The sequence below is a fragment of the Cervus elaphus genome, chromosome 22 (genome assembly GCF_910594005.1).
Source record: "Cervus elaphus chromosome 22, mCerEla1.1, whole genome shotgun sequence".
Classification (NCBI taxonomy): Eukaryota; Metazoa; Chordata; class Mammalia; order Artiodactyla; family Cervidae; genus Cervus; species Cervus elaphus.
The window spans coordinates 14,463,306-14,580,861 of record NC_057836.1 but is presented as its reverse complement, the minus strand read 5'-3'; the positions used below and the strand labels follow the sequence as shown (position 1 = coordinate 14,580,861).

The 117,556-nt window shown below is 46.8% G+C and overlaps 2 protein-coding genes across 8 annotated transcripts; both read right to left on the bottom strand.

Moving 5' to 3' along the window:
* Positions 1-4,358: 4,358 nt before the first annotated feature.
* On the bottom strand, positions 4,359-40,416 carry KCNA6 (potassium voltage-gated channel subfamily A member 6). 7 transcript variants are annotated; one of them, XM_043882053.1, is made up of 3 exons: positions 35,669-40,416; positions 23,741-23,983; positions 4,359-4,763 (listed from the first exon to the last, which is right to left on the bottom strand). In XM_043882053.1, the coding sequence occupies exon 1, from the start codon at positions 40,398-40,400 to the stop codon at positions 38,814-38,816; it is 1,587 nt and encodes a 528-aa protein (XP_043737988.1). In that variant the 5' UTR covers positions 40,401-40,416; the 3' UTR covers positions 4,359-4,763; positions 23,741-23,983; positions 35,669-38,813. The 7 variants fall into 7 exon arrangements, with proteins under 7 accessions (XP_043737988.1, XP_043737986.1, XP_043737987.1 ...); XM_043882051.1 differs by lacking the exon at positions 23,741-23,983 and having other exon boundaries at positions 4,359-4,766; XM_043882052.1 differs by lacking the exon at positions 23,741-23,983.
* A 27,584-nt stretch (positions 40,417-68,000) lies between these two features.
* Positions 68,001-110,722, bottom strand: GALNT8 (polypeptide N-acetylgalactosaminyltransferase 8; the record flags this gene model as incomplete). The annotated part of the gene is made up of 11 exons (XM_043880792.1): positions 68,001-72,166; positions 76,491-76,658; positions 77,618-77,713; positions 78,845-78,982; positions 80,589-80,774; positions 84,042-84,156; positions 84,846-85,043; positions 86,378-86,561; positions 89,836-90,002; positions 102,464-102,761; positions 110,254-110,722. Coding segments are annotated over 11 exons (2,163 nt in total), but the record flags the coding sequence as incomplete, so codon positions are not given.
* Positions 110,723-117,556: the final 6,834 nt, after the last annotated feature.

Sequence of the window (117,556 nt, the reverse complement as noted above, 5' to 3'; positions counted from 1 at the left end):
ATCCCACCGATGGGAGAAACAGAAGCAGTGGTGGCGCCCTCTAGTGGCGCTGTCTGCAATGGCAGGTGACTGGGGACCAGAAAGGGAGCCGCAAGGACCCGCGGGCAAGGAATGGAGCTGATAAGCGCAGTCCAGATTCTCACAAGTCATCTCAAGTAGTAGATTTTGGAGGAAGTTGTTTTCACCTCCAGAACAGGAGGCTGTGACAAAGGCCTCAGAATCAGCAACAAGCCCAAGGACCCTGAGCCCTAACCTCCCACCCAGGACATCTCTTCCAGCCACTCACTTCCCACCGTGTACAAACCCCTGTCACTTTTCTGGGGGTTGTCTTCCTCCACATGTTTGTGGGGGGCAGCGGGTGCAAGTCAACCAGCTGATCGCCCGTCCCTGAGATGCTCTGAGACGCCCTGACTGTCTGATGAGCCCACGGTCTGCCACTCACCTACGAGGAAGCACAGCATTGCTCATAACCTCCTACGCTTGGAGGGAGCCTGACAGTCAGCCAGCACTTCCAGGAAGAGCATGATGACTGTCTGATGCACCTCGGCCTCACCTCTCCCACCACCAGGCTAGCATCATAGCCTGAGGTTGAGCTGAGAGCTGAAGGAGGCCCTTCTGCCACCCACAGGGACAAGGATTCTGGGCCAAGGGGTCCATCAGGGTTTGCACTTGGAAGCCTGAGGAAACAAGACCCAGGAATTCTCCTCCTTAAGAGATATCAAACCAGTCAATCCAAAAGGAAATCAGACCTGGATATTCATTGGAAGGACTGATGCTGAAGCTGAAGCTCCAATACTTTGGCCACCTGATGCGAAGAACTGACTCATTGGAAAAGACCCGAATGCTGGGAAAGATTGATGGCAGGAGGAGAAGGGGATGACAGAGGATGAGATGGTTGGATGGCATCACCAACTCAATGGACATGAGTTTGAGCAATTTCTGGAAGTTGGTGATGGACAGGGAAGCCTGGCGTGCTGCAGTCCAGGGGGTCACAGAGTCAGACACGACTGAGCGACTGAACTGAACTGAGCAGGAAAAGATGTCTACGCGGCCAGCCCATAACAGTCATGACAGTGACTACTGTCGCTAACATGCACACGTGCTGATGGCAGCCGGGCTCTGCTTCTGCATTAACTCACGTAATCAGAACAACCCTGTGTTGCAGGCGATCCATCAAGTCATTTCTGCCTGGATCCCAGAATAGACACAGCCCATCAGCTGGTCGTTATAATGCCTGTGGGTATTTGTTGTCATTCTGTCACTAAGTAGTGTTCTAGTCTTTGTGACGCCATGGACTGCAGCACGCCAGGCCTCCCTGTCCATCACCAACTCCCGGAGTCCACCCAAACCCATGTCCATTGAGTCAGTGATGCCATCCAGCCATCTCATCCTCTGCCGTCCCCTTCTCCTCCCGCCCTCAATCTTTCCCAGCATCAGGGTCTTTTCCAATGAGTCGGCTCTTCACATCAGATGGCCATAGTATTAGAGCTTCAGCATCAGTCCTTACAATGAATATTCAGAGATGATTTCCTTGCAGTCCAAAGGACTCTCAAGAGTCTTCTCCAGCACCACAGTTTGAAAGCATCGATTCTTTGGTGCTCAGCCTTCTTTACGGTCCAGCTCTCACATCCATACATGACTATTGGAAAATCCATAGCTTTGACTGTATGGACTTTGCAGGTATAGATGCTTAATAAGAATTGAATCCACATGATCTCCCTAAGCAAGACGAGAGGGTTTTCATTTGCCGTCAGGGATCTGGAAATCAACTCGCTCTCAGTTATCCAGGGGTATATCCTGGGGTCCCAGGTCTCTGGACTCTCGGCCCATAGCGCCTGCTACTCTGCTGTTGGAGAGGCTGATCTGAGCTAGAGGGTGGCCCTGAGACCACCCCCCAACCTCAGATGGCCCACTGGGCTCCCCGGACCCCAGCCAGCACAGCTGAGCCCAGGAAGCAGCGGTCCTCCTGACACCAGCCCTCAGCACCTGCGAGTGGCCTCGTAAATCAGTTTCCTGCTATCTATACCTCGGACCAAAGACGAGAGTTTGATGTATGATGCTGGGCACCCAAAGCTGGTGCTCTGTGACAACCTGAAGGGATGGGGTGGGGAGGGAAGTGGGAGGGATTCAGGATGGAGGGGACACATGTATGCCTGTGGCCAGTTCACGTTGATGGATGGCAAAAAAGCATCACAATGTGGTAATTATCCTCCAATTAAAATAAATTAATTAAAAAAAACATGAAGACAAGAGCCACCACCGGAAATGGTGCATCCCAAATGCAGACCAATGGCAGAGAGTAGGGCAGTCTGAGGGTGGCCTGCAACAACAGGCTTCCTGCTGTCCATTTGTCCACTCTGGACGAGGCTTCCATGGTCCTTCCAGGAGCCAGGAGGGAAGTGTTCTCAGCCTCCCGCTGCTGTTTCTTCGTTTCTCAGATCGATTTCAGGTTCTCCTACTGGAGCGCCCCAACCATCCCACCATTCCTTCCCCAAGGTCTCAGCCTCAGGCAATTCTGGTCTCCTGTGTACCCGCTCCAGCTTGGCTGCCCTGGGAGGCAACAATACCTTGACTGCCAAGGCCAACGGGTCCCCAACCTCCCCAGGAGGGAGAGACTAGAATGAATCACAGAAACGCAGATGCAGTCTGTCCTGGACATGGGGTCAGGGAGACAGACGGCGGGGCCAGAGGCAGCTGACCCTCATCTGTCCACCAGAGAGGGCAGTGGGACTGGGGGCAAAGTCAGGCTATGATGGGGGCGGAGTCTGGAGGGTAAGGTCACCCCTCATCCTGGCTTCTGGGAGGGGGTTGCGGGGTCTCCAGCACAGCCACAGAATCCTCTAGCACTGTCCAGCCTCTGGTGTTCCGTCTCTCCCCCACAGGCTGGAAGCCATCCTTGCCTTCACTCTTTCTCTTAACCCCACACCAAAAGTTACACAGAATCTGTGCTTCTTATCACTCCCCCAACTGCGGACAGCAGGGTTCAACCACCAGCCGCTCTCACCTAGGTTATCCCACCAGCTTCCCAACTGGACAGTCTGTTCAATTTTAAGTCCGATCACATCCCTTCTCCACTCAGAACCCTGGAGGAATGGCTTCCCCTCCAAGTCCAAGTCCAGGCAGAGTCCTTTCAGTGCCTCCAAGGCCCTGCCTGGCTGGACCACCCTCGGCGCTCAGCTCACCTTGACCTTGTGCCCTGCAGGCTCACTGGCTTCCAACCACGCTGGCCCCTTTGTGCTCCTAGAACACGCCAGCAAGGCTCCCACCCCGGGCCTTTTCATCCAGAACACCTCCCTCATTCCTTGACCCCTTCTGCTCTCCACTCAAACATCCCCTTCCAGGTCAGCCTTCTCCTCTCCCCCTACGATAATCTGGTCTCCACTCCCCCACTCTCTGGCTTCCCAGGTGGCTCAGTGGTAAAGAATCTGCCTGCCGATGCAGGAGACACAGATTCGATCCCTGGGTCAGGAAGATCCTCGGAGAAGGGAATGGCAACCCACTCCAGTATTCTTGCCTGGGAAATCCCATGGACAGAGGAGCCTGGTGGGCTATAGTCCGTGGAGTTGCAAAGAGTCGGATACGACTTAGCAACTAAACAAGTGTTAACTGTGTATATTAACCAGAGCCTACATTCATTCATTCACGACCTTACTCGTTCACCGGATACTTTGTGAGTGACAAGTCCACATCTGGGGCTTTACTAGACATCAGGTGGGCGTGTGGCTGAGAAGATGGTCCCTGCTGCCAAGGCACCGCAGTTTGGTGACCCAGCACTCAGATCTGGGAGGGTCTAGCATTAAAGCAGACAGTAACCCTGGCAACACCTAATTAGAAAAGTAAGCCCAAGGCAAGAAAATCAACCTCATGCATTTTGTCACCAAGAAGACAGACACTTGGATGAGTGGGCACTTGTGGGAATGCCCCCCACTAGAGCACCCTGGACAGATGCTGCAGGGAGGGAGGGAGGTAAGGAGGAGGGACTTCCCAGAAATGGAGCTGCTGTCCTTCCCCAGGGGACAGGCCAGGAGTGGAGTGGGTCACACACTAGAAAGAAGCCCCCACTGTCCTGGGAGACCCCGTGCACGGCTTCATCATCTGGCCTCGACATCTGCCCGCAGGCAGACCACTCCTTGACCACGGGTGACACACCTGACCTCTGTGGAGAATGTCCCCTGTCTGGGGGGGGGTCATCGTGGAGGGGACTCAACCACTTTTTCTGATGCCATCTGTGGGTGGGCCCTGGGATGCTGGCCAAGTGTCCTGGCACCTCGGGTACCTGCCTGCCTTTGTCACGACTACTTGACACATCTGCTCACCTTAGCTGTTGGTATTTGCACGCAGTGAAATGTACAGCCTCCGAGACTCTGAGTGTATTTATTGTGAGTCCTCCATGGCCACCCTTGTCCTGGGCGGTCCTGCAGCACAGCCATGCGCTTGCCGGCATCACTCGACCCCTGACCCCTCCACACCTGCTTTCTTCTGTCTGCACCCTCAGTTCTTCTGTCTCTCCTCCCTGCCCCAGCCTCAACCCAGTATCCCAAGTCCTATCTTTAAATGCCCATGGGTCCCATCCCAGTTTTCTCCAGCTTGATCATGGCTCATGGGAGGCCACTGGAGGAGTGTCAGGCCCGTCCACCCAAGGAGGGGGGTGTCTTGTCTTCTGGAGAAGTTGAGGGTCCCGGTCCTCTTTGTCCGGCCGCTATCAGAAATACAGGTGTAGGTCTCCTGGTTTGGAACTCTGGGCCAGCCTCTTCCTTTCTTCCCTGCTGGGGACAAATCAGAAGAAAAGGAGGTAAGTTAGTGATGGGAGGTTTGGAGTGGCCCCAGGAGACCTGGGACGGAGCTCCAGCCTCTTCCTTGGTTCCTCTGCATGCTGGTCCCCCACCTGCCCTGTCCCTGGGCTCTCTGGTTTACCCAAACCACACCTCCCACCCCACAGGCTCCACAGGAGTCCCCCAAAGCCCATCAGTAGCTGCTGAGCCCTGAAGGGCTCCTGCAGAAGCTGCCTTTATACATGGCCACAAATACTCCACTTGTAATGGCCCCTCAGTCTCCAAAAGCAAGTCCAAGCAATTCATTCAACTCCCAGGCCCAGGAAGAGAAAGCTTCGTACAATTTATCAGCTGAGCTCCCTTCTTTTGGATGCTGACACCATTCTCCTGGGTCCTAGGGCTCGTCTTAACCCTCAGCATCCATCAGACACACCATCCTTCCATGAAAGTGTTTTTGCCACAGCCTGGCTACCCACCCTTGGTCCCGCAGAACCTCCTGCCTCTCGGCCCAAACTCCCTCCATGCCTTCCCCATCCCTCCTGGCCCAGACGAGCCCCAGAGCTTCCCAGAGCCTCCCTGGCCACATCAACATGATGGATCTCTCTCTCCTCTGATTCCTGAAGCCTTTGCAGTCTGTCCCATGTGCTATCAGACATCACTGTCTTCTACTGGAAAGCATGTGAGACTGGGAGCCCAGTGTTCCATGTTCAAGGTTTGTATCTACGGTTCCCTGGGCTGAAAAAGCCACCTGGATGTGCCGGCATGTCCCTGTAACTCCCACAAAGCCCTTCAAGAACAGGCCAGGGTGCCTTAGACAAATTCCTCCAGGTATCCTGCCCACTCCCACAAAACCAAGCCCCTACCCCTCTGCCACTCGGTCAGAAGAGGGAAAGTTTATCTGATTTGAAGACGCACTTGCACCCCTATGTTTATAGCAGCAGTATTCACATAGCCAAGACATGGAAGCAACGTGTGTCCATCAACAGATGAATGGATAAAGATGTGGTACCCGTATACGATGGAATACCACTCAACCATACAGAAGAATGCAACAATGCCTCTTGCATCAAGACAGATGGACCTAGAGATGATCGTACTCAGGGAAGAAAGTCAGACAGAGAAAGACAAATATCATACGATATTACCTATATATGGAATCTAAAAAAAAAATGATGCTGGCAATGCAGGGAATAATATTTGATAGTGATCATGGTATGAACCCTGAAGACTGATTTAACCAAAAAGTACGCTGGAAGCAGGGAAAGTGGGAATATGGTTTCCAATCAAGACATGAGGTGCTGTCCCATCACCCAGGGTAGAAGCTGAGGTCATTCCAGCAGCCCACGAAGCCCTCCCCAGTGGGCTTCCCCACCCCACCAAGCCGATCTCACCCCCAGAGCCCTCCCTACTCGCCTCGCTCCAGCAGCAAGGGTCTCTGCTATTCGGACCTTCAGCGACCCCCAACCTCCTCCAACCTCGGGGCCTCTGCACTCGCTGCTGCCCTGGCCTGGAATGCCCTCTCGTCACACACCCACAGGGCTCTCTCCCAATCCTTCCAGTCTTTGCTCAGATGCTGTTTCTCTGGGTCATCCCTTTCCCCGCTTCCCTTACTGACCTCTACCTTCCTCCCCAGCAGTGCCCACAGGACACCCATGGATGCCTATTCTTCACCATATTACCTAGAACCATAAGAGCCTGGCGGGCTACAGTCCACGGGGTCACGACTGAGCAACTAACACTTGCATCCCTACAGAGCACTGCCTCTACACAGTGAGAGGCTGACAGCGATGTTTTATTTAAACCTTTACGCATCCTCCACACCTAAGTGATGGCTTCGTGAGGGCGGGGGGTTTTGTCCACCACGTGTTTATTTATAGGATGTGTGTTTTTGTTTACGATGGGTACTGTGCTCAGGCACTTTATAAATATTTACTAGCTGAAAAAACAAATTAGGAGATAACGTATTTACAGAGAAAAACAAAGGGAAATGCCAAAAAGTAACTGTTAAAATAATTGAAAGCGGTGGCCTCTGAGGACTTGGATTCATGGGGAGAAGAGAGGCGGAGCCGGCCAGGTTTCCTTAAAAGCCTTACAGCATTATGTGGCTTTTCAAATTGTGTGTGTGTGTTGAATAAAAATGAAAATGTTTTAAATATGCTGTTTGCACCTCCCCCAGCCCCAATCATACTTCATCGCTATACTAAAGAAGTGAGTACTGGATTTCCTATTCTTTTGTATTATTAATCCTAAAAAAATCACCTCCTTCCTCCCATCCACCTCTTTCTCTCTAACCCAGCACCTCTGATCCACCCCAAGGCTGGAAGCGCTCGCCTCCTCCATTGCTGCCAAATCCAGTCACCTCCTTCTGTCTCCATCACTAGGGCTCTAATGCCATCGTCCACCTGGATGCCGGTAAAAGCTTTGTGACTGGTCCACCTGTATCCACACAGTGCATCCAATCCACTGCACTGTGGAGAGACCACCTTGCTCTGTGGGTACCCTTTCCCTTGTTCCCTTGGCAACTCCATCTCTTGTAGTCACTATGTTAATCCCATCCCAGGGCCTTTGGACATAGTTTGCTTGGCCTGGAATGCTGTTTCTGGAACCTTTGCCTATTTAATCCCCTTTTCATCATTCAAATAACATTAAGTCAAATCCCCCCATTTCAGGCCCTTATAGTTCAGGTATGTGGATATCTGTGATTTATAACACTTTTCACAGTTGCAGTTTTATGTTGGGGTTTACTAGATTAACATCTGCTTCCATATGCCCCATCAACGCACACACACCTCGTGATTGTCATCAATTCTGTTAGAGGAAGAAATCATTTTTCATGATTTCGTTTATCATTTTATTTACCATTCTCATTTCATGTATCATTCTATCACCACTGCCAAGCACACACAGGAGCCAAATGAATAAATACTGAACCTGTTGAACCACTACCATTTGCTATGGCAACAACCAGTATGTATTGCTTGGGTGCACATAACATTCATCTCTGCCTTGAAACTCTAGGATATGGAGACTGCATGCTTTTTTTAAAGCCCTTCCGCTCACACCTCTCTAAACTTGCAGTTCCCATCTTCATGCATAATTTCTGGAAGTGTGTATTTATGTAAAATGTGCAAAAGATTATATGTTGTGTGGGGTTTCTATCCTGGAGTGCTAAGATCTGATGAAATCCTTCCTCATGCTTTGCCGGGCAGATACAATCATCCAGGTCTATTTCCAGCACTTCACACATGATCTTTCAATATGTTAACTGGCTGCATCCCAGTGAACCACTGATCGAAGCTAAAGATACAGCACTTCCGGCAAATCTAATGATTCTCATCTTGTCTCAGCTCTACTAACATCATTGCTTGGTGCTGTTAATTTTTCCGTGTTCCCCTCAATTTTCTAAAATAAAGGCAAACCATGTAATGGAGTAGGTGAATTATTGCATGCACGTGACTATACGGAAAAGACGGTGACACTGGGCAACAGACAGGGCCACCGTGAGAATGACCGTTTGTTGCAGCGAACGCACAAAATTCCAAATCCAACTTAAGATAGGGCATCGAGGGTTCTAAATTTGAACACCTAATGTGGCGCACCATTTGTGTACACTTCCTGTGCAATTAGGGACTACCTGGTAATTCAGTATTAATTTAACCCTTTGCTGAGTAAAGCAAGTTTTAATTCATCCATTTCTTCCTACTTATTCAGAGTCATATGAAAAATCAAACATTCTTCAAAGTTCCTTTTAAAGAGTAAGACTGTCAGGTTGTCCCCTTTAACTCCCCTTCAGACACAGGCTAAAATAATCAGGGGGAGTCTTAAATTTTCATGTTTCCAATGCAGTACAGTTGAACAACTAAATTTGAGAACTCTCATGCACGTATTTTTAAAACACACCCCTTCCTTTGCCCCTAAAATCAACTCTTGGCAATTTCTCTCGGCAGGGAGGGGTTACATCTTCAAATAGGCTGCACTCTCGAGAGCATGGACCATGCCACATGGGCAGGGGAAGGCAAGGACCAGAATCTGGACGATTCGGCTTCTTGCTGGGCCCAGTGTGAACCACTGACCACTTGAATCTCGTGTCTACACTCGCTGGTCTTATCACTGTTTTCAGAGGTAGGCTCACCAACTGTTTTCCAAGCACTCAGCCTATCTGTGAGTGATGTGGAATTTGGCATCCCTTGAAACTTTGAGCTTAATCAAAGTTTCTGCTCCTCGGGGGTATGTCTCCACACCCTGTGCATCCCCAGAGAGATGGATGTGGCTTGCAGCAAAGTGAGGACTCTGTCAGGCTTCAGACACCAACAGGGAGACTGCCAGACTCCCCCAAGGCTTAAGGTTCGCCATTATCTTTAAGAGTGTGTGGCCAGGACATGGAAGCAACCTAAATGCCCGTCAACAGAGGAATGGATAAAGGAGATGTGATATATACATCAGCCATGAAAAAGAATGAAATAATGCCATCTGCAACAACACAGACAGACCTAGAGATTGCCATACTGAGTGAAGCCAGTCAGACAGAGAAAGAGAAATACCGTATGACAATGCTTGTATGTGGGATCTAAAAGGAAATGATACAAAGGAATTCATTGACAAAACAGAAACAGTCTCACAGACTTAGAGAACTTGTGGTTATCAGAAGGGAAGGGTAGGGGGAAGGGGTAGTTAGGGAGTTTGGAACTGACCTGTACACACTGGTATATTTAGAATGGACAACCAACAAGGACCTACTGTATATATAGCACAAGGAACTCTGTTCAATATTATGTAACAACCTAAGCAGGAAAATCTAAAACTGAATCACTTTGCTCTACACCTGAAACTATCACCACCTTTTAAATCAACAATGCGAACATGCTAAGTCACTTCAGTTGTAGCTGACTCTTTGCAGCCCCATGGACTATAGCTCACCAGGTCCTCAGTCCACAGGATTCTTCAGGCAAGAATACTGGAGTGGGTGGCCATGCCCTCCTCCTGGGGATCTTCCCAGGAATCGAACCCACATCTGAGGCTTCTGCATTGCAGACAGATTCTTTACGGCTGAACCACTGGGGAAGCCCTAAATCAAGTATACTCCAATATAAAAAGTTAAAAGTTTAAAAAAAAAAAAGCATGCTGCTGCTAAGTCGCTTCAGTTGTTTCCGACTCTGTGCGACCCCATAGATGGCAGCCCACCAGGCTCCTCTGTCCCTGGGATTCTCCAAGCAAGAATATTGGAGTGGGTTGCTATTTCCTTCTCCAATGCATGAAAGTGAAAAGTGAAAGTGAAGTCGCTCAGTCGTGCCCAGAGTCCCACAGACTGCAGCCTACCAGGCTCCTCCGTCCATGGGATTTTCCAGGCAAGAGTACTAGAGTGGGGTGCCATTGCTTTCTCCAGAAAGAGCATGCGAACATTATAATTAGCAACAAAATACAAACTACACAAGATACCATTTAATGCCCATCTGGTTAACAGCCACCCCCCCCAACTCAAAGCTGGTTGGTGACATAAACAGTCTCATATAGAGCTGACAATTCCTTCTGTTTGTCTCAGTTTCTATCCATTGACCATGCACTATAATTTTTCAAGGTGGAAATAACCTTTCTGATCCTAAAACGTACATACTCATTTTAAACAATGGAGGAACTATAAAGGAAAATTATAAAAGGAAACTGAACTTCACGCACATCCCTTCCACTCAGACAGAATCATTTGGAGTCACACAGATCCAGTTTGAGCCCAGTTACTTACGTGGCGGCCTCATCTGATAGGTGGCACTAATAATAATTGAGGCTGCCTTACGGTGTAAGGATTTACGATAATAGTTTTGTACAGCACAGTGTTCAGTAACTGGTAGCTATGACTATTATTGTTGTTAACACACCTTCAGTCTGTTTTCTATGCATATGTACATGTGTATAAATGTCAACGTGCACACTTTATGTCCCTACAAGGTGCTTTTGTGTGCCAAAAAGATGATTTAGGAAACCTATTGCTTTGATAGATAAGTATTCAATTTATAAAGGGTATATATCTTTAAATTGATTTTTTTCTGAAGCTTTTGAGCTCAGTAGACAAACTGTACTATCCTACTCATAAGCAGAGGCTGCCTGTGTTGTTTTTCAAAAGCCTGAACTCCTTCAGATTTTTGAAAGCAGTAAGAGGAAAGCATCTTTAAAGATATATGTTATAGAGGACTTTCCTCGTGGTCCAGCGGTTAAGACTTCACCCTTCCCTGTCAGGGGGCACTGGTTCTATCCCTGGTTGGGGAACTAAGATCCCACATGCTGCGCAGCATGGCCGAAAATTCTGTTTTAATTTTTTAAAAAGATACATGAATGTTTTGTTGTTGTTTAGTCGCTAAGTCATGTCCAACTCTTTGCGACCCCATGAACTGTAGCCCACTAGGCTCCTCTATCCATGGGATTTCCCAGCCAAGAATACTGGAGTGGGTTGCCATTTCTTTCTCCAGGGAGTCTTTGCAATCCAGGGATTGAACCCAGGTCTCCCGCATTGACTGGCAGAGTCTTTACCATCTGAGCCACCAGGGAAGCCCAGAATATATAACTGAATTTAAAAGGTAACAGAGTATTAATAAGTTTATGTTTGATTTCATTTTTAGCTAAGTGTTTTATATGTACAAGACACATATAAACACACACACACGAATCATCTGGAATAATTATACCACGATGACAGGAATTACCTCTGGACTGTGGGATTATTGGTGACCTTTATTTTGCGATAATACACCTTTATGCATATACAGTTGAACTTTGAACAACGAAGGAATCTGGGATGTCCACTCTCCATGCAATCAAAAATCTGACTATAACATTACAGTCAGCTCTCTGTATTCTCAAATTCAACCAGCTTCGGACTGTGTACTGTAGTACACATATTTATTGAAAAAAATCTGCATAAAAGGGGACCCATTTCATTCAAGTCCATTGCTCAAGAGTCAACTATATTATCTTAATAATCAGAATAAAATAATAAAGCTATTACAAGTTGGGAGGAAATGTACCAGTAACTTTAAAAAAAGGATTATACAAAAGCATTCTTTGATAATCGTAAAAGCTAAAGCAGCAAGCCCATGTGTGGTTTTACAAACACCTTACTTAAAGTCAGAGCCACGTTCCTTGTCCTATTTTGGTGTTGATTTACCTAAGCTATGATATTTTTCTCTTGCTAAAAGAGGCACAGAAGAACCTGGATGTAGTAGATAGTCACTATTTTTGTTTGTTTGGGGAGAGTGGTTGCTATATTTTTGGTTACCCCACATCTATGTTATTCCTTCTCTTCCTCACAGAGCACCAACTCTCCTCTGGAAAAACAGTCTCCACACTCCACACTCAGTCCATGTGCTTTGGATGAAACTGACTCCAACCTTGCCTTCAAGAGTGTGCATATGACCCAGATATGTCCAATTAGATAAGAAAATGAGGTGAAATTCTGCCAGTGAAAATCAGATCATGCATTTTGTCAGGTCAATGAAAGACTCTGTTTATGGGACTAGAACCTGGGAGGATATATATGCCTAGAGCTACTGGCCATCATATCACCATCTGCAGTCCACATGGACAGCAGAATTGCATTAAGAGGAATGAAAAAAAAAAATCTATCTCCTGGATCACACTGTACCTGAAGCCCAATTTTTCAAAAGAATTGTATTATTTTCAAGCAACATACTATGGACCTTAGACTTATTTTGAATGTGCCAGCACAGGCTCTGGTTAATTTAATGGATATGAGAATGAAATTAATTGAGTCTAATAGCACTAACTGAAAAACACTATTTATAGGTACAGATAGAATTTCATGGGTAGATATACCCTAAGCCTAAAGAGGAGGTTGACGTGCATCCAGCACGCATAGGATGTGTCCTGTATTTAATAATTTTGTCCTGCTTCTTGCATTGACCTCCTCAGGACAGCCTAAATATCTAATCATCAGCTTTTTTCAATGCATTACAAAAATTCAGCAGTTAGAGCTATTCATTACATTATCTAGGCATGCTGGTACTTTCATTTTGTTAAAATTTGGGCCTTACTAAGGAAGGCCTCTCTAAACCTCACATTCAGACTTTCCTGGAGGCTCAGTGGTAAAGAATCTGCCTGCAAAGAAGGAGATGCAAGAGTTGCAGGTTTGATCCCTGAGTTGGAAATGGGAACCCACTCCTTGCCTAGGAAGTCCCATGAACACAAGTGGAAATCCCACGAACGTAAGTATTCTTGCTTGGCAAATGCCATAAACTGCAGAGCCTGGGAGACTACAATACATGGGGTCGCAAGAGTCGGACAGGACTTAGTGACTAAACCACCAACAGAGTCATTCAACCTCTACAGCTGTCCATGCTTTGGCCTGTTCTATGGTATCTCTGCTAACCAAAGCCCAGTTTCAAAGGAATTATGAGTAGTAGATTTCCTTTTGGAATAAATTAGTTTGAGCCAGACATTTGAGTCTCTTGTAAGCCAAAGAAAGCTAACTGGACCCATTTAATTATAGAATCACTAACACCTACGTTCTGTAGCCCAATTAAAATAATAGCTATACTTTACTCATCACTTGGTGTGTTCAAGATATTTTAAATACATTATCTCATGAATAAGCCCACTCGTCCTTTGAGATAGACATTACTTTCTCTGTTTCACAGATGAAGAATCTGAGGCACCACAAGGCTAAATAATTACCCTCAAATCACCCCACTAGATGGACAGAATAGGAAACCAAGACATGAGCCCTACATTCCACCACTATGCCACGCTACCATCCTGTCTAGACTTAGAATTCTAAATTCCAGTCTCGCACTAGAGATAGAGTTCTTTTATTGGGCTTGGGTGTACTACCAGTTGAGTTAGAAAAAAAAAACCAGAAAGCTTACCTTCCCACAAATAGCCCTGATAGAAGCCAAGCATAGGAAAAGCACACAAACAGAGCCCTGTTTAAAGTGGGAGGGGAGGCTTCACTAGTGGTCCAGCGGTTAAGAATCTGCCTTGCAATGTACGTGGGTTGCATCCCTGGCCTGGGAAGATTCTGCATTACCTCGAAGCAACTAAGCTCATTGGCCACAACTACTGAGCCTGCACTCAGCAGGTTCTGCAACTTCTGAAGCCTGCATATGTAGGGCCCATGCTCTTCAACAAGAGAAGCCACCGCAACGAGAAGCCTGCGAACTCAACGGAGAGCAGACCCCACTCTCTGCAACTAGAGAACGCAGCGCACAGCAGTGACGGCCCAGCACAGCCAAAAATAAAATAAATGTTTAAAAAATTAAAAACTACTGTGGATGGGGAAGTCCCCTCAGTGCTACCATGTTCCTCTGATTTAAAAGCAATGATCAAGATCTGAGAGCAGGTTCGGGGCTCACTTGAGTCATGCCAAATGCCCATGAGCCCTGTGTAACCTCTGAAGCATTCGTCAAAGCCGACTCCATTGGTGGAATTGGCTAGAAAACTGCAGATTTTCCACTTTATAAGGACACTGTCTAAGCTGGATGTGAGCTATCACCAGATTTCCAATAAGTCACTTCTGTTTCTTATAATTATATGAAAATATAGCAAAATGGTTCGTGCGCATTTACCCGAGACACGGCATCCAATGTGCAATGCATCTAGTTTGTTATTTCTCACAGTAATCCAACTTCACTCCCAAGAAACCGAGGTACAACAGATCCATACAGATAGACTGTTCAAAGTCAGGCAGGCCAGGAGCAAACAGATAAAAGTGTCCTGCTTTTCATAGTGTTAGCTGCTAAGTTGTGTCCAACTCTTTGTGACCCCATGGATTGTAGACTGCCAGGCTCCTCTGTCCATGGAATTCTCCAGGCAAGAACACTGGAGTGGGTTGCCATGCCTTTCTCCAGGGGATCTTCCCAACCCAGGGATCGAACCTAGGTCTCCTGCATTGCAGGGAGATTTCTTCACTTTTCAGAGGCAACTAAGTCACCTGGTCTATTGAGTCACATTTTATTTAGGCTACAGAGCCATCGAGGTCGAGGGAAGCAGTCTTGCTTTCTTCAGGTTCAGTTCCCCACTGAGAGCACCCACATTAATCCCTGCCGCCCACCCCCTACCCCGGGCGTGGGTGGCATGATGCTACAGCTCCCCAGGCAGCAAAAGTGGGAGATGGAGGCGCCTATGGAAGCCTGGGCGGATGGAGGCTGGCAGGCAAAGCTTTTCCTTCTGAATAACCCTGCTTGTCAAACACCTCCCCTTGATGATTTCCTGGCAGCCCTGGCTCTTTTACGGAGAAAGTTCCAGGGACAAAAGAGTGGCTGTTCCTTCCCACCGGCTCTCAGCAGTGGAGGAAGGGCTTCTCCGGCTCCCAGAGAGGGTCCAGGGGAGCCAGGGTGGCCAGAGGAGATGGGGTTTGTGAGACCTGTGCCCCTGAGGTCAGCAGGATGGTGACAACTCCCCCCACCCCACTCCCACTCCACACCCTCCAAGCGCACACACGTGGGCAGCTTCCACTTTCAAGAAACTCTTGGAGGCAGACAGCTTCTGCAGCCTGGCGCCGCAGCACCTAAGTACAAAGGCTCTTTTCAAATCCACCTCCGAGCCGCAGAGCCAGTGCTCAGCCTGTCCATCCAAGAGCTCCTGGTACACATGACCAGAACCTCCTCTATCTACCTGGATTCCTGTAGGAGCCTTCCTTCGGGGGCACCAGGAGTAGTGCATTAAGACAAGTCTGCCCTTGCACGGGCAATAAAGGACTGCCCTGTCCACAATAATAAACCTGGCCAGAGGTCAGCTGTGCCAGCAATGATGAACAATGTCAGTGCTGAAACCTCGGTGGATCACTCCTACCACCCTTTCCCCCAACGTGCCATGCCAGCCACTTCGTAGCATTGGGTCTTGAGCCTCATTTCCCCTCCGGTCCTCACTTCAGCCAGAGGGTTCATTCCCAAAAGGCATCTCAGCAGGTCCTGTCTCTGACTGACAGCTCCTGCTGCTCCCATGGGTGTCAGAATGAATCCAGCCCCTAACAGCTTCATGGCTCTTCACCACCTGAGTCCAGCCTATCTCTCCAGCCTCTACTGCATACTCTGTCCCACCCTATGTGTCCCCAGCTCCCAGTTCCTTGAACACATCCTCCTCTTCTTGGGTCCCTGAACCTTTTTTTTTTTTTTTGCAACATGTGGGATCTTAGTTTCCAGCTCAGGGATCAAACCCGTGCAGAGTCTTAACAACTGCACCTCCAGGGAAGTCCCAAGTCCCCGTGCCTTTGCTCAAGTTATTCCTTCTACTGAGAATTTTTAATCCTGAAAACTTCTATTCATCTTGCAAGGCCCAGCTGATATACTGACTTCTTTGGGAAACCTCCCCTGACTCCCTCCAGCCTCCAGAATTCTCTGCCTTTCTTACCAAAAGCATCTTCCATATGATTTCCAAGGAAGGATTAAACCAGCTGGGAATGTAGACTTACTGCAATTTTCAGAGTCTTGCTCTCTCTCCTCCTTCTGCAAGTCACCTCTAAGAAAGCTGATCATATTCTGGTTTCCTCATTCTTCTCTTCCTGCCTTTGGACATGGTGGTATGAGGACTTGATTTCTGGAACCACTGCAGCCTTCTGTGGACATGAGGTAAGGTCGGGGGGCCAAGTAAGCCCCAGAGATCAGGACCCCCTGAGCTTTGCATCATGAAATGAAAGTGAAAGTTACTCAGTTGTGTCCAACTCTTTGCAATCCCATGGACTATACAGTCTATGGAATTCTCCAGGCCAGAATCCTGGAGTGGGTATTCCTTTCTCCAGAGGTCTTCCCAACCAGGGATCGAACCCAGGTCTCCCACACTGCAGGCAGATTCTTTACCAGCTGAGCCACCAGGGAAGGACAAGAATACTGGAGTGGGTAGCTTATCCCTTCTCCAGCAGATCTTCCCAATTCAGGAATCAAATCAGGATCTCCTGCATTGCAGGTAGATTCTTTACCAGCTGAATTACAAGGGAAGTCCTCTATCATGGTCATGGGCAGAAATGGTTCCAACTTACTGCTCTGTCCTTTGCAATGTGATCTTGAAGCTCCTTCCAAGGTAGAAAGGAGTAAGGGTCCCTCCCCACTTTGCCTGCAGTCCCAGCTGCATGTTTCAACTCAGCCTTTTACCTCAGAACCCCGAGCTGGAGGATCTGAGTGCTGCTTTGATGCTAATAAAGTTGTCTCTTGATTCCTGCATCCATGTTTGCCTGTGCATCACTGACTCAATGGATGTCTACTGAGTCTGAGCAAGCTCCAGGAGATGGTGAAGGACAGGGAAGCCTGGTGTGCTGCAGTCCATGGGGCCACAGAGAGTCAGACACGACCGAGTGACTGGACAGCAACAACCCACAATCAGAGCTCAGAGGTGATGAGGGGGAATGACAGGGCAGGATGTGGGCTGCATGGAAAGCCGGTCCCCCCAGGCTCCACCACTGGGCACACTGTGCACGGTCAGCTATCTACTCATGCCTGCCATGTACCTCCTTCCTCAAGAGAGCAAAGCCCTGCTCACCTCTGATTCTCCAGGGTTTGGCTCATGTGGGCCCATGATACATGTCTGTTAAAAAAGAATGAGTGGGTACCAGACACTGAATAAGGCGCTTCCTCCGTCCTACTGATTCCCAGAACTGCTGCCATCCCCTGCCCTGCTTCTCCGTGCCCGGAAAGTCAGTTTTGTTCAAGTTTTTAAGCACGATGCTCTCCACGTTACAGCCGAGGAACACAGAGCATCAAAGAAGAAAGAAGGTCTCGAGGCTAGCGAGTCAGAGAGGCAGGGTTGGAACCTGCTCTGATGCTGCAGCCACTGCTGGTATCTGCCAGGGGGTGCCGTCACCTGTCACAAGGATGCTGAGCAAGTAAAGGGAAGCAGGGCCTCCGCACCTGCACCTCCTCCGGGACAGCTCCGCAGCCTGCAGCGCAAAACCCCGCCTCCTCCCCACCCCTGCCCCCCTCTCAGCATCCCAGGGACCAAGGCTGCAGGCTTCTGACACGGAGCCTGCAGTCCCTGGGAGCTGGTCCAGGATCCCGCCTGCGCAAGGGGAAAGGTTTGAACAAGGGAAGAAAGAGGAAAGAGAAGCGGAAGTCATCGCTTTGTGTCCGGGGAGAGTGTGAGCCACTAGCTGGTTCCTGGGCGGAGGATGGATAGAGAACGTATACAGGTACCTGCTTCTGTCCTCCTCAATCTGGTCCACGTTGTTAAGCACCAGTCCGTCCCAGATGTCCAGAGAGGAGACCCGCCACTGCAAGGGCTCACAGGAAGGACTCAGGTGGGCCTGAAGGCTATCCTGGGGGTGGAGTGGGAGGGGAGTGGGTGCAAGAGAGAAGCTTTGGTGGTGGAGGGAGAATTCGGATGGGAGATGACAGCAGGGGAAAAGCAGAGGGAGTCCTGGGCAGCTGCTGCCGGACGCAGCTCTGCTGGCTCCTGCCAGGCGCTAATGCGGAGGATCAGCCATGAAGGGCTAGGTCTGGGGCTGGGGGTCAGACCCCTCTGTCCTTGGGGCCATCATCTGTTACGTGGGGGTGGAGCTTGGAGAAAAGAGGTGACTGGCACATTTCACGAGGAGCTCTCTGAGGAGACGGGGCTGCGGTAGGAGGGATGTGGGTGAGAAGGCAAAGAGGCAAGCTCCACGGAAAGGGGGCTGAGATGATTCCATCCTGCAAGATCTTCAGGGAGGGGAGGCTGCCCCTTCCCAAAGGGTCAGGCGGGACCAGTCGGGGCCGGGCAGGGGACCTCTGCTCTGACTGGTGGGGAAGCTGTGCCACCTCGGGGAACTCAGTCAACCTCTCTGGGCCAAGGAAAGTCATACACATGCCTGCTCTACTGGTCTCAGTGAACTGTTGTGATGTCCCGTTGTGAGTGAGCTTTGTAAAACATGAAGGGCACTTAAAGGTGAAGGTATAAAAGCATGAGCGCTAGAACCTCCTAAACCAGTGGTCCCCAAATACGGCTGTACCCCACAACCTCTGGAGAAGCTTTTATTTTTTAAGTGTTGCTCCTGGACTCCATCCTAGATCAGTGGTTCAAACTGGAGAAGTGAGGAGTTAAGACAGCAAAGGGGGCAGAAAGCAGTACTTTTTAAAATAAAGCTCCTGGGGTGATTCTGGCTTCCCTGGTGGCTCAGAAGGTAAAGAATCTGCCTGCAATGTGGGAGACCTGGGTTCGATCCCTGGGTTGGGAAGATTCCCTGGAGGAGGGCATGGCAACCCACTCCAGTATTCTTGCCTGGAGAATCCCCATTGACAGAGGAGCCTGGCGGGCTATAGTCCATGGGGTCTCAAAGGGTCGGCCATGACTGAAGTGACTAACACTTCAGGGTGATTCTGAAGTGCTGAAAAGGTGGAGATCCACCACCTCAGATCTCCTCAGGTTTCCTGAAGACAGTCACATGGCACACACGTCTTAGAGAAGCAGACCCTTGGCTTCTCGCAGACCTCCTGCGGTAGGGTTTCTGGGAGGGCCGAGCGGTCTCTGCATTGAACACCATGATGAGGCAGCCTGGACCGTCATTCTGTGACGAGTCTGTGATCCCCTCTCCTTTGCAGGATGAACAGTCACACCTGCGGGCATCACCTTGCTCTGGGCAGAGCCACTCAGGGAGGGGACATGCCCTCTTCAGGGAATACATACAGACATGTGCTTTGGGGACAGGGTCACATTAGACAGCACTTCCCACCCCATTCCTGCTCCATTGGACTGACAGTCCAATTCTCACGTGACCAATTTCCCAGCCATAGAAGCTGAGATGAGTTATCCTCAATGAATAACACCAAATAACCACGTTTCATTGTTTCGTCAACAGATATCCAGGCTTTTCTGCCCCATACTCTCTCTCTGTTGGCTCTGCTCCATTCCTAAGATTACATAAGTGTGTGTACCTGCACACACACACACACACACACACACACACACACACACACACACACCAATCCCACTAAATACACAAATGCCAGGGTGAAGAGGATTCAAGGATTTAAGGAGCCAGAACTCACATCACGCAACCAAGTCACTTGGGAACATGGCTAGTGTAGAAACAAATGATGTAGATGACCTTGGACCAGATAGAGACCTGGGGACTGTTCCCCATCTCACGGGGAAGTTAAGAGCAAGGATGCTACAGCTAGAATGCCTGGACCGTGAAACTTGGACCAGCAGCTCCTCTGGGGTGGAGATTCTCACAGTGCTGCTGGGAAAGCAAACAAATCCCTGCAGGCGAAGCTCTTAGAAATGTGGCCACACCCGCCATGCTGGCGAAGGGTCTCCTGCTCTGAATCACTGTTGTTTCTGTTGTTGCTTTATGATCGGTGAGGAAGCTGAGGTATAGAAAATAATTTGCTCAATTTATCTATGCTACTTGACTCTTGGAGGGACACAACCTAAGGAGAGAGTCATAAATGTGAACACTTCTGTGGAGGAAAATGTCCACTGTAGCATCATTTAGAACAAAAAGCTAGAAAACAACCAGAATGACCCTCAGTAAGCGGTAGGTTACCAAAACGATGGTGCATCTATGTGATAATTGCATGAGAAAATTAGAGACAAAATATGGAGCTTTTTTTTTTTCAATGAAATACAAAATGGGTCTCAACAGAGAGAGATGCAGAGACACAGCTAGTCTGGAAGAAAAACCAGCAAAATACCAACACTGAAAGTCTCCGGTTATGGGACTGTGGGAACTTTTATTTTCTTCCTTGTGCTTTTCTGAATTGCACTAGTTTCCCATAATGAGCAGATATGACTTTTAAAGTCAGTAAATAAAACTGTTTACTTCAAGCCGTTTGCTCAAACCGTGCACTCGGAGTCCACATGGGCTTTCTCTGTCTCTGGCCAGACCTCTGCTGCTTGTCAGGCTGCACCAGCAGTAGGAAGCGAGGCAAAATGGGAGAAGGATGATGCACAAACACCAAAAAGCACCAGGACCTGGGAGCCAGCTCAACAGGGACCCTGGTCCCAAAGTGCAGCCCCAGCTCCCGGGACTGAGCTGAAAGGGCAGAGCTGGACAGACCTTCCGATCAGAGAAACTACACAGCTCGGTGGGAACATCCCGCAAACAGTCCGACACCCACTCTCGGGGTCACCCAGAAAGAGTCAGCTCCTACTTTGAAGACACCAAAGAGCTATACCTACTAGGCTTTGTCTTTTCTGCAGGTTCCCTCTGCAAGTGGGGAGCCAGAGACCCTAGAGGATACTAGATCAGCATCTCTGCTGGTCTGCATTCCCTGCTTCTCCCTAACATAGAAGCGTCCGTCCACACCCCATGTCTTTCCAGGCAGAAAGCCAAGGTTCTGACAGAGACAACACCGAGGAACGCTTATTTTGCTACTCTGAGATTTAAAAGATCTGGAAATCACTCAGTGACTAAGAAAGACTTAATCTGAGAAAACAGGAAGGAAGGAAAGGAGGGAGGGAGGAAAAGAAGAAAGGAGGGGAGGAGGGATGGAGAGTAACTGAGAAGCAGGGGGAAGAGATTTATCATACTTGGTATCACATAAAAAACTATGTCCTCTTTCAAAACTTCCCTATAACCTGCTCAGTATATTTTTTAAGTGTTAAGTTCTGATCTTTGTAAGAGACTGGAGTAGATAAACTCTGAAACAGAATGATTCTATGTAAAGTTGAAATTGTAAGTTAACGCCCACTCTCTCTTTAAACGATCACTCTAGTGGCAAAAGTCAAGCAATAAAGTTGGCCAAGAGATCAAGGGAACCAGCTGTACATTTAATGAATAGGCTTGAGTACCCACAGAATTTTCCAGCAAAAGCTCAAAAATTGTCTAATGCAACCACCTCACTGTACAGATGAAGACACTGGGACAGAATCATACTGCTAGTTAATATCCACCCAGTGCCAAGCAGGAGATTTGCTCAGGATCACAGCAAGCCAGTGACAGACCCAGAATTAAATGTGATTCCCACTTTCCCCACAGTCCACTTGTTCTGACTCTTGGTGGATTTAAAGATGAAAGCATCAGTTATCAGAAGCTCCTCCTCACGGTCCAGGATGTCCAGAAGAGGAGCCGAGACAAAGGCAAGAGCAGGTCAAGAGCAACCACATCCTCTCCTTTTGTCTCTAAGCATAGAAGGGACTTCCCCAGTGGCTCAGCGGTAAAGAATCTGCCTGCAATTCAGGAGATCCAGGAGGCCTGGGTTCGATCCCTGGTTCGGGAAGATTCCCTGGAGAAGGAAATGACAACCCACTCCAGTATTCTTGCCTGGAGAATCCCATGGACAGAGAAGCCTTGCGGGCTACAGTTCATGGGGTCGAACAGAGTCAGGCACGACTGAAGTGACTTAGCACACATGCGTGCAATCTCTGATTTGGTTAACAATGTGCATGGAAATCAAACTGCTAGCATCGTAAGGCAACCCTGAAATCAGCCATCCATTGGCGAAGTGTATCTGAAGTGTGGCCACTTGTAAGCAAAGCAGAACATAAACTTCACCTCTAATGAAGAACAACGCTTGCAGTTCTTTTCTCAAGGACTTCTACTTAAGAGAAAGGTCACCAGGGGAGGGAATGTCTCCTTTCACATTATTCAGAGCCTTTATCAACTCACTGATTCTGTAAGCCTCTGCACAGACTTAAGAGGAATGTGGAAAACTTGAAGAGGGTTGCTAAGGAGGTCCACAATGATCCATTTGAGAAGACCTTTATATAAGGGCTGAGGTTTCAAGGACTCAAATCCATCACCAGGAGTTTCAGATCTCTTTGAGCTTCTCAAAATGTATTAATATTCCTTAGATTACAGGGTGTTTTTTTTTTTTTTTTTTGTGGGACATGAATAGAAGTTCCCTCCAAAAAGAGGTGGAGCTTCTGCGGTTAAAAAAAGATACTTTGAACAGCACTGACTTGAGAAGTGAAATAGCTTGACTTGTTGCAGGACTTCTCAGAGGCTTTAAGTCTTCTGCGCATATGCCTTCTGTATCTCTCAGAGGCAATGCTTGTTTTCTTTTTTATTTTTTTTTAATTTATTTGGCTGGGTGGGGTCTTAGTTGCAGCATTGGGATCTCCCTTGTTTTGTGCAGGATCTTTCGTTGCGGCCCACAAACTCTCCAGTTGCTGCTCGGGGGTGCTGGAGCATGTGGGCTCAGTAGTCATGGTAGCAGGCTTAGCTGTCCCTCGGTATGCGGAATCTTAGTTCTCTGACCAGGGATCGAACTTGCATTCCCTGCATCACAAGGCAGATTCTTAACCACTAGGACCATCATTTCTGAAACGGGCATCATGCCCAGAGATTCCGTTCCCGTGGGAATGTTGGACGGGTGCTCTGCAGATCACCTTGAGGAACTGACAGAAGGAGCTATTCTAGGTAATACGGTCAGCTGAATATACACTGCAGCAGAAGCAAAAATACGAGGAAGTTAAAGTACCGCAGGCGATGTGTAACTGACACAGGAGGAAAAAGTCCTGGCCCAAACACATGTCCTTGAAGGGGTGTAGGATACGGATTCTCATTGGGGAAGTCCCAGAAGAGGCCTGGGGGACTTTCCTGGTGGTCCAGTGGCTAAGACTGTGGGCTCCCCATACAGGGGGCCCGGGTTCGATCCCTGGTCAAGGAACCAGATCCCACCTGCCGCAGCTAAGACCAAGTGCAACCAAATAAATAAATAAATATTAAAAATAAGAAGAGTAGGCCTGGGATAATTAGGAACTTACTCAAGTGCAAGGCAGAGTACTGGACTCCCTGACTTCTGGAAGTCTCTTCTTGTTCAATTATTCCATTTCATTTTGTCTTATTGTCTACATATTTACCTTTAAGTGAGTTCAACCAACTTCCATGCAAATGAAACATGTTCCTGAAATGCTGTGTATAAAGAAATACGTTCTCTATAAATTGAACCATATTTTCCACCAGTTTGTGTTGTAATTTCAAAGGAACGTTGACCCTAAACACATAATGAAAGGGATGTCAATGAGCTGCTGGGCACCCCAGGTAGCACCCTACCTGGGCCCAGAAGCCAGGCAGGTAACCAGCTGAGCCCCAGATCTGTCTCCACGCACTTACTCACATGCTCAGTTAATTCCTAAGTGAGCTGGAAGCTCTCACTTCTCCCAGGGATATGTTGCTTCATTGCTTACGTCCTTTTTAAAGGGATTTACTAGACTCCTTGGATACTGTCTTCTGCTGGCATTTTTAGCCTGGAAGTAGTTTTCAAGTCAAAAAGGGCATTAAACCCCTTTCCATGAGTCTCCTCTGTGACAGCCAAGAATCTGATGATTGAATAGCTGGATCGTGGTCAGCAAATCTAAATCTGCAAATCGAGAGAAACTATTATGTATACTTATATCTCCCAAAAGACTAATTTATGAGAGCTCCGAGTGGTTTCCACCATTCTGAAAGGTTGGACAGTTTTCAGACACTTACCAATTGAAGCCTCAACAGCCCACTGAACCAGGGAAAGAAAAGAGAAACCATGGCAATAATACTGCTGTATTGGATGTACTAGATGCTTGCCAGGCCGTGTGACATACCTGGGTCAGCTCTGCCTCATTACATCCCACTGGCCGCCATGAGGGATGTTTTTACAGGGAAGAAAAGGCTCAGAGAGGTTCCCAACACCCCCAAGGCCACACAGCGGCAGAGCCAGAGGGTGGCAGCACTGCGCGCCAACTCCTAGGTTGGCTGGGATCGCCTCTCCCGACTCGGCTTACAGAGAAACTAGGGGCTCAGAACTGTGTCCTCAAATCTCCCACCCTGCCTTCTCTGACACGGCCACAGGGATGGAAAACGCAATACTGCCAGGTGGCACAGTGGTAAAGAATCCGCCTGCCAATGCAGGATACCCAAGAGATGTGGGTTCGCTGCCTGAATCAGGAAGGTTCCCTGGAGGAGGAAATGGCAACCCACCAGGGGCCTGGCGGGCTACAGTCCATGGGGTCACAAAGAGTCGGACAAGACTGAGTGACCGAACTCGCACACGTCGGAATGCTGGCAGATTCGGCACCTAGAGTCAAAATGCAGTAAGAAAGACATGAAAATGGTAAGAGTCACTTCAAGTTCCCATTTTTGAAGATGCATTTTGAAAAATATCCCCTCCTTCTGCCAACAGATAGAGAGGCTCTTTCTTTCTCAAATCTAATATGAGAGTATTCCTTTATCCACCATTGGAGAAAGGAAATTAGGATGGTATTCATAGGAAGTGTGCCACGAACAAGGCAAGGTTCCTTTTTCTATAGACCAGGTATCCTCATGTAAGTTTAGCTATATTGTGATTTTTTAAATGTGAAAAGGTTCCCTACTATTGAAAACACCTCTGACAGAAAGTGAATCTATTATTTTTATACACACGCACGCACACACACCCACACTACAAAAACAGCAACTTTTTAGAAGTGCACCTATTGGAAAAAGTGAGGCAGAGAAGCATTAGGATGGAAGGCCCATGATGGATTTCCTTTAAGTCCAACCTGATTTCATTCTTTCCACACTCCTGGAAACAGCAGATATTTTAGGGGGAATGGAAGGAAGGGTTATAGAAATCTGTTCAACTTAGGTTTTCTGCAGTGAAAGCTGTCCCTGGTAAGGGATGACCTCACCTCTCTTGGAATCCGGGAGGATTTTGAGCTGATTGCAGCTCAAATTGCTTTTGAGACTTTCCATTTGAATTCTAGCCCTGAAATATCGCAATGAAATTACCCGTAAAGCACTGGAAAAAGGGAGACTTTCTTATCTGCCTCCCAAGGCGATATGTTGGACATGGATCCAATTCTACAATGATTTAACTTTCGGCCAGTAAATCTCACAAGCACAAGAGTTCCCCTGGGAGCCGAAAGTCACTGAGAATAATCTCAGAAGGACAAGAAGGGGTCTGGGGCTGACAGCGGGGTCATGATGTCCCAGACAGCCTACAAATACAGAGCCCAGGCTGAGAGTCAGTGATGACCCAGGAAAGCCATACGGTCCCACTTTAGGAATGCCCTCTCTCAATTCTCTCCCACTCCCAGCCAGCAGGCATGGGGGACACCTAGTTATCTGACATCAGAGATGCAAGAGGTCATCCTCAAATGGGAAATATCCCAACACCACAGTTTGCCTTTTTCTCCTTCTAGTCATTTTAGATGGAAATCCTTTATTGCCTCACACCCGCCTGTCTCCCTGCCCACGTAACTGAACAGAGCATGTAACTTAGGGTGTTCATTTTTCCCCAAATTGAATGGTCTAACATTCAATTTGGGACCAATTTCCCCAAATTGAAATAATTCTAGGCTTCCCTGATGGCTCAGATGGTAAAGAATCTGCCTGCAACACAGGAGACCTGGGTTCGATCCCTAAGTAGGGAAGATTCCCTGGGGAAGGAAATAGCTACCCACTCCAGTATTCTGGCCTAGAGAATTCCATGGACAGAGGAGCCTGGTGGGCTACAGTCCATGGAGTCACAAAGAATCAGACATGACTGAGCGACTAACATTGCAACAATTCTAACACTGGGTGCCGAGAACCTCCACAAGGGTGATGGCAGAGAGCCCCAGGGTGTTATATTTGTACAGTGCGTGCCGGGAGGTCCCGGCTCCTCTGCAACCACACCACTCGTCTGGAGTTGTGACTGTCTGCTCCCCAGCTGCCAGCCCTCACCTCCGCTCCCTCGCACTGCCTGTGTCTGATAACCACCCTCCTCCCACCCCCATCCAACAGTCCGCTGTGACTCAGTCCAACACGATCCCACAGGAAGGCTTCCAAGAGCGCCCACACAAGCTAGCGTCCACAGGTCACCAGATGGAGGAGGCCGGGGCACCCTGGTTCAGTCTCTGATGTCCGAGCGCGGGGTGCAATGAACATGTAGGGAGGGGCCTCCTCCCATGAGAAGCCCACACTACAGGCACAGGGCCTCCATGGACAGCAGGGGCCTCCCTTGTGGTCCAGGGACTGAGACTCCACACTCCCAACGCAGGGGGCCTGGGTTCAACCCCTGGTCAGGGAACCAGATCCCACGTGCCTCAACTCAAGACCCTGCATGCTGCAACTGAGGATCCCATGCACCATAACTAAGACTCAGTGCCGCCAAGTAAATAATAAATAATTTTTTTTAAAGGATCACTCTGCCCTTCTGAAGCACCGGCTGTGTTCAGTGCTTCTGACCAATGTTAGAAAGCTGAAACACAAGTCCAAGAGACCAGACCTATTGTTTTTCAGAAGAAAACAAAAATTCAAGTCTGCATGCGAACGCTTCCAACATTTCTTCTGTTTTATTTTTTCTATCCTTTCCACCTTTACTGAGACGTAACTGTCGTGTCCAGTATTTCTTGGTGTCCCATCATCTCTGATTTAGGACATGTGGTCAGGAGTAGCTGTGAAATCTCAGGTGAGGCACTTTGTGATAGATGTTTGGAACTCTGCACATATGTAAAACCATGTACCAGGGCAGTGCAGACGCAGAAAGAAAAAATAAAGAGTAAAGTAAAATACAAAAAAGATCTTCATGACCCAGATAACCATGATGGTGTGATCACTCACCTAGAGCCAGACATCCTGGAATACAAAGTCAAGTGGGCCTTAGGAAGCATCACTAAGAACAAAGCTAGTGGAGATGATGAAATCCCAGTTGAGCTATTTCAAATCCTGAAAGATGATGCTGTGACAGTGCTGCACTCAATATGCCAGAAATTTTGGAAAACTCAGCAGTGACCACAGGACAGGAAAAGGTCAGTTTTCATTCCAATCCCTAAGAAAGGCAGTGCCAAAGAATGCTCAAACTACTGCACAATTGCACTCATCTCACATGCTAATAAAGTAATGCTTAAAATTCTCCAAGTCAGGCTTCAACAGTACGTAAACCGTGAACTTCCAGATGTTCAAGCTGGATTTAGAAAAGGCAGAACCAGAGATCAAATTGCCAACATTCACTGGATCATCAAAAAGCAAGAGAGTTCCAGAAAAACATGTACTTCTGCTTTATTGACTACGCCAAAGCCTTTGACTGTGTGGATCACAACTATGGAAAATTCTTAGAGATGGGAACATCAGACCATCTTACCTGCCTCCTGAGAAATCTGTATGCAGGTTAAGAAGCAACAGAACTGAACATGGAACAACAGACTGGTTCCAAATTGGGAAAGGAGTACATCAAGGCTGTATACTGTCACCCTGCTTATTTAACTTCTATGCAGAGTACATCATGTGAAATCCCAGGCTGGAAGAGGCACAAGCTGGAATCAAGATTGCTGGGAGAAATATCAGTAACCTCAGATATGCAGATGACACCATCCTTATGGCAGAAGACAAAGAACTAAAGAGCTTCATGATGAAAGTGAAAGAGGAGAGTAAAATAGCTGGCTTAAAACTCAACATTCAAAAAACAAAGATCGTGGCATCTGGTCCCATCACTTCATGGCACAACAGATGGGGAAACAATGGAAACAGTGAGAGACTTTATTTTGGGGGGCTCCAAAATCACTGCAGATGGTGACTGAAGCCATGAAATTAAAAGACACTTGCTCTTTGGACGAAAAGCTATGACCAACCTAGACAGCATAGCAGAGACATTACTTTGCCGACAAAGGTCCGTCTGGTTAAAGCTATGGTTTTTCCAGTAGTCACGTATGGATGTGAGTGTTGGACTATAAAGAAAGCTGAGTGCCAAAGAATTGATGCTTTTGAACTGTGGTGTTGGAGAAGACTCTTGAGAGTCCCTTGGACTGAAAGGAGATCCAACCAGTCCATCCTAAAGGAAATCAGTCCTGAATATTCATTGCAAGGATTGATGCTGAAGCTGAAACTCCAATCCTTTGGCCACCTGATGCAAAGAATTGACTCATTGGAAAAGACCTTGATGCTGGGAAAACTGAGGGCAGGAGGAGAAGGGAGTGACAGAGGATGAGATAGTTGGATGGCACCACCAACTCGATGGACATGAATTAGAGCAAGCTCCAGGAATTCGTGATGGACAGGGAAGCCTGGCGTACTGCAGTCCATGGGGTTGCAAAGAGTCAGACACAGAGTGACTGAACTGAACTGAAAGTAAAATAAAAAGTGTGTACGTGGGGAGCCCAGGTTCTCATTCACTCCCAGACTTCAGACCGGGACTTCCTAGTAGTTCAGTGGTTGAGATTTCACCTTCCAGTGCAGCAGGGCGTGTGTTCAATCCATGGTCAGGGAACTAAGATCTCATATGCCATGAAGGCAAAATACCAAAACATGAAGCAGAAGCAATATTATAACAAATTCAGCAAAGACTTTAAAAATGGTCTACATCCAAAAAAAAAAAATATTTTAAAAAGCAAAATAAAACAGAAAATGAAAACCCTTCCAGATGAGTAGAGGGCAACTGCCTGAGGTCTAGGGGTGAATGAGCACCTGGGCTCACCACACACAAACGTATGTAGCTCCTGAAAAGCCTGACACATCCCCTACAGCAGAGAGCAAACCTCACAGGCAACACGATTTTTCCCAAGCACACCAGACTTTTCTCTCTTCCCAGGGATGCCAAATTGCCTTAAAGCAGCCGATGAGTGTCTGTCTGATTTATGACTCAGCTACCACGGCCTCCGGAAACTTCACTCTGTCTGACTCTGGTCCTGTGATTCTTGTTGTTTGCTCAGTCACTAAGCCATGTCTGACCCTTTGTGACCCGGTGGACTGCAGCACACCAGGCTTCTCTGTCCTTCACTATCTCCGAGTTTGCTCAAACTCATGTCCGTTGAATGGGTGACGCCATTCAGCCATCTCATCCTCTGTCACTCCCTTCTCCTCCTGCCCTCAGTCTTTCCCATCATCAGGGTCTTTTCCACTGAGTTTGCTCTTCCCATCAGGTGGCCAAAGGATTGGAGCTTCAGCTTCAGCATCAGTCCTTCCATTGAATATTCAGGGTTGATCTCCGTTAGGATTGGCTGCTTTGATCACCTTCCTGTCCAAAGGACTCTCAAGAGTCTTCTCCAGCACTACAGTTCAAAAGCAACCATTCTTTGGTGCTCAGCCTTCTTTATGGTCCGATTCTCACATCCATACATGACTACCGGAAAAACCATGGCTTTGACTATGAGGACCTTTGTTGGCAAGGTGATATCTCTGCTCTTTAATACACTGTCTAGGTTTGTCACAGGTTTTCTTCCAAAGAGCAAGCATCTTTTAATTTCTATACATTAAATCATGTCTTACACACAATTTATTTAAAGAGATTCTGCAATGAATCCTTTAGGAAAAGAGCCTTCTAGCTTAAAAGTTGCTATCCTGAGTCTATTTTTTATGCCGTATTTCGTTTCAATGTTGGTTTCAGAGAACGAAACTGCAGTCAACTGGGACGCCCTTTCTTTGAGGTGCAGGCGGCTGGTCACTGCGGGTGGCTGATAAGTGTCACTGAAGCCCCCTCGGCTGCCTGGCAGAGCGGGGAGCCAACTCTCCTGAGAGTGTGTGGCCTGGGAAATGCTTTCGCTTGCAACCTTGCAACCACCAGGTGGGGTGAGTGGAATTCGCTTCCTTATTTTGCAGATGGTAAATGGAAGCATGGAGAGATTTAAACAAGGTGCAGCCGACAGATGCTTCAGATGCTTCAGACCTACGTTCTCTGACTCTGAAAGCAAGCAAGCCGGGAAGGTCTGAATGCAGGATGGGGAGGGCAGTCCCATTTCCTGCCTGCGGCCAAGTCCCCCACGGGACACTGCGGGGGCCTCAGGAATGAGCTACGGATGTGTACAGCTGTTGGCCCCGAACGGAGACCCCCGAGCCAGCAGCTGTCCTCAGTCACAGTGGAAGCAGCCCAGAAAACCAAAGCAGTTGGGGGAGCAGCTTCTTTTGACGCCAGGGTCTCCTGTACCCGCTGAAAGGAGGAAGTTGCTTAGACACTCCATAGTGTCCGACTCTTTGTGACCCCCATGGACTGTGACCCGCCAGGCTCCTCTGTCCATGGGATTCTCCGGACAAGAATACTGGCGTGGGAAGCCCTGCCCTTCTCCAGGGGATCTCCCCGACCCAGGGATCGAACCCATGTCTCCTGCATCTCCAGCACTGGCAGGCAGATTCTTTACCACTAGCACCGCCGGGGAAGCCTCTGAAAGGAGGAAAAAAGAGTGGGGAAACAACCAGGGAATGTCAGCAGGTACCCCGCTGCAAAGGGGAAAGGACACGGTGGGACAAAAAAGGACGCTGAGGGTGAGGACCAGGGAAGTGGGATTTTGAAAGCCGGTAGAACCGTAGATGAAAACTCTGAGCCAGGGTCCAGCTTATGGGTTCTGTCCCGAGGGTCACCTGTGAGACCCTGCATTTGTCCCAAAGAAGAGGATTCAAAGGAAGTGTGCGAGGAAGGCTCTAGAAGAGAGCCACCCCCACCCTCCCAGGCTGCTAACGCACGAGGGGAGGAGAACAGTGATGGGGTGAGGAAAGACCCTCTAGAAGGATGCATGAGCAGTTCTGTTCCTTCGGAGCCCCAGAAGGAAAAGAGCATAGGAAGCCTGTGGATTTTCAGGCAAAAAGACAAACTGGCAAGTAACTAAAAGCCTATCGGGGACTTCCCTGGTGGTCCAGTGGTTAAGAATCTGCCTGGCAATGCAGGGGGCTCAGTTTCAATCCCTGGTCAGAGAACTGGGATCCTGCAAACTGCACAGTGAGGCCAAAAATTTAAAAAAAAAAAAACCAAAACTTAGGACTTCCCTGGTGATCCAGTGGTTAAGACTTCGTGCTTGCAATGCAGGAGGAGCAGGTTTGATCCCTGGTTGGGGAACTAGGGATGCTTGGAGACATGGCAAAAGAAAAAGCTATGTGCACATTCAGGAACCACAGTTCATTCTCTCTTCTTGCTGAATATCCATTGGACTTTTCCTGGGTTCTGCTCATCACGTCTCCCCTGAGGGCAGTGGACCACTCGGTAGCCAGGTGCCCTTGAACTTGCCCACTGAACCTCAACTGTCTTCTCTGCCAAAGAGGAAAACAATGCCTAGCATTCCCATTGCATTTGGTTGTTGAGGGATAACAGCATTGATATCAACCTCTGTGTTGTGCTTGCTTACACCACACCGTGTACATGGTATTACTTGGTGTTATATAAACAAGGTGCTCACATTAACTCATCTAATCTTTGAAACAGCCCTGTGAGATTGGCCCCATTATGCCCCCATTTCATAGAGAAGGAAACTGAGGCACAGAAGGTTCCAGAACTTGGTTTACATCACCAAGCCGGTGAGCAGCAGAGGTGGGATCTGAACCCAGACAACTGGCTCCAGAGTCCGGGCTCCTAACCTCTGTTATAAGACATGATGTCTGAAAGCACTGAACTGAGATGCTTTCTTAAATGAAAGATTCCATTCTCACTCCTGTTAGGACTACTCCCATGGGGCAGGATGGATTCCCAGATGGGGGTGCCACCCCAGCTTCAGACCCACCACCCCACTGGCCAGGTGCCAGCCTCCTGGAGGAGCAGTAAGACACGGCCCTGGTCCCTCCCAGCTGCAGGACTGTCTTCCTATATTTTTTTTCCAAAGCAAAATGTCTGCTGCCAAGAGCGGGGTTTGTCTGTCTCCTGGAGACAGCGGTTGTCAAGTCCTGGGAGCAAGCAAGCATGTCAAAAATAGCAGTGCCGTAGACAGCTCGGCTGCAGGCTCCTTGGAGATGTTGGTTTCGCTCTCGCCAAAGAGACAGAGTCTGTCTGCATTCCCTGCACCTGTGATGAAGGCCACTTAAGGCTCCAAGACATTTTCTAGGGCCGGGCAAAGAGTGTTTGCCGGGCGCGTGACAGACGAAAGGAAAACCCTCTCCATAGCAACAAGGATGAGGTCAGAGCTGTGCTCAAAAAAAAAAAAAAAAAAAAAGGTCATAGATAAACCATGATGAAAAAGAATATGAAAAAGGATGTCTATATATGTATAACTGAATCACTTTGCTGTACAGTAGAAATTAACACATTGTAAATCAACTATACTTCAATAAAATAATTTTTTTTAATTGTCATAAATTCCACCAGGGCTAGGCCCCCGACGGCTAATGCTGATGGCCAAGGTGAGATCAGTATGGATAGCCAAGGTGAGGTACCAGTGTTGAGGTGTCTGCCTCTTTTTCTTTCTTGTTCTGAAAGAAGCAGTCACTCATTCTGGAAAACCTTTCCAAGGTGCTCACTGATAGGTTTTCATCTCCTTCTTAGGGACGAGCACCAGAATAACTCACAAGGACCTACTTATAGCACAGGGAACTCTGCTCAATACTCCATAATGACCTATATGGGAAAAGAATCTTAAAAAATGAATAGATATGCATAGAGGCATAGCTGAATCACTTTGCTATACACCTGAAATTAACGCAACATTGTAAATCAAGTAGTCTCCAATAAAAAGGTTTTTTTTAATATATGGAAGAAAGGGGTGGCGAGAACTCTCTAGGAGTTCAGAGCAAAGGGAGGGTAAAGAAATGACCATCTCCAGCCCCACAGGGACCTCAGGCCCAGATCAGGAAAGTGGTTCATCACTAGACATGATAACACAGGAACTAGGAGCCCATCTGTCTTCATTCCCAATAGCTTGCATCTAGAGGCTCTCTCTCGGGAGAAGCCCCAAGCTCCAGCCCGATTCTGCCCCAAGAAAGCCTCGCACCCCAGGGCAGCCCGGCGTCAAGTGGGGGTGAGAGAGGAAATCCTTCAGTTTAAAGAATGGGTTTCTTTTCCTTCCCTAAGTGACCCTGACAAGCTAGAATTAGACCAAACTTTGCTTCCCCGGGCAATAACTCACAGTCAGAACCAATCAGAGCTGGCCCGGCAGGTTCCAGCCAGATTGTCCCGGGAGGACTGCGTTCCTTAGAAATCTATCTTGGCATTTATGGAAAGACGCCGGGGGACAAAACATTGCCAAAAGCATGGGCTCAGCCAGCCGAGAGAAGGCATGACAAATAGCAGGACTGGAAGGTCTCACGTAAGGAAAAGCACCGAGGGCGGGGAGGGGAAGGAAGGGATCAGTGAGGGGAAGGCAAGTGAGAGCAGAGAGCAAGGACATCTGGTGAGCACTCCCAGAGGAGGACCAGCTAAGGGGAGACCCTCACCCCTGCTTCTCCTGTTTTCTGAATGCGCCATAACCTGCGACACCCGATCAGCGGCTGGAGGGTGGGGAGCAGACCAGGAGAATAACACCTTGGCTCCATTGTAATTTCTCAAGGAACTCTGAGTTTCCAGGGAAACAGAGATGAGGTGGGATTTTCTGCATTTGTTTGTGAGGTTTCGCCAGCAAAGTATAAACCCCTTAGCTTTGGGCGGGTGGGGGGCAGGGGTGATGAGCAAGCTCATTGTCTTTGTGGTGTCACGAGCCATCTCCAACGTGCTTATCCTAGTTCAGGACAAGCTGACCAGGCTCCGCCTAGACCAGAAATGGCCTAGCCTGTCTTCAGAGCCAAAAGAAAGGGGCATGTCAATCCCACAATGGTCTCATTGTCAAAATTCAAAACTAAACAAATGGTTCCTAGCACTGGACGGGAGCAGCATGAAAGCTCTAAAGTGTCCCCATGTGGCAGAGAAAAAAACTGTCATTCCTTCTTGAATATGCAATCTGGTCCATCTTTAGAGAGGCTTAACTTCTAGATTTATAAAACCAAACCATCTCCCAGACAAGACATGAAACTCTGAGGTTATTAGCCTCATGTCACTTTAAAAAAAAAAAAAAAAACAATTCAGTGACTTTTGTGAGTTAACTTATCAAGTACAACTGTCACTGCAATCCTCTTTTAGAAAATGTCCACTACCCTCATTGGAAAAGACCCTGATGCTGGGAAAGACTGAAGGCAGAAGGAGAAGGGGGCAGCAGAGGATGAGATGGCTGGATGGCATCACTGACTCAATGGGCATGAGTCTGAGCAAATTCCGGGAGACAGTGAAGGACAGGGAGGCCTGGCGTGCTGCAGTCCATGGGGCTGCAAAGGGTCACACACAACTGAGCAACTGAACAACAACCCTCCAAAAACCTAATATCCTGATACATGTGGGACTCAGTCTACATGACCTCCAGCAAAGAGATGCACAAAGAAAAAGCCTCCCTATAGAACGGTTGGTGAATCTTAAGCCATCTTTCTAAAGAGAGTCGTCCCCTGCACTTCACACTACTGGGATTTATGAACTCTGCTTTTGTTCTGCTTTCAGGATATGAGAGAGACAGCTCTGAGAACCTTCAAGTGAATTCAGGGCATTCAGAAGGCCAGCCTCTTGAATTAAGGCTTTTTCTAGGTTAATTCCACTCTATGGCTTCCTTCTACATCCTCTTTTCTGTGTCTATTTCACTGTATCTATAGTGCATTGCCTGGAACTCTTCTGCAAGCTTCTCAAGGTTGGGGACCCGTAGTGAGCAGAGTCCAGTGCTACACAAGCAAAATATTTATCTGAAATATATGAGGTTCTCTTTCTTCTCTCCACCCCGCCTTCTCTATTTTCTCCTTGCAGATTCAGGAAATAACATCAGAGATGTTTTCTAAACCCACAGCAATCTCATCTTGCTCCAGAAACTCAGGACTCCGCCCCCAGAGGTGAGCACACTAGGACAGGATGCTGTACTGGCAGGAAAAAGGAGAGTCCTCCAGCTGGAGAACAACCTTCTGAGCAAACACCCTAGGTCACAGCCATCTTCAAATCCAAAGAGTGAGCCCAACTGAAATGCCCCAAGGTGCTCCCAGCCCCCGAGAAAGAGAGAGAAAGATGCACAAAGAAGGAAGAAGAGGTTCAAATGGCAGATGAGGGAAAACCAGGAAGGTGAGAAGAAAGAAAGGCAGAGCAAGTGAGACTGCAGGGAAGAAAGAAGGAGGCAATGCAGAGGGAAAAGGGGGAGTGAAGGGGGATAGTGTGCAAGCAGAAACAGAGGAGAGTAATATAGATGGAGACAGAAACACACAGAAAGAGAGCGAGCGAGGAAGCTCCTGAGCAGACAGTCAAAGGCTTCATTCTCCCCAAATGCATGCTCTCCCGCCCCCTCTCTGCCCCTCCCCACTCCTGTTCTCATTTGACCTGAAAGACTGAGCCAGAACGAAATTCCCCAGCAGCAGAACCTACCTCGGGTGCAAAGACGGCCAGCTGTCCCCTTCTCTCCTGGGGCTTCTCAGGCAGGAGGAATCCCCCCACATCTCAGTCGAGCCTGACAGATCCAGGAAGACCTCTGGGAGCTCCTGCCGACCCAAGTCAGGTGTAACAACAACCTAACTCCTCTGCTGACAGCTGTGAGATCGCCACCCCAGCTGTCATGGCGACACGGGGCACAGATTCCCTCGGTGCTCAGGGAACGAACTTCACATCAGGAGGCTCAGGGTCAAAGGGGGTCACTTGGCGAAATCCATCAGAGGAAGTAGGTCAGGTCACAGCCTCCCAGTTTGTCTTGGATGTCTTTAAGAAGAACCATGTATGAGGTCCCTCCCAGGAGCTAGACATTTCCTTGGGAAGAAGTAGCATCATCTCTCTGTCTTAGAGCTGGGAGGGGCCGACGTGAATGCTCCGTGGTGCTATTATGGACTAAAACTAGTAGCAGCTGCCTCTTGAGAAGCTAGTCCCCTCCAAGGCCATTTCGAAAGAGAGAATATGGTCTAACTGGCAGTTGCCTAGCATTCAAGTTTCTGAAGACTCGGGAGTGAGATGAGATGGCTCCAGTGATGGGGTGGGGAAACCAGGAAGAAAGGCCCAGATAGGAAGCTTTGGGAACCTGCTTCCCCCTCGTTTTCCAAAGGCCACACATCCCTGTCCCAGCCCTGCCAACCCCTAAACAACATTATGTGAGAGGCATCCGCATTTCAGAAGCTGGGAATATGTCGTCTCTCATTCTCCCTGGCTGCCCAAATCAGAAGATAGAACAGTCTGGAAGGTTGCTAAGGCAACCAGAATCCCCAGAGAGCCCAGCTCTTCATAAACCCTTTCCACTCGGGCATGCTCTGACTTGAAATGGTGAGGATGATGAAAACACACACACACACATTCTGAGAAGGATACATCCGTGTTTCAACATTCACTCTCGACGTGAGCATCCCTTTTGCCTCTGGGTGGGCCTTCTCTTCCCCCGCCTTCTCCCCCTGGACTGTCAGGAGTAATATTCCAGAACAGATGTAGAAAACTGGCACTTCATAGCCTCAGAGCAGGTATCTGAATCATGAGCACTTTATATTGCATTTCAGATTTGGAGAAGTCAAGCTCCCAATCAAGATGGTGGTGCCTGGCCCTAAAAGGACGCCACTGAATCGCTCCAAAGAGCATCTTCCCTGCTAAAGGGGAAGAAGTAAAGAATGAGGCCCAGTTCAAGAGTCGAGGGAGGGATTTAAAAAGCTAAGGACCCAGAATGGCCTGGATGTGGGCTTTGGACCTAAAGCGGGAACCCTGGGAGGAGGCTTTGCCTATGGGAGAGGGGTAAGCAGGGTAATGAACTAGAAATCATTACGGAAGTTCACGCATTTGCATAGCATCACCCACAGGATCCCAGCTGAGTTCCTGGGCCTTTCCCCACGAAGTGTGGGGTGGGGGGACAGACGTCAATGTTCCCATCAAACGGGTGGGGACACTGAGGCACAAAGAGGAACTGCGGCCCCCAAGTTACCCTGTAAAGTGCGGCAACATCCAGACACAGTGTCTCTCAAGAAAACCCTCAAGAGGCTGTACCTCGTAAGTTGGCTCTTAAAGAAAAGCTTTAAAAAAAAAAAACTCATCAAGGAGTCTTAAAGCCTAGATTATAAAACTAAAAACATGTTAACAGTCCTTTCAGTTTCTGAACTGCACCCAGGAGAGCTCAGAACAGGTCATCACAGTTTATCAAGGCAGCAAATGAATGGCAGTGCAAAGAGGAGGAAGAGGGGACGTGGGCAGGTGGCACAGGAAGAGCAGCTCAGTTCACGATGGAAGAAGATGGCTCAGACCAGGTAGGGGCACCTCCGGGCATCTCCCTGGTGACAGCCAGCGGCTGTGGCTCCAGGGCTAGAGCAGGAGGATGTTTACCTGACTCAGCAAAAAAAAAAAAAAAAAAACCACCCTCTACCAGTGAGGCTGTCGGCAAAAGAACAATGCTTCTTCCTTACTCTAAACCGCCTATCTCGTTGCTTGCAAAATGCAAACAGAAACCCACACTAGCATCCAATGTGTGCTTTTACCTGGCGGCAGATTTAAGCTGGAGTCTGCGTTAGCAAGCCTTCAGCTGCAAACCTAAGTCAGATTCCCAGGAAGAAGGATGGAGGGCTAGAGAGGACTGGGGGAAGTGAGGGAGAGGAATTTGCTGTCAGCAACAAGACTCCTCCACCGCTCCGAGATGGCACTGTCTAAGGGACACCGCTTCCCTAAGAAGCAGTCAGGCCAGGTGCTTGGTTCCGTTCGGCCATTTCTCGCAGCTCCATGGTTCCCCTTTGTCAGTTCCTCCGCACAGGAAGGCACCTGAACAGACAGAGTATTTGGCTCTGAGAAGGAGGAGCCTTCCTGGAAACCAGAGAGAGGGGAATCAGAGTCGAGAGAGCTAAGTGGAGACCAGAGACTAACATCTACCATGCCAGGTCACGCTAGAAGAATCCATTGGCCCTTTAGGTCCAGGACTGACCTCTCACGTCCTCCAAATGGCCAAGTGGCATCGTAGTTTCTCTAATTGCATCCAAGGTTAGAGACAGATAACATATGTCCAGGCTGTGCAACTGAAGACTCTCCTAAGGCTTCTCTGCAGAATGACCAGCCGACCTTACAGGGCACTGGAGGAAAACAACAGGATGAGTACTGTTTCTGCCCACCAGCTTCGGCTAGTTAGCACGTGGCCAGAAGCTACGACGGGAGGGTGCATGCCCCAAAGCCAAGGATGCTAAGGAGAAACAAGACCCTGGTATGCCTGGTTTCCAGCCTGTTGATGTCACTCTTCCTAGAGACATCACAAGTCCCAAACGTGAAAAATCAGAGTCTCGAGGGAAGGTCAGATGGAAATCTCGTCCACGTGACATAAGATGGGCACGAATGGGTGGCACCATTAGAATTTCAAAAATATCACTTAGATGGAGAAACCTGGGATGCTGCAGGGGTCAAGTAACAAGGCTGACAGTCCAGGTGTGTGGTCCTGGCGCCAACCACTGGGTGTGAGGAAGAGAGTCAGGAGGTCACCTGGAGCTGGGATGCGAGTAGTGGAGGATGAGAAGGGTCCCTAAGGAAGGGTGAGTTCGGTGTCTTCCTTCCATGCAGGTGCTGCCTGCATCTGTCAAACCTCAGTGAGCATCCTTTTCTCTGCATACCCTCGATGTGGAGTGGGAAGGTAGCTGGGTCTCCGCTCCCGAGTGGCCTCCGAGAATTCAGGCTTGCCAAGTCCACTGTCGGCTGCCTTCAGGTCCGGGGCAGGCTGCCCACAAGTGACGTGGGTATACTGGCCTTGCTCCTCCTGCTCCGTCTCTCGGTGGTAGAAGTAGTTGAAGTTGGAGACGATGACGGGCACGGGCAGGGCGATGGTGAGAACCCCGGCGATGGCACACAGTGAGCCCACGATCTTGCCCCCCACCGTCATGGGGTACATGTCCCCATATCCTACGGTGGTCATGGTGACCACCGCCCACCAGAAGGCATCCGGGATACTGGGAAAGAGCGAATCATCGTCATCGGCCTCCGCGAAGTAGACGGCGCTGGAGAAGAGGATGACCCCGATGAAGAGGAAGAAGATGAGCAGGCCCAGCTCCCGCATGGAGGCCTGCAGCGTCTTGCCCAGGATCTGCAGCCCCTTGGAGTGGCGGGACAGCTTGAAGATGCGGAACACGCGGACCAGGCGGATCACTCTGAGGATGGCCAGGGACATGGCCTGCTGCCCGTTCTGGCCGCCCCCGCCACTGGCCGGCTGCTGCTCCTGCTGCTGCACCAACTCGGTGCCCAGGGTGATGAAGTAGGGGAAGATGGCCACCAGGTCGATGATGTTCATGATGTTCCGGAAGAAGGCTGCCTTGCTGGGGCAGGCAGAGAAACGTACCAGTAGCTCGAAGGTGAACCAGACGATGCACAGCGTCTCCACCAGAAAGAAGGGGTCCGTGAAGAAGGAGCCCCCGAGAGTACTTAATGAGGATGAGCCCCCTGCCACCATTCCCCCGGGGGCGATGCCAGGATGGAAGGTATAGGAGTCACCTTCATCCTCCTCTTCCTCCTGACTGCCCCTGGACACTGGGGAGACACCGCCACCGTTGCTTCCACCTCGACCGTCTGCACGGAACTGGGGCAGCGTTTCCAAGCAGAAGATGACGATGGAGATGAGGATGACCAGGACTGAGACGATGGCGATGCCCCGGGCGGGCCCCGAGCTCTCCGGGTACTCGAAGAGCAGCCACACCTGGCGCTGGAAGGGCTGGGAGGGCAGCGGCTTCTCGTCCACGCCACCCTCGGGCAGGCAGCCCTCGTCCTCGCGGAAGGCAGCCAGGGCCTCGTCCCCCAGCTGGTAGAAGCGGATCTCCTCCAGGAAGATGTCCAGCGGCACGTTGACCGGCCGGCGCAGCCGGCCCCCCGACTGGTAGTAGTAGAGGATGGCGTCGAAGCTGGGCCGGTTGCGGTCGAAGAAGTACTCGTTCCTCAGCGGGTCGAAGAAGCGGACGCGGCGGCCGGGGTCCCCCAGGAGCGTGTCCGGGAACAGCGACAGGGTGCGCAGCTGCGTCTCGAAGCGCAGCCCCGAGATGTTGATGACCAGCCGCTCGCTACTACAGCAGCCGCCGCCACCGCCGCCGGCCTCCGGGAAGTCTCCCGCATCCTGTTGCTCGCCCTCCGGCCCGCGGACCTCCCCCGGCGCCGCCAGCGTCAGGGATTTCTCCGATCGCATGTCCCCTCCGCGCTGCGCTCCCCGCCGCTAGGACGGCGCCCACGACACGACCACCACCCGGGCGCCGCGGCGCCTCCCAGCTCTCAGCGGCGCCCTCTTTGCAGGGTGGGGCTCGCGGTCCGAGCCGGCGGCGGGTCCCTGAGTCCCGAAGCCCTGGTCTCTGCCGGGCTAGGTCTGAGGAGGTGACCGGGGCGCGGAGGGTTCGGCCCCGCGCCTCCAGCTATCCGCGCCGGATGCCAGATGGAGCTTGGAGTACCTGGAACCGCAGCCTGGCGCGTGTGCAGCTGGACGCCCGAAAAAGACGCGTGGCTTGGCCCCTCTCGCCCCGCCCCAGACTGGGCTCCGAGACGCGGGGGTCCGCCCTGGGTGTGAGCACTTCCCAGCTCCCGCGGCTCCAGACCCCCGGCCGCCGTCGGGACCCGTGCCCCAGATGCGCCTCCCTCCGACTCGGCCAAGACGCCCGGCGGGGCTCGGCCTCCGCCCAACGGCCACCGCGCGTTCCGCTGGCCAAGGTCGCCGTTCCCGCCGCCACGGCCGCCACCGCCTCCCTCCGAGCCGCGCCGCCGGCCTGCGAGAGGGGCCCTGGGGCCGCCCCGGGGGCCGGGGCGCGCGGACCCACCTCCCCAGCGCTCAAGCCTTCGCTGCAGCCGCCGCAGCTGCAGCGGCTCGGCTCTCCGCTCTGCCCTTCCTTCCCAACACACTCTCTCCAAGTGACGTGGCAGGCCCCGCCTGCTGCCCCCTCCCACCCCACTCCCGCATGACACCCCTCGCCCGGCCAGGGGCTGCGCGAGCCCGGGCGCGGCGCGCAGAAGCACCCTAGCCTCTCCGGCAGTCTTTCCCGCGCTCTCCTGGCACGCCTCTCCCTTAAGCGCGTCCGCATCCGCCGCCCTCAGAACAGGCGCTTACCCCCCTGCCACACCCCCCCGCCCCCGCAACCGCTTCTCCCTTTTCGGTTTGCGGAGTTGACCTGCGCAGTGCATTTCATCAATAAGAAAACACCCCGCCCCGCCACCAGGCACAGAGTCCGTGCCTCCACTCACCCCGAAACTGAATGACAAAAAAAAAAAAAAAATCAAATCATCTTTTCTCCTTCTGAATTTACAAAGATCCATTTGCCAGTTTCTCCAATCTCCACTTACAAAATAAAGGAAGCACGTTTTGATGTCCAGGGAGCTCCTGATTTAAACTGTACTTGAGTGTCACTCCCCAGAGTGGGTCTTTTTGCAAACCTAGGAGGGCGGGTGAGGCTGCCCTTCTTCTAGGATTGCAAAGTGAGAGCCCAGAAAAGGGTGGGAGGTCGCCTGTGGCCTTTCCCAGCAGAGGTTTTCCAAGGGAGCTTGGGCAGCAGTCCCAGGGAAAAAAGAACCAGAAGATGGTGGCATCTCACAGGTAACATAATCTAAGGAAGTATTATACACCTTGGAATTCATAAGCTCCCAGCCTCCCTGGGAACGAATCTGGAGTGTCTGAGAAGGGCGTGTCGATTAAACTAATGGCTGTGCTTCCTCGCCACCTAATATGTGCCAACCACCTTCTGGGTGCCGCACATGCAGCATCTCATTCACTCCCCCACAATCTTCTGAGAAAGATGGCCTCTGCTCCTAGGCAATATTACAAGGAAGACCCACCTGGCAGTATTTGGGGAGGGACCAGATTTGGTTGTAGGGAGTCTCCAGGAGGGAGGAGGTAAGAATGGTTTTCCACCCATTTCGGCCAGAGACCATCACTAGATCAGATAGGTTAGGGTCTGATCGTTTCACACTGCCTACCTACCCAGTAGGGTTGATGCTGGCTTCTCATTGCCTCAGTTTCCCCTTTTGGGGGTGGCTATGGACAAACATAAGTTGGCTGACAACCAGAACAAGAAGGTGTTCTTAGAGCACTGGTACAAGTTCATGGACGATCATGATGGGAAGGATACATAGAGCTACTCTCAAACCACAAGACTCGTGTGAGAGTTCTTTGCATAAAGCGCGGTGTTGTAAAACCACAGTGGTCCATTCCCAGCAGGGTTCTGGGGAGGAAGGTGAGTTGGGAACCAAGTAGGCTGGATGTGTAGGGCAGAGGTCAAGTGCTGAGATAGTAGGAGACAGATGGCCGCACCACCGCGTTTTCATTCTCTAGTCTGGTGCCTCACCATGCCTTCTAGGTAGTCATTTCCATTTCATTCCTGGTCATTGCTGCTCCCTTCTCCCAACTTGCCTGTTTCAGTGAATGTCAAAAGCACAAGTGTATCATCCAGTCAGTATCTTTCTTTTTCACAAGCTATTGTCATCAATCAATTTAAACTTTGCACTAGTAGGTTGCTCCATTCAATTTTTTTTTTTACTTTCAAGAAAGAAAAGGAAACCTACAAGTATAACCCAGAAAGTACTGGAGTTTCTTGGTTTGTCTTTACCCCTGTCCAATTATCTGTAATTCTTTTCTGAGTGGTAAACTGACTTACTCATGATTCCTTTTATTTTTGGTGAGCAGTTTTTACCATGAAATAGTCATTGGCATGCTTGTTTTCATCACTGCCGTTTTTATGTACGAGGTTGTCCACTAGGTCAGTCACTCTTCCAAGCAAACCTTGGAGAAACGTGGGGAGGAGCCTGAATTCTGTCTAAGACGGTGATGGGAACAGCCCTTTGAGTGTCGCCTGGGTTAAGGCTGCCAAGCTACAGTCAGAGAGAAGCTCCATAGTTGCCTTGACGTGGGGCATAAGGCTCTACCCCAAGAGAGGTCTCACTGGCACAGAAAGGTTCCCCCCAAGGGAAAACCCATTAGCAAGTTCGTGAATCAGAGTTCTGTTTTTAGTTCTTGTGTGAAAGAGACTCATTTCTTAGCCACAGAAAAGCCCTTTTCTCTAGATCATTCCTCTCAAGCAGATATTAAGGGGTGAGTAAAATCACACCTTTAGACGTGCCAGTTCCCACATGAAGGAAGACAAGAAGAATAACCCCATCCTCAGACTGCAATGCCACCTCCAGTGACAAGTGAACATTTCTCCAGAATTTACGGAGCCCCAGTTTCATGACAGCATAGGCTTTCCTAATTCTATCTAAAGCCAGACGTTTTCACTGATGGTCACTATCATTCATTTATTTAATAAGTTTGCACTGAGAAGTTATGGGATGCCCATCATGTGCCAGGTGCTGGGGTTTTAGGAGTAACCTGGACAGACCATCTGCTTTTATTTCTTGCAATAAATATATAGCATTCTAGATAGAAAATTTTCACAGTAAACAATAAAGAAGATATTTACATGTTGTGCTAAAGGCTCTGAAGAAAATAAACTGGATGCTGAGTTAGGCACGAACCTGGGAATTCTGCTTTGAAGCATCAGGTGGTTGGGAAAGTTCCTTCTGAAGAGGTACTAATTTAACTGAGAATTCAAAGAGAATGAGCCAGACTTGCTACAAGCAGGGAAGATCATTCTGGGCAGACAAGTTCCAAAGCCGTGAGCTAGACAGGTCATAGGTATGTGTGTGTGTGTGTGCATGTGTGTACGAGCATGTGCGCTTGTCATTACCCCAGCAGTGGGATCTTCATGGTTTTCCTCTGGGGAGACTTAGCCTTGCTTCTCTGAGTAATCTCTGTGAATGGTCCTTTCCACTGCCCTTTCAGCCATAGACCTCCATGGAAGGAAAGAGTTGTAAGGGGTCAGCTTCCTCAGTTCCTATCTGTCTACAGGTGTGCATACACATACCCTTCCTAAGAAGAATCACCTCTCTCTCTAGCTTTTCACCGTAGATTGTTGAGGGCAGGAATAATAAGTTCTACACTGTGTCCCATGACCATTTCCCTCCCTCTGGGCTTTCCCTGGGACCAGAGTGACAAGTGGAGGACAAACGCAAATACGTCTTATAGATAAGGATCATTTATAATTAGCTGCTTAGCTGGAGTTTTTGACGATGATGGTGATGATATCAGCTACAGACTGGTGAAGGAGATAATGATGCTCCAGAATCCACCAGAGAAAAATCTAACAGTTTTCAGTTGAGTGAAGCTATATATTGGAAAAGGAATGCATTAGACATCTGAGTCGTGCAAATCAACAGCCCTAGGAGATGACTAACCCTGCCAAGAAATAAATCTATAAAGAGCATTTTATCATTCAGGGAGGATCCCAAGAGCACTTGTTAGTTCTGCAAGTTTGCAGCCTGCTTCTTCATCCCATTTCCCTACTGTGGCATCATCAGTGATATTTTCCAAATGTCTCCAACTCTCTCCATTTCAGGAAGGTGGGGAACTGTACACTCTACTCACTTACGGTTGGACCAGGCCAGTAGTTCTAACCAATGAGCTGTAAGCAGAAGTGATGTGTGTCATTTCTGAACCAAAATATTTCATTAAAGCCTCCAGAACTTTCTTTATCATAGCCACAATGGTCAGCATCATCCATGATGGTGACTGCTCTGGCAGAATGAGATGAGTCCCAGAGTGAAGTGACCTGAGACAGGGCCCCCAGACAAAGCAACAGGGATGAAGCATAAGTAAGAAAAAATCTTTTGTTCTAATTTTCTGATATCTGGGGATGGACTTATTTCCATGGCCTAATTTAGTCTACCCACACTGACTCACTATAATACCCAGAATTGAGAAGCTACTATAACCAAAACCTAAAATTTATGACCTGGTACGTTGCCTGGAAAATCCCATGGACAGAGGAGCCTGGTAGGTTGCAGTCCATGGGGTCTCGAAGGGTCAGACACAACTGAGCAACTTCACTTTCACTTTTCACTTTCATGCACTGGAGAAGGAAATGGCAACCCACTCCAGTGTTCTTGCCTGGAGAATCCCAGGGACAGGGGAGCCTGGTGGGCTGCCGTCTATGGGGTCGCACAGAGTTGGACATGACTGAAGTGACTTAGCAGCAGCAGCATGTGGTTCAGACAGTAAAGAAATTGTCTGCAATCCAGGAGACCCAGGTTTGACCCCTGGGTCAGGAAGATCCCCTGGAGAACAGAATGACTATCCACTCCAGTATTCTTGCGTGGAGGATCCCATGGACAGAGGAGCCCAGTGGGCTATAATCCATGGTATCACAAAGAACTGGACACAACTGAATGACAACAACAGCAACAATCAGGGGCCAAGTTATGGGTAATAAAGACATTTTATTGGGGGCTGTTATGGGCCATTCATGTTATGAGTGGCAAAATATTTGAAAAATTGTTTCTGGTGATAACTTAGAAGGCAGATAATGTACCTAAAAACTCGTACATCTGTGAAGAAGTTGGAAACCAGATGGTTAGTATCACATGGTAGCTACTATTGGCAGCAGAGAGGAGATGGACAAGAGAGAGTCCAGAAACATGGGGATTTTCAGGGTTGGCAGAGGCAACTGCTTGTCAATCAGAAATAAATAAAATTTAAAAGACTTCTGTGCCAGAAGGGCTGACTAGGATTCAGGCTTGCTTCATGGAGCAAGTCAAGCATAGGACAATTATGCCCCTTGCTAATACCTCTGAAGAAAATAAGGTGTTTTACAGTAGCCTAATTAAAGTTGTAGCTTTCAAAAAACAAGTATTTGCATTAGACAAATTGACTTCTGGGGGTAGAAGGGAGAAGTTAGAGGGTATAAGCTCCCACTGAAAATGAATAGTCTTGGGACTTCCCTGCTGGTCCAGTGGTTAACACTTTGCCTTCCAATGCAGAGGATGTAGGTTCGATCCCTGATCGGGGAGCAAAGATCCCATATGCCCCATGGCCAAGAAACCAGGACATAAACCACATAAGCAATATTGTAACAAATTCAATAAAGACTTAAGTTTTTTTTAATTGTTAAAAAAAAGAAAACTAATAGGCTCAAATTATCCACTGTTAGGTTGATCTCAAGAAGAACTGTGGATATGGTTATTGGCTCCAGGAGGTATGGCTATATTTCCAGAGAGCTGCCTGGACAGATAGGAGAAAATCTAAGATGATTTACACCAGTCGCGCCACCAAGGGAAGTGACATCTGGACTAACCCATGCAGGACTGTTCAAGACTCGCAACAACCTTTTTTTTAATTATATGCATTTATTTTTAATTGCTTGATGTGCAACAATCTTTAGGGTCCTAAATCTTTATGGTCAAGAAGCAGGCAGAGAAAGCTGCTCTGTCTCCAAGAAGCATATCACTTGCAACACCCATCTCAGGTAGGACCAAGGAAGATGACAGAGAAAAGGGGGGGAGAAGTCGGGGGACAAAGAACAGTGACCTGGGAATCCCTCCCAAGCAGCCACACGAGGACCTCTTTCTGTAAAGAGGTGTTCAGAACCGTCACGACCACAGTCTAGGGAAGGCTGCACTGATTCCATCTCTCCCCTTTCTGAATGGGAATATTTATTAAGGTTGTGTGTGTGTGTGTGTGTGTTAGTCACTCAGTTGTGTCCGGCTCCTTGTAACCCCCTTGACTATAGCTCGCCAGGCTCCTCTGACCATAGAATTTCCCTGATAAAATACTGGAATAGGTTGCCATTTCCTTCTCCAGGGGATCTTCCCGACTCAGGGAATCGAACCCAAGTCTCCTGCACTGCAGGCAGATTCTTTACCATCTGAGCCACCAGGGAAGCCCCAAATCAACCTTTGTCTGTTGTGCTGTAGACTAGGGAAAGATAATCTATCTTTTTGTTTCCCTGAGGTTTTTAACTAGGAGGAGCCACATCTATAACTGATTTAGAGACCAGAACATGTCCCTTTTCTAAATGCATTTATTTTTAATTGGAGGATAATTGCTTTACAATATTGTGGTGTTCTCTGCCATACATCAACATGAATCAGACATAGGTAAACATATGTCCCATCCCTATTGAACCTCCTTCCCACCTCCCACCCCATCTACCACCCCTCTAGGTTGTCACAGGGCACCTACTTCCAGCGCCCTGCATCAGGCAGCAAATTCCCACTGGCTATCTATTTTACATATGGTAATGTATATAGTTTATGCTTCTCTCTCAATTTGTCCCTCTTTCTCCTTCCCCCGCTGTGTTCACACATCTGTTCTGTATGTCTGCATCTCCATTGCTGCCCTGAAAATAGGTTCAGCAGTATCATCTTTCTAGATTTCATATGTATGTGCTAATATCAAACATGTCCCTTTGAACACAAAGACTACTGCCCATCATTGGAGGTCCTATACTTTGAGCTTGATATCTGGACTGGATAGGACTTTTGGGTTGTCTCTCTTAGAGAGTACGTGTATTTTGCCTGTGATGGTCAAACTTTTTTTTTTTTTTTTTTTTTTGGTCAAACATTTTTGATCAGAAGTGCAGACAATGGTAGCCATTGCTGCTGTTTACCAAATATTTCCATCTTCCTACCTTCTGGGTACGTGGTAGGATTGTGTCCTTCCTGGTCCACGTTCGGTAGAGTGGGGTCACGTGACTAGTCCCAACCGATTCGCTGTGACTTGTGTCCCATCTATGGCATCACTGACTCAATGATCTCCAGGAGTAAACTCCGGGAGTTGGTGATGGACAGGGAAGCCTGGCATGCTGCAGCCCATGGGGTCGCAGAGTCGGACACGACTGAGCGACTGAACTGACTGTGTCCTATCTGGCCTGCAGCACTGTAATACCCTGAGTCTTCTCCTCTGCCATAACAATCCTGAGTGCTTGAGAAGGTGGCCGCTCCATCAACCTGGGCCCCAAGAATGCCAGTGAAGTATGCATAGTCTGAGAAATAAATAATCCTTCAATGGAACCCACTGAGGTATGGGATGTTTATTACTACAGCTTAACCTAGCCTCTCCTGACTAATTCAGCTACTTGTTTTCCTGCTTGGAAATACATACAACAGACATCATTTTTATTTTTTGACTGTGCTAGGTCTTCATTGCTATGCAGGCTTTTCTCTAGCCATGGTTCACCGGCTTCTCACCATGGTGGTGTCTCTTGTTGCAAAGCAGGGGATCTAGGGCAAGCAGACTTCAGTAGTCGTGGCTCATGGGCTCAGTAGTTCTGTTTCCCGAGCTCCAGAGCACAGGCTTAATAGTTGGAGCATCTGGGCTCAGTTGTTCCATGGAATGTGAAATTTTCTTGGACCAGGGACCAAACCTATGTCCCCTGCATTGGCAGGTGGATTCTTCACCACTGAGCCACCAGGGAAGCCCAACAATCATTAATGTTCTATTTTCTATGGCCACAAGAAAAAAAATGAACATAAATCATGAAATTCATTTCAAAAGTTTAATCTTGGCCAACTCTTTTGTTCTTGGTGTTCTTGTTGTTAGTTATTTCTTCCTCCACCATATCATCCTGCAGAGGGGATGCTCGGAAAAGATGGAGAAAACATTTCCCTGATTCTTCCTCTACTGGAGTGAAGTGCAAGTTCATGAAGAGATGGATCTGGAAGCTCTGACACAGTTAAAGGAGTTGTTTCTCTAGTTGATTTTGCTAACTGGTGTTAAAAGTTCTTTTCGTTCTGATGACAAATGAAAGGATTTTTATAATTAAGGGTGGTGAAACAGCAGGTTTGTGATGGGAGCTTAAGGCAAAGGAAGTTCTATTGCTTTGCCTCAGAACAGAAGTAAAATGCTTTTTGATTGTCTTCCCAGGGTCAGGAACTTGCAGGAAACTAAAAAGGAACAAATTGGGACTTCCTTGTCAGTCTAGTGGTTAGAATTTGGCACTTTCATTGCCCAGGGCGTGGGTTTGATCCTTGGTTGGGGAACTAAGATCCCACAAGCTATGCAACACCACCACCAAAGAAAAAAAGTTTAAAGGAAGAAGCAAAGAAAGAGAATAAAATAAAAAAATAAAAAGAAAGAAATTAAAAAAAAAAAAAGAAAGAAATTAGAGAAGGCTGTCTATCAAGGAGGACAGGTCCCCAGAACAGAGTGGGGAGGCAAGATCACAAAGACCTTGAGAGGTAGCCTGTCAGATGCAGAAACTTAAACAGAGATGTCTGGTGTGCACTTTTAGCTTCTGGGCTTGGTTTCCCCTTGGATAATGACAGAGCTGCTTTGGAGAAAGAGACGGAGGAAGTTAGGGAGGACTCCACAGAAAGAGGAGACCCCACCTGAATCCACCACTCCCCTCTCTCTCTTTCAGATACAAATGGACACAGGGGAGCTGTAAGGGGAGGCCAGACAGCTGGTGCCTGGTTCCTTCCAAAGCATATATGCTTCCTACCCCCAAGTGTAAGGAGGTATGGGTGTGAGAGCTGGACCATAAAGAAGACTGAGCACCAAAGAGCGCCAAAGCATTGATGCTTTCAGATCGTGCAGGAAAAGACTCTTGAGTGTCCCTTGGACTGCAAGGAGATCAAACCAGTCAATCCTAACGGAAATCAACTCTAAATATTCACTGGAAGGACTGATGCTGAAGCTGCAGCTCCAATACTTTGGCCACCTGATGCGAAGAGCTGACTCATTGGAAAAGACCTTGATGCCGGGAAAGATTGAGGGCAGGAGGAGAAGAGGGTGGCAGAGGATGAGATGGTTGGATGGCACCTCCAATGCAATGGACATGAATTTGAGCAAACTCTGGGAGGTGGTAAAGGACAGGGAAGCCTGGCATGCTGCAGTCCATGGGGTCGCAAAGAGTTGGATGAGGCTTACTGACTGAACAACAACAAAGCCCCCAAGCACCCTGCAGGCAAAGAGCCACTGTCCCTTGCCCAGTGAGTCTAAGTTGGATGTGGTTGGGCCTCCAAGGTGTTGCTCCCTTTCCTGAGGAGCTAAGAGTTTGATTTTCATGTTCTGGCTTGTCCGCTTTCCCAAGAGAATGAAATAGCTGGGGCTGAATAATGCAACACTCCCGGTCCACCGATGGTAGCCTCTCTCTTTTTTTAACTACAGCCTCTAATTCACTCCCAGGAACAAATTATATTTGATGGCCTTTTACTAAATTATTCATCCCTCCTCCCACTGCTCTCGGTGGTTCAGGAAGCCTGGAGATGGCCTGGGGTAGGGAGGACCTCATTTCCACCCAGATACAGTTCCCAGAGGCAGCCAGGCCCTGACCACAGTGGGGGCAGGATGCTGGCTGCCAGGCTGGGAGCAGGGAATCCAGAATCCCGCTCCACAGAGCTGGTCTTCCAGGACATCTGGAGGTTGGGGGCCTTGGGGGCCTCGGAGGCCGTACGGGAGGAGAGTGAAGGGGAGTCATGCTGCTCTCCTGGTTTCCCCACATTTCGTGAATTTCTTCTGAAGACCTGGAAGCCTCACCAGGCAGCCTTCACACACGTCCCTCTTCCTCCACACCCTCTTTTCTAAAATGTACAAGTTGTTCCCACCCAGGCCCGAGGCCAGGACACCAGCAAGGGGGTCAGAGTCCAGAGAAGGGGCGGGGGTGGAGGGGTGTCGGAGGGAATTTAGGGGAGAAAAGGGAGGGGTGATGGCTGCTTTCTCTCCATGTACGTTTCCCATCCAATGACCAGGGGACACATGTTCATAATATCATGAATAAGGCCCTCACTTGCTCACAGTGCTTTACAGTTGGCAAAGAACAGTCATGTTCAGAGGCTTGAGCCCTGAAGTCGAAGTTGGGGAGCTTGACTTCCAGATCTGGGGTGTCCATGTTCAGCCCACATCATTGCACTTTCCTGGGCCTGTTTCCTCCCTTGCACAGTGAGGGGTTTATATGAGAGGTCTTTGGGGTCTAAGGTAAATTCTAATCCTGGTTCTACAACCCTCACTCTCTGTCTTGTGAGCTCCTAATCCTAGGCTGTTACCATCTCAGAGGGTCTCTGGGCATGTGTTCACTGTAGGTAGAAAGAATTCCATTTTCTTCTAAAACAACAGCATCGGTAGAGAGCAGTTTCCCAATACAGGTCTCACATCGTGATCCCTGGCAACACCCAACAGGTCCTTCCCTTTGTTGGGGGAGAGGAGGACTTTAGGCACCCCTCCCAGCTGGTCCAGGACCTGATTCTTGGAGGTGGTGCCCAGGAGGATGTGTATCACCAGCTGCAGTGCACAGAGGCAGCAAGAGAGAAGGCAGACACCCCCAACACCCGGAGGCCACTTCCCCCCATCTTCCCAAGCAAGCCTGGACCACTCCGCATGGGGACATGCTCATGGGGACAAGATGAAGGATCTGACACTAGCGGCAAATTACAGTAGAGGACGTTTCCCAACTGACTTGTCATCTCGAGATCTCAAAGTACTCTGTGTCTCTCAGTTATTTCCAGAACCTGTTCATGTGAAAAGACTAGATTAGTTAGTGTGCACATTTTCAATTATATGAGACAGAGTATGGTAAGAATGTGTGAGTCCTGGACTCCTCAAGCTGGATTAGCTGTCAAACAGAACTCTCCACCTAGTCCAGGGTGACCTGAGCAGTGTTTCTGTGTGTGGAGGGGACAAGTGGCTCCTTGAGAAGGCTGTCACCATGCTCACTTGTCTTGTCATCGCCTGCTGTCTTGGTCACACACACTGGTAACCCAAGAGGCAGTCATCCATCTATTCAACAAATAATCATTGAGCGTCTCCTATATACCAGTACTGTGTTAGATGCTGGGTTGAAAGTGTTGTATGAAATAGCCATAAGCATGACCCTAACCCTCAGGACAATCTACCCACCTGGCGAGGGGGGAGTATATACATACAGGTGTACAGAGGGGCTTCCCAGGTGGCTCAGTGGGTAAATGAGGAGCAATGCAGCAGGTGTAGGAGTCACCAGTTCGATTCCTGGATCAGGAAGATGCCCTGGAGGAGGGCATGGCAACGCACTCCAGTGTTCTTGCCTGAATAATCCCATGGACAGAGGAGCCTGGCATGCAGAGTTGGGCATGACTTAGCAACTGAGCACACATGCATGTACCGACATAGGCGTACAGACACAGGTGCACACACACACGTTTACAGGGACCGAGAGGCTCCTCAAGCAGCCCTAGCTGTTTCGGGACTCGGGAATTCACATCATCCCAGCTGAGACCCCAGACACCACAGGAGATACAGAACATCCCCACTCTGACTTGTCTGGATTCCTGAGCCCCAGAATCATGAGCTATAATGACAGCAAATCAATATTTGAAGACACGAGGTGTCAGCTGCCTGGTCATGCAGACAGAGATAACTGAACCCCTCAGAGAAGCCACGTAACCTGCAGAGAGTTGTTCAGCTATTAGGTTTTACAGCAGAGGTTCCAACCCAGCTGAGTTGTGACAATTGACTGCCTCCTGGGGAGTGAGGGTGGGGGTAGAGTCCAGGGGAGCCCAGAACTTTCCTCAAAGTGGGACTAGCCCTCTGCACTTTCTCTTCACACACACACTCACACACACGCATGCACACAAACACATACACATGCACACAAAAACATGTGCGCGCGCACACTTGCGCACACATGCGTGCATATGCACGCACACACACACGGACTCACTCACCCCTAGGCATCACATTTCACCATCTCATCATCAGAAGGGAGTCCATGCAGGAAAAGCACCGGCAGAAAGTCCCTCCTTTAGAGAGAAAGCTGCAGCTCAGCTAAGCCGAGTCAGCAGACCTGTGAAATCCGAGTCTGGCTGGTGCAGGCCACACTCTAGCCCTGTTCTGCAACACATAAGGTTCCAATTTGAATTCCATTTCCATGAAAAACACGTCCAGCCGAATCCTTTGGTCCTTCCCGAAGCCAGGAAGGGGCCCCGCGCTAGGAAAGAGCCCTGCATCCTTACAAAACAGGTTCCTACTCTCTTGTCAAAAACAAGGAGGTTGAGAATGGGGGATGCAGGGGGGCAGGGGAGGTGGAGGGTGGGCCCCCGCTGTCTGGAGATTCTGCTCTCGGGGTATTCTGTGCCATCAGCTCAGGAATTGGCCGAGGACAGGGCAAAGCAACCTTAGGGAAACAGGAAAGGGAAGTTGCAACTTTTGATACCTATCACATGTTTTGTTGTTAGTTGCTAAGTCCTTTCTGACTCTACGACCCCATGGACTGAAGCCTGCCCGGCTCCTCTGCCCTTGGGGTTTCCCAGGTAAGAATACTGGAGTGGATTGCCGTTTCCCTCTCCAGGGGATCTTCCCAAACCAGGGATCAAACCTGCATCTCCTGCTTGGTAGGTGGATTCTTTACCACTGAGCCGCCAGGGAAGCCCACCTTTCATATGTCCAGATTCTATTTCCGCTTGGGGAAATATCAAACCACACAGGCATCCCTGAGTTCCCTTAGAGCCCTGGGTGGGTGGGGACTGAGCATATGGCGCCCGCACCCTGAATTGTAAATGGGAACCAGGCAGGGTGTGGACTAATTTACAAGGCCAGAGAGAAGCCCTCTGATCTGACTGCAGCCCCCATACATCACTGTCTAAATAATAGACATTCATACCTTATTGAGTGAGTGGAAAAAAGAAATGATCTCCACACAACTGCCCTGATGTCAAGTCCCTAAAATATTAGGAAGTGTGTGGCCCACTCCCCATTCAGATGCCCTCTGATCTTCTGAGAAACGGGGGAAGCTCCTTTGCCCACTGGTAGGGCCCAAGCTCAAGGGAGATGACGAGGAAGGAGCACAGACCAGATGCCACTCTCCAACTGTGTGAGCCTGGATGCATTTCCCAACCTCTCTGAGCCTCCGTGTTCCCATCTATATGTGGTACTTATACACAGTGGAATATTACTCGGCCATAAAAAGGAACAAGTTTGAGTCAGTTGAACTGAGATGGACGAACCTAGAGCCTGTTTTACAGAGTGAAGTCAGTCAGAAAGAGAAAAATATCATGCTAACGCATATATATGGAAGGGAGATTAGCAGTGACATATATACTCTACCATGTTGAAAGTAGATAACTAGTGGAAAGCTGCTGCATAGCACGGGGAGCTCAGCTTAGTACTGAGCTAGAGGGAAGAGATGGGTGGGGTGGGAGGGAGGGAATGTATGTGTACATCCAGCTGATTCACTTTGCTGTACACCAGAAAGTAGCAAGACATTGTAAAGCAATTGTCCTCCAACTAAAGATAAAAAATATTTTTTAAAGAAACATTGACCAAAGGGGAAAAAAAAATGAAGCTAAAATCTCTTTTCCCCCCAAATTAATGTGAAGACATATGGGATAGTTTTCATCAAGTAGAAACTTAATAACCGTAGTTCCTTTCACCTTAGCTTCTGTTGGCACAAGGAATGAACTTTTGCCATGGAAGTCTGTAGCCCTAGTTTCTTCCTCTTCCTTCCACCTCCTTGCCCTTGCAGTCTGGGTTCCTTACAGTCCAGGTATGAAGATTCTGTCTGGGGTGTGAGGTTGTATATTGGGTTTAAATCTCGTCTCCCCCACTCCAGGGAAGTTACTCAACTAATACGGACTGAATATTTCTCATCTATGAACTGGGAGTCCTGACAGTACCTCTGTCAGTGGAGTTAAAAGGACAGCGTCATGAACTGGCAGGCTGCACCCTATGGGGCACCCCGCACCCCAATCTACTTCATGCACCCTGGCCTGGCTGCTCACTTCCAGAGAAAGGGGCATCTTTCTCTAATTTGCATGATGTTCTCTATGGGCTAAAGCTGACCCTGAGCTGGTGTGAGGATGAAATGAGATAGAGCAAGAATGTCACTCACCCTAGTTCATCACAGGAAGAAGCTTTAAAAATATGCCCCAAATCTGATGACTTTTTCTCACCCTTTTAGAGCTCTAGGAGTTTCTCCATTGGCCTCCTGCCAGCAATGCGCTGGTACCCATACTGATTCACAAATGTCAACTGCTAGCAACTCAAGAGTCCATCCACAGACGAATGGAGAAAGATGAGGGACATATATACAATGGAATACTATTCAGCCATAAAAAATATGAAACAATGCCATTTCCAGCAACATGGATGGACCTAGAGATTATCACACTAAGTGAAATAAGTCAAACAGAGAAAGACAAATATATGATATCGCTTATATGTGGAGTCTCAAAAATAGGAAAAAATAAACTTATTTAGAAAATAGAAACACAGACATAAAAAACAACCTTTTTTTTTTTATTTGCCTTTCTAAAAAAAATTTGCAATGTTGTGTTGGTTTCTGCCATACAAAAAAAGGGTGTTTTTTTTTGTGTCCAACTCAATGGTGTCCGACTCTTTGCAACTCTATGGACTGTACCCCACCAGGTTCCTCTGTCCATGGAATTCTCCAGGCAAGAATCTTGGAGTGGGTTGCCATTTCCTTCTCCAATAAAATAAGGGAATCAGCCATAATTATACATACATGCCTTCCCTCTGGAATCCCTCTCCCCTCCCTGCATCCTATCCCTCCAGGTCATCGCAGAATGCCAGACTGGGCTCCCTGTGCTCACAGCAACTTCTCACCAGCTATCCATCTTAAACCTGATAGTGTATTTTTGTTGATGCTGTTTTCTCCATTCATCCCACTCTCTCCCTCCCCTACTGTGTCCACAAGTCTCTTCTCCACATCTGTGCCTCCATTCCTTCCCTGTAAATAAGTTTGTCAATACCATTTTTCTAGATTCTATATATGTGTGTGTGTTAATATACCATATTTGATTTTCTCTTTCTGACTTACTTCACTCTGTATAACAGGCTCTAGGTTCCTCCCCCTCACTAGGACTGACTCAAAACAATCTTATGGTTACCAGAGCTTCTAGGACATTCTCTCTCTCCTCCTCCGTCTCTCACTCCCTAGTCATCTTGTCTCTGCTCCCAGCTCACCCACCTGGGACCCCTCATGTTTGCCTAGACTCTTGCCTTTCATGAGCTGTCTCCAGTTTTTCTGATGACCCCCAGGGAACCCCACGCAGCCAAGCAAGCGCTCAGTGTCTTCCTGATTTCTAACAAGAGGGCCTGCTCTTGAAAGGTTCCAGGTCGCAGAGCTTGTCCATGGTGGTACCATAACTAGAACCCAGGTCTCTGAACTCCAAATGGGGGCAAACCTCACGAAAAAGACCTTCAGATTTCTATTTGCATGAGGACAGCTCTATCACACTGTCTGGGATGTCTTCCCCATATTCCTATTAATCTCCTTGATCAAACTAAGAATTTTTCACAGCATTGGTGAACTTTGACAGGTGATTGCTATGAACCATACACTGTCGGGGTTTTACATATATTATTCTTTTAATCCTCACTGTTCTTTGAAGCTCAGAGAGTTTAACACACTTCTGCAAGTTCACCAAGTTGACAAATGGTTGAGCTGGAATTCAAACCTAGGTTTTTTTTTTAAGAAAAAAAGTTTTAATATTTATTTTACTTATTTGGCTGCACTGGGCCTTTGTTGCACGATTTTTTTTTAGGTCAGAGCATGAGGGATCCTTTAGCTGCAGCATGTAGGATCTAGTTCCCTGACTAGGCATCGAACCCTGACCCCCTGCATTGGGTGTGTGGAGTCTTGGCCACTGGACCACCAGTGTGTAATACATGTGTGTGTGCTCAGTCATGCCTGACTCTTTGCTACCGCATGAACTGTAGCCCATCAGGCCCCTCTTGTCCATGGGATTCTCCAACCAAGAATTCTGAAATGGGTTGCCATTTCCTCCTCCAGGGGATCTTCCCGACCCAGGGAGCGAACCCGTGTCTCCTGTGTCTCCTGCCTTGCAGGTGGATTCTTTATCACTGAGCCGCCATCAAAACCCTAGTGGACCACCAAAGAAGTCCCCGAATCCAGGTTTTTAACAACACACATGGGGACCCCCTTTTCAGAGGAGATCCACCACCAGGAAAAGAGTCAAAGGGAAAGGCAGACAGAGATCTTTCACCCAGTGTCTTCACCCACCAACTCTCTTTGGTCTTCACCCCTAGAACAGGGAAGCTGGGGGCTCTAGGACAGGGATCCTGAGTCCTGGGTTCTCTACTCACCACCAGGCTCCTTCTTCAGCTCCTCCTCCTCCTCCGCTCTCCTCTGGCTCCCGGGCGGAGCGAGCCTTAACCTCCAGTCTGCCCCCTGAGCCCCAGCCCAGCACCCTCTCTTCTCTTTCACATCCTCCCTCTAAAGCAGAAGCAGCCTCCAGCCCTCCCCCCACCCTCAGCAGAGCAAGAATAGCTCGTGGCTGGATAAAAGCTCTGAGTCCTGGGCCACAAGCATCATTTCACTGCAACTCATTTTGTCCTTCTTTCAAACGACCTGCGTTCATCACCCTCTACAGCCTGCCCCGCAGCCCTCACACATACAGCTCAGCAGTGCTCTTTGGATGGCATCTTCTTGGGCATCTTCAGAGATGGACTTGCTTCCCAAGCCATCCTTAGAAGGCCCCTCCCAGCCAGCCCCCAGGCTTCGGATCACAGAGTTCATTACCCAGCTCGCTGCAGCTCTCAACAGCCAGACACTTGGTGGAGACACATCTGTCCCCTGGGATGGCTGCAAAAGCAGCACGCTCATTTGGTAGTTGCTTCCTGCTGCTTTTTCCAAGGTAGGGCTTGAACTGGAAGAAATAATCTCCGCATTATGTCTTAAGAAAATAAATCCTTGCCCTAATAAAATCAGCAGTTCTGAAATATGCAGGAAGGGAGATGGAAGGTCCTCCATTCCTAATTAAGTTTCCATCCTAACGTGGGAGCTGAGCGGGATGGGGGATTGGAAAGGCATTAGGGCCCTAACACTTGGAAGAAACAGTCTTACTTCGTTATAAGACGTTAGCATGAGCGGTCCCTCTGCTTTCTGTTCAAGTGATGTGCATATTCCCTTGCACAAGCGTCTGAATTAGTCTGGATCTTTCTCTTAGGCCAAATGCCACTTCATTCTCCTTTTGATGACTGTGTGCTTAGTCGCTCAGTCACATCCAGCTCTTTGTGACCCCATGGACTGTAGCCCGCCAGGCTCCTCTGTCCATGAGGTTTTTCAGGCAAGAATACTGGAGTGTGTTGCCCTTTCCTTCTCCAGGATATCTTCCCGACCCAGGGACTGAACCCATGTCTCCTGCATTTCCTGCATTGCAGGCAGATTCCTTACCTTCTGAGCCATTGATGACTGAGGTTGCCTTATTTATTCCTCTAAATTATTTGGTCCAGTGTAACCCACCCATCTCCTGTGTATCACTCCTGAGTCAGCCCCTATTAATCCTCCATGAGGGGAAGTAGTGTGGGTGTGGGGGGAGGGGCAGTCTGAGGATGGGGAAGGGGGCAAGTCATTGAAGAAGAAGCAGCAAAGGAAGCTGAAGAAGCCTAGGGACCTTGACCCCATCAGAGCAGACAGGAAGAAGCATCTCCTGGCAGACAGCATCTCTGTCCTAAGGGTGCCAAGGCTAATGCAGTTTTCCTTTGAAGGATGTTTTACTGCTGCTAATGGACTGTTTCTTACTGAATCTTGTTTCCTGGTACATTTAAAGAAACCATGAAGGAGGAGAGCTCTCACAACCCACAATTTACATTTCCTTCCTGGGGTGTTTGTTTTCTTCAGAGACACACTTTCCCGGGCACAAAAACCACATTCAGAGAAACAAATAGCATACATTAATGCATATGTGTGGAATCTAGAAAAATGGTACAGATGATCTTATTTGCAAAGCAGAAATAGAGACACAGACGTAGAGAGCAAATGTAGGGACAGCCAGGAGGTAACAGTGTGGAGGAGTAGGATGACTTGGGAGGTTGGGATTGACGTATATACGCTACTTATGCATGCATGCATGCTAAGTCGCTTCAGTTGTGTCCGACTCTGTGCAACCCTGTGGATTGTAGCCCACCAGGCTCCTCTGTCCATGGGTTTCCCAGGCAAGAATACTGGAGTGGGTTGCCGTTTCCTTCTCCAGGGGAACTTCCCGACCCAGGAATTGAACCTGTGTCTTCTGCATTGGCAGGTGGATTCTTTACTACTGAGCCACCAAGGAAGCCCCAATGTCTGTGTATATAGAGCTAATTCACTACACAGTAGTGTATACTATAGCACAAACTAACACAACATTGTAAAGCAACTATACTCCAATAAAAATTCATTGAAAAAAAAAAACCCACATTCAACCCTTACCTGTCCAAGGCACTGCTAGAGGCACTGACCTATCAGCAATTTAAGTCTGGAAAACATTTGCCCCTATAGTCAAATAGTGGGAAAGACCGACCCAGTGTGCAGTGAACCATTTCCTTCTCATCCTGGACACACAACTGGACTACGTTTCCCAGCTTCCCTTGCAATTATGTGGATACAGTCATGTGACTGGGTTCTGCGCAGTGGAATGTAGACAAAAAGGATGTGGGTCACTTCCCAGACTGGCCCTGAAACCACACAAACATGAACACTCTCTCTCCTTCCCCCATCTGTTGACCAGATGAGGAGGCGCCGAGGACTGCGGGGTGGAGGGGCTGAGGGAGCCGTAAGGTGGAGGCTGGCTGAGTCCCTGAGTCGCAGGGTGGAGGAGAGCTAAGCAGAACACCTGTGTGGCTGTTGCATGAGAAATTCATAAACTTTTATCAAGTTAAACTACTAGGTAAACGTTGGTTACAGCAGTTAGCCTACCCTGGCTAATACAGGGCTTCCCTGGTGGCTCAGACAATAAAGAGTCTGCCTGCAACGCAGGAGATGTGGGTTCGATCCCTGGGTCGGGAAGATCCCCTGGAGAAGGAAATGGCTACCCACTCCAGTATTCTTGCCTGGAGAATTCCATTGACAGAGGGGCCTGATGGGTTAATACCTTCCCCCATTCTAAGGATTATGGAACTGAGTTGCAGCTGAATTTCTGTGACTTGCTCACTGTCAGATGCTGTTCAGTGGCAGGGCTGGGATTCACAGGCAGATTTTCTGCCTAACACCGGTGCTTTCACCCCCATCCCACAGCTGCTCCATCATCGCTTCTGCTCCTGCTCTCAGAGAAACAACAAATCTGCTGAGACAAGCGATCATCTCCTACAGCTGCATTTACAGCCCATTGCTGCTGTCCTAATTAGGACCTTAATGAAGATGGCCCCTGGGGGGGTGGTGGGAGGTGGGGGAAGACACTGGAAGCAGGGAGGTAATCAGAGCCTCGTCCTGGACATAACATGGGAAGAGATTCTGCAGAGTCGCCTTTGAGGACCTTGCGGCAGCCTTAGCAACAGCAGGCACCAGGGTTAACCCAGAGGGTAGGCTGTGCTCAGTCCCCATTCGTGTCCAACTCTTTGTGACCCCATGGACCGTAGCTTGCCAGGCTCCTCTGTCCATGTGATTTTCCAGGCAACGGTACTGGAGTGGGTTGCCATTTCCTTCTCCAGGCAATCTTCCCACTTTAGGGATCGAACCCACATCTCTTATGTCTCCTGCACTGGCAGGCAAGCTCTTTACCACTAGCGCCACCTGGGATGCCCCAGAAGGTGGGTTAAGATGGTCTGAAAGGGCTGCACTGTGCTCATTTTAGAAACAGGTAGAGTGTGTGTGGCCCCCAGGAGGAACCCAAGGAAGCCCCAAGCACGCACGGAAGAATCCCCGGAATGTAATGATACCTGGCCAGCACATCAGCACATCTGCTCCTCTGTTCAGAAATCTTTCAGTGGCTTACTCGTGGCTACAGCATGAAGTCCAGCACCTTAACTGCACCCAAGTTCCCCCGAGACCTGCCCGTTCTTACCTGTCCATCTCAGGCCCCCTCCTCAAGGACAACACAGGCAGAGCGTGGAGAAGTACCTTATGCTCCAGCAACGTAGACGATCTTAACTGCCATCCCACCCAGGTCTTTGCAAACTGTTTGCTCTGCATGGACCCCCAGCCCCGTCCCACCACCTTAAATCTCAGGCCAGCTGCCTTCTCTTTCTCCAGTCTGGGGGGATCCTCCTGTTTGGTGCTTCACAACAGCCTTTGCACACCCACACGTCAGATTGCAGTAGATGGCAGAATAAGCAGAATCCTGACAAAAATCCACTTGTCACAGTAGTAGGTAGAATAATGGCCCCTCCAATGGTCTCCACATCCTGATGCCTGTAACAGTCACTAAGACATGTTACTCAGCACAGTAGAATTAAGGTGATCAACTGACCTTAAGACAGATAATCCTGGGGACTTTCCTGGTGTTTCAGTGGTTAAAAATCCACCCTCCAATGCAGGGGACACAAGTTTGATCCCTGGCCAGGGCACTAAGATCCAACATACTTCATGGCCAGAAAAACAAAATCTTAATCAGAAGCAATATTGTAACAAATTCAATAGAGACTTTAAAAATGGTACACATTAAAAAAAAAAATCTTCAAAAAAAAAAAAATCCCGGAAAGGAAAATCAGATAAGCAGAGACTTTCCAAACCGAGGGACCAAAGAAAAGTAAGAGATTGGTAGCAATATTTCTTCAATAAATACGTATCATTTATAGAGTCTGGAGGAAAGGTGTGTTTTAACAAAAGTGATTCGAAGTCATGTTTTTTGTTTATTTCAAAGGCTATATTTTTTGATCCTGCTACACACTGGAAATCCAGTTATAGTCCTCATCTGACCATTCACCAGTTGTGTGACCATGAACTGGTATATAATCTCTGAGAGACTTACTTTCTGCCTTTGTAGAATGTGGACATAATGCTTACGTGGTCAGGTTGTTTGGAGGATGACGAGTGGCATTTGCACAGCCCCCAGAGCCCCGAACCTAGTAGATGCTCAATAAACATCATCTCGGTTGAGGAACATTTTCCAAGGCAGGAGGCTCCTTTTGCTCTCGGCTGGGAGGTGCTGACTCCATCATTACAGACCAGACCGAGTCCTATGGGTCTATAGTCACTGGAGAACAGAACTAGGGGAAGACACACCTAGGAGAACAGAATTCTTTCTTTCTAACACACCTGCCTCTGCCTTCTTCCTCTTGGAGCAGCAGCCCTGGTGCTGGCCTGGTTGACGGAGGAAGTGCTCTGTTGCACCTAAAATTTGTGCCTGAAAGATTCACCCACACCATCATTCCACAGAGTTATCTTCTAAAGCCTGTACTAGAAATTTCTGTCTTTCAGCAGATGACTCCTCTATATTCAGAAATAATGAGCTAGTGAAAAAGGCTGGATTTCTTTAAAGTATTAAATTTAAAAATTCAAGCTACACCTGTGTATAAAGTATGGTCCTAATTTTATAAAATGTTTATATTCAGACACATAGATTCAAAGAAAAAAAGACAAGAAGGAAATAAGGAGAAATTTATCATTATTACCTGAAAGTGGTTGGATGATGTAGGCTTTTTTATTTGTTTGTTTTTGCCTTTATATGTTTTGGAAATATTTACAATGAAAAATAAGATCTGAGTATTATTTATCCTTTTGTTTCTCTGTGCGTTCCTGAAGAAGGCAGGGTGGAGGATGTTTCTTTTCTTTTTCTTTTTTATATACATTTTTTTTTTAATATTCTTTTCCACTATGGCTTACCCCAGGAGGTTGGAATATAGCTCCCTGTGCTATACAGGAGGACCCTGTTGTTCATTCATCCTAAATGTGATAGTTTGCATCTGCTAATTACAAACTCCCAGTCCATCCCTCTTCCTGCTCCCCTCCCCCATGGCAACACAAGTCTGTTCTCTATGTCTGTGAGTCTGTTTCTGTTTCATAGATAGGTTTATTTTTGTCATAATTTAGATTTCACATATAAGTGTTATCATATGGTATTTGACCCTCCCTTTCTGACTTACTGGAGTGGGTTGCCATTTCCTCCTCCAGGGGATCTTCCTGATCCAGGGATCGAACCTGCATCTCCTGCATTGGCAGGCAGGTTGTTTACTACTGAGCCACTGGGGAAGCCTCGTACAAGGACTTTTAGTACGCTGTTTTCTTTTATTCCAGCTGTGGCTTAAGACCTGATTCGCATTCCTAATCTAGAAGTCATTCCTGATCACAAATACCAGGATTGATGACAGAGTTGAAAGTCTTACTTATCAGAATAAGAGTCCAAGAGAACCTCTGCTTGACTCCGAAGTTTCCCCTTTTTAAACTTGGGATGTTTGTCTCTCTTCATGCTGCTATGTCAGGGGAAAGCACTGCCAAATGGAGTTTTTCCATATTTGACTCAAAGCGGGTGGAGGGTTGAAGTTGATCCTTGTTATAACGTTGGTGCCAACAGTTGGCCAGGAATAAGCATTCACAGCCAGATTTTTGAATTCCAGTAACCAGGAGCCCATAATAAAAAGACTCCTACAAACCCCCACCTCTCTCTCTCTCTCTCTTTCTCTCTCTAAGGCCTTTGGCCAAGAAAAGCAGGAACCTCTGGAGCCAAAAGGATCCAAGGATGGAGTGGAGAGAGACAAGAGTCCTGGCAAAGAACTCGACTGGGTGCACTCATTCCAAGCATGTCTGAGACGAAGTCTCTCCACTGCTGGACCGGCCAGGCCACTCCCGCCTCAGGCCAGGGCAAGCTGGACTTCAGAACAGTTGCTGTTTCGACCACATCGCACTCAGTTGGTGACCAGCCAGCTGGTCTATTTGCCCAAAGAGGCCCAACCCAACCACAGCCACCACCCCACGGAGAACTTGGCTGCTTCTTTAAGAACCTCCCTTCCTTGCCTTCTGGATAGAACAGATCCTGGACTGTTTTTATTTTTTCAGCACCCCTGCCCTCCCTCCAGACATAAGCAGGATGTTTAGAAAAGCTCAAGATGGCCAGGGGTCTGCTGTGTTGGCCATTGGTCCCCACTTGGAAAGTAGTTCTGATCAATATCAGTGGATCTACTTCTGTGAAGGCTTTGGATAGAGCCCAGGACTCCTGAACCTCTCTCTCTCTTTCTTTCTCTCTCTCTCTCTGTCTCTCTATGTCTCTCTCTCTGTCTCTCTATCCCTGAGAGAACTTGGCTACAGGGAGTCCTACATGGTAAGGTAGAAAACATGCCTTCCCTTTTTAAGGATTTTTCTTATTAGACTTTTAAGAAATCTTCCCCAATCCCAAAAAGTTCAAGAGAGAAAGTAAGTCTCATTTTGTTGTTGTTTACCCACTAAGTCCTGTGCAACTCATTGCAACTTCATGGACTGCAGCACACAGGTCCTCGTCCTCCATTATCTCCCAGAGTTTGCTCAGATTCGTGTCCTTTGAGTTGATGATGCCATCCAACCATCCCATCCTCTGTTGCCACTTTCTCAATCTTTCCCAGCATCAGGGTCTTTTATAATGAGTCAGTTTCTCACATCAGATGGCCAAAGTATTAGAGCTTCAACTTCAGCATCAGTCCTTCCACTGAATATTCCGGCTTGATTTCCTTTAGGATTTCCTTTAGGACTTTGCTCTCCTTGCAGTTCAGGGGACTTTCAAAAGTCTTCTCTAGCACCATAATTTGAAAGCATCAATTTTTTGGTGCTCAGGCTTCTCTATGGACCAGCTCTCACATCCATGTGTGACTACTGGAAAAACCATAGTTTTGACTCTAGGGACTTTTGTCAGCAAAGTGATACCTCTGCTTTTTACCATGCTATCTAGGTATGTCATAGCTTTCCCTCCAAGAAACAGGCATCTTTTAATTTCATGGCTACAGTCACCATCTGCAGTGATTTTGGAGCCCAAGAAAATAAAATCTGTCACTGCTTCCATTTTTTCCCCATCTATTTGCCATAAAGTCATGAGTCTCATAGCTGGGGGTCTCGCCCCTTTGTAGCAAGCTCTTCTCAGTCTCCTAAGGACTGGGGTAGAACCTGAAAAACAAACAAACAAACAAAAACTCCTCTATGGAAAACATCCTGTCTGATTCAAGTTCTGTTGGGCAAAGTGTCTATGAGTAAAGACCCCCTCTTGCTCCCTCCAGACTGAACAGAAAGCTGCACAAGAGCAAGTTCACCACTGATGAATTGAGCCAGTGCCTGCTCCTCCAGAACTGAGTTTATCCCAGAAGCAAAAGTCCTAAGGTTTGAGGATGGAGGTTGGGAAGCCTCAGGCACAGTGAGAAAGCCAGAGCTGTCCTGCAGGGAGTGGATCAGGAATCGCGGCAGCCACACAGAGGCCCCCTTCTCCTGGCTGTTTCACACTTGCCTGCCTGGTCAATCCCCAGGCTCAGCTATCAGCGTTTCACTACCTGCCACTGCCAGAGCTCCCTGGGGGCTGTTCAGTACCATGGGGGCTCCTGTAGCAGCTACTAGAGGCAAAACCAGCCTTTGCCCACCCTGCACCTTCCATCACCCTGCAGGATCCGCTGCCCTAGGATGTGCAGGTACTGTTGGTACCCACACAGCCACACCCATCCCGCAGGTTCTCCATCACCCAAACTGACTTTGCAGTGGCCACACCTTTTGCCCCCAAGTCAATTCTTTTCTGCTGCCTCAGTCCATCCCCCCTGTTCCCTAAGCCAAGCTGGACAATTCCCAGTGATGCAGCGTTCCAGTCCAGCAGAGCAAGGCAGGCTCAGCAGGTAGCCAGTCGCCAGAGCAGCAGCCCTCCCAGGACCCAGCAGCTGGTTACAGTTGTGGAAGATAAGCCATCATCAGGATGGCAGGACCTATGCTTAGAGTGGGCTTCCTTGGTGGCTAAGATGGTAAAGAATCCGCCTGCAATACAGGAAACTTGGGTTCGATCTCTGGGTTGGGAAGATCCCCTGGAGAAGGGCATGGCTACCCACTCCAGTATTCTTGACTGGAGAATGCCATGGACAGAGGAGCCTGGCGGGCTACAGTCCATGGGATCTCAAAGAGTTGGACGTGACTGAGTGACTAACACTTATGGCTTAGAGTGCAGAGCATCCATCCTGAGGCATCTTCACAGAATCCATAACACCTTCCCTGCACCTTCTACCAGTCAGTAACAAAAGACTCCAGCAGGCATTGAAAGCATCCCTCCATAAGGCTGGGGCTGGCACTTTTGGAGGAAAGGGGTTCCCCAAATTATGATACTAGAGCTTTAGGCAGAGTCCCCTTTTTTGCCACTGTCCTTGTAACCCATATTTCTAGATTTTCCCCTTCCCCGCATGGATCAGAGGCAACTGGGGAAGTATAAATACATTTGACTTTATTCAGTTTCCAGCAAAACTCTCCTGCCCTGGAGAGAAGTCTTGGAAGATTAAACAGTCACAGGGAACCAATTGCTGAAGATGGTTACAATCGTGAGAACCACTGTGAACCCGTGGGAAGCCACCAAACACCATATCCAGGCTGCTCCCCATGGGGCCACAGCCCCCCTGGCCACCCACAGCAAGGGACACATGGACATGAGAAGAAAAGGCTTCTGGGAAAGTAGCTTTGTCAAAGGCATTTTGAAAAGTTTGGCAAATGTGTGGCAACATGGCTAGACCTAGAGGACATGATGCTAACTGAGATAAGCCAGACACAGAAAGACAAATACTGTATCATCTCATTTATATGTAGAATCTGCTGCTGCTGTTAGGTCATCAGTTGTGTCCAACTCTCTGTGACCCCATGGATGGCAGCATGCCAGGCTTCCCTATCCATCACCAACTCCCGGAGCTTGTTCAAACTCATGTCCATCAAGTCGGTGATGCCAGCCAACCACTTCATCCTCTGTCATAGAAGGTTAGTTAGTTTTAGATGTCATAGGTTAGTTTTATAAAACTAACTAAATTTATAGAGGTAGAGAGTAGCATGGTGGATGCCATGGGTCAGGGAAGGGGGACATAGGGAGAGGATGGTCAATGGGTATAAAGATGCGAGATGAGTGAGCTATGGGATCTCCTCTATAGTCTAGTGTCTATGGCTAATCATTCTGCATTTTTAAAAATTTTGGGGGAGCATGTAGGATCTTAGATCCTCCACGAGGGATTAAACCCAGTCCTAACTGCTGGACCACCAGTGAAGTGCCAATAATTCTATATTTTACACTTAAAATTTTCCTAAGAGGATAACACTTACGGTGCATGTGCTAATAATATAATAATGGCCAAAGGAAACTTTAGGAGGTGATGGTTATCTGTGCTCTTGATAGGAGGGATGGGTTCCCGGGTGACACTTGTCCCCAGACTTATTAAACTGTGTGCATTAAATGTGTACATATCAGCCACTCCTCAGTGAAGTGGATTTTAAAAAATATGGCCAAAAAACTTTGGTGAAAAAGAACAGTTTTTTAAGAGGAAATCCTGAGAAACCCAGTTTGACTGACTGACTAATGGAAACCCTGGGCAGTAAATTAGGGGAAACCACCTGGCAGGTTCCAGCACTGTTAAGGTATTATCCCCAACAGTTTATCAACAGGTACTATCTTTAGGGTTCAGGAACAAAAATTAGAATTTGGGGGAATTTTCAGTAACACCCCAAATCATAAGTTATTGTGTGTTAGTGCCTCAGTCACATTAGTTGCTCTTTGCGACCCCATGGACTGCAGCCCACCAGGCTCCTCTGTCCATGGAATTCTCCAGGCAAGAATACTGGAGTGGGTCGCCATGCCTTTCTCTGGGGGGTCTTCCTGACCCAGGGATAGAACCTGGGTCTCCTGTACTGCAGGCAGATTCTTTACCATCTGAGCTACCAGGGAAGCCCAAGTTATTCTTCAATTATTTCTAAAATTAATTATTTTCTTTACTTATGGATATCTAAAAATTATATACAAAGAAATATTAATTGTAGTTGCATTTATGAACACTAGAGTCTATAGCAAATATTCAAACACTAGAAAACACCAGCAGGATGCCCTGGTGGGTGGAACTTCTCCTTCCAATGCAGGGGATTCAGGTTTGATCCCTGATTGGGGAGCTAAGAGCCCACATGCCTCTGGCCAAAATGCATAAAACAGAAGCAATATTGTAACAAATTCAATGAAGACTTTAAAAATGGTCCAATAAAAAAAAATCTTTAAAATAAATACCAGCAAACATCATGGTGCATTATAATGTAACATTCAGATCTCCCAGTGAGACATTAATAGTTAACAGCACTAGTCAGACTCATACATTGAAATCGCTCTTTTTAAAACGTGATCACTCTTTTTAAAACGTGTTTTGCTTCCAAAATTTATTATTTCTTGGAACACCATTCATAAGATTCGTGGAAAGCATACAATGCACAAAATGTATTAATAAATTAATAAAATGTATTAGTTATTATTTTATTTGCAACAGTCACTCACCATTAGAGACAGGCAGGTCATAGACACACACTTATAACATGGCTGTAGCTACAGCTTGGAAGATCAACTGGTTAATCATCACTGCTTTTCTTCCGGGTGTTCCTGTCCTGGTTTCCAAAACTATCACCCTTAACCTTGGACTCTGTGTCAGCATCTCCTGCACTCATGTTCCATCACACTTCAGTGGATTCCTTCAGAGCAGTAACATCTCTGTGTTACTCGCAAAGTTTTCATTCTCAAAAGAGAATAATAATTTTTTCTTGTTTTCCTAACTTCTCCACTGGTTTTCCTCGAAATTTGAAATTTGGAAAAACACAGAAATTTCCCAAGCAATTCTTCCAAGTTTGAGCTGCAGGTCTGGTGGGGATGGGCCATCAGCAGGGCCCCTGGAAGGGAAGTAGGTAGCTTGATGGGGTAGGGGAGGAACTGGGACTTGGGGCTGCAGTCCAGCCTCAGGACAAATCACCTGTGAAAACAGGAACCCATAAGCCTGTCTTCTTCAATTTAGCCTTGGCTAGAAAACATATTGGCTTTCCTGGTGGCTCAGTGGTAAAGACTCTGCCTGCCAGGGCAGGAAACCCAGGTTCAATCCCTGGGTCAGGAAGATCCCCTGAGAAGCAAATGGCAACCCACTCCAGTATTTTTGCCTGGAGAATCCCATGGACAGAGGGGCCTGGTGGGCTATAGTCCATGGGGTCACATAGAGTCGGACATGACTTAGCAACTAAACAACAATGGAAAACATAGAAACAGCAGCCCCCAGCTTCATTTAGTAGCTAGTGAAGAAAATTCAAAGAATGAAGAAGACTGACAAGGTACTTGGAAAAGACAAGTCCTGACTTAACTGTGATGACTTGTCAAAGAAAGAAGGAAAATATTAGGGAAATGCTGACACAACGGTTTATAGTAAATAAAATGAAAACCACACCTATTTCTTCTTTGTCATAAAGTTGAGTTTTTGCCTAAAGCTCTTTGTTAGGAAGACCAAACAATTTTCTCGTAGTATTGAGAGATTTGATTTTTATAGTTTCAAGGACAGTAGACTTGAAATCCTGACACAGGTTTGCTCTTTGAACTATACTTGTCAAAATGTTTGTGGCAGGGGAACAAGCCATGTTTTTTAAAATATAACAACTTAAAGTCATGAGAAGCTGATTTATTCACCAGTTCTAGTGATAATTTTTCACGAGGACATTACTCAGTTCAATTCAGTCACTCAGTCATGTCCAACTCTTTGCAACCCCATGGACAATGCAGCCGGCCAGGCCTCCCTGTCCATCACCAACTCCTGGAGCTTACTTGAACTCATGTCCATTGAGTTGGTGATGCCATCCAACCATCTCATCCTCTGTCGTCCCCTTCTCCTCCTGCCTTCAATCTTTGCCAGGACGTTACTGGCCTAACTCTATTCCACCTAATCTTTATAAAAGGACTTTATGGGGCTTCCCTGGTGGTCCAGTGGTTAAGAATCTGCCTTGCAATGCAGGGAACACTGGTTCAATCCCTGAGTCTGGGAAGATCCCACATGTCACAGGGCAACGAAGCCTGTATGCCACAACTACTGAGCCTGCCCTCTGGAGACCATGAACCGCAATGAGAGAAGCCACTGCAATGAGAAGCCTACACACAGCAATTAGAGAGTATCCCCTGCTTCCGCAACGAGAGAAAGCCCACAGGCCACAGGAGGACCCAGCACACCGAAGATAAATTTATTTTTTTTAAGAAAAGGACCTTACAAATTTCCTTAAAATTAGGAAATTAGCTAAAAGCACATTTCCTATTGTAAAAATGGATTGCAAGGAAAATAAAGTGACTGTTGAGGAGATTAACTTTGGAACTGGTAGAATCTCAGTTTGTTATGACCCAGACCTTGGCCCTTTATCTCAGGTTTTGCACAGATGAGGAAGATGCTTGTCCTAAAGAGCACTGGGATGCTCAAGGCTGCTGTGGATGACAGCTGGGGCCTGGAGAAAAGGCCCGGACACCTGATCAGAGTCTCAGGCCCATCTTTCTTTGGAAAAGTGCCAGAATCCAGGAGCAGCAGGAGGTGCAAACAAGAGAGGCCTGTCCTGTCGCTTTAATCTCCTTTACTCTGGGGCAGTTCCTCAGTTGGTCTTTGTTCTTTATGACTGACGTCACGAAATATAAAGACCATTTATTTTGAAGAATGTCCCTCGGCTTGGGTTTAAGTGATATTCCCTGAAGATTATAGAATCAGGCTCTGTATTTTGGGAAAAAGACCAAGCCCCTGATGCTGCGAAAGACTAGGGCAGAAGGAGAAGGGGGCAGCAGAGAATGAGATGTTTGGATGGCACCATTGACTCGATGGGCATGAGTTGTGCAAACTCCAGGAGTTAGTGAAGGAAAGGGAAGCCTGGCCTAAAAGGCACATAACTTTAGAGGCTGCTTTTCCTCTTTCACACTGGAAATCACTCCATATCCATTCAAAAAATGGCCCTCATTCTTTCTTATAGTTGCACCCCACTAGGTGGACCACTCTCTGATGTTTGAGTATATGGTTTGTTTCCAACATTTTACGACTGCAATCAACACTGCAAGGAATTATTTTGTACATAATTATTTTCTTGTTTTTGGAGTTATGAATTTCTAGAGGTGCAATTAGTGGCACAAATAGAAAGTACACATATAATATTTTTAGATAATGCCAAACATCCCCCCAAAAGCATTGTACCAGTTTTCATCCCTACCATCGAAACATGAGATTGCCTACTTCCCCAGTCCTGCTGACCAGAATGTGCCATTATACTTTAAAATTTTCACCATTAAGTGAAAAATGATTTCAGTACAGTTTTAACTTGTGAGGTTAAACATTTTTTCTTTTAAGAATATTGTGACTTTTGCCCATTTTTCTATTAGGCACATGCTTTAAAAAAAAAAAAACTTGGCTATGAATTGAATTTTCCTTTCAAAGTGCTGGGCAGAAGCTAGAAGTTATACATTTGCTTCACATTTATCCTCTTCATTTTTTTCATCATAAAATCTCTGATTGCGGTAACAGTTTAGTCCTTGATATTGATATGGTCACTGCAAACATTTTATCAAGCTGTACATGTATGACTTGTACGTTTATAAAAAAGTTACTTGAAAAAATCTGAGCTGATTTAATTCTGTGCTAAATTATCAGTGTCTTGTCTGCCTAATGCTTAAAGGAAGCCCGATGATTCCCAGAATCACACCCAGGTAACCCTGACATGAAAAGATAAAAGGATGCCCTTGAAAGGCAAACCCAGCAACATAGCACTCACAGCGCGTTCTACTTCTCCCACCCCGACGCCCACCCCCACCAGCCTCTAAGACCTCATGGAAGCTGATACCCCTGACAGATCCGCCTAACTCACCACCTATAGGAAAGGATTTATCCAATGGGCTGCAGCAAGGATCCTCTGGTCTTAGTTATTTGCCTACAATCCCTTCTTTGTGTCCCAATAAGTGATGCCCCTCTGTTTCAAGCCTCCTTTTCTCCATAATTTTCAAATATAGTAGCAGGAAACAAGTAGTCAAGCCTATTAAATGTGATAAGCTCCTTAGAGAAAGACCCTTAAGGGCTTGGATTTTTTTCCACCATTTTCATGCACTGGGCAGAGTGGGACTGGCTAGTTAGGTGTGTCCCCCCCTACCCTGTGGGAGAGATGGGTATTTCCAAAGAAACCTGCTGTGGTGTGCGGGGCTGGCTGGATGGAGGGCTTTTTTTTTTTAAAGATTACTGGTTGATTTGCCCCTTTCAGGAGTACTAGCTGAAGTTACAGTAAACACACACACACACACATGCACACACACTTTCTCTCCTCCTTTCTCTGTTTTGAGCAGCATTGGGAGCTGTGGCAAGAACCCAGGCTCTCCGAGCATCCCTGGACCTTAGTCTGACCCCCAGTTTCGGACAGTGTACTGGATTGTCCACACTTGCGCAGTGCAGGCCTGGAGAACAAGCATGTAGCCACCCCAAATGTTCTTCTTCATCTCCAGACATCGTTTGGTGGCTCTGTTGATAACGGCTCTGCCCTGGATGAAAGGAGAAAGAGCGAAATTACTAACACGCCCGGGGAGAACATCCCTTCACCTGCTCCCAGTCTGCCTGCCATGCTCTGATACAAGTCCGAGGGCTCCCTCAGTCCTCAGCAAGTCATCCAGAGGAGACAGGAAGCCAAGCGCAGAGTTAGATCACAGAGAACCTTCTCTCCTCCCCCAACGGCAAGCTAACCCCAGACCCGGGAGTGAGCAGTGCTGGGCCGGCTCCTCTGTTCTCCTCCGCCCCTCCTGAGCTGGAAGCATCAGGTCAGCCCGGCTGGCAAGTCAGCCTGCATCCTGGAGAACCGTGGTCTTCTACTTGGTCTCCTTTCTACATCTCCACCACTGAGCTCGTGAAACCCATCCGGACCCTGCCTCCTACTAGTAAGGCTCCCTGGTGAGACAGGAGCAAAAGCTCCATTCAAGAATCTCAGCCTGTTTTCTCCACCTGCTTTCTCTGAGGGGCAGTTCCTGCCCCCCTGTTGTGGGGGCGTCACCAAGGTTTACTGCTGGAAACACTGAGGGCTTTAAAGCCAAAGAGTCTGAGCTGAATGCTTGCGCGGTTAATGGAGAGTGTGGGCAGATGACCATATCAGGGTTAATACTGACCAAGCTCTGTGCCTAACATGCAAGACGTGCCACAGATCTTAGCTCATCTCTGCCTTTCCGCATCCTCACGGGGCTGAGGGAGGGAGGGCGTCCTACTCTGTGCCCCCTTGTGCCACCTCCATCACCCCCGACATCACCTCTTTGCTCCTTACCTGCTCACCTTGACACCGAGGGCCATGCCATCTGTCCTGGCCCTGTCCCCTTCTCCTAATTTTTCCACTCCCCATCCCGCTCTCCACCACTTTGCAAGAATCTGCCTCAGTGCTCGGGTGAAGCGGTTCCCTATATCCTCAGAGTTCACAGCATCCAGGCAGATGTCTGGTGAGAAGCCCAGAGCTCACTGCTCCCCCTCCATGACCTACCCCTCCCCACGTGTTTCCTTGACACCAAGCAGAGCTGCTTCTGTTTAGTGGCTCAGTCATGTCTGACTCTTTGCAACCCTATGGACGATAGCCCGCTAGGCTTCTCTGTCCATAGGATCCTCCAGGCAAGAATACTAGAGTGGGTTGCTGCTCTCTATGATGCGAAGACCTGACTCATTGGAAAAGACCCTGATGCTGGGAAAGATTGATGGCAGGAGCAGAAGGGGACGACAGAGGATAAGATGGTTGGACGGCATCACTGACTCAATGGACACGGGTTTGGGTGGACTCCAGGAGCTGGTGATGGACAGGGAGGCCTGGCGTGCTGTGGTTCATGGGGTCGCAAAGAGTCGGACATGACTAAGTGACTGAACTGAACTGAAATGAACATCCAAATCTCTGCTCCCTCTCTGACCCCCGCATCCCTGCCTCTCATCTCTTCCAACCACAGACTGCCCGCAATGACCCTGCTCCTCAGTCTCACCTGATTCCTCCCTTGCCACCTGGGTCTCACTCTGCCAGCCACCTCCACACCTCCCTGGGTGCATCCCTCCAGCATCAGTCATTCAGGGCTGCCCTCCCGTTCTTCAACTGCCGCCATCAGTCCCACTGCCCCATTCTCTGGGCCCCATTCCTGGACTGCAGAGTGTTCCTGGAGAGGGTCCATTAACCGAGTAGCCTGGCCCCAGAAGTGCCTGGAGCAGTCTGACCTCAGAACTTGGCTGACTCCTGCGGGCTCCTCGTCCAGGCCCCCTCAGCACGCTTTTACCCCTCGACCACCTTCACTAAATGCCTTCATCTGTTCCTTTGTCAAAAGACCTTGCTTCCAGCCAATCTAGCCCCCTCCCAAGTGTCATGAGCAATCTCAGGGATGGTCTCAGGGGAGCTGCCCTGTCTCTGCCTCTGCAGTCAGCGACCCCATGCTCCGAGCCCAGCCATCCCTGACGCTGAAGAAACACCCTTCCTGTCTAACATCCTTCTCTTATTTCTCCCTCTTGGCAGATTCCTTTCCTACTGACTTTAAATATATCCAAATGTTCTATTATTCGAGAAGGGGAAAAAAAGCTCCTAACTCAACCATCTTTTTCAACCAACATTCAGTATTCTGTTCCCTTTAATAATCAAACTTACAAAAAAAAAAGAATCAAACTTACCAAGCAGTGAGGCAAAAACAATGGATATGATTCTGTGTTTGAATCCTGGATATGCTGTGTGACCTGGGGGATGTTGTTTGACTTCTTTGTGCTTTAGTAACTTCACAGAAAAGTTGAGCTAATGGTAGTACATCTCTTATAAGATTTGGGTAAGGATTAAATTAGGTAGTGTTTATTCCAATGCTTAGTACTTAAACATATACACATTAAATCTTGGTTATTACAATTTACAGGCTTCCCTGGAGGCTCAGTGTGTAAGAAACTATCTGCCAATGCAAGAGGTGTGGATCTGAACCCTGGATTGGGAAAATCCCTTAGAGAAGGAAATGGCAACCCACTCCGGTGTTATTACCTGGGAAATCCCAAGGACAGAGGAGCCTGGCGGGCTACAGTCCATGGGGTCTCAAAAGAGTTGGACATGACTTGGTGACCAAACAACAACAAAAATCACCCTGATACAGACCATTATCCCTAATGAGCTCAGACAAAAAAAGTCTTCAACAAAATACTCAAAAAACTGTGCACCTTCAGTTCAGTTCAGTTGCTCAGCCGTGTTCGACTCTTTGTGACCCCATGGACTGCAGCATGCAGGCTTCCCTGTCCATCACCAACTTCCAGAGCTTGCTCAAACTCGTGTCCATCAAATCGATGATGCCATCCATCCATCTCATCCTCTGTCATCCCCTTCTCCTCCTGCCTTCAATCTTGCCCAGCATTAGGATCTTTTCCAATGAGTCAGCTCTTCACATCAGTTGGCCAAAGTATTGGAGCTTCAGCTTCAGCATCAGTCCTTCCAATAAATATTCAGAATTGATTTCCTTTAGGATTGACTGGTTTGATCTCCTTGCAGTCCAAGGGACTCTCAAGAGTCTTCCCCAACACCACAATCCAAAAGCATCAATTCTTTGGTGCACATCCATACATGACTACTGGAAAAACTGTAGCTTTGACTAGATGGACCTTTGTCAGGAAAGTAATGTCTGCTTTAGGTACCTATGTATGTTTTCCTGGAGACAGTCCATAGCATTCCTCAAGGGGTTATTAGCTTTAAGATTTATTGTTAGATAAGTCCATGTCTCTTAAAATATGAACCCAACCTAACACAGCACCAAGATGCTCAAAGATATTCTCACAGACAAAGCATCACCTACCCTTCTCCCTCAGGACATCTCATTCCTGCCAATGTGGCTTAAGAACATAGCCTTATCACATAGTAAATTCACATGTGGACTGTGGTCAGCCACATCCCTCATGCCAGTGTCACGTGACTTCTGCTAGATTCCCTCTACCCTGTTCTTAGTCAACTGACGATGTTAAATCAACGCTTTTACATCAGCTCCTGTGATTTGCAGCCCAATGTGCCAGACTCTCTGATAATCACAAAAGTTAATATTGTTGAACATTTTCTATGAGCCATGCACCATGATAATTGCTTTACACACGTTAACTCATTAAGTCATCTCCACAGGTTTCATCAAGATGAAAAAACTGAGTCTCAAAAAAAGGATAAGAGAATAGCTAAAGAAGACTGAACTGGGATTAGAAGGCAAACTCTGAATTAAGTTACAGCAGATTCCAATATTTTTTACCTTGGCCACCCAACTTGGGTCAACACACTCACTATTTTATGTCCTGGGTTTCATGCTCAGACTAGAAAAATTTCTAGGCTTTTCCCTACACACTGCCACAAAATTAATCTTTCAAAAACACTATCAAATCAAATCTGAACTCCTCAGACTATTTTGTTGTTCGTCCTTGTTGTTGTTGCGACTCTATGGACTGAAACACATCAGGCTCCTCTGTCCTCCACTATCTCCCAGAGTTTGCCCAAATTTATGTCCATTGAGTCAGTGATGCCACCTAAGCATCTCATCCTCTGCTGCCCTCTTCTCCTCTTAACCTCAATCTTTCCCAGCATCAGGGTCTTTTCAAATGAGTCAGCTCTTTGCATCAGATGGCCAAAGTATTGGAGTTTCAGCTTCAGCATCAGTCCTTCCAATGAGTATTCAGGGTTGATTTCCTTTAGGGTTGACTGGTTTGATCTCCTTGCAGTCCAAGGGACTCTCAGGAGTCTTCTCCAGCACCACAATTCGAAAGTATATATTCTTCAGCACTCAATCTTCTTTATGGTCCAACTCTCAGGCTATACGTTAATATATCTATCTTAAAAAGAAACAGAAGCATGTGACTCACCGGTTTAAAATCCCAGTGTATGTTCAGTCTATCTTTAACCGCCTTGGAACATGGCTCTAGAGTGGGCTTCTCCCCTTTGCCGGGGTCTGTCAGGCAGCGATCATCAGCGTCTCTCTGTGCAATCAGTGGTCCCACATAGAGTTCCCCGGTTAGGTGATAGTAGACGTTCTGCAAGAGAACAAAGGGATCGGCCATGGACCCTGAGTCAGGGATGCCCTTGACCTCACAGAGGACATAAAGACTGCTCTTGGGTCCCTTAGACACCCAGTCACCATGGAGAAATCCTTGAGCATTCCTGGGTAACAAAGAGTCTCCTCTGTTCCCTTCCCCATCCCCAGCTGATTTGAGAAAGAAGAACAGGCATGACAAAAAGACACTAGCCTGCTTCCTTCCACACGAGGGCTCCAATAGAATCATTTCCTACTGGGCAAGGGAGCTTATCTTGGAAAACAGAAACAATACAACTCAACTTCAGAAGGTGTCATTATAAACCCCAGTTAAGGACTTGTCAGAAAACCTTTCAAACGCTCACTCACTCCCTGGCTTGCTCTGTGAACTTGGACAAATTGGTTGTTTTCGTGTCTTCGTGCTTTTTTTTTTCCCCAATGCTGTCTACCCTGCAGACCTCAAAAGGTTCCCCATGAGGGCAACATGCAAAGTCACATGACAGCTGGAAAAAGTCCCCTGGGGGCACCCTTCATGTGGTCCCCGATCGCTCCTACCCCATGGAAGGGCTTCCATTCAGCTTCTCTCTTCCCTAGCCCCCTATTTCCTTCTCTGTGGAAGAAGCCACAGGGAGTATCATCTGTCCACCTTCCAAGGCATACAAGGTGGCAGTGCAAGGATGGAAGGGGCGGGGGAGGAGGAAAGGAAGGGATTGGGGGTCGTTTTCAATGAAGGTATTACCATAGAGAGTGCAGCCTTTCTACCTACCCTTCCTGTACCTGAGATGGAATGACCTCTCAGGTGAGCTCAGAAGGGCTGAGTTACAAGCACAAGTTTGGGCTTCTCCTTGACCCATTACCCAGGCTGCTCAGCTCCTGTCTCCCCATCACCTAACACCAAGTCCAAACCCGCCAGGGGCTGAGCCACAACAGACTGACCGGGGGGCCGGAGCAGGACGATACCTGGGAACTGTATTGATGGCAGTGATGCATGATGGGGGTGTTGCCTGGAACAGCTCCCTGGTCCAGGCAGATGCGTTCATCCAACGTGTTTTTCATCTGAGGGAGCAAAACACATGGCAACACAGTTGGAAAGAGGCAGCGAAGGAGGTTCCCCGACCCTCCCAGGCCCTTGCACCTTTGCCAGTACTCCAAGGGTACCCAAAGGGGCAAGGGTGTGAGATCCTGGCAGCCACTTTCTAAGCACTAGACAAATGCCGAAGCGAAACTCTGCTGTGATGCGCTTCCTGGGAATGAAGGAGCAAAGAGACAGAACAGGCTCCATCTTGAAAGCAGGACTCCATCTCGGGCCGGACTGTGGACCTTGAGCTATATGCCCAGTATATACATGAGCTATGTGCCCAGTATATACATGAGCTATGTGCCCAGTATTTCCAGTATCTATGGAAACAACATACCAACTGGAAAACCAGACCCCCCGCAGATGGAGGAGCCCCAGGGCTTGTACCTAGACTCCCCATTGCCTAAAAGAATACCCTAATTATCTGTTAACCGAATAGAATCATAAATTATATTATGCTTATTGGGGTATGACCACAGCCTATTGATAATTGTCCACTGTTAACTACCTAGGCTTAAGGCATACGAATCATGGGTTAACTTTGATTGTATCTTTCTTTTCCTTTGTTCAGACTAGTTTCAGGGAATTTGGCGAGGGGGGTTTGAGCACGTACTTAGGGTATATAAGGTTTTCACAAAAACTGGTCGGGGTCCTTGGCTAAGATGAGACTCTGCCTTGGGCCTGCCAGTGTAATAAACTGCACTCCACTATCTGCACTGTCCTTCTGGGTGAGTTTGTTTCCCAGAACGCATGGCTACAATGGGAACCGCTCCTCAGACCATCATAGCACAGGTAAAGGAAGGACTCCTACACCCGCATTCAGGGGGGTGAGGCCACACACCCCGGTGGGCCGAGGAACCGTGAGGGTCTGAGCAAGGGCTGATGTTTGCAAAGTAAGGAACCAGAGGCAGAGAGAAGGAAAAGATGGAGACTGGGGACAGAGAGGAAAGAAAACCAAGAGGTTGGAGGAGAGCGTTAGGGGAAGGAAGAGAATGGGGGCGGGAGGAGTGGGTTTTGAAAACCCTTGTCTGGAAAGTCATGAGACTGAGATCTCTTCATCTTTTACAGGCAAATGTTTAAAACCTGCAATGAAGTTTCTTAAAACATACTCTTCCATAGGCCACAACGCTGCGGACTGGTTTCAGAAGAGGATAAACATTTTTCAGATACCAGTCGAAAGTTTTGCATTTCAGTTTCTTCCGGAGTGCCATTCTGGAAGAAATGTCTCCAAAATCGATTCCAGAGTTCTGCAAAGAAAACACGGAACATGGCTGTACCCTGTAACACCCTGGTCTCCACCACAGGAGTGTGCTCAGATGTGTCTGACTCTGTGTAACCCCATGGACTGTGGCCCACCAGGCTCCTCTGTCCATGGGATTCTCCAGGCAAGAATACTGGAGTGGGTTGCCATTTCCTCCTCCAGGGAATCTTCCTGACCCAGGAATCGAATCTGTGTCTCCTGCATTGGCCGGCAAGTTCTTTACAACTGAGGCATCAGGGAAACAGACAGTGCAGGATGGAAGCAAGTATTTTCCTGATTCCCTGTAAGATAACCTTTATCACGTATAGTTTTCCAGGGAAATTGGAAGAAGCTTGACCCCTAGGAATTTCTGCTGGTCTCAGAGGCACTTTTGAGGCCTGCATATCCAGGTTTATGTCTCATCAGTAGCAAGCTGATGCAGACTGCTCCTGTTTGAGACGATATTCACATCAACCAGGCACAAAATGGTTCTCATGATGGCCACAAAAGGCTTCCAAAAGGAGCATTCTGGCAGCAAGCCTGGGAGGTTAAAGGAGACGTCCTAGAAGTGGTATCTGTGGGGAATCAAAGTGGAAGGATGCTTGAACCCAGAGCCGCAGCTCAGGGACAGAGACAGCATGTCCATCAGCCTCAGGAACTAAGGCCATCGATGTGACCTTAACCAAGGAGGTTATCCTTGCTCACATGCGTCCAGTAGAAATACGGTGCCTGCTACCACCATCCCTCACCCCACTGCCATATTCAAGTCCTCTTAAGACAGTGAATCCTTGCCCACTCCTGCCCCACAAGGAATCCCCCGGTATAGATGACGGATGAAGGGCACAGAATCTAGAAGTTTCCTTGGTTTGAGTCCTATCTCTGCTCTTAGGACATTATTACCTTAAACAGCTTTTCCCCTTCCATTCTGTGTTTCCGTTTCTTCTAAATTGGTAAACTTAGAATAATAAAAATAAACCTTACACCAGAGCTACATGGTGATGAGCCGTGGGTGCCGGAAACTTAGTCCTGGGACGCAAATGTTAATGCCATTGTCCTCACGCTGTGAGGAAGTGAATTCAGGTCTTTAGGGCTGGAGTGGCCCTGTTGCAGAGAGAAGCCAATTCTGACTCCAGGCCGAAACTACTTCTTTGACTTGCTTTCTGTTGCTTTCGTTATAATCATACCTACTGCCTCAGAGAATCCTGCCCCTCTGCCTGACTCTTAAAGTGCCTTTGTTCAGAACCCTGTCCACCTGTGGATGGCAGGAAGGAAGAAATTAACACACCCCCTTGCCTAAGGCTTGCCTCCTAGGAGATGTTTGCAAGATTAATGGCCTTTTTACTTTGTTTCTTCACCGTCCTCCCCTCCATCTCTGATCTATAAAAGAACAGGACATCCAGACCCCATAAGATGGCTATTTTGAGACATTCCTTTGCCATCTTCTGGCGAACAAAGTCATATTCTTTGCCTCAACACCTCATCTCTTGGATTCATTGGTTCGTGGTGCAGCAAGCAGACCAAGCTTGGACTCTTGTCCCTTCCCATTCCCGCCAGGACCACCACCCCTTCCTCCTCCTCCATCCTTCTCAGCTTCTGTCCCATCCAGGACGAACCTGCAGAGGTATGTTCCAGGCCATATAGACCATGTCTTTGTACTCGTCCATCCAGATTTCAGCCACTCTCAGGGCGTTCCGCTTCAAAGGAATTCTCAGATCTAAGGAGTAGGGCTTGTGGTGTCTCTCCAGGTGGGCAACTCGGGAGCAGGGCAAGACCTCAATGCTACCTCCACATTGCCACACCTGCAAGGGAAGGAAAAACAAAATCACCCGGGCAAGCTGGACACCACCGTGAAGAGCACAGCCTGTTGACGGGGACACCTCTCTTCGGAATCACTTTTTAAAGAATGTAGGGACCTCCCCGGCAGTCCAGTGGTTAAGCCTCTGCGCTTCCACTGCAGGGGGTGAGGGTTTGATCCCTGGTCAGGGAACTAAGATCCCACATGCCTGGTGACCAAAAAAACAGACCATAAACCAGAAGCAATATTGTAAAAAGTTCAATAAAGACTTTAAAAATGGTCCACGTTAAAAAAAAAATTTTTAATAGAGTGTGATTCAGTTTTTCTACCTGTCTCTATGAGCCTCCCAACCTATTCATTGAAAACAAACTGCTTCTCCTGTCGCACAGGAACTCCAGAAATCCCACCAGGCATGGGCTCCGACCCACAGGAACTGTGAGATAATCACTGGATTTTGCTTTGAGCCACTAAGTTTGTGATAATTTTGTTACACTGCTATTGATAGCTACTACTTGGCTCAGAGGTTAAAGCGTCTACCTGCAATGCGGGAGACCTGGGTTCAATCCCTGGGTCGGGAAGATCCCCTGGAGAAGGCAATGGCAACCCACCCCAGTATTCTTGCCTGGAGAATCCCATGGACAGAGGAGCCTGGTGGGCTACAGCCCATGGGGTCGCAAAGAGTCGGACACGACTGAGCAACTTCACTTACTTACTTATTTGCTTACTTACTTACAGGTAATTTTTGACCAAGAGACACCCCGACTTGATCATGGTCTAGTTGTAAACATTCTTCCTTGCTATCCTGATGGATACACGCATACTTGTCATTCTAACATGTGGCTTAAAATATTTAAAAATTTGGTCTTTGTCCCAGTAGATGATAGAAGTAGTAGCAAGTAGATCTACCACTTCGTCCCTGTAGATGCAACATCTAGTGATGTTAAATTGATAGAATGGCTCCAGTGTGTTCTCTTCCAAGCGAGTTGCATTTTCTGGGAAATACTAGCCTGTCCAGCTGTTATGCTCAGTCATGTCCAACTCTTTGCGATGCCATGGACTGCAGACTGCCAGGCACCTCTGTCCATGGGGATTCAGGCAAGAATACTGGAGTGGGTTGCCATGCCCTCCTCTAGGGGATCTTCCCGAGCCAAGGATTGTACACAGGTCTCCCGCATTGCAGGAGGATTCTTTACCATCTGAGCCAGCAGGGAAGCCCTTCCAACAGTGGTTAGCAACTTACCACACTCATGTCTGCAAATCCCTGAACATCTCAGGTCCAGTGGCTCAGTTAAATACCTTGGGATGGGTTATCTTAGACCAACAGCTTTCAGATTTTTCTCTCTCAATTTATTCCCACTTGCCAGATGTCCCCCCACCCACCCATCCTCCATTCCCTCCCTCTTTCTCTGAAACACACGAAAAGAAACAGGAAGTTTCTGATTATAGTAGCAATGGCTCACTTTGCATCACAAACCATCCTGACATTTTTCAGGAAGTTAGCCTTCACCATGTAGGTATCATGATTATTCCCATTAAGGTAACGGGCCCACCCTTACCAGCTAAGAAATGACAAAGCCAGAAGGATTCTGTGATGCTCTGGCACAGCACCAGGGATACACACGGTGCTGAACCAGGGTGGGAGTACTTTCTCTCCCAGCAGACCAGAACTCCACCTGTATTTATACACACCCAGGGGCACCATCAGTGCCGTGGCCTCTAGGTGTCAGAATAAAACATCACATGCACCTCTGATGTCCTCCAAGGTCTGTTCCTAGAGAAATGTACATCCTAGCAAAGGCTTAGAGGTTTGAAAGGACAAATGGCCACATGTGCAAACCACGGAAGCTGGATACAGGTAAACTGTTTTATCAAGAAAAGGGAAGAATGACCCTTCAGAGGGTACGGCAACTCACTCTAGTATTTTTGCCTGGAGAATTCCATGGACAAAGGAGCCTGGAATGAGTGGAGTGGGTTGCCATGCCCTCCTCCAGGGGATCGTCCTGACCCAGGGATTAAATCCGCATCTCTTACATCTCCTGCTTCGGCAGGCGGGTTCTTTATCACTGAGCCGCCTGAAAAGATGTTCTCTTCATACCGATGAGAATACAGATGTTGTGTTGAGTGTATCAGAACAATGAGATGGAAGAGGCTTGGTTCCCAACACCCTGCTGGTGGTAATTTAGTCACTAAGTCATGTCCAACTCATGTGACCCCATGGACTGTAGCCAGCCAGGCTCCTCTGTCCATAGGATTTTCCAGGCAAGAATACTGGAGCAGGTTGCCACTTCCTACTCCAGGGGATCTTCCCAACCCAGGGATCAAACCCACGTCTCCTGTGTTGCAGGCGGTCTTCTGGGTTGTAGGTAGATTCTTTACCGCTGAGCCACCAGGGAAGACTGGAACTGTCGTCTGAATCCTGAACTGCTCATGTTCAAACTATTACAGGAATTAATTTCTATCTCATTTAAACCTCTGTTATTTTGGCCTCTGTCACAGAAATCAAACAAGGGTTCTAATTCTCAAACGTTTATAAATCATTTCAAGTTATTTATCACGTTTGAACTGCACTGCCATTCTTAGGAGGGAAATAAACTGGGGCTTCTCTGGTGACTCACGGGTAAAGAATTGCCTGCAGTGGAGGAGATGAGGGTTCGATCCCTGGGTCAGGAAGATCTCCTGAAGAAGAAAATGGCAACACATCCCAGGATTCTTACCTGGGAAAATTCCATGGACAGAAGATCCAGAAGGGCTACAGTCCACTCGAGTGTTCAGTTGCTACAGTCCATGGAATCGCAAAAGAGTTGGACACGACTTAGGAACTAAACAACAACAAAACTGGGCAACAGATCATGGAAGAAAATGGACATGAACTCATGTCATCCTGTCAGCTGCTTTGGCTGTCCACAGGGGGACAGATTGGCTGCCCACACATCTTTATCAGCTGGTCCCTGTGCCCATTCCAGTTTCTGTCTGACTGGTCTTGCAGAGAACCACCCGCCCCAAAGTTGGTGTATCTCAGGAGATGCTTGGAAAATGCCTGAAGTCCTCAGGGAAATAGGGACACCATCTTCCCAGCAATATCTCCCAGACTATACAGACCTATACCAAGAAGCTCCACTCTAGAAGTTCCACAGCCTCTCCCTATCAACCTGGAAACATGAGAATTTGTTCACCTCTTGAGCCAATGGCATCCATCCTTGTTCCAAGGTTCCAGAGATCCTCTACCTTACCCTTCTGCTCTGTCCCATAATAAGAATGGAAACATACCTACCCTCAGGCTAAGTTCCACATTCTCTCCTCCATAGGTCAGCATCCCACCATCCAGAGAGCCAATTTCTTCCAAGAAGAGCCTATTGGCAGCCAGGATGCCCATGATGGAAGGACTTCTGTGGAGCACATGGCAAGAGAGTCACTAACCCTGGATGCGGAATATCAGGATGAAGGTGATGGGTAGGAAGCTCAGTGATGATGTAGCCTTTGAAACTCTCTCTACCCAAGCTTCTTCTTATCCTGAAGGCTTGCCCTAAACCCTCAGGCTGAACTAAGAGCATGGAGCCTTCCCGTCTCAGGTTATATTGAAATCCATCTTAGTATCCCTACTCCATAGCCTGATAAATGCTTTAAGGGGCTGAAGTGTTTTCTAAGACGTTACACACTTTGCTTTATTTTGCTTAAAATTCCTTAAATAGCCAAAGTATCTGTGATTTCCTTTCTGGGATCAGTTCTTTTTTTAACTTTTAATTTTGTATTGGGGTATAGTCAAGTAACAACGTTGTGATAGCTTCCCTTGAACAGTGAAGGTTCTCAGCCATACATAGACATGTATCCATTGTCCCCCAAACTCCCCTCCCATCCAGGCTGCCACATAACATCAGGCAGAGTTCCATGTGCTCTACATGAGGTCCTTGTCGGTTATGAGATCTGCTTTTTTCTCTCTATCCCCTGTCCTTCACTGCAACTCCTCTACTCCTCTCACCCCACTCCTAAGACTACCACCAAAGACAAACAAAGCCCAGACTGTCCATCCCTGACTTCCCCCGGACTAATCAAATTTCCCGAGCTCATGCAGACTGACCTCACAGGAGCAGTGACATCATGGAGATCAACCCAGGCTTTCGGCAGTGCATCATAGCGGCACCAGAGTTCCCAATCAAACCCGTCAACCGCTAGTGCATACTGAATCAGTTCAAAGGTGTCAAAAAGAATGTTGTCAAACACGGGAGACACGATCACAGTGCGGTCTTCCTGAATCCGAGCCAAGATGGGCTCTGCCCTGCAAGAAGGGTGTGCAACAGACCCAGGTGGGATTTGAGGATAACAGCCAAAGCAAGCAGACAAAGCTGCTCCATCCCATCCCCTTGTCCTGACCCTGAGCACCTTCGTCACTCAGGCCACGCTGGCTAGTGGGCAGAACTCTCCAGAGTCCCGAGAATCTGCAGGTTTGAGGAATAGCTGGGGCTGCTGGCAGCTGACTCCAGACAAGAGCACATTTGAAACTGGGGTACCCAAGTACCAACCCCAAGCCACTGTGAGCAGTGCTATTAGTATCTGCCTGAATTTGCTTTATTTCTTGGGTCTCCCTGCTTCCAAAATAACATCTTTTTACTATCTGATTCCCCACATTCTTTGAATAACACAGCTCTTCATATCATGTAACTTCATGGGAAAACCTTAAGAATTACCAAAAGGTAGTCTCTTCATGTACGGTTGTGAGAGTTGGACCATAAAGAAAGCTGAGTGCTGAAGAATTGGTGCTTTTGAACTGTGGTGCTGGAGAAGACTCTTGAGAGTCCCTTGGACTGCAAGGAGATCAAACCAGTCAATCCTAAAGGAAATCAATTCTGAATACTCATTGGAAAGACTGATGCTGAAGCTCCAATACTTTGGCCACCTGATGTGAAGAACTGACTCATTGGAAAAGACCCTGTTGCTGGGAAAGATTGAAGGCAGGAGGAGAAGGGGACAACAGAGGATGAGATGGTTGGATGGCTTCACCGACTCAATGGACATGAGTTTGAGCAAGCTCTGGGAGTTGGTGATGGACAGGAAAGCCTGGCATGCTGCAGTCCATGGGGTCACAAAGAGTTGGACATGACTGAGTGACTGAACTGAACCGAGTCTCTTCATTTCACAGATAAAGTAATCTGTTTGTTTAGTTGCTAAGTCATGTCTGACTTTTTTTCAACCCCATGGACTGTAACCCTCCAGACTCCTCTGTCCTTGAGGACTCAGGGAAGAATACTAGAGCGTGTTGCCATTTCCTACTCCAACCCAGGGACTGAACCTGCATCTCCGACATTAGCAGGTGGATTCTTTACTGCTGAGCCACCGGGGAAGCCCTAAGTTGTGACTCATTCAAAGTCACAAGATATCTGTCATAGTCAGGGTTGGTATCCAGTTGTCAATACTCCAAGCCTATCGTTTTTTCTCTAGACTACTTCCTGTAGCCAACCAAAGTCCTTGAATAAAAATATACAGTTTTTGGAGCTTCCCTTTTCTTTAGTTCTGGTATTGACTTTCGCTACTTCCACAATATCCCGTCTCTACTCACTGTACATACAATTTCTCCTCTCTCCCCTTCCCCACAGCGAGCCCCTGGAGCCTTACCACCCAACATTCACTTCAATGTGAGCATCCAAGATGGCAACCACATCGGCCGTGGCCACCTCCCTGCCGGTGTTTCGAGCTGCAGCCAGACCTCTTCTCTCGGTATGCCGTATTATCTTCAGGAGTCCTGGAGACTTTCGGTTGTAAAGCTTAATCCTCTCATCCAAGTCTGCCTTTAATTCTCCTGCCAACGAAAGGCACACCTATAGAAATTCTGAGTGCAATAATCAACACAGTGCAGAAATTTTATACTAGGATATCGTAATGGTTGGACTGCCTCCTGCATAGGGTGGGCAATTCTATAGCCTTGACTGAGAAAATAGTCTTTCCCCTATACTGGCTTCTCCTCTGCCTTCCATCCTCAGAATTTATGTTCCCATTCCTAATCTTTCTCTTGAGGTTAAACTATCTTAGCATAATAAAACTGCTGTGTCAGGCACTGTTACAGGTACTTTAAGTGTATTGAGAAATTATTATAAGAATGAATGGGACCAGAGAAAACCATAATTTCAAAAGACGCATGCACTCCAATGTTCATTGCAGCACTATTTACAATAGCCAGGACTTGGAAGTGACCTAAACGTCTATCAACAGGAATGGATAAAGAAATGTGGCACATATATACAATGGAATATTACTCAGTCATAAAAAAGAATGAAGTTGTGTCATTTGCAGAGACATGGATGGATCTAGAGACTGTTACACAGAATGAAGTAAGTCAGAAAGAGAAAAATAAATATCATATTAACACATAGTGCGGAATCTAGAAAAATTATATAGATGATCTTATTTACAAAATAGAAATAGAGACACAGATGTAGAGAAGAAACATGGACACCAAGGGAAGAAAGTGCGGGTGAGATGAACTGGGAGATTGGGATTGACATATATACACTATGACACTATGTATAAAATAGATAATTAATGAGAACCTGGGGTTTCCCTGGTGGCTCAGACAGTAAAGAATTTGCCTACAATGCAGGAGATATGAGTTCAATCCCTGGGTCGGGGAATTCAGTGCTCTGCGGTGATCTAAATGGGAAAAAAATCCAAAAAGGAAGGGATATAGCTCATTTACTTTCCTGTACAGTAGGAACCAATAAAACATTGTATACACCAATAAAAGTTTTTAAAAAATGAATGGGACATGCCTGACCTAACTAAGGTAGGGTTGCTGATGGACAGACATTGCAGATACAGCCTGGAACATCATTTCCACAGCTAACCTCTCAAGATTTTCTGGAGAGCACATAAACAACCGAAATTGTTTCATTTTCTTTTAGATATTCCTACTTGACCTTCTCAGGCTCAACTGGGATGGAGTGCCCAGATGAATCTGCTTTGCAGCTTCTATCTAATAAGTTTATCCCCAAAATAAAGAAGGCTGAGTGCCAAAGAATTAATGCTTTTGAACTGTGATGATGGAGAAGACTCTTGAGAGTCCCTTGGACTGCAAGGAGATCAAACCAGTCAACCCTAAAGGAAATCAGTCCCGAATATTCACTGGAGGGACTGTTGCTGAGGCTGAAGCTCCAATATTTTGGCCACCTGATGCGAAGAACTAACTCACTGGAAAAGACTCTGATGCTGGGAAAGATTGAACACAGGAAGAGAAGGGGATGACAAATAATGAGATGGTTGGATGGCATCACCAACCCAATGGACTTGAATTTGAGCAAGCTCCAGGAGATGGTGATGGACAGGGAAGCCTGGTGTGCTGCAATCCATGGTGTCACAAAGAGTCAAACACAACTGAATGATTGAACAACAATCTCCAAAATAATGCAAACAAGATTTGCTATTCCACATTGTTCACAGTTTCTTCTCTCTCTCCTCTGTTTTAAAAAATAGGTCTATGCATTCCTATCATTTTTTAAAAACTTGGATTAAATCTTTTGACCCTTGAAATATTTGACTTGATGCAAATGAAGCTTCATATCTGGGGGGGGGCAAAGGAAGTGGGTACATCTATCATGTCAATGTGTAGTATTTCAATCTTACTACTATTGATGGTGGAGATAAGGAGAGTTACTCTAGCTAACATTTACTAGGGACAAGCCCTTGCCTGAGGACTCTAAATGTGTTAATTCCCAAACAGCCCTGTGAGGAAGCACTATTATTTTACAGATGGCGACACTGGAGACATGAAGTAACTGAGAGACTCACCACCACCTAAAGTCACATGAGTGGTAAGCTTCTCCTGTGGCTGACATGGTAGAGACTTCTGATCATTTTCCTCAATTTAACACACACACAAAAGGTTTTAATACAATACATAATTCAGTGCAGGCTCAAACTGGCTGCTGTTTCCATGGTTACTAAGAGAGAAGGTGATTGCTGCCCCAATGACACGAGTCAAAGAATGACCAACAGTTCCCTCTGCCATTCCCTCCCAAGCAAATTATCTCCGTGGAAGACACAAACGGGTTCCTGACCCAAGTGAGCAGGATGTGTTATACATAGGGTCTGGAACAGCCTAGAACTTTCTTTGGCTTCAAATAGTTAACGAACATAAGGTATTTAGAATAAATGGTGTTTACTGCTATCACTACTTCTTTAATTCTCACTCTAGTCCATGAGATCATGATTATTCTCAACATCCGTGCTTTGCAGATGAAGAAACTAGTGGAGAAGTAAGTCACTCAAGGGATAGAGCTTGTAAGGGTGGAACTGAGATTCCATAAAGTGAAGACTCAAGCGCACTGCCTTCTACTTCTCGCTGTATCATCTCAGTGGGGACTGGACCAGGTTGGGGGAGAGGGCAGGGCCTGAGCAAGAGACCCAGCCACTATGGAGAGTCTCAGCACCCAGAGCTTCCTTCTCTCCAGGCTTAAATACCCAGGAAGATTGGGGTTTCCTCCTAGGGGATGATTCTGAATCTCTCCCTGGTATCTGGGGTTTTGCTTTGGACCCTCCTCTCTCCCTGCCGTCTCCCTCATGGTGCATGGGCCCGACTGACTGCAGATCCACCACGTGATTGGAGCACACTGTGTGACCTCTCTGTCTTCGTTTCTTCTTCTGTGTGACCAAGAGGATCATCCCCTATCTCAACTATGGGAAGATTAATGTGCCCTGCACAGTCAATAAACAGTCCCTCTCTTTTCCCTCCATGAGAAACCCAACTTCCTGTCTTCATGTGTGTGTGTGTGTGTGTGTGTGTGTGTGTGTGTGTGTGTGCATGCTCAATAGTGTCTGACTCTTTGCAACCCTCTGGACTGTTGTCCCCCAGGCTCCTCTGTCCATGGGATTCTCCAGGCAAGAATACTGGAGTGGGTTGCCATGCCCTCCTCCAGGGGAACTTCCTGACTCAGGGATCGAACCTGCATCTCCTGTGTCTCCTGCATTGGCAGGCAGATTCTTTAGCACAGTGCCACCTGGGAAGCTAAGCTAAAACCCCTTTATCCTAGCACAATCCATACACGGTCATTTTTATACTATTCCTTGATCAAGTTGCTCACCATTTGAGCTAAAATCATCCACTAAGATGATCTCTTTCAACAATTGAGGGGGGGTCCGCTGGATGATGCTGGTGATGGCTCGCTGGATGACAGACAGAGCTTCATCCATGAATATGAGGATGACGCTGAGAGATGGGAGCTGTGAAGGATACTGCTTCCAACGACACCTGTAAGAGACCTTTTATAATAACCATATCACTCTTTTAATTACTTAAACATTGTTCTCTAAAGTCCCCCTTCACTACACAGGATGTTATAATAATTCAATCAGTTCACCAACTCTCAAACTCATTAGGAAGGGAAACTGTCAGTTGCTTATCACAGTAGAAAGATTTTCATTTGTTTGTCCAAAGTTCTCCTGTTGTGGGGATAAACTTCATTTCTTTTTGATTAATCATCAGTAGACATTTCCCCTTGAATAAACAGAGGGACTGTTTATTGACTGTGCGGGGCACCTGCCCCACAAAGAATTCCCATTCCTTCCCCTGCCCCAAAGTAGCTTCTTTGCCAGAAGTCCTCTTTCTGCCTCCCTTTCCCCATGTTCTCAGACCTTCCATCATTTGGACACATCCCTCAACTTCACAACTATAGAGAGGTGGCAAACTGTCCAAAGAAGTGTGCTTGACACATGTTTTAAATGTCACAGCTTACATTTAGTAAATGCTTACCATATGCAAGGCACTGGCTTACTCTTTTTTTTTTTTAACATCCTCATCAAGATATATTTTACACATAATAAAATTCACCCATTTAAAACTGCACATTTCATTGTTTTTAATAATATTCACAGAGTTAGGCAACCATCACCACCATCTAATTTTAGGACAGTTTCATCACACTAGAAAGAAACCCCATACCCATTAGCAGTATTTCTTCATTTCTCCCCAATCCCATTCCCCCTCAGCCATAGGCAATTATTAACCTACTTTTTATCTCTATAGAATTGCCCATTCTGGACTTTCTATATAAATGGAAACATAGAATATGTGGTCTTTTGTGTTCGCACAGCATAATGTTTTCAAAGTTCATCAATGTTGTGCCGTATGTCAGCACTTCATTTCTTTCTATTGCCAAATAATATTACATTGCATGGATATGTCACATATTTATCTGTTCATCCAATATTGGACATTTAGGATGCTTCTACTTTTTGGCTGTTATAAATGCCACTATGAAAATTCTTGAATGAGTATGTTGGCATGTTTTCATTTTACTTATACACACATCTCATCCTAGGTGAAGATTCTTGGAGAAGGATCCTCTTGAGAGTCCCTTGGACTGCAAGGAGATCAGATAAGTCAATCCTAAAGGAAGTCAACCCTTAATATTCATTGGAAGGACTGATGCTGAAGCTGAAGCTCCCACTTTGGCCACCTGATATGAAGAGCTGACTCATTAGAGAAGACCCTGATGATGCTGGGAAAGACTGAAGGCAGGAGGAGAAGGGGACAACAGAGGATGAGATGGTTGGATGGCATCACTGACTCAATGGACAAGTTTGAGCAAGCTCCAGGAGTTGGTGAAGGACAGGGAAGCCTAGCAAGCTGCAGTCTATGGGGTCGCAAAGAGTCGGACAAGACTGAGTGACTGAACTGAACTGAACTGAAGACTGAAATTGTTAAGTCATGTGGTAACTCTATATTTAACAATGTGATGAACTGCTATACTGTTTTCTAAAGTGGCTGCATCATTTTACATTCCCACCAATAATAAATGATGGCTTTAATTTTTCTCCATGTTCTGGACAATATTTGCATTATCTGTCATTGAGATGATAGCCTTCCAGGAGTATGAAGTATTGTCTTACCCTTGCTTTGATTTCCACTTCCCTAATAGCCAACGGTGTGAACATAACTAATGGGGTGAACTCAGACATGACTCGGTGACTAGCACTTTCAGTTTTCACTTCATGGCTGATTCACTTTGCCTAGAGCAGAAGCTAACACAACATTGTAAAGCAACTATTCCAATAAAATAAGTTTTTTTAAAAGAATCAGAACACATTTCCTCTGATTACAGAACTGTCAAAAAAAAAATTCTCGGAAGGCAAAAAGGAACATTATAAGGCTTTGAGAAATCAGGAAACAGAACTTAAAAGTAAAACATAAATAAACACAAGTTGGAAAAAAATTAAAATGGGGAATTGCACAGCTAAGCTTTTCTCCCCAAATCAGTTCCTCCTTTTTCTTGCCACTCTAACATTGATGAAATGCAGAGTAATCGAGATTGACTCTGGAGACACATCAAGGGACTCCAAAAGGCCATGCAGAGAATTTCAAGTAACACTGAAAAGCCATACAGAAGTCTGCAAAAAGGATCTCTCCGTTCTCCTTGTTTCCCAGCACCTGACTGGCATGTGTGGACCAGTTCTGTCCAATAGAATTTCCTACAGTGATACACATGTTCTGTATATGCTGTCCATTGTGATCTACACTAGCCACGTGTGGCTAGTAAGCATTATAACAAGGCTATGTAAACTAAAAAAAAAACAAAAAAACTGCTTTTAAATTTAATCCATTTTTAATTCATTTAAATAGCCATATGTGACTGATGCTACCATATTGGATAGTGCAGTAAAATATAATAAAAAATATTTATTGGTTGGTTAATAGCTGGAGGAATTAATCTTTAGCAAATATTTCCAGTATAGAATTACAACTGCTCCCTCACCCTTAGTGGGCTTCCCAGGTGGCTCAGTGGTAAAGAATCCACCAGCCAAGCAGGAGAGGCAGCGGATGTGGGTTTAATCCCTCGGTCAGAAAGATCCCCTGGAGGAGGAAATGACAACCTACTCCAGTATTCTTGCCTGGAGAATCCCATGGACAGAGGAGCCTGGCAGGCTGCAGTCCACGGGGTCACAGAGAGGCAGACACAACTCTGCACACCCACATGCACTCACTCACCCTTAGCAACAGGAGGGTACAAAGGGAGAAATATATAAGGTGAGTAATTTCTAGATGTTAGAGCTATAAGTGTGTGCGAAGTCGCTTAAGTCATGTCTGACTCTTTGCAACCCTATGGACTGTAGCCCGCCAGGCTCCTCTGTCTATGAGATTCTCCAGGAAAGAATACCTGAGTGGGTTGCCATGCCCTTCTCCAGGGGATCTTCCTGACCCTGGGATCGAACCCATGTCTCTTATGTCTCCTGCATTGGCAGGCAGTTTCTTTACCACTAGCACCACAGCCAGATCCCAGATGTTAGAACTAGAAAGATAAGTTGTATGCAAATGACAACATTGCCAGAAACTGCTGTTGTGAAAAGCAAAAAAAACTGATATGCACACATGCAACAATTGCCAAACATCTTCTTATTGATACATTGGGGTTTCCTGAGGCAAGTTAGGAGGGCAGCAAGACCAGCTTCCTGGATGTCTGACTTGTGCAATCACACAGGTTCCGACACTTGTGAATTAACTTGATTTAATAATTTGCTATCACCATCTTGAAATATTTTTTAGTAATTTTTAAATAACAAGCCCCACGTTTTCATTTTGCACTGGGCCCTGCAAGTTTTGTAACTAATCTGGCCATGGCATTTTTCTGAACTCCCTGTTGAAGATTAACTATTGAAGCCCTGCCTTTCCATGTGTTTGTTTGTTGGAACTTAATATCTCCTTAGGGCTTCCCAGGTGGCTCAGGGGTATAGAATCTGCCTGCTAATGCGTGAGACACAGGAGATATGGGTTTGATCCTAGGTCAGGAAGATCCTCTGGAAGAGGAAATGGCAACCCACTCCAGTATTCTTTCCTGGAGAATCCTATGGACAGAAGAGTTTGGTGGGCTACAGTCCATGGACTTGAAAAGAGTTGGACACAAAAGAAGCACCTGAGCATGTAGGATCTACTTAAAACTCAATAAAGTTTATTGATTGCCCCGAATGGCCTTTCTCTGGTCTCTGAAAATTAAAGGGAGGGTGTGACCACTTGGAGACTGCCAGGGCTGGCATGTTTCTGGTATCAGACAACCATCCAGAAAACTGGAAAAACCAGTAGTGATGACCACCACTTTGCATCTTGCTGGTAGGCTGCCTTCTATGGGGTCACACAGAGTCAGACACGACTGAAGTGACTTAGCAGCAACAGCAGTAGCAGACATAGAAGGTCTATCCTCATATTATCTTATAATTTATGTGACATCTCTGAATCACTAAAATACTTCTTTCTCAGAGAAAATCCAAGGAGGACTTTCCTGGTGGTCCAGTGGATAGAAATCCATCTGCCAGTGCAGGGGACACAGGTTTGATCCCTGATGTGGGAATATTCTATATGCCGCAGAGCAACTAAGCCCACGTGCCACAGCTACTGAGCCGGTGCTGTAGGGCCTGTGCTCCACAACAAGAGAAGCCATCCAATAAGAAGCCCACGCACTGCAACAAAGAGTAGTCCCAGCTTGTCACAACTAGAGAAAGCCCTCACGCAGCAGTGAGCACCCAGCACAGTCAAAAATAAATAATAAATAAAATAAAATTTAAAAAGTCCAGGGAGTGGTCTTCCTATGTTCTCAAAGCGTGGTGGTTTCCAGGATGCCTTAGTTCTGGAATCCATCCACCAGAGCCATGTGGATTTTTTTTTTTTTTTTTATGGTCAGCAGGATGGAAGAGCACTCATTTGGTTTGTAAGCAGCAGACATGACTCATGTTATTCAAGTATAGAAGGGTACGTGAATCAGACATAGTTTGCATCCACACTAATACTTTCTAATAAGCCGTTTCATGACTTAGTCTCTATAGAATTCAACCTTAATGATCCAAAATGCGTCAGTTACCCACTGATCTCAGCATTTTATCCACACACCTAAAGACTTAAATGATGAAATTGAGGCAGGTTCCAAAGAAAGTAGGAGAAATGCAGCGATGCACACCCAGACACACCTTAGTCCAAATACCAAAAGCCAAAGATAAAATATTGAAAGCAGTCAGAGAAAAATGACTCACCACATACAAGGAGATCCTCAACAATATTAAGAGTTGACATCTCATTAAATACAATAAAAATAGAAGGTAGTGGGACAACATACTGAAATTGTCCAAAGAAAAAAGACTATCAACAAAGCATCTTATATCTTTCAAATGTGAAGAGGAAATAAAGGCAAGTAAACATTGAGAGAATTTGCTGGTAGCAGACTACCTTAAAAGAAATACGAATTTCTTTTTTTATACTTGCTTTTTATTATTTAACATTTTTTAACTTTTTATTTTATATTGGAGTATAGTTGATTAACAATGTTGTGATAACTTCAGGTATACAGTAAAGTGATTCAGTTATCTCTTATTTTTCAAATTATTTTCCCATTTAGGTTGTTACATAATATTGAGCAGAATTCCCTGTGCTATACAGTAGGTCCTTGCTGGTTACCTATGTTAAATATAGTAGCATATACATGTTTAGCCCAAACTTCCTAACTATCTCTTCCTCTTTCCTTCCCATCTGGTAACCCTAAGTTCATTCTCTAAGTCTGTGAGTCTTTTTAGGCTAAAAGCAAGTGATCTTGGGCCATAATGCAAATACACACACACACGCACACAAATGGGCAAAAACAAAGAGCACCAGTAAAGGTAACTGTGTAATTATAAAAGACAGTGTATTCCTTCTCGTAACTAATTTTAAAAGCAATTGTATTTTTTAAAGTGTATGTAATTGTATTATTGGGACTATAATATATAGCAATTTGATATACTTGACAAGACAGCACAAAAGAGATGGATGGGAGCAAAACTGTATTGAAGTAAGGAAATCACACCAGATGGTAAATTGAATCTACAGGAATAAGTGCAGAGAATCAGACATGGTAAATAAGATAAATATAACACACTGTAAATTTATACTTCCTCTCCCTTTTTCTCATCTTCTTTAATAGATATAAAATTATGTAATGTAATTATAATAGTATATTTTGGAGCTTGTACCATACAATTTGAAATATGTATAAAAATAATAGAAAAAAGGAGGAAGAGGGAATAGAGCTAAAAATATAATCTTCCTATATCTCACTGAAATAAGTCTAAACAGACTCTGATAAGTTAAGATGCACGTGACAAGCCCTAGAACAACCATTAAGAAAACAACTATAAAAATATACTGAAAAATTAAATTATTATACTGTTACATTTGAAAATAGCCACTTAATGTAAAAGACAAGCAGTAAGGGAGGAACAGAGGGAAAAGATGAGAGGCATTAGAAAACAAAAATAGAATGGCAGAGGTAAACCCAACTATATCAATAAAAACAATGATTGTGGGTGAATTAAGCAATCCAATCAAAAGGTAAATATTGTCCAATTGCATTTTTTTAAAAAAAGGTCCAACTATATGTTGTCTTTAGGAAACATTTTAGATCAAAAGATACAAGTAGGTTGAAAGTGAAGGATATATCGGCAGACAGCAACCATAAAAAGTTAGAGAGGTTATTCTAAAATCAGACAAAATAGATGGTAAAATTAAAATGTTGTTAGTTATAAAGGGAGAGACTTTGTAACCATAAAAGGATCTAACCATCAGGAAGATATACCAGTTTTAAACATTTATTCCTAGCATCAGAGTACCAAAATACATGAAGCAAACCCTGACAGACTGAAGAGAATAACAGACAATTCGACAATAATCACCGGCTATTTCAATACCCCACTTTCAAAGAAAGTGGAAAGGAAAGTGTTAGTCACTCAGTCCTGCCCAACTCTTTTCAAGTCCATGAACTGTAGTCTGCCAGGCTCCTCTGTCCGTGAGATTCTCCAGGCAAGAATACTGTAGAGGGTTGCCACTTGCTTCTCCAGGGGATCTTCCCGACCCAGTGATCGAACCCAGGTCTCCCCCATTGCAGGCAGAATCTTTACTGTCTGAGCCACAAGAGAAGCCCCGAACAACAACTAAACACAACATAAACAAGGAAGGTTTTCCTGGTAGTCCAGTGGTTACGAATATGCCTTGCAGTGCAAGGGACACCAGTTCAATCCCTGTTCCGGGTTGAACAAGCTCACATGCCTCGGAGCAACGAAGTATGCGCCACAACTAGGCAAGACTTAAACAACACTGCAGGCTTCCCTTGTGGCTCAGCTGGTAAAGAACTGGCCTGCAATGCCGGAGACCTGTGTTCGATCCCCGGGTTGGGAAGATCCCCTGGAGAAGGGAAAGGCTACCCACTCCAGTATTCTGGCCTGGAGAAGGAGAAAAGGAAAGATATTCCCATTTGAATGCAGTTCCAAAGAATAGCCAGGAGAAATGAGAAAGCCTTCCTCAGCGATCAGTGCAAAGAAATAGAGGAAAACAACAGAATGGGAAAAACTAGAGATCTCTTCAAGAAAATTAGAGATACCAAGGGAACATTTCAGACAAAGATGGGCTCAATAAAGGACAGAAATGGTATGGACCTAACAGAAGCAGAAGATATTAAGAAGAGGTGGCAAGAATACACAGAAGAACTGTACAAAAAAGAGCTTCACGACCCAGATAATCACAATGGTGTGATCACTCACCTAGAGCCAGACATCCTGGAATGTGAAGTCAAGTGGGCCTTAGAAAGCATCACTACGAACAAAGCTAGTGGAGGTGCTGGAATTCCAGTTGAACTATTTCAAATCCTGAAAGACGATGCTGTGAAAGTGCTGCACTCAATATGCCAGCAAATTTGGAAAAGTCAACAGTGGCCACAGGACTGGAAAAGGTCAGTTTTCATTCCAATCCCTAAGAAAGGCAATCCAAAAGAATGCTCAAACTACTGCACAATTGCACTCATCTCACACGCTAGTAAAGTAATGCTCAAAATTCTCCAAGCCTGGCTTCAGCAACACATAAACCGTGAACTTCCAGATGTTCAAGCTGGTTTTAGAAAAGGCAGAGGAACCAGAGATCAAATTGCCAATATGCGCTGGATCATCAAAAAAGCAAGAGAGTTCCAGAAAAACATCTACTTCTGCTTTATTGACTATGCCAAAGCCTTTGACTGTGTGGATCACAATAAACTATGGAAAATTCTGAAAGAGATGGGAACACCAGACCACCTGACCACCCTCTTGAGAAACCTGTATGCAGGTCAGGAAGCAACAGTTAGAACTGGACATGAAACAACAGACTGGTTCCAAATAGGAAAAGGAGTACGTCAAGGCTGTACATTGTCACCCTGCTTATTTAACTTCTATGCAGAGTACATCATGAGAAACGCTGGGCTGGAAGAAGCACAAGCTGAAATCAAGCTTGCCGGGAGAAATATCAATAACCTCAGATATGCAGATGACATCACCCTTATGGCAGAGAGTGAAGAGGAACTAAAAAGCTTCTTGATGAAAGTGAAAGAGGAGAATGAAAAAGTTGGCTTAAAGCTTAACATTCAGAAAACTAAGATCATGGCATCTGGTCCCATCACCTCATGGGAAATAGATGGAGAGACAGTGGAAACAGTGTCCGACTTTATTTTTGGGGGCTCCAAAATCACTGCAGATGGTGACTGCAGCCATGAAATTAAAAGACGCTTACTTCTTGGAAGGAAAGTTATGACCAACCTAGAAAGCATGTTAAAAAATAGAGACAAAAATAAACTCAAAATGGATTAAAGATCTAAATGTAAGACCAGAAACTATAAAACTCCTAGAGGAGAACATAGGCAAAACACTCTCCGACATAAATCACAGCAAGATCCTCTATGACCCACCTCCCAGAATATTGGAAATAAAAGCAAAACTAAACAAATGGGACCTAATTAAACTTAAAAGCTTTTGCACAGTGAAGGAAACTATAAGCAAGGTGAAAAGACAGCCTTCAGAATGGGAGAAAATAATAGCAAACAAAGCAACTGACAAACAATTAACCTAAAAACTATACAAGCAGCTCATGCAGCTCAATACCAGAAAAATAAACAACCCAATAAAAAAATGGGCCAAATAACTAAACAGACTTTTCTCCAAAGAAGACATACAGATGGCTAACAAACACATGAAAAAATTCTCAACATCACTCATTATCAGAAAAATGCAAATCAAAACCACAGTGAGGTACCATCTCACACCGGTCGGAATGGCTGCTATCCAAAAGTCTACGAACAATAAATGCTGGAGAGGATGTGGAGAAAAGGGAACCCTCTTACACTGTTGGTGGGAATGCAAACTAGTACAGCCACTATGGAGAACAGTGTGAAGATTCCTTAAAAAACTGGAAATAGAACTGCCATATGACCCAGCGATCCCACTGCTGGGCATACACATCTAGGAAACCAGATCTGAAAGAGACACGTGTACCCCAATGTTCATCGCAGCACTGTTTATATTAGCCAGGACATGGAAGCAACCTAGATGCCCATCAGCAGATGAATGGATAAGGAAGCTGTGGTACATATACACCTTGGAATATTACTCAGCCATTAAAAAGAATTCATTTGAATCAGTTCTAATGAGATGGATGAAGCTGGAGCCCATTATACAGAGTGAAGTAAGCCAGAAAGATAAAGAACATTACAGCATACTAACACATATATATGGAATTTAGAAAGGTGATAACGATAACCCTATATGCAAAACAGAAAAAGAGACACAGAAATACAGAACAGACTTTTGAACTTTGTGGGAGAATGTGTGGGTGGGATATTGCAAAAGAACAGCATGTATACTATCTATGGTGAAACAGATCACCAGCCCAAGTGGGATGCATGAGACAAGTGCTCCGGCCTGGTGCACTGGGAAGACCCAGAGGAATCGGGTGGAGAGGGAGGTGGGAGGGGGGATCGGGATTGGGAATACATGTAAATCCATGGCTGATTCATATCAATGTATGACAAAATCCACTGGAAAAAAAAAATAATAATAAAAAAAAAAAAATAGAGACATTACTTTGCCAACAAAGGTCCATCTGGTCAAGGCTATAGTTTTTCCAGTGGTCATGTGTGGATGTGAGAGTTGGACTGTGAAGAAAGCTAAGCGCTGAAAAATTGATGCTTTTGAAGTGTGGAGCTGGAGAAGACTCTTGAGAGTCCCTTGGACTGCAAGGAGATCCAATTAGTCCATCCTAAAGGAGATCAGTCCTGGGTGTTCATTGGAAGGACTGATGCTGAAGCTGAAACTTCAGTACTTTGGCCACCTCGTGAGAAGAATTGACTTATTGGAAAAGACCCCGATGCTGGGAGGGATTGGGGGCAGGAGGAGAAGGGGACGACAGAGGATGAGATGGCTGGATGGCATCACCAACTCGATGGGCATGAGTTTGAGTAAACTCCGGGAGCTGGTGATGGACAGGGAGGCCTGGCGTGCTGCGATTCATGGGGTCGCAAAGAGTTGGACATGACTGGGCGACTGAACTGAACTGAAACAACGCTTCAAATTGGTGAGACCTAGTGGCGTCCATAAGAACAGGCTACACAACAAAAGCAGATTGCTTTTAACTGTACATGCGCTATTCTTCACGAGAGGCTGTGTGCTAGAGCATATAATAAGCCTCAATAAATTTTAAAAGACTAAATTCATATGAAGTATGATTCTCTGATCACAGTGAAGTGGCATGAGAGATGAAAACAGAAAGATATTAGAAATTCACAAATAGGTGGAAATCAAAAAACACATTCTTAAATTACCATTGGGCCAAAGAAAAAGATTACATGGAAAATTAGAAAATAGGGAATACTATAAACAACTATCCACCAACAAATTTAAAAACAGGTTAAATTCCTATTAAAAAACACTTGCAACTCAATAATGAAAAGACAAATACCTTCTTAAAAGTAGAAAGTGTCTAAATGGACATTTCTCCATAGAAAATAAACAAATGGCCCACAAACACATGAAAAATGTTCAGCATTATTAGACAACAGGGAAATTTAAATCAAAACCACAGTTGTATACCACTTGGGCTTCCCCAGTGGCTCAGCTGGTAAAGAATCTGCCTGTAATGCAGGATACCTGGGTTTGATCCCTGGATTGGGAAAATCCCCTGGAAAAGGGCAAGGCTACCCACTCCAGTATTCTGGCCTGGAGAATTCCATGGACTATAAAGTCCATGGGGTCGCAAAGAGTCGGACATGACTGAGCGACTTGCACTTTGCACTTTCACACTCACTAAGATGGCTATGATCAAAAAACAAAAACAAATCTTGATAAGTATGTTAAAAAAAAATCAAAACTCTCATATGCTGCTAGAGGGAATATAAAATGATGCAGCCACTTTGGAAAACAGTCTGGCAGTTCCTTGGAAGTTTAAATATAGAGTCATCATATGGTCCAGCAATTCTACTCCTAGGGTATAACCAAGAAAAATGAAGACATATGTTCACACAAGAACTTGTACATAAATGTTCAAACCAGCATTATTCATAGTAGTCAAAAAGTGGAAATAATCCAAATGTCCATCAACTGGTAAACAGATAACAAAGAGGTGGTATACAACTGGACAACGAAATCTTATTTTACCATAAAAGGAATGATAGTGACAAATAAAGTAGTGATGAATGTTATAAGCTATAACATGAATGACACTTGAAAACATTATGCTACATACAGAATACTCCATGTTATATGATTCCATTTATACAAAATGTCCAGAAGAGGCAAGTCCATGGGGACAAAAAGCAAATCAGTGGTTGCCTAAGGATGAGGAAGTTGTAGGCAGACAGGGAGAGCCTGTGAGGAGGGGTAGGTTTTCTTTCAAAAGAGGTGAAAATGTTTTAAAATTGATAATGGTGATGAATAAACTAAAAATCATTAAATCATGCACTTTAGTAAATTGTATGGTATGTGAATTCATCTCCAAAAACTGTTATTTTTAAAATTTAGTAAGGAGGCAGAAAAAACTTACTAAAGAGAGGCAGAATGAGAAAAAAAAATAGGAAGGGAAAACAGAAGGAGAGAGGAAAGTTTCTTTAAGTTAAAATTAATAAGACCCTGGTGGTCCAGAGGCTAAGACTGCATCTAATGCAGGGGTCCCAGGTTCAATCCCTGGTCAGGGAACTAGTTCCCACATGTTGCAACTAAAGATCCTGAATGCCACAAAGAAAACTCACCTGAGCCAAATAAACAAATATTTTTTAAAATAAAGAAGGGTCCAAGCAGAGAATTTGAGAGAAACATTAGGGAGAACAGTAGCACTGTTAACTTCCTTCAACTTGCCCAAGTTGTTTCTCTCTCTCAGCCTCAGTTTCCTCATCTGTAAAATTATGAGTTTGACCCATCCTATCAGAATTCTCAAGAATCTGTGTTTCTCTGATACCTCTGCTCAGCTCTGAGGGGCTGTAAACACTTAAATCCATCAGTTATCTTCTCAGAGCTGCCATTATAAAATGGACTAAAGTCGAGAATTCTGCTCTGTCAGTCTTCCGGAACTTTCTACCCCCTGACCCACTTCCTCACGAATTTCTCACTTTCCCACACTTCTTTTCAACCCTTGACTTCTGCTACTCTTAAAATGTTAGTCATTCAGTTGTATCCAACTCTTTGCAACCCCATGGACAGTAACCCGCCAGTCTTCTCTGTCCATGGAATTCTCCAGACAAGAATACTGGAGTGGATAGCCATCCCCTTTACCAGGGGATCTTCCCAACCCATGGATTGAACCTGGGTCTTCTGCATCGCAGGCAGATTCTTTACCATCTAAGCCACCTCCCAAAGCTTGTCTTCAGACAACACTGAGGTCCCTAGAAAGCCTGTCTTGGTCCGTCTTACCTGGAATCTCGAGTGTCTGGGAGGGTACGATCCAGGGGCAACTGGTCACTGAGGTACACGTTATAGCCAAACTTCTGGAAGAGGTCCTCAGCCTCTTTCTGCTGAGCCTGAGAAAGGTCCCTACCCCACTTCCTGAAAAGTTCTGAGTCTGGGAAGAGAACCTTGTGGGGATTTTCCTTGAAGAAGCCACCCTCCTTGGCATGAGCTGTATCTGGAAAAGGATGCTTTTCATCTTTCACCATTGCCAGCCTGCCAACCCCATCTTCTGAGTGTTTCGTAGCCAGCTTCATAGTTTGTTCTGCAAACGAAGGGCAGGGGAGAAAACATCTCAGCCAGTTGTTAGCTACCGGGGCGTTACTTTCTCATCCACATTTCCTTGAAATGTTTTTCTCCCCAGACTTTTAGCAGGGTGCAACAGAACAAGTGTGCAAGGACTTGTAGATATTGGCAAGAGAAGACCTGGAGAGATGGTATTGTTATGGAAAGGTTGAATGAGCTTGCTCCAGGGTCCTGAGGTTGTGGTCAGGGCTAGATAGTGTGTGTTTGTCATTTTCGAGGGGAGCAGTTCGGGAGGATGACAAAGCCCAGAGCACACTGTGAAAGAGTGAGGCAGGAGCCTTTACAGAGGGGTAGCCGAGCGATTGGATCAGTTAATCACAGGACGCTGCAGGGACCCGGGTGACAGCGGGACTCGGGGCAGAGATGAAGACTGTGAATGGATGGCCATGGTATGGCCTGTAAGGAGGGAGAGAGTGTGTCGAGATTGGCAGGAAAGTGTCGGCTGAGGAAAGAGGACAGTCAGGCTTTCGTGATAAGTAACGGGCTGTTACAATAGTCTTCTGACTCCTTCCTTCAATGGAACCAAAAGAGCCCGAGATCACCCTCTCTCTCTCAAGCACGCCAACATCAATACCACCCACAGAGCAGCCATGGGTGACAAAGGCCAGAAAAGTTCTTCCACAACGAAAGGCATCAAGAAACTGGACAGACCTCCCTGGTGGTCCAGGGGGCCTGGACCTGTGATCAGGAAACTAGATCCCACGTGCTGCAACTAAGACCCAGCGCAGCCAAAGGAAAATTGGAGACTCCCAAACTGGAGAATGGTTATAATGCAGAGGTTCTCCTCCAGGAGTGAGAGTTCTGAGCTGCATGTAGGATTCCCCAGCCTGGGGGTCCCGCACCAGGAAAATGAGCCCCCATAGCATTTGACTTTCAAGACCAGAAAGGCTTAATTTTGAAGTCCCAAGGGACTGGGAGAAATAGAGATTTCACTTTTAAAGGGCACACACACAAAACCTCAGGCACACCAGGACCCAGAGCAAAAGCAGTCATTTAATAGAAGCCTGGGCAGACCTACCTACCTGTTGGTCTTAGAGAGTTTCCTGGGGGTGGGGGTTGGGGTGCTGTCACTCTGGGGACAGAGACACTGGCAGGAGCCATACTTGGGGACTTTCAATTGAACGAAAGCTAGAGTTGACTGATTAGTATTTTCCAAGTCCAACATTGACTATGACACTCCTCAGCATTCAACCCCAAAATGGTAATCATGGTGATAGCAACAGAGTAAAGGGACCAAGTAGGTGATTAAATAGTTAATCCCATTAGCGAGGTGTAAGTAGAAAAAAATATGGGAGACCTCTGTAAGTTAACCGTCACTTTAAGAAAGCAGGTTTGCTTAACCACAGAAGCAAGCAGGCTTCCTTAGCCACAAAACCATGCAACAGAAACACGAGACATGCCCCCAAACAATAAAAAAATGGTGGCATGAGCCCCACATCCTGCCCAGTGAGTTCAACAAGTTAATGATCCTTAGGGTGCGCTCTCTCTACACATCAAAACAATGGTTATGGAAAGATGGCATTTCAAAGTGAAAGGCACTCATTGTACTGAGACCTGGATAATTTTCCCATAGTGCCATGATAGTCCTGGCTTGACCATGTAGGGACAAGAAAACCAACCCCCCACCCAACCTGGAGAAGGGGCTGATGATGGAAGCATGACATCTACCCACGAATGAGGAAGAAGGTTTTCTCCCCCTCCCCACTTTTCCTTTGATTATAAAACTGTAGCCTGCTAAGTTCTTGTGGAAGCACCCTCTAGCCTACCCACTTTAAGCCTCTCAAGCATCCTATTCTAATCGGTTCAGCTCAGTTCATTTCATTCGCTCTGTCGTGTCCAACTCATTGCGACCCCATGGACTGTAGCGTGCCAGGCTTCCCAGAGCTTCCTCAAAGTCGTGTAGATTGAGTCAATGATGCTATCTAACCATCTCATCCTCTGTCACCCTCTTCTCCTCCTGCCCTCAATATTTCCCAGCATCAGAGTCTTTTCCAATGAGTCAGTTCTTCACATCAGGTGGTCAAAGTATTGGAGCTTCTTCAGCATCAGTCCTTCCAATGAATATTCAGGGTTGATTTCCTTTAGGAATGACTGGCTTGATCTCCTTGCAGTGACTTTGAACTCTACTCTATTAAGGGACTCTCAATTCCTATTCTAATAAATTCCTTACCTATCACTTGGCCTCTCTCACATGGAATTTTTTCTACTTTAAGACATAAAGCACCAGAGCTCTTCAAAGGCCCCCAAAATACCCACCTAGTGGTTTCGATTCAAAGGCACTCCACCAGAGGGACTTGCTTAAGGTCCCACCAATACCCGCTCTGTTGCTTTTCAGTCACTTCAGTTGTGTCTGACTCTTTTCGGCCCCATGGACGGTAGCCCACCAGTCTCCTCTGTCCATGAGATTTCCCAGGCAAAAGTACTGGAGTGCGTTGCCATTTCCTCCTCCAGGGGATCTTCTCGGGCCAGGGATTGAACCTGCATCTCATGCACTGGCTGGCAATTCCTTATCACCGAGTCACCAGGGGAGTCCCAGTCCTCCCTTAGAAACACACTAAACTCCAACCAAATTGACGGGATCACCTCTAGCTCATGTAGTACGATCCTGCAAGTTAGAAGAGAGAATCCCTTTTTCGGATGATTGCAGCCCTGGGGTACCAGCTTCAGGAGAGGACGGTCCCACTGTGTGAACCCCTCTGGACAGAGGCAGCTCCACACCACAGTACGCGGTTTGGTGTGCAAAACGTGGGCAGAATTTCAGCTACATGCCTAGCCCCTAAGAGGGATGCAGGGAAACCTGACCAGTGGGAGGAGGGTATTTTTGGAAGGTGACCTAAACCTGGCCCATGAATGAGAAGAGTCAACCACAGAAGTGCCTATGAGACGGAAAGAGGATGGTCAAAGCAAACCTGGAAAGAAAAATAAATGGAGGATCTTTCAGAGAAGGCTCCTGGGAACTAGCTCTCATAGTTGCTCAGGCAGAAAATAAAAATGGGAGCGGGATTTTCACACTATTCCAAATCAAATCATATTTTGATTCAAAGTCTTCTGTGCTAAGCACGGGGATCACAGAAAGGCCTTGGATTTTTGGGCCTTTAAACTCTCTTATACTCCTCTTTGGAGATTCTCTGGTGGCTCAGATGGTACAGAGTCTGCCTGCAATGCAGGAGACCTGGGTTCGGTCCCTGGATCTAGAAGATCTCTTGGAGAGGGAAATGGCAACCCACTCCAGTATTCTTGCCTGGAGGATCTGGTGGACAGAGGAGCTTGGCAAGCTATAGCCCACTGGGTGGCAAAGAGTCACACACGTCTGAGCAACCAACATTTTCACTTTTCACACTCTGCTCTGGGGGTTATCTGATCTTCCGCTCTCATTCACTGCTGTCAGTGGGAAATTGTTGACAATGGAAGCGCAGAACCCGGTGGGATGAAGACTGTGTTACTAGACCACCTCCAAGGCCCAAAGGGGACACACCCAAGTGTCACTCTGATGGGGCCTTTTAAGAACCCCCAGGGAAGTTCCAGAAAACTGGTTTAGAGTTATCAAGCCCTCCCACAATAGGGATATGATTATCATTATGTGTTTGCTTTGGCTCTTCACAGACTTCATAATTTGCTCAGGTGTCCTTACTGTCATGATTTTCTTCAGTCTTCTGGGAGATAAGGAGCAACCAGAAGGAGGGGTCGTTGAACAAGCGTTCCATTTCAGCAAGCCCTTCTGGAAAGAAAAGCATTTGTGATCTGGAAACGGGGTCCAGAAAACACTTTGAAATTCATCTCAGCGGGTAGGGAGTCCCTGACACCACGTCATTTCTGAGTGAATAGAACGTGTAGAGCATAGAGAACAACAAGCAAAGGAGGAACCGGTTGTGCAAAGAAAGAGATGGAAATAAACAGCTCTGGATGGCTTCTCAGGGCACATCGTGTCCCAGCGGGAGGAAAGACTAGCCAGGCTCTTGGCAGAACTCCTGCTATTTTAAGACCTGAGGAGGCTGACACAGGGTGGGTGAGCCAGAGAGCTGGTGTGGTCTGCGTGCTCAGCCAAGGAGTGACAGTGATGGCCAAGATACACAGACATCCTCTGGTGAAATTGCACGGGAAATGTTTGCATAGTCAACGTGCAAACCAGCCAAGGGCTCTCAAAGCCAGGGCCTCGGGAGCTGACAATCTTCTCTGTTTTCCCTAACTCTTTCCCCTGGATCACCCTTCTCTTCATCCCTGGCTGCTTGTCCTCTGTTCTCTCCTTCCTACACTCAGTCACTCACTCATCTACTTAATTTCTCTGTGCCAGGCCCAGGGCATAGAGTGGTAAAGCACATCACAAGACACTCATCTACTGAACCGTCCCCTGAGAAACCTTCCCTGGTGGCTCAGACGGTAAAGAATCTGCCTGCAATGCAGGAGACTCAGGTTCGATCCCTGAGTTGGAAAGATCCCTTGAAGAAGGAAATGGCAATCCACTCCAGTATTCTTGCCTGGAGAATCCCATGGACAGAGGAGCCTGGTGGGCTACAGTCTATGGGATCTGACATGACTGAGTGACTAACACTTTCACTTTGTGAAAACTGCCTTCCAGAAATCTGAACCACAATAACCTAAGTCTTGTGATGGGGGATGGAAACCATGCTTCATGCCTCCTTCTCTCTCCCCTCATCTATTTTCCCTTTTTTCCTCCCTATCAATTCTTCCACCCTCCGCCCTGGACATTTTCATTCTGGGCTCCATTTCTGTGCTCCTCTCTTTTCTCCTCTCTTGTCCCCTCTCCATATCTCCCCTTCTCTGATTTCTTCCCTTCCTTTCCTCTTCCTGTCTGACCTTCCATCTATCCCTCTGCCTCACCCTGAACCCTGACAAGGCTCAGTTCTTGTTTTTTTTGAAAGACACTCCCTAGGCTTCCCTGGTGGTCCAGTGGCTAAGAATCTGCCTGCCAATGCAGGGGGACATGGGTTTGATCCCTGGTCCAGGAAGATTCCACATGCAGTGGAGCAACTAAGCCGATGCATGCACACAACTGCTGAGCCTGTGCGCTAGAGCCCAGGAACTGCAGCTACGGAGCCCATGGGCTGAAACTACTGAAGCCTGGGTGTCCTAGCCCCCGCGCTCTGCAACAAGAGAAGCCACTGCAATGAAAAGCCTGTTCACTGCAGCTAGAGAGTAGCCCCTACTCTCCGCAACTAGAGAAAGACTGACTGCGACAACAAAGACCCACCACAGCCAAAATAACTAAAATAAATAAATAAACAGAATTATTTTTTTAAAGACATTCCCCAAGGCTATTATGCTAAGTGAAATAAGTCAGACAGAAAAAGACAAGAACTATATGACATCACTTATATGTGGAATCTAAAAAAAAAAATACAATAGACTAGTGAATATAACAAAAGAGAAAAGAGAAATAGACTCAGATATAGAGAACACACTAGTGGCTATCAATGTTTGCGGGCAACACAGGAGTAGGGCAAGGGGAGGCACAGATTGTTACTGGATGTAACGTAGGCTCATGCATGTACTGTACAACATGGGGAATATAGCCAATATTTTATAATAAATGTAAATGAAAAATAACCTTTGAAATTCTATAAAAATTTTAAAAATTAAAAAAATTAAACAAAAAGAGGAAATTTCCTGGTGGTCCAGTGGCTAAGACTCTGCACTCCCAATACAGGAGGCCTGGGTTTGATCCCTGGTCTGGAAACTAGATTCCACATGCCATGACTAAAAGGTATCACGTGGCATAACTAAAGGTCCTGCATGCTGCGATGTAGATCAGAGATTCTACACACCGCAACTGGGACGTAGTGCAGCCAAATAATTAAATAATCATTTTTTTAAAATTAAACAGAAAAAAAAGACACTCCCCACCACCCAGGCTCCACGGGCACACAGCCACACATCTGCGCAGTCGATTCTCTGCCCTCACATTCCAGACCCCTCTCCTCCAGGGCACGAGCATGAGATTCTTATCACGCGGGAAGCCCATGATTCCTGCCTTCACTGGAAGCAGATGCCAAGATACATGAAATTCACAGGAGGTAGAGTTTCATGGTGAGTTTTAAAAACAAACCCCAGAATTCCTGGGAAGAGGTTAAAATGTGCTGGACCCTGAGGGCATCATCTTAAGTGAAAAAAGCCAAAGACAAATATTATCGGGTCTCATTGATGTGTGGAATCTAAAAAGAATGGGGGGAAATGAGTTCATAGATGCAAAGAACAGGGACTGCCCTGGCAGCCCGGTGGCTAAGACTCCGCACTCACAGCGCACGGGGCCCTGGTTTGATCCTTAGTCAGGGAACTAGATTTCACATGCTGCAACTAAGAGGTCTGCATGCTGCAACTAAAAAAAGATTCTCAAAGATCTTATATGAGGTGCAGTCAAATATATATATATATATAGTTTAAAGATACAGGGAACAGATTAATGGTTGCTAGAGGCAGGCTGGGGGTGAGCAAAGCGTGTAAAGAAGGTCAAAAGCTACACAATCCCAGTTATAAAATAAATAAGTCCTGGAGATATAATGTACAGTGTGGCAACTATAGTCAATAATGCTGTATTGTTTAAAAGCTGGGGATAGAGTCAATCTCAAAAGTTCTCATCCCAAGGAAAAAGTGTAGAACTGTGTGAGACAGCAAATGTTAATCAGATTTATTGTGACCATTTCACGAAAGATACAAATATTGAATCCTTATGTCCTACACATGAAATTAATGTAATCCTATGACTTATTTGAAAAGACCCTGATGTTGGGAACGATTGAAGGCAGGAGGAGAAGAGGACGACCGAGGATGAGATGGTTGGATGGCATCACTGACTCAATGGACATGAGTTTGAGTAAACTCTGGGAGTTGGTGATGGACAGGGAGGCCTGGCGTGCTGCAGTCCATGGGGTCGCAAAGAGTCGGACATGACTGAGTGACAGGACTGAACTGAACTATATGTCAGTTGGGCTTCCCAGGTGGCACTAGAGGTAAAGAATCTGCCTGCCAATGCAGGAGACTCAGAAGAAACGGGTGCTATCCCTGGGTCAGGAAGATCCCCTGGAGGAGGGCATGGCACCCCACTCTTGGAGAATTCCATGGACAGAGGAGCCTGGAGGGACACAGTCCATGGGGGTGGCAAAGAGTCAGACACAACTGAGCAACTAAGCAGCTGCAGCATATGCCAACTTTAACTCAATTTTAAAAAGAGGTTGACCTGTAGGACACATCAGCCAGGGGGCTCTTTCTGCACAGACTTCACCAGGGTGTGTGTGCCCCCCCTGAGGTGCACACACACACACACACACACACACATACACACAGCCTGTTCCCCTCCATCAGCTGCTGGCTCTGAGTCCCACTAATTCTCCCTCCTTTTTCCCTCCACACCCCTTTATTCTGTGCCCCTAAACACACCCTCACAGGCACAGACAGGCACACACACCGTCCCTTTCGAGTCAGTTCTGCTGACTTACTCAGATGCAGCAAATCCGCCTCCAGTCGAGAGAGTCTGTCCATCACTGTCCCATTCTGTTCAGACGGAGCAAAATGCAGCTTCTTCTGATGATCCCCCAGGATCAACTCCTGTACAATCCTCTTGGTGTAAAACATCAGGAGGAGGTTGAGAGCGAAGACCAGCGGCAGCCCGATGCTGAGGACTCTGAGGACATTTCTCCTGAGCATGTTATTCTGTCCCTGGCTCTGCGGCTCCCCGGGGGCCGAGGGGAGTGTCACTGCCCAGGCAGGCTGAGGATCACAATGAGCTGAGCCCGGACTGTGCTGGCTGCATAGAGGATACCCTGGCCGCTGAGCCAGATGCTCTGAGTAGGAAAGCCGCGCTGGGCTGCCTGGTTCTCCCCGGGCAGCGTCAAGCGTGCGGAATGTGTCATGGCAGCCGCCCAAGGATGGGCAAGTCACCTGGGCACACCTTGTGCAGAAGTCAGGTTACTGCTTGCTCCCGGAGCCAGCGGAGGCTCTTCTCTCTCGGTTCTGTTTGATTTCCTTTTGGTTCTGAATGTTTCTTCTCTCTGGTAGGAACCCTTAGGAGACTCACCGAAAGGGCGTGTGAGGTCTAGACCTGTGAGTGTAGCAGAGAAGAAACAGTAGGAGGGAAGAATCCACTGAGTGAGAAGTTTCTGGACCACGTGCTTTTTGAGAGCAAGGATGGCGTCTGAGATGTCTTTTTCGCCGGTGGCTCAGTGGTAAAGAACCCTCCTGCCAATGCCAGAGACACAGGACATGCAGGTTCCATCCCTGGGTCAGGAAGATCCCCTGGAGGAGGAAATGGCAATCCACTCCAGTAGTCTTGCCTGGAGAATCACATGGACAGAGGAGCCTAGAGGGATATAGTCCGTGGGGTCACAAAGAGTTGGACACGACTGAGCGACTGAGCATGCTTGCATATAGGGTCTTGAAAATTATAGGTCTGCAACAGTTGTCAGTTCAGGAAAACTTCCTGCGGGTTCTACCTAGAAGCAGATGAGTGAGCTGAAGGGGGCCCACTGGGGTAAGCCCCAGGGCTCAGCCTTGCTTCTCTAGTCACTGCCCAGCTCTGTACACTGAGGTGCTAGCCTCCCCTCACCTTCAGCTTCCAGTAACTCTTCTGCCCCACACCTTGCACCCACTGCATGCTTTGGACAAATCACCTGATTATCATCATCACAGATTAACATTTAAAATAGTTCCCCAGGGCTTCCCTGGTGGTCCAGTGGTTAAGAATCCACCTGTCAACGCAGGGGACAAAGGTTCAATCCCCAGTCAGGGGAGATCCCACATGCTTCAGAGCAACTAATGCCACAACTACTATTGACCCTGCTCTCTAGAGCCCATGAACCTCAACTACGGGACTCTGAGTGCCCTAGAGTGTGCTCCTCAACAAGAGAAGCCACTGGAATGAGAAGCCCCCGCTCGCCATAACTAGAGAAAGCCCGCATGCAGCAGTGAAGACCCAGCAGAGAAAAAAATAAAATAAATAAATATTTTAAAAATAATAATAGTAAAATAGGTACCCAGAGCCCCAAAGTTCAAAGTTCTTAACTAAGGGTTGAATCGCTTCATAATATCATCCACTCTGTCCCAGGTCCCCAAACACAGCACATGCAGACGAGTGTGGATTAAAGCAAAGACATAGGGTTTTAGGAAAAGCAGGTGGAAAGAAAAAGAACCAAATGAAAAGTAATCAGTTCTTTTGTTTTCATCAGTTTTTCCCTTGCGTTCACATGCAAATTAGAGTCAAAAGAAATTTTAAATGGCTGATTGCTTCCGTTTCTGATGCAAAGTGGAATGGACCCACTTGTCTCTATTCCTCTCCACAAAGAATAACCAAAAGCTCTGGCCACTGTACATCAGACTTTAAAAGGTGGAGAGAATAGAGCAGATCAGCTAGAGATCTTGAGACCTGAGGAAAAATTCAGTAGTGAGTTCCCCGGTTTCACTTTTCAGCTGAGGGGTCCTAGACTGAACATTGAGAAGTTGCCAACCTGTCCATATCAACAGGCAAAAACTATAAAAGCACCGAGAAATGCCTGCTGTTTATACACAAAGGGGCAGTCTAGCAAGACAGAAAACCTTCAAATAATAACTGCCCTACTCCAGGGATTTCTCTGATTGTCCAGTGGCTAAGACTCTGCACTCCCAGGACAGGGCGCCTGGGTTCAATCCCTGATCAGGGAACTAGACCCCACATGATGTGCGCCTAAAGATCCCACATGCTGCAACTAAGACCCAGTGCAGCCAAGTAAGCAAAGATTTTTTAAAAACAAAAACAACAACCAAAAAACTGCCCTTCTCCAGCCAAACAGCCCTGAAAACCCATCATATCAGGACCAGTCATCAACAAAGACCACACGGGAAGCCTTCACTCCTACCCCCCTTCTCCAGCTGTGACAAGGGGCGCCTTCCACCATCCCCCTTCAGGATGGAGTCAGAGAGCCGTAACTTTTCTCCCTGTTCCCTGTGATGTCAGTAAGAACAGCACTGAAGTGTCCCTCTCTCTCTCAGCCAATGTGGTGTCAGCAGAGAGCTCAAGGGGAAACTGAACTTCCTCCCCCTCCACAACAATAATGAGGCCTCCCTCCCCCAGGTGTCAATGGAGGCCAAGTGGGAAGCCTAGACTTTCACCCCTCCCTGTCATAACGAAGTGGCATCTCCCTTTCCCCACCAGAGCAGTGTCAGAAAGTCCTGCTAAAACAGAAAATTTAAACAAGACACAGAATCTCATGATATAATACCAAAATGTCCAGGATGCAATAATAAAAAAAAAAAATTATGTGCCGTACCAAGAACCAGGAAAATCTCAACTTGAATGAGAAAAGGCAATCAACAGACACTAAAAGCAGTAGGACACAGATGTTGAAACTGTTTTATAAGGGTTTTAAAGCAGCCATTAGAAAAGTACTTTGACAAGCAGTTAACAAACATGCTTGAAAGAAATGAAAAAAATAGTAAGTCAGCAAAGAAGTAGAAAATCTCAGGAAAGAAATAGAAGACATAAAGGAGAACCAGATGGAAATTTTTTAACTGGAAAGTAAAATAAATAAAAATTTTAAATGGTTTCTGTCTGTCTGTCTGTTAGTTGCTCAGTCGTGTCCAACTCTTTGCAACCCCACGAACTGTAGCCCGCCAGGCTTCTCTGTCCATGGAATTCTCTAGGCAAGAATACTGGAGTGGATTGTCATTCCCTTCAATTACAGTGTCTTAAATCCTCCTGGGGGAAAAAATAGCTATTCAATCATTAATAATGTCTGTCTTTTCTTTCCCTTGCATACAACCTCCAGCCAGACAGTAAACATTTCAGAACGGGTTGCTTTTGTCGATCATAAATGCTGACTTCTTAGAAGGAAATTCCAGCCCCCTTCCATACTTCACCACTAAAATTTCTGCTCGTTCTATGATCACTAAAGGATAGTATGTCCTCAATAGTTTAAACTGTACCCTTTCTTAACCAGTTACAAATATCTGCGTAATTTCAGAGGATTCATTCATTTGACAAGGAATAGGGTTGATGACAGTGGCTAAGAAAAAGCTTATTTGTGGATTGTGAGCATGCGTTGTAAGGAAAGAGAAATAAATCTCTTTTAAGTGGTAGGACCAGCCCGCGGTAGGCACTGGGTGCTTGTGATCTCATCTGGCCTTCATAACCACCCCGTGATGGGAGGACTATTACTCCACATCACAGATAAGGAAGCAGAATCAGAAGGTAAGCACTCTGGATTAGGTTGTACTTGTTTCAGCTTTTTAATCACACTTTTTTATGCTATGGGGCTTCCCTGGTGGCTCAGCTGGTAAAGAATCCACCTGCAATGTGGGAGACCTGGGTTCGATCTCTGGGTTGGGAAGATCCCCTGGAGAAGGGAAAGGCTACCCACTCCAGGATTCTGGCCTGGAGAATTCCATGGACTGTTACAGCCCATGGGGTTGCAAAGAGTCAGACATGACTGAGCGTCTTTCACTTTTTTATGCTGTAGTTTGGGGGATTAGTACAGATAAACTACAGAGTTTTTCTTTTGCACAGATATCCATGTTCTAACGTCCTTCCTGACCTCCTGGACTGGTTGCCTATATATTTGTCATTATGGTAAAGTGTATGTATGATGCAGAAACAAGAGTTCCAAGGCAACAGTTGTTCGCTTCAACTGCTTAGCCAGGAGTGGGACTATAAGATTGTAAGATGCCTTCCCTCACCACCCCCAAAATCATAAGGTGAGCCAAATTGTTGAGTAGGAAATTCACTTTAAAGATGGCCTTTCCCATTGATAATCAAGAGGCTTAGACAAGTTTTTCCACCAGAACAACAGAGGAAAGAGAATCACACTGCAAAATTAGCACTGTAAAATCTAACGCATATGTACATAATTAGGAAGAGCCAATGGTGTAATCAATACAATTGATAAACATTTAACTTTGAGAAATAGTAGAGCAACAGGATTCCTTGCAATTAGTTCATCAGTTCTGAGTGCTTATCAAAGAATAGAGTTGGGCCAAGGAAAAAAAATAGCCTTAAAAATGGACCAATATAGATGGCAGAACAAAGCAACATAAGAAGAGAGGATCTGGACTCACAACCAAAACAGTCTGGCTTTTTTCTTTGTTTTTTTATCACATCTGGTTGTGAGTTTCATCAGAGACCTAGCCAGAAAGTCTTGGCCATTATTATCAGAACTAGAGTAAATGTAAGTTTTATGTAATTGTCCATGCCCAGACTTGTCCATGTAATTCACTTTCATAAACCTTTAAACTCAGTTCTTCAAATGTTATCTGATGGATGATATTTGAAGCACGATCTTAATTACCAGCTGCCACCTGCCAGCAACAGCTCAGCTTCTGTTTCATTTAGGCATTCCAGTGAGACTTTAAATAATTCAAGGTGAAACTATCCTTTTGAAAAAAAAATATATGGAAGAAGCACTAAGGAAAAGATATTCAGGAATTTCAGACAAGTGCTGGTTAGTTTGTTGGGTTTGAGAAAGTGGTATCTCTACCTTACGTTGAATTTACTGAAGATTCAGCTGAAAACAAGGACTTCCCAGGTGGTTCAGTAGAAATGCATCCACCTGCCAATGCAGGAGACAAAGACATGTGGGTTTGACCCCTGGGTCAGGAAGATCCCCTGGAATAGGAAATGACAACCCACTGCAGTATTCTTGCCTGGAAAATTCCATGGATAGAGGTGTTTGACGGGCTGCAGTCCATAAGGTCACAAAGAGTCAGACCCAACTGAGCACACACATGCAGTTGAAAACATACAAGAAAACACCACAATGCTTTAAAAAAAAAAATTCTGGAATCAATGTCTGCTTCCAGCTATGACAGAGTATTTGGAATCAGATTGTCCCTCTTGACAAGACTATAAAACTGAACAAAATATATGAGACACTGGTTTTCAGGCAGTAGGCAACAATTAACTGTAATCCCTAAGAGAACGGAAACATGAGATGAACCCTACATTTACCCCCATCTCTCAATCTGGAGATCATTTTGCAACCATGGAGTAAGATAGTAAGCCCCAAGCAGAATCAGAGAGCAGAGTTTGGCAGTTGCTAAAGCATCTGTAAATTTCAGGGCAGGGAACCAAAAAGTTAAAGGAGCTACATAGAAAGAGGAAGATTTCTGAGGAGTCCCTCCAGATTCCCAGACAAGGGAATGAGCCAGGGAGAAACTCCACAAGGTCTAGTGAGCAAACTGCTACAGGCCTGAGGCATAACAAAGATGCTAGAGATCACACAGTCTTGGTAGATAGGGGAATTCTGGCTGAGTCACGAAGAAGACATCTTAGTAAAAACACCCTGAGTATTCTGCTAAGACAGTAGGAAAACCACTGCTTACATGTAAGAACCATGCCCAAGGATAAAGAACACTCTAATCTCATCACTTCATCGCAAATAGAGGGGAAAACAGTGAAAACAGTGGCTGACTTTCTTTTTCTGGGCTCCAAAAGCATTGCAGATGGTGATTGCAGCCATGAAATTAAAAGATGCTTACTCCTTGGAAGGAAAGTTATGACCAACCTAGACAGCATATTAAAAAGCAGAGACATTACTTTGTCAACAAAGGTTTGTCCAGTCAAGGCTATGGCTTTTCCAGTAGTCATGTATGGATGTGAGAGTTGGACTATAAAGAAAGCTGAGTGCCAAAGAATTGATGCTTTTGAACTGTGGCGTTGGAGAAGACTCTTGAGAGTCCCTAGGACTGTAAGGAGATCCAACCAGTCCATCCTAAAGGAGATCAGTCCTGGGTGTTCATTGGAAGGACTGATGTTGAAGGTGAAACTCCAGTACTTTGGCCACCTGATGTGAAGAGCTGACTCATTTGAGAAGACCCTGATGCTGGGAAAGATTGAAGGCAGGAGGAGAAGGAGACAACAGAGGATGAAATGGTTGGATGGCATCACCGACTCAATGGGCATAAGTTTGGGTAAACTCCGGGAGTTGGTGATGGACAGGGAGGCCTGACATGCTGCAGTTCATGGCGTCGCAAAGAGTCAGACATGACTGAGCGACTGAACTGAACTGAACTGAAAACCCACTCTGAGACCAAAACAAGTCTCAACAGTATCAAGGTAAGTTTCCAGTATATTGACAGAACAAAACTCAACATTCTTTAAAGGAAAACAACACGAACAAGATGCTTTACAAGGATTCATTCAGTGCTCGCTTCGGCAGCACGTATACAAGGATTCATTCACAAGGTCAAGGATACAATTGCAAATTCCTGGACATATGGAGAAGAAGAAAAATGTGACCCATTAAAACACAAGTCAACAGAAACTGACAGAAGGTGACTCACATGTGGTCATTCAAACACTAGGACTTAAAAATGGCTATTATAAAAATGTCCAAGAACTTAAAGAAAGAGATGGGCATATGAATGAAGAGGTGGTGAACTCTCAATGAAAAAAGTAGAAACTCTAAAAAAGAACCAAATGAGAGTTCTAGAATTGAAATTTATAAGTATCTGAAATTAAAAATTTACCAGGTGGACTTAATAGCAGACTGGCAACTTCAGACAAAAAGGTCATTAATTTCCAGATCTATCAATAGAAATTATCCAATGTGAAGGGAAAAAAAAGATAAAAAATGATTTTTAAAATCATTTTCTTGAGCTGCAGTCTCTTCTTCTTTGTTTCATTTCCTTTCATGCATCTCTTTGGCTGTCTCTCTTTCCTTTGAATGTCCAGCTCAGCAGAGAGCTTTCTGGTCTACTGTAGACCACTTATTAGAACATCTTGGCATCTTCCTCCTCCACATTTGTAGGTTTTTCTTCCTTCTTTAATTGCCCTTT

Coding starts and splice junctions, on each gene's coding strand:
- KCNA6 (XM_043882053.1), bottom strand. CDS start 40,400: ATGCGATCGGAGAAATCCCTGACGCTGGCGGCGCCGGGGGAGGTCCGC.